Below are 144,179 nucleotides of genomic sequence, written 5' to 3'. Positions count from 1 at the left end.
TGAGGGGGAGTGAATGGAGTGAGTGGCGGTGAATGGGAGCGATGGGGAGTGAATGGGAGTAAGGGGGAGTGAATGGCGGTGAGGGGGAGTGAATGCGGTGAGGAGTTGTGAATGGCTATTATAGGGAGTGAATGGGAGTGAGGGGGAGTTAAAGGCAGTGAGGGGGAGTGATTGGGAGTGAGGGGGAGTGAATGGGAGTAAGGGGGAGTGAATGGGAGTGAGGGGGAGTGAATGGTGGTGAGGGGGAGTGAATGGAGTGAGGGGGAGTGAATGGAAGTGAGGGTGAGGGAATAGCGGTGACGGGGAGTGAATGGGAGTGAGGGGGAGTGAATGGGTGTGAGGGGGAGTGAATGGGTGTGAGGGGGAGGGAATGGGAGTGAGGGGAGTGAATGGGAGTGAGGGGGAGTGAATGGGTGTGAGGGGGAGTGAATGGCAGTGAAGGGGAGTGAATGGCAGTGAGGGGGATTGAATGTTAGTGAGAGGGAGTGAATGGAGTGAGGTGGAGTGAATGGCAGTGAGGGGGAGTGAATGGGAGTGAGGGGGAGTGAATGGGAGTGAGGGGGAGTGAATGGCAGTGAGAGGGAGTGAATGGAGTGAGGGGGCGTGAATGGCAGTGAGGGGGAGTGAATGGCAGTGAGAGGGAGTGAATGGAGTGAGGGGGAGTGAATGGCCATGAGGGGGAGTGAATGGCAGTGAGGGGGAGTGAATGGGAGCGAGGGGGAGTGAATGGGAGTGAGGGGGAGGGAATGGGAGTGAGGGGGAGTGAATGTCAGTGAGAGGAGAGAACGGGAGTGAGGGGGAGTGAATGACAGTGAGGGGGAGTGAATGGGAGTGAGGGGGAGTGAATGGGAGTGAGGAGGAAGGAATGGGAGTGAGGGGGAGTGAATGGGTGTGAGGGGGAGTGAATGGGTGTGAGGGGGAGTGAATGGCAGTGAGGGGGAGTGAATGGGTGTGAGGGGGAGTGAATGGCAGTGAGGGGGAGGGAATGGGAGTGAGGGGGAGTGAATGGGTGTGAGGGGGAGGGAATGGGAGTGAGGGGGAGTGAATGGGTGTGAGGGGGAGTGAATGGGTGTGAGGGGGAGTGAATGGGAGTGAGGGGGAGTGAATGGGTGTGACGGGGAGTGAATGGGAGTGAGGGGGAGTGAATGGGTGTGAGGGGGAGGGAATGGGAGTGAGGGGGAGGGAATGGGAGTGAGGGGGAGTGAATGGTTGTGAAGGGGAGTGAATGGGAGTGAGGGGGAGTGAATGGGAGTGAGGGGGAGTGAATGGGAGTGAGTGGCGGTGAATGGGAGCGAGTGGCGGTGAATGGGAGCGATGGGGAGTGAATGGGTGTAAGGGGGAGTGAATGACGGTGAGGGCGAGTGAATGTGGTGAGGAGTTGTAAATGGCCATTATGGGGCATGAATGGGAGTGAGGGGGTGTTAATGGCAGTGAGGGGGAGTGAATGGGAGTGAGGGGGACTGAATGGGAGTAAGGGGGAGTGAATGGGAGTGAGGGGGAGTGAATGGGAGTGAGGGGGAGTGAATGGCGGTGAGGGGGAGTGAATGGAGTGAGGGGGAGTGAATGGGAGTGAGGGGGAGTGAATGGGAGTGAGGGGGAGTGAGTGGAAGTGAGGGTGAGGGAATAGCGGTGACGGGGAGTGAATGGCAGTGAGGGGGAGTGAATGGTTGTGAGGGGGAGTGAATGGGTGTGAGGGGGAGGGAATGGGAGTGAGGGGGAGTGAATGGGTGTGAGGGGGAGGGAATGGGAGTGAGGGGGAGTAAATGGGTGTGAGGGGGAGTAAATGGCGGTGAGGGGGAGTGAATGGAGTGAGGGGGAGTGAATGGGAGTGAGGGGGAGTGAATGGAGTGAGGGTGAGTGAATGGCAGTGAGGGGGAGTGAATGGCAGTGAGGGGGAGTGAATATGAGTGAGGGGGAGTGAATGGGAGTGAGGGGGAGTGAATGGGAGTGAGGGGAGTGAATGACAGTGAGGGGGAGTGAATGGGAGTGAGGGAGATTGAATGGCAGTGAGGGGGAGTGAATGGGAGTGAGGGGAAGGCAATGGGAGTGAGGGGGGAGTGAATGGCAGTGAGGGGGAGTGAATGGGTGTGAGGGGGAGGGAATGGCAGTGAGGGGGAGTGAATGGGTGTGAGGGGGAGTGAATGGGAGTGAGGGGGATTGAATGGGAGTGAGGGGGAGTGAATGGGAGTGAGGGGGATTGAATGGCAGTGAGGGGGAGTGAATGGGAGTGAGGGGGAGTGAATGGCAGTGAGGGGGAGTGATTGGGAGTGAGGGGGAGTGAATGGGAGTGAGGGGGAGTGAATGGGAGTGAGGGGGAGTGAATGGCAGTGAGGGGAGTGAATGGGAGTGAGGGGGAGTGAATGGGAGTGGGGGGGAGTGAATGGGAGTGAGGGGGAGTGAATGACAGTGAGGGGGAGTGAATGGGAGTGAGGGGGATTGAATGGCAGTGAGGGGGAGTGAATGGGAGTGAGGGGAAGGGAATGGGGGTGAGGGGGAGGGAATGGGAGTGAGGGGGAGTGAATGGCAGTGAGGGGGAGTGAATGGGTGTGAGGGGGAGGGAATGGGAGTGAGGGGGAGTGAATGGCAGTGAGGGGGATTGAATGGGAGTGAGGGGGAGTTAATGGGAGTGAGGGGGAGTGAATGGCGGTGAGGGGAGTGAATGCGGTGAGGAGGAGTGAATGGCCATGATAGGGAGTGAATGGGAGTGAGGGGGAGTGAATGGGAGTGATGGGGAGTGAATGGGAGTGAGGGGGAGTGAATGGCGGTGAGGGGAGTGAATGCGGTGAGGTGGAGTGAATGGCCATGATAGGGAGTGAATGGGAGTGAGGGGGAGTGAATGGGAGTGATGGGGAGTGAATGGGAGTGATGGGGAGTGAATGGGAGTGAGGGGGAGTGAATGGCAATGAAATAGGGGCAGGTGGAGCGTTATGATGGGGAAATAGCAATGAAGGGGAGAGGAATGGGAAAATGGATGGTAAAGAAAGAGGAGGTAAATAGATGGAAACAGAGGGAAGGGGAAAATGGATGTCAATGCAGGAAAGGGGGTAATGAAGCTGGAAGCATTGCTTTGGGAAGGAGAGTTTAGGCATTAACTGAGAAGTTATCTGCCAGCATGAACTGGGGGAGGGGTCAAAGAGTGCCAGGTTGGGTGGGGGTGGAGGGGGAGAAGAGTACCAGCTTGAAATGGGAGAGTGAAAGAACAGTGCCAGTTTCAATTGAGGAGGGAGTTGAAGAAGTGTGTCAGTATGACCTGTGAGGATGCAAGGAGAAGAGTGGGTACAATTTTCATGGGACTAAAAATGGTCTAAAAATGGACCTGATAATTGCTGTGGTGTGTCCAGGGATCTGATACTTACTGTGATGGGCCCAGGGATCTGATATTTACTGTGATGGGCCCAGGGATCTGATACTTGCTGTGATGAGCCCAGGGATTTGATACTTGCTGTGATGGGCCCAGGGATTTGATATTTACTGTGATGGGCCCAGGGATCTGATACTTGCTGTGATGGGCCCAGGGATCTGATATTTACTGTGATGGGCCCAGGCATCTGATACTTGCTGTGATGAGCCCAGGGATCTGAGACTTGCTGTCATGGGCCTAGGGATCTGATACTTACTGTGCTGGGCCCAGGGATCTGAGACTTGCTGTGAAGGGCCCAGGGATCTGATACTTACTGTGCTGGGCCCAGGGATCTGAGACTTGCTGTGATGGGCTCTGTCTTGTTTTGCACACTTTGTACAAAAATAATAACTTGCAGGACAACGGAGTATTACAGATTAACTCTTTTATTAAGCATTACGTCTGATCTTACTCATAGCAGCACAGTGGGGAAAGCCTGGCATTCGGACCCCTAGCCTGGGTCTTCAAAACCATAGTAGTCCTTACAGATGCCTGTAGGCCAATGACAACTCAGCATGTGATCACATCTGAATATAATAGGTATTCCTTACAGATGCCTGCGGGCCAATGATAATTCAATATGCAAATATTACAGGCCCAGGGATCTGATACTTGCTGTGATGGGCCCAGGGATCTGAGACTTGCTGTGATGGGCCCAGGGATCTGAGACTCACTGTGCTGGGCCCAGGGATCTGAGACTTGCTGTGATGGGCCCAGGGATCTGAGACTTGCTATGGTGGGTCCAGGGATCTGAGACTTGCTGTGATGGGCCCAGGGATCTGAGACTTGCTGTGATGGGCCCAAGGATCTGACACTGTGATGAGCCCAGGGAGCTGATACTTGCTGTGGTGTGTCCAGGGATCTGAGACTTGCTGTGATGGGCCCAGGGATCTGAGACTCGCTGTGCTGGGCCCAGGGATCTGAGACTTGCTGTGATGGGCCCAGGGATCTGAGACTTGCTATGATGGGTCCAGGGATCTGATACTTGCTGTAATGTTTCCAGGGATCTGAGACTTGCTGTGCTGGGTCTAGGGATCTGAGACTTGCTGTGATGGGCCCAGGGATCTGAGACTTGCTGTGATGGGCCCAGGGATCTGATACTTGCTGTGTTGGGCCCAGAGACCTGATCATTGCTGTGGTGTGTCCAGGGATCTGAGACTTGCTGTGATGGGCCCAGGGATCTGAGACTTGCTGTGATGGGCCCAGGGATCTGAGACTTGCTGTGATGGGCCCAGGGATCTGAGACTTGCTGTGATGGGCCCAGGGATCTGAGACTTGCTGTGATGGGCCCAGGGACCTGATAATTGCTGTGATGGGCCCAGGGACCTGATCATTTCTGTGATGGGCCCAGGGACCTGAGACTTGCTGTACTGGGCCCAGGGATCTGCCACAGCCAGAGAGAAAATGTATTTGCTGAGCTGCCTGATGAAACTCCTTTTTAAAAATTACGTGTTGCTTCCGGGGCATGTGCATGTCTGCACTCTGAGTGCCTGCACAGGCTGCTTCATGATTAAAATTCTACAGCCTACCTCCGCTGACCACTGAATGCTGGACATCAGAGCTGAACAAGTGGCCGCTACATCCAGCATTCTAAATGGGATCTGGTGAGAAGCAAGTCATGGTTGCTTCATTGGCATAGGAACATTAAAGCTGAAAATTTACCCCGAGATAGCCAACAAGGGTGCAACTTCAAACTGATTTTGATCCACCCTTCCTAAACCAAAGACACTGAGGCCAATTGTAACTTCCACATCTTTACCCAAGTTGACTCAACACATACCAAAGATAAAACCTAAGCTCCCTTTAAGGCTTTTGTTTGGTTGTGATCGCATTTACATAGACTGCCGAGCGTTAACCTAAGTGTTCTACCCATTAAATGGATGAGTGAAGGACAGTCCATTAGGGAACCAGGCAGCCCTCGTCGATGGGGGCAGCCTGTGAGTATATGGCCTACATCTTCTAACTGGCCTCAGCAGCAAAGGAGGCATCACAACCATAGGAATTGCTAGACGAAGAAAGGTCAAGATCAATCGGTGCTAGGACCCCAACTATTCACAATATATATTAATGATCTAGACGAGGGAACTAGATGTAATATCTCCAAGTTTGCAGACGACACAAAGCTGGGTGGGCGTGTCTGCTGTGAGGAGGATGCCGAGAAACTCCAGTATGATTTGGACAGGTTGGGTGATTGGGCAGATGCATGGCAGATGCAGTGTAATGTGGATAAATGCGAGGTTATCCACTTTGGCGGAAAAAACAGGAAGGCAGATTATTATCTGAACGGCAATAGATTGGGAGAAGAGGAAGTGCAGCAAGACCTGGGTGTCCTTGTGCACCAGTCGCTGAAGGTAAGCATAGAAACAGAGAAACATAGAAGATAGGAGCAGGAGTAGGCCATTCAGCCCCTCGAGCCTGCTTCGCCATTCAATGAGATCATGGCTGATCAGCCAAATTCAGTACCCTGTTCCTGCCTTCTCTCCATATCCCTTGTTCCCTTTAGCCTTAAGAAATATATCCAACTCCTTCTTGAATATATTTAATGAATTGGCCTCTACTGCCTTCTGTGGTAGAGAATTCCATAGGTTCACCACTCTCTGGGTGAAGAAATTCCTCCTCATCTCTGTCCTAAATGGTTTACCCCTTATCTTTAGACAGTGACGCCTGGTTCTGGACTCCCCGACCATTGGGAACATCCTTCCTGCAGCTAGTCTGTCTAGTCCTGTTAGATTTTTATAAGTTTCGATGAGAGCCCCTCTCATTCTTCTAAACTCCAGCGAGTACAAGCCCAATCGACCCAATCTCTCCTCGTACATCATTCCTGCAATCCCAGGCATCAGTCTGGTGAATCTTCGCTGAACTCCTTCCATGGCAAGAACATCCTTCCTCAGATAAGGCAAACAAAACTGCACACAATGCTCAAGATGTGGCCTCACCAAGGCCCTGTAAAACTGGAGCAAGACATCCTTGTTCCTGTACTCAAACCCCCTTGCTACGAAGGCCAACATACGATTTGCCTTCTTAACCACCTGCTGCACCTGCATGCTTACTTTCAGCGACTGGTGCACAAGGACACCCAGGTCTCGTTTCACTTCCCCTTCTCCCAATCTATTGCCATTTAGATAATAAACTGCCTTCCTGTTTTTGACACCAAAGTGGATAACCTCGCATTTATCCACGTTATATTGCATCTGCCATGCTTCTGTCCAATCATCCAACCTGTCCAAATCATACTGGAGTTTCTCGGCATCCTCCTCACAGCACACATGCCCACCCAACTTTGTGTCGTCTGCAAATTTGGAGATATTACATCTAGTTCCCTCGTCCAGATCATTAATATATATTGTGAATAGCTGGGGTCCAAGGAACGATCCCTGTGGTACACCACTAGTCACTGCCTGCCACTCTGAAAAAGAGTCGTTTATTCCAACTCTTTCCTTTCTGTCTGCCAACCAGTTCTCTATCCAAGTCAATACCTTGCCCCCAATCCCATGTGCCTTAATTTTACACGCTAATCTCTTATCCGGGACCTTATCAAAAGCCTTTTGAAAGTCCAAATACACCACATCCACTGGCTCTCCCTTATCTATTTTACCAGTTACATCCTCAAAAAATTCCAGTTGATTAGTCAAGCATGATTTACCTTTTGTAAATCCATGTTGACTTTGTCCGATCCTGTCACTTTTTTCCAAGTGCTCTGCTATTACTGATGCGCCTCAATAACTTCAAGGCTCAAAGTTAACTGGATAAAACTAGGCTTTTATTAGCAAAGTAAGATGCCTGTGTCTTCACCTAGCATTCTGCTGTTCTGCTGCAAGACAAGCCTGGGCTTGTCTTAAGTAGGGCCAGGTATGGGCGGAGCCGACACACCCAATGGGGAGAAAGGGGGCGGTGCACTATATACAATACAAGGTAAAACACAGGAGCAGGCAATACAATATATGTAGTTAAATACAGAGTCTGATGAATGACATATTTCATCACATTCACCCCTTCTACAGATTTAGTCTGTCCGGGGGTGTGATAGTCCTCTGTGACCGACGTAACGGTTGCGGTGCCGCGGGTGCCGGCTGGGTGTCCCAAGTGACCTCCTGGGTCTCTGCCGGGGGCGCCACCGGGGTTGTTGAAGGAGTAGGTGGTGGGGGTACCGTTGGCTGGTGTTCTTCCGGGGGTGATGAAAGAATAGTGGGTGGAGTGGGTGGGTAATAGTTGTTGTGGTTGTTGTCGTTGTTGCTGTTGTTGTTGTAGTCGTTGTCGTTGTTGCTACCGGCTGGGGGGAGGTCTTTTATGGACACAGTGTCCTCCCGTCCGTCAGCGTGCCGGACATACGCATATTGTGGGTTGGCGTGGAGCAGGTGCACTGGCTCCATGAGAGGGTCCGTCTTGTGGCCCCTCACATGCTTCCGCAAAAGTACCGGACCTGGGGTGGAGAGCCATGACGGTATGGATACGCCTGAGGTGGATTTCCGGGGAAACACAAACATTAGCTCATGAGGCGTGGCATTAGTGGCGGTACACAATAGTGACCGTATTGAGTGGAGCACATCTGGGAGGACTTCCTGCCAGCGGGAGATAGGGAGGCCCTTGGTCCTTAGAGTTAGAGTGACTGCCCTCCATACTGTCCCATTCTCTCGCTCCACCTGACCGTTACCCCGGGGGTTGTAGCTGGTGGTACGGCTCGTGGCGATACCCCTGGACAGCATGTACTGGCGTAGCTCTTCACTCATGAAGGACGCCCCCCTATCCGTGTGGATATAGCTTGGCATAGCAAACAGGCAGAACAGGCTGTTGAGGCATTTAATGACCGTGGCGCTGGTCATGTCTGGGCAGGGGAAGGCGAATGGGAAATGGGAGTATTCGTCCACAATGTTCAGGAAGTAAACATTGCGGTCGACGGACGGGAGGGGGCCCTTGAAATCTAAGCTAAGCCGCTCAAAGGGCCATGTAGCTTTGATTAGATGGGCTCTATCAGGGCGGTAGAACCAAGGCTTGCACTCAGCGCAAGTGCGGCAGTTCCTGGTCAGAGACCGAACTTCCTCAATCGAGTAGGGTAAGTTGCGGGACTTATGAAGTGGAACAGCCGTGTGACCCCTGGGTGGCAGAGGTCGTTGTGGAGGGTCTGTAGCCGATCCCCGGTGGCGTTGGCACACATCCCTCGAAAGAGGGCGTCGGGGGATTCGTTAAGGGCCCCCGGCCAGTATATGATGTCGTACTCGAAGGTGGAGAGCTCGATCCGCCGCCTAAGAATCTTATCATTTTTAATCTTCCCCCTCTGTTTATTATTGAACATAAACGCTACCGACCGCTGGTCAGTAAGTAGGGTGAAGTGTTTGCCGGCTAGGTAGTGCCGCCAGTGGCGCACTGCCTCCACGATGGCTTGGGCCTCCTTTTCCATGGAGGAGTGTCTGATCTCGGGCCCCTGGAGGGTCCTCGAGAAGAAAGCTACGGGCCGCCCCGCCTGGTTGAGGGCGGCCACCAAGGCAAAGTCAGACGCATCACTTTCCACTTGAAAGGGAGTGTTCTCGTCCACTGCCTGTAGCGTGGCCCGCTCAATATCCTGCTTAATGCTTTTGAAGGCAGCATGGGCCTCAGCAGAGAGCGGGAAAGAGGATGCTTTCAAGAGGGGACGGACTTTATCGGAGTAGTTAGGGACCCATTGGGCATAATACGAGAATAACCCCAGGCACCTTTTCAGGGCTTTGGGAGTGTTGGGCAGGGGCAGCTCCCGTAGGGGGCGCAATCGGTCGGGGTCTGGTCCGATTTCCCCATTCTCCACCACGCTGCCTAGTATGCAGAGGCGCGTGGTGTTGAAAACGCACTTGTCCTCGTTGTAAATGAGGTTGAGTTTTTGTGCGGTTTTCAGAAACCTCGCGAGGTTTGAGTCGTGGTCCTGTTGGTTGTGGCCGTAGATGGTGATGTTGTCGAGATAGGGGAAGGTTGCCTGCAAGTGGTGGTCATCGACCATGCGGTCCATCTCCCTCTGAAAGACCGAGACCCCATTCGTCACCCCAAAGGGGACTCTGAGGAACTGGTAGAGGCGTCCGTTTGCCTCGAAGGCGGTGTACGAACGGTCCTCTGGTCTGATAGGGAGCTGGTGGTACGCTGACTTGAGGTCGATAGTGGAGAACACCCGGTATTGGGCAATTTGGTTCACCATCTCGGATATGCGGGGTAGCGGGTAGGCGTCTAGTTGGGTATAGATGTTGACTGTTTGACTATAGTCAATCACCATTCGCTTCTTCTCGCTACCCCTCACCACCACCACTTGGGCGCGCCACGGGCTGTTGCTGCGTTCAATAATGCGCTCCCTCAGGAGCCTGTCTACCTCGGTCGCGATAAACCACCTGTCCTCCCAGCTGTACCTCCTGCTTTTGGTCGCTATTGGCCGGCAGTTAGGGGTAAGGTTCGCGAATAGCGAAGGCGGCTTTACCTTCAGGGTAGCCAGACCGCACACTGTGAGGGGCGGCTGGGTCCCACCGAAATTGAGCATGATGCTTTGGTGGTGGCACTGAAAATCCAGGCCCAAGATCACGCTCACACATAAATCCTTCATAATTAACAGTTTAAAATTATTATCTACAGTGCCTTTAACGGACAATCGTACCGCGCAGTAACCCGCAATAGTCGATATCTGGGTTTTGTCGGCCATAGAGATCGTGCCCTGAGTAGGGACTATAGTTAGAGAGAGTCGTTGTACCAGACCAGGGTGAATGAAGCTCTCCGTGCTCCCGCTGTCAATTAAACATTTAACCTTGCACCCGTTTACCTCGATGTCCACCATCGATTTGGATAGTGGGTGCGGTCTGGACTGGTCCACTGTGATCGACGCCACTGTAGGGCCCTGATCGGGACAAGATGGTGGGCCACACGAGGCCGGGTAAGATGGCGTCCACGATGTCTGCTCGCGAGATGGCGGACCCCACGAGGTCGGACAAGATGGCGTCCAAGATGGCCGCTCCCACGGCGTGCACGCGGCGGTGGCGGGTTTGCCTTCCCTCTGCACACCTTCCCAAAGTGCCCCTTCTTACCACACTTACAGCAGGTGGTGCCTTTCACCGGGCACAGGTTCCTGGTGTGCTTCGGCTGCCCGCAGAAGTAGCATTTGGGGCCCCGATGCGTCGCGGCGGTCGTAGGGCTTCTGGGTGGACAGCAGGGCCCCGACGGTGTTGGGCTACCGGGCGGGGAAGATGTCTTCCAACATGGCGGTGCCCTTGGTGCGTACGAGGCGGCGTGGGCCGCGCGGCCTGAAGAGTAGGCGTCAGAGTTCCACAGTCTGTGTCAGATCTAGGCCCGTTTTCTCTAGCAGTCTCTGCCGGATGTAATTAGAGCTAAGGCCTATGATAAAGGCATCCCAAATAAGCTCGTCTGTGTATACCGTGGCTTTCACGTCTTTGCATTTGCAGTCTTTGTCAAGCACTTTTAGGGTGACTAGAAAGTCCTCTAGCGACTCTCCGGGTCGCTGTGTGCAGGTAGCAAGCAGATGCCTGGCGTACACCTCGTTGGTAGGCCGCTGATAGTGGACCTTTAGAATGTTGCAGGCATCCAGGCAGGTGGCGGCGTCTTGGATGAGTGGAAAAACCCGGTGGCTTACCCGATTCTGCAGGATCCTGAGTTTCACATCTCCGGTGGCTCTAGAGGCTGTGACGGCTTCGGAGTTGGCCATAAAAAATTCCAAGCACTGGAACCAGTGTCCAAACCGTGCCGATGCATCCGAAGCATGCGGGTCCAAATCCAAGCGTTCCAGTTTCAAAAGTTGATCCATCGTTGAAAGTTTGCTAATAAAATTGATGCGCCTCAATAACTTCAAGGCTCAAAGTTAACTGGATAAAACTAGGCTTTTATTAGCAAAGAAAGATGCCTGTGTCTTCACCTAGCATTCTGCTGTTCTGCTGCAAGACAAGCCTGGGCTTGTCTTAAGTAGGGCCAGGTATGGGCGGAGCCGACATACCCAATGGGGAGAAAGGGGGCGGTGCACTATATACAATACAAGGTAAAACACAGGAGCAGGCAATACAATATATGTAGTTAAATACAGAGTCTGATGAATGACATATTTCATCACAATTACATCCTTTATAATGGACTCTAGCATTTTCCCCACTACCGATGCCAGGCTTACCGGTCTGTAATTCCTCGTTTTCTCTCTGCCACCTTTATTGAATAGTGGGGTAACATTAGCTACCCGCCAATCCATGGGTACTGTTCCAGAGTCTATCGAATTTTGGAAGATGACCAGCAATGCATCTACTATTTCTAGGGACACTTCCTTAATACCCTAGGATGTAGATTATCAGGCCCTGGGGATTTATCAGCCTTCAATCCCATCAATTTCCCTAACACTATTTCCCTAAAATACTGATTTCTTTCAGTTCCTCCCTTTCATCAGACCCTATGTTCCCCGACATCTCTGGGAGGTTATTTGTGTCCTCCTTTGTGAAGAGAGAACCAAATATGTATTTAGTTGGTCTGTCGTTTCTTTGTTCCCCATTATAAATTCCCCTAATTCTGACTGCAAGGGACCTACGCTTGACTTCACCAATCTTTTTCTCTTCACATATCTATAAAAGCTTTTACAGTCCGTTTTTATGTTCTCTGCAAGCTTACTCTCATATTCTATTTTCCCCTTCTTAATTAAGCCCTTTGTCCTCCTTTGTTGAATCCTAAACTGCTCCCAATCCTCAGGTTAATGCTTTTTCTGGCCAATTTATATGTCCTCTCCTTGGATCTTATGCTGTCCCTAATTTCCCTTGTTAGCCATGGTTGAGTCACCTTTTTTGTTTCATTTTTATGCCAAACTGGGATGAACAAATTCTGTAGTTCATCCATGCGGTCTTTGAATGTTTGCCATTGCCTAGCCACCGTCAACCCTTTGAGTGACATTCTCCAATCAATCCTACCCAACTCACACCTCAGACCATCGTAGTTTCCTTTATTTAAAATCAGGACCCTAGTCTCTGAGTCAACTACTTCATTCTCCATCTTAATGAAGAATTCTATCATATTATGATCGCTCCGACCCAAGGGGCCTCGTAGAACAAGATTGCTAATTAATCCTTTCTCGTTACATAATACCCAGTCTAAGCCTAATGTATGTACTGTGCATAATGTAGAGTTTCGGTATGAGTTCATTGAACATTTATAATCATTGCTCACCAGTGTCTAGTTGCACCGGCAAGCCAATTCAGTCCATTGTGCAGCCAAGTACAGAAGTCTTAAATATCGATAAATCTAGCACTGTATGAACGTTTAAAATAATAAAGACTAGACAACTTGAGGCTGAGTTGTCACCCACAGTATTACTCTCCTTTATGCTGTTTGATTGATGATCCCCAACAGTGTGACCTGGAGCTGATGCTCCCGAGGGCTTTGTTAACCCATCACCTCCAGTTTGGTGCCACTTTAGTAAGGAGTCCCTCACAGCCCTTTATTTGCACTTTTGTCCCTTTCTCACCTGAAGGAGCTGATTCTTGCTGAGACATGGTTTCATGGGCACCGACAGCACTCTATTATCGCACCCAACCATGTGCGAACTTAGACAATGGGGTAAAAATTTGGTTGCTTTGCGCCTCCCGTTAGCACCCTCTTAGTTGCTTTGCACCCCGTTAGCGCCCTAACGCCCGGGCGCGGCAACGCTCACACCTCCCGCGAAATTCAGCGGGAGGTTAGCGGCAGCACTAACCGGTAGCGCCCCGCGGCGCTGCACCAGCGGTGATGACGTCATCGCCGTATGCAGCGCCCCACTAGTGTCCCAACCGCAATTTTCAGGAGCGCCCCCTGACTTACCGCCAGATGCTATGTCCGACGGGGTCAGCGGGGCCTACCTGCAGCCGGGGAGGCGCTATTTAAAGCGGAGGTGCGGGGCGGCCATTTTTGTTGCTGGTCGCCTGCAAGCACCTACCTGTGCTCCTGTCCCCAGCCTCCTGAACAGCCCTCCACCTCCGCAGAATGCCGGCTGCGCTCCAAGAGCCCGGCACTTCCCTTGAGAGCCGGGCTCTTTTGCTGGCACTCCCGATCCCCTTAAGAAGGGGAGGAAGTCCTGCAATACCACGGCACGTAGCGCCGTGATATCCCCTCACAGCGCCCCAAGAGGGATACGGGGCACTTCCAGTTGCGCCCTGCTTCCCTCTTGGGGCACAACAACTCAATTTCCATCACGGGGGCACTAATTTTTCCGGGGTGCTAAAAGTAGCGCCCCGGCGAAGTTAGCACTCCAAATGGGGTGCTACTCAATTTTTAGCCCAATCAGTCATTGGTCAGCCCAATCCTATCCTCGCCCAATGCCCACACAGGCTTCCAATCACTGGATGATGGTTCAGAATAGAAGCCGTGGCTGATTTTTCCTTTCTCTAGTCCAGGGTCGCTGAACCTAACAATAATGCCCCCTAACTGCTGTCCTAGCTGACATCAGCTAACTCCGCACAGACCAGCAATTGAATCTAGGAACTTCTGCTCTGTATGTCTCGGTTCCACAGCATGTGGTGCAACCCTTGCTAAGTCTCAGTACATCTCACAATTGTTTTTATTTGTACTAGCCCATCTCTTATGGTGTTGCTCACAGATTATCTGCAGTTTGCAGCATAGCTGTGTTTAGCTGCTAACCTCGCCTGTCCCTTTAAGGCCAGTGCTTAGGTACTCCCTTCAGCAAGCCATTTTAACCACTTGTAAATTCCTACACCAACAACATTGATTTGCATTTATACCATGCTGTTAAAGAAGAAAAACTTCCCAAGGTGCTTCACAAAGGCATAATAATAAAAATGATGCCAAGCCAAAGGAGGAGAGGTGACTAAAAGATTGGTCAAAGAGGTGCGATTTAAGGAGAGTCTTAACAGATGAGAGGGAAGTGGGAATGCAGAGGGATTTGAGGAGGGAATTTCAGATCATGGGGTCACACCAAGTCCCGTTCACCCATAACCCCTGTGCTCGCTGACCTACATTGGCTCCCGGTTAAGCAACGCCTCAATTTTAAAATTCTCATCCTTCTTTTCAAATCCCTCCATGGCCTCGCCCCCTCCCTATCTCTGTAACATCCTCCAGCCCCACAACCCTCATCAGATCTCTGCATTTCTCCAATTCTGGCCTCTTGCGCATCCCCGATTTTCATCACTCCACTATTGGTGGCCGTGGCTTCAGCTGCCTAGGCCCTCAGTTCTGGAATTCCCTCCCCAAAGCTCTCCGCCTCTCCACCTCTCTCTCCTCCTTTAAGACGCTCCTTAAAATGCTCTTTGTCCAAACTTTTGGTCACCTGTCCTGATATCTCCTTATGTGGCACTTTGGGACGTTTTACTACATTAGAAGCGTTATATATGTGTAAGTTGTTGGTGTTGTCGAATGAACTAATACAGCTTTTAAATTTCAGGCTCCATGACTGGCTTTTTTTTCTATTTGCTGTTAGATTGTTTTGCATCTTTAACAAAAGGTATCATCGTATTTGTGACAGGTATGTGCTAATGCTCAATGTATTATTCTGCCGAGGTGGAGTCTAATTGTTAGGTAAGCAGAGGGTCAGATCCATTAGAGTTTAATAGTTCTGAGGTTGTGAAAGGCGCAATATAAATGCGATTCTTTCTTTCTTTTATCTGATGTGGGCTGAAACAGGTCTACAGCAGGTCTGCAGGTCTATAGTATTCCCAATTCTGACGAAGGATCATCAACCTGAAATGTTAACTCTGTTTCTCTCTCTCCACAGATGCTGCCTGACCTGCTGAGTAGTTCCAGCATCTTCTGTTTTTATTTCCGATTTTTCCAGCATCCGCAGTATCTTGTTTTTGTATTAGAGTTTAATAGTTGTTTTGGCATGGAGCTTTACAGCTTGGAATGTGCTTGTCAGTTTCAGGCTGCAGGTCACTCTGGGAATGTTTTTGTAAATGTAATAAAGTGTGACGTCTGGAGTGTGGCATTCATGGGACGGATATGTCTTGCCAATTTGGCGGCTTCTGAGAGTGCAGAAGAATTGAAAGATTAGAATGGTGTGTCACAGGTTAGGTTGGAGATTTCTCACAGCCTAGCACATGCTACTATAGACCTGATTCAGCTCACATCAGATAAAAGAAAGACTCGCATTTATACAGCGCCTTTCACAACTTCAGTATGTCCCAAAGTGCTTTAGGAGGTCAATTAAAAAATAGGACCTCCAAGGTAGTAATCTCTGGATTGCTACCAGTGCCATGTGCTAGTCAGAGTAGAAATAGAAGGATATTTCAGATGAATAAATGACTAGAGGAATAGTGCAAGGGGAAGGGATTCAAATTCCTGGGACATTGGAACCGGTTCTGGGGGAGGTGGGACCAGTACAAACTGGACGGTTTGCACCTGGGCAGGACTGGGACTGATGTCCTAGGGGGAGTGTTTGCTAGTGCTGTTGGGGAGGGTTTAAACTAAAATGGCAGGGGGTTGGGAACCTGTGCAGGGAGAAAGAGGAAAGGGAAGCAAGGCTAGAAGCAAAAGACAGGAAGGACAAAAGCAAAAGTGGAAGGCAGAGAAATCAAGTGTGTAAATCAAACAGGGCCACAGTAAATAATAATTCTAAAAGGACTAAGTGTGTTAAAAAAAAAGCCTGAAGGCTTTGTGTCTGAATGCGAGGAGCATTCGTAATAAGGTGGATGAATTAGCTGTGCAAATAGATGTAAACAGATATGATATAATTGGGATTATGGAGACGTGGCTCCAAGGTGACCAAGGCTGGGAATTCAACATCCAGGGGTATTCAATATTCAGGAAGGACAGGCAAAAAGGAAAAGGAGGTGGGGTAGCATTGCTGGTAAAAGAGGAGATTAACACAAGAGTAAGGAAGGATATTAGCTCTGATGATGTGGAATCTGTATGGGTAGAGCTGAGAAATACCAAGGGGCAGCAAACGTTAGTGGGAGTTGTATACAGACCCCCAAACAGTAATGCTGAGGTTGGGGATGGCATTAAACGGGAAATTGGAGATGCATGCAAAAAGGGCACAGCAGTTATCATGGGTGACTTTAATCTACATATAGATTGGGATAACCAAATTAGTAACAATACTGTGGAGGAGGAATTCCTAGAGTGTATACGGGATGGTTTCCTGGACCAATATGTCGAGGAACCAACTAGAGATCAGGCCATCTTAGACTGGGTATTATGTAATGAGAAAGGATTGATTAGCAATTTTATTGTGCGAGGCCCCTTGGCGAGGATGGATTGGGGAATGCTTAAAGGGTTGACGGTGGATAGGCAATGGCAAACATTTAAAGATTTCATGGATGAACTACAGAATTTGTTCAGCCCTGTCTGGCATAAAAATAAAACAGAAAAGATGGCACAAACGTGGCTAACAAGGGAAATTAGGGATAGCATAAGATCCAAGGAGAGGACATATAAATTGGCCAGAAAAAGCAGCAAACCTGAGGATTGGGAGCAGTTTAGGATTCAGCAAAGGGCGACAAAAGGATTAATTAAGAGGGGGGAAATAGAGTATGAGAGTAAGCTTTCAGGGAACATAAAAACTGACTGTAAAAGCTTCTATAGATATGTGAAAAGAAAAAGATTGGTGAAGTCAAGCATAATTCCCTTGCAGTCAGAATCAGGGAAATTTATAATGGGGAACAAAAATGGCTGACCAATTAAATACATACTTTGGTTCTGTCTTCACAAAGGAGGACACAAATAACCTCCCAGAGATGTCGGGGAACATAGGGTTTAATGAGAGGGAGGAACTGAATGAAATCAGCATTTGTAGGGAAATGGTGTTGTAAAGTCCGCGCCTCAATAATATACGGACTTCGGGAGAACAGTTAACAGGTACTTTACTGAACAAGAGGCAGCTTGAAACTGAAACTACAGAAGCCTGCTAGGGCCTTTTATAAAGGGGTGGTCACTGCCGGTACTGCAGTCTAAGACCAGTTATTCCCTTAAAGGTACATACACAACAGGTGTTAGGAAAATTGATGGCTGATAAATCCCCAGGGCCTGATAATCTACATCCTAGTGTACTTAAGGAAGTGGCCCTAGAAATAATAGATGCATTGCTGGTCATCTTCCAAAATTCTATAGTCTCTGGCACAGTTCCCATGGATTGGAGGGTAGCTAATGTAACCACACTATTTAAAAAAGGTGGTAGGGAGAAAATGGGGAATTATAGACCAGTAAGCCTGACATCGGTAGTGGGGAAAATGCTAGAGTCCATTATAAAAGATGTAATAGCAGAGTACTTGGAAAACAGTGACAGGATCGGACAAAGTCAACATGGATTTACAAAAGGTAAATCGTGCTTGACTAATCTACTGGAATTTTTTGAGGATGAAACTGGTAGAATAGATAAGGGAGAACCAGTGGATGTGGTGTATTTGGACTTTCAGAAGGCTTTCGATAAGGTCCCGCATAAGAGATTAGTGTGTAAAGTTAAAGCACATGGGATTGGGGGTAAGGTACTGACTTGGATAGATAACTGGTTGGCAAACAGGAAGCAAAGAGTTGGAATAAACGGGTCTTTTTCCGAGTGGCAGGCAGTGACTAGTGGGATACCACAGGGATCGGAGCTAGGACCCCAGCTATTCACAATATACATTAATGATCTAGACGAAGGAACTAGATGTAATATCTCCAAGTTTGCAGACGACACAAAGCTGGGTGGGCATGTGTGCTGTGAAGAGGATGCTGAGAAACTCCAGTATGATTTGGATAGGTTGGATAATTAGGCAGATGCATGGCAGATGCAGTATAATTTGGATAAATGCGAGGTTATCCACTTTGGTGGCAAAAACAGGAAGGCAGATTATTATCTGAATGGCAATAGATTGGGAGAAAGGGGAAGTGCAACGAGATCTGGGTGTCCTTGTGCACCAGTTGCTGAAGGTAAGCATGCAGGTGCAGCAGGTGGTTAAGAAGGCAAATAGTATGTTGGCCTTCATAGCAAGAGGATTCGAGTACAGGAGCAAGAATGTCTTGCTGCAGTTGTACAGGGCCTTGGTGAGACCCTACCTTGAGTATTGTGTGCAGTTTTGGATGCCTTATCTGAGGAAGGATGTTCTTGCCATGGTGGGAGTGCAGCGAAGATTCACCAGACTGATACCTGGGATGGCAGGAATGATATATGAGGAGAGATTGGGTCGATTAGGCTTATATTTGCTAGAGTTTGGAAGAATGAGATGGGATCTCACTGAAACTTATAAAATTCTAACAGGACTAGATGCAGGAAGGATGTTCCCGATGGCGGGGGAGCCCAGAACCAGGGGTCACAGTCTAAAGATAAGGGGTAAGCCATTTAGGACAGAGATGAGGAGCTTTTTCTTCACCCAGAGAGTGGTGAACCTGTGGAATTCTCTACCGCAGAAGGCAGTTGAGGCCAATTCATTAAATATATTCAAGAAGGAGTTAGATATATTTCTTAAGGCTAAAGGGATCAAGGGATATGGGGAGAAAGCAGGGACAGGGTACTGAATTTGGATGATCAGCCATGATCTCATTAAATGGCGGAGCAGGCTCGAGGGGCTGAATGGCCTACTCCTGCTCCTATCTTCTATGTATCTATGTATCTATATATATAGTCATTGTTGTAATGTAGGAAATGCAGCAGCCAATTTGCACACAGCAAGTTCCCACAAACAGCAGTAAGATTATGACCAGTTAATCTATTTTAGTGATGTTGTTTGAGGGATACAATTGCCCAGGACACTGTGGAGAACTCCCTTGCTCACCTGCTCATCCTTAAAATAGAAATATTTCTATTCCCTCCCACTTGAGAGGGAAGATAGGGCCTTGGTTTAATGTCTCATTAAAGACGGCACCTCCAACAGTGCAGCACTCCCTCAATACTGCACTGGATTGTCAGCCTAAATTTTGTGCTCAAGTCTCTGAAGCGGGACTTGATCTCATAAATGGCAAGAGCGCTACTGCTGAGCCACGGCTAAATCTATATTTGAAATTCTAAGTGGGAAATACAAGTTCCTAATATCTGAGAGCGAGAGAGAGAGCGAGCGCCACTGAAGTGGGGTGTGAAGCCCGATGATTGGCATTGTGTGGCAGCTTTATGGACTGTGATAGAATGATGAGGTGCCGCTGCAGCAGATCTTGGGATTCTGGCATCAACATAAATACCTGGCTCAAGGGTTGGCAACATGCGTCATGTTGCTCGTGTTAAATTTTTACAGAAGATTGGCTCTATCGAGCTGATAAAGGTAGGATGCTAAAAATTTTGCACCACACAAGGAAGTCATTCAGCCCATCGTGCCTATTTAACTGCTTTATCCAGAGAGTGGTGAGAATGTGGAACTCGCTACCACATGGAGTGGCTGAGGCGAATAGCATAGATGCATTTAAAGGGAAGCTGGGTAATTATATGAGGGAGAAAGGAATAGAAGAATATGTTGATAGGGTGAGATGAAGTAAGAAAGCAGGAGGCTCGTGTGGAGCATAAACACCGGCATAGAGCTGTTTCTGTGCTGTAAAATCGATGTAATTCTATGTGCCTGTGCTGGCACTCTGAAAGAGCTATCCACTTAGCCCCATTCCCAAGCCCTTTGTCCGTGTGCTTCTAATTTCTTCTTTTTCAAATATTTATCCACTTCCTTTTGAAATGGATTCTGCTTCCACCATTCATTGTCCTGGTAGCATCATGTCCTCTGCCTAAAATAATTTCTCCTAATCTTTACCTTTGGTCTTCTAGTGGTGATCTTTAATTTATGCCCTCTCGTTATCAAATCGTCAACCATTAGAAATAATATTCCTTATTAAAACATTGCATAACATTGATTGGATCTCCTCTTAACCTTCTCGGTTCTAGTGAGAGGAACCCCAGTTTCTTTGATAGCTCCTCATAACTGGCATCATCTGAATGAATCTCTTCTGCGTTTTCTCGACGGCCTTGACATCCTTCCTAAAGTAAGGTGCCCAACACAGGACGCAATATACTAACTGTGGTCTAACTACTGATTTGTATAGGTTTAGCATTACCTCTGCTTTGGTATTCCATGTCCCTAATTATAAACCCTAACATCACATACATTTTTGATAGCTTTATCAACATCCTCCCGCTTTTAAAGATTTGTGAATTTGAGTCCCCTAAGTCCCTCTGCTCCTCTACTACTTTAAAAGTTTTACCATGTACTGTACATTTCCACTCCTTATTTTCCTCCCAAAATGTATCACCACACAATTCTCCAAATTAAATTTAATCTGGCTTCTATCTGCCCAATCCGCCTATGTCCTCCTGAAGTTACTTACAGTCCTTTTCACAGTTAACCATGCTCTCTATGGTTTGTGTCATCCTCACAATTTCACATTGTGTCCCCATACCTGAGTCCAGATTATTTACATATATTCAGATGAGCAAGGGTCCCAACACTGAACCCCAAGAAGCACCTCTGTTTACATCCCTCCAGTCTGAAAAAACATCCATTAACCAATACTCTGTTTTCTATCTCCCTACTCATGCTGTCATATGCTCTTTAATATAATATTATCAAAATGTCTCTATGTGACACCTTATCAAATGCGTTTTAAAAGCTATATATACAACATCCGCTGCATTTTCTTTGTCATTACATTCAGTTACTTACAAAGAATTCTATTAAATATTCTGTAACCTTCTCCTACCCTACAACACTCTGAGAACTCTGCGTTCCTCCAATTCTGGCCTCTTGAGCATCCCTCACTTTCTTGCCCCCACTATTGGCAGCCGCACCTTCAGCCCTAAGCTCTAGAATTCCCTCCCTAAACCTCTCCACCTCTCCACCTCTCTCTCCTCCTGTAAGACCCTCCATAAAACATCATGCGTAGCAGTGGTCATAATTCATGTAGCAGCCCTCATTTCACGGCACTCCAAGGTACCTTCATTGTTTGAAGGAGGAGAGACCAGGTGGATGGCTTTCAGGTAAACAGGGCTGTCCTCTGGATCCATGGCACTTGACCCCACGGAGAAAGCCCATGGCACCAAAAGAGCACCTTGACCTGGGTGCCTCATCATCTGTTTGTTGTTCCTCAGCTGAGGCCGCCACCTTCAAGAAGAGTACAGTATGCACCTTAGGCACAACGAAAGAGTGCGTGCAAAAGGGCCATGGCTGTGTACAATGCTTCAAGTGCTACCTCCCAGAGGGTGTGTGAGTACCTAATTTAGTTGTACCGTGTTTGTTTTTGGAAACCTTCACAAGAAATGTGTCCAAATGTTAATACACTCACTGCCGCCTTGCTCTGACAGCAGTGCACTTCTTCCTCATTTTCAGTCAAACTTAAGGGATTGCATTGACTTGGTCGGTGGCCTCCCTCCATTCAACTGGGACCTGTACTTTTACTGGAAGGTGGCACTCAGCCTGAAATAGTTCTACCCTCCTTTGGTGCATCTTCTGCACCAGGACCTGCAATCTTCAGCACCAGAAGTATCAGCGGTGCGCATATGTCACTGCTGTGCCATTGTGAACTTTTCTGTTACCAATGCAACTTCCCCTTTCATAGCAAGCAGCAGCCCTTTAAGAGATGCTGGCCTCTCATCTGTTCCCCAGTCGAGTGTGCTACCAGCCCAAGCCCTCGAAGCCAGCTTTTCCTGCGCCTATAGCCTATTTGAAATCAAGGGGTGTTCCTTTTCTTACAAAATTTGGCGTGACCCGCTACTCTCAGAAAAAGAAAGAGTTGCCTTTATATAGCGCGTTTCATGACCTCAGGATATTCCCAAGCGCTTCACAACCAATGAAGCACAGCAAGGTCCCACAAACCACAATGTGATAATGACCAGATCGTCTATTTTTCGTGTTCTTGGTCGAGGGATAAATATTGGCCAGGACACCAGGGAGAACTCCCTTGCTCTTCTTTGAAACAGTGCTGTTAGATCTTTTAGGCTCAGCTGAGAGGGCAGATGGGGTCTCAGTTTAACTTCTCATCCGAAAGACAGCACCTCCGACTGTGCAGCACTCCCTCGGTACTGCACTGAAGTGTCAACCTAGATTTTGTGTTCAAGTCTCTGGAGTGGGACTCTGAACCCACAACCTTCTGACTCAGAGTGCTACCAACTGAGCCACAGCTGACACCTGAGCTACAGTTACAGGTTTAATCAACTGAATGATGAGTAAATATTTATCCAGTGTGTGCAGCCCGTCACTGATGGTATAATCACTCTTGGTCAAAGAGGTAGGTTTTAAGGAGCATCTTAAAGGAGGAGAGAGAAGTGGAGCAGTTTAGAGAGGAAATTCCAGAGCTTAGGGACTAGACTTCTGAAGCCACGGCCACCAATGGTGAAGCAATGAAAATCGGGGATGCGCAAGAGGCCAGAATTGGAGAAGCACAGAGATCTTGGAGGATTGTGGGGCTAGCAGAGGTTACAGAGATAGGGAGGGGCGAGGCCATGGAAGGATTCGAACACAAGGATGAGAATTTTAAATTCAAGGGCCTAGAAATTCAGTTGTTAGCGCCAGCCGCTAGCGCCTTAGGAGGAGGAGAAGTGGGGCGCTAAGCGGCTAGCGCCCGGGCGCGGCACGATCTGCGCCTCTCGCGAACTTCACTCAAGATTTAGCAGCGGCGCAAAACCGCAGCGCCCACTCAGCTGCGCGCGCAGATCCTGACGTCATTTCATGGTGCAACGCCCTTGATGCGCCCCGAACAGGAACTTCAGTGGTACCGCCCTTCTGCGCGCCTGGCGCCCCCAGCGACTGGTAGAGGGGAACGGTTCCCAGTCGCTGTGGGGTGCGGGGGGCGCTATTTACAGGGGACTCCTCCTGCATTATAAGTGGCAACCATTTTGTGCCAATCCTTCTGTGTGAGAGACGGATATTTGGAGACAAAGGGAGAGAGCTTTCTGCTTTGACTCAGCGCTCGCACAGATACTTCTGGCTTCAGGCCAGAGCTTTGCACTTAGATTTAACTTTCAGTGCCATAGCCTTGAGTCACCACATATAATGGGGGCTGCAATGGGTGGAAACGTTGGGCTTCTCCATTGCATTCAAAGGGCTCAGAGACGCCGTGAGAGAGTGCCAGTCATGGCCAGACGGAGAAGCGCCAACAGGCGTCGGCACAGGAGGCCTTACCCACCCAGGGTATACCACCAGCAGTTCTCATATCTGAACATGTCTGAGGAGCAGTGTGTTCGGAGGCTGCGATTCAGAAGGAGGTGGTCACTGAGATCTGCCACCTGCTTCGCAGAGATCTGCAGCCACAGCTGAGGAGCAGGACGTCTCTGTCAGTAGCAGTGAAGGTGACGGTGGCTCTCAACATCTATGCCACCGGCTCCTTCCAATCCGCCACTGGGGACATTGCCAACATCTCCCAGTTCACGGTACATTGCTGCATCCGCCAGGTGACCAATGCCCTTTTCAGAAGGAGACGTCAGTACATCTCCTTCCCCATGACCCTGGACAAGCAGCAAGAGCGTGCAATGGGATTTGGAAGAATAGCTGCCTTCTCCATGGTCCTGGGCGTAGAACTGATGAACCAGCAATGGTCAGGCCTTGCTTCAGGGCTGCAGTGTGCAGGGCGTGCCAGCCAAACAAATCGACCCTCCCCCTTTAAGAGCTGACCGGCGCCAGCGTGTCTGCCTTCAATCAGCAACTCGCCGCACCTGCACTGCGCCCGCCCTCGGTGTTAGCGCCTCGGCTCGCCGGCTTAGCGCCTTATGATAGTCGTGCATCACCTGCTTTAGCGCAGCAGCAACCTCTTAGGGCAATGCAACTCAATTTCGGCGAAGGTGGCGCTAAGTTGCGCCGGGCGCTAAATTTAGCGAACGCCCGGGTGTAGCGCCCCAAACGTGGCGATACTGAATTTCTAGGCCAAGGTGTTGCTGGACCTGGAGCCATTGTAGGTCAGTGAGCACAGTTGTGATTGGGTGAACGGGACCATCCCTAGTTTCCCCTGAGAAGGTAGTGGTGGGCCTTCTGCTTGAAGGTTTGATGCAACTGAGTGCCTTGCTAGGCTACTTCAGAGCCAACTACGTTGGAGTCACATATGGACCAGACCTGATAAGGACAGCAGGTTACCTTCCCTAAAGGACATCAGTAAACCAGTTAAGTTTTGCAACAATCCGACAGCTGCATGGTGACTTTTACTGATATCAGATTTTCCAGAGCAGGCCTTTAGCCTATCTGTCTGAACTGGATTCGGAACCCAGGTCCCAGAGGTACGTAGTACCGTTCATGACCTCATATACTTTTGAAGTGTAGTCACTGTTGTAATGTAGGAAACACAGCTAGATCCCAGAAACAGCAATGAAATAAATGGCAGATAATCTGTTTTAGCGATGTTGGTTGAGGGATAAATATTGGTCAGGACACTGAGGACAACGCCCCTGCTCTTCTTCAAAATAGTGCCATGGGATCTTTTACGTCCACCCGAGAGGGCAGTGGTTTAACATCTCAAACGAAAGACAGCACCTCCGACAGTGCAAAACTCCCTCAGCGACTCGGTGGTCGAGGGGTATGTTTCTCGGTTACGGGGTTTCATTGATTGATATGCGAGAGGTCCCGGGTTCAAAGCTGACATCTTACCGGCACAGACATGATGGGTAGAATAGCCTCCTTCTGTGCCGTAAATTTCTATGATGCTATGGAGTGTCAGTCTGGATTATGTGCTTAAGCCTCTGGAGTGGGACTTGAATCCACGACCTTCTGACTCAGAGGCCAGAATGTTACGGCTGATGCCGGGATACAAACTCACTCCAAGGGTTCACATTAAGTGATAAAGTGCAAGAGAGAATTTCTAACAGTTGTTATCAAGCGGCTGAACATCTAACCTTGCTGTCTGGCCATTTGCCTACATAACAGCAGTAACTGCACTTCACTGGCCCTGCACCTATTGCAGGTGTCAGCACTGCTGTCCCTTGCGGGGGGGGGGGGCAGAACTCCTGAGGCAAAGTAAATGGGTCATCAGTCCATTCTTCCTGATGTTTGCACTCGGGGAATATGCATTTCTGGGAGATAGGTGGGTGGGGGCAAAGGTCAAGAAAATTGGCCCACTGATTCCTGTGAGGTAAGAGCTCACGGAATCTTAATTCGGTGCTGTATTTTGGAGCGATTTCTCTCTAGAATATGCTTTGTATCATAATGCAGTGCCCTTACACAAATCTTCCTCTTTTTCAGGTTTGCATAATTCTATATGCAAATAAATGGGCAATTATTGATCTCAGAAAAGCAATTAGTCCTCTTTGCCTGAGGCCATCCCTGAACTTACCCCCAAGGCACCCACCAGCCTTGTTAATATTCATGGAATGGGAGACCTGCCATATGATAAAATACATGGCAATATATGGAACACCTGAGAATGTGGAAAGAACCTGAGGGGTCCCTGAATGTTGGTCCAGTGAAGAGGTGGATTTGGTTGTCATTCAAAAGGCTCTGTTCATAGAATCATAGAATGGTTACTCACCCCCTGCCTGAGTGCCTGCCATTAGCAATCACAAGTACAGGAGGCGGTTTGCAGTCGGATGAGCGCTGGAGGAGCGCGATATAAAGGGGTCAACTTCCGAGGTTTTTGTCGGCAAACAATGTTGCCTTGTCAGTTTGACACAAGGAGACAGGCGTTTTGACCATTTGACCATTTTCAACTTGAAGGAGTATTCTGGCTGAGAAAAATTTATCACTTTCATTTGGGTTACATTTGATAGTGCAACATTTCCATCATTTAATGGGGGGCTGTACTGGCACTGGACCTCGCCCTCCAGCATCACTGTCAGAGGCAGCGGAGGCAGAGAGAAAGATTGCAAACGTGGCCAGAGGGAGGAGGGCCAACAGGGCTCTCAACAGGAGGCCTTACCCTCCCAGGGTATTCTGGGAGCACTTCTCTTACATTCATCTCTCAGAGGAGCAGTGCCTTAGAAGGCTCCACTTCAGCAAAGAGGTGGTCACAGAGTTTTGCCACCTCCTGCAGCCAGACCTCCAGCTTCAGCTCAGGACCAGGACATCTCTCTCAGTGGCAGTTAAGGTCACAGTCGCTCTCAATTTCTATGCCAGCAGCTCCTTCCAGGCTTCAACAGGGGTTAGTGCAAACATTTCAAAGTTCACCAACCATTGCTGCATCGGGGAGGTCACAGATGCTCTCTACAGAAGGAGAAGGGAGTACATCTCATTCCCCATGACCAGAGAGAAGCAGCATGAACGCTCATGTGGCTTTGCAAGGATAGCAGGTTCAGGGCGCCATTGACTGCACCCACGTGGCATTGCAGGCATCTCATCACAATGCAGAGGTGTTCCACAACCGCAAAGGCTACCACTCTGAACGTTCAGTTGGTGTGCAACCACAGACTGCACATCCTCGCCATCAATGCCCACTATCTTGGCAGCAGCCACGATGCATTCATCCTGCGTGAGACCGGAGTCCCAGCACCATTCCACCCACCACATGAAGCTCGTGGCTGGCTGCTCGGAGACAAGGGTTAGCCACTCTCCACCTGGCTGATGACACCCCTCCGAAACCCCAACACACCTGCTCAGCACGCATACAATGACAGCCATAGCGCCACCAGGAACCTGATCAAATAAACTAGCGGCATGCTAAAGCAACGATTCTGCTGCCTTAACTGCTCTGGAGGAGCCATGTAGTACTCCCCTGACAGAGTCTCCCTTTTCATTGTGTGCTGCATGCTGCACAACCTGGCCATTCTGAGGGCCCAGCCATTGCCAGCAGGGATTGCAGGTCCACCTCAAGAGAAGAAAGAGTGAGAGGAGGAGGATGAGGCAGAGGAGGAGAATGAAGAGGAGAAGGAGCAGCAGCAACGGAGGGGGGAGCCACTCAATCTTGTGTCTGCAAGGGAGGTTCGTGAGTGCCTCACTAGACACTGCTTCCATTAAATTATATATCACATGGCGTTTGCGCAGCACAACCACAACATTACATCCAGCTCGCAGCCCCTATCACCGGGCAAAGGTCAAATGAGAAAGTCACAAAATGTGGAACGTCAAATTAACAATTTATTATCAAACACAACTCTCTTATGAAACACAACTAATCCTATTATTGTTTACTCCCCCTTCTTCAATGATTTCCCTCCCCTTTGCAGTTAAACCCTCCCAACCCTACTGCTCCTCCGTAATGTGGCCCCAGTGGCTGCAGCAAGGCTGGTGGAAGGCTGCTGAGTCTGGGAGCCAGAGACTGCAGATGGCCTTGCAGGATGCCCTCGACCAGCTCTGGGCCTGGAGGGCCCGGCTACAGACTGCACCAACTCAGCATGGGCAGCAGCAGTCTGGGAGAGCTGGGTTACAGGCTGCGGCAAGTGCAATGGCGGAGTGGCAGTGGTGGGAGCAGGAATGCTGTCATCCTGAGAAAGGACAGCACCATCCTGCTCGACCGATACACTGCTATTCCCTTGGGGCAGAACCTCAGCATCCAGAGCAATCTGCTCGAGCACAGATTGCTGGCCTGCTGCGGCACCGTGAGATCTCCGGTGGACTGTGTGGGACCCAGCGAAAATGGCAGCAGGCATCGCTTGTGTGGCATCAATCTGAGACTGCATGAGAGCAGTCTGAGATTGGATGCCAAAAACCACTGACTCCATTACAGCACTAAGCCGTTGCGTTGCTTCGACCTGTGCTGCAATAGCTGCTGCCACCTCACCCAAGACACACGGCACGAGGTCTGGGTTCCCACGGTCTCTCTGCGAGTCGACCAGCCTTTGCAAACTGCCAAGGATGGGCTCGATGGTGTGCACAGAGCTGAGTGCAATGCTGGAGGTGGACTCCTCCACGCTCCTCGTCAGTTCATCCATGCTCTTGGGCACCCTTGCCATTGCACCCATGAGCTCAGTGGCATGCCCATCGTGTATGTGGTCATCGCCTCCACATCAAGGTCCTCATCTGAGTCCTGTGCAGCAGAACTGGCGTTCGAACTCACCCTCTAGGGAGATGGCCCCCGAGCTTCTCTTTGCCCGTGGCTTTGCTGCAGCCCACTGGGTCCCGGGGCTTCACTCACATCAGACCCATGTACTAGGCTCCCCTCCAGTGACCGCGTCGCCCCATTATCGGACCTAGCGCCTTCAGGAGACACAGGCAGTGAGGCTCTGGCTTGTTCTTCCTCCTCCTCTCCCGAGTCACTGCCACTGGGAGGCTGAGGGACAGGTTGGTCATGTGGTGGCTGATTATCTGAAAGTATAAAGGCACAAGGGTGGGGTCAAGGTCAGGGGAGGAGGGCAGGAAGGGAGCAAGGAATGGAGACAGTATACTTCGATGGAAAGTGGGAAAGGCTTGTGGCATGAGGGGGAAGTGGTATGAGAGAGGAGGGAGAGGTGATGAACATGCCGTTGTTGTCCCCAAGGGGGTCAACGTCTCCGACAGCCACAGCGCCCATGACCTGGGTGGCAATGATGCGGCCCATTCGCTCCTCCAGGTCTGTAAGGGGGTGCAGGTCCACCTCACCTCCTCCCGTTCATACCTGCTCCCTCTTGTTGTGAGCAAGCTTGGCCTGCAAGAAAAAGGAAAGCATGTGAGTGAGTGTGCAGCTGTGTTTGGCAAAAGTGCCTACCATAGTTGAATGGCTGTTAATGTATGCAAGGTGTGAGAGGTGCATGTCACTTTTAGTAGGTGGGTGAGTGTTGGGGATGTGATGGTTTATACAGTGTGTGCACAGAGTGAGGTTGAGATGGTGGCATGTAGAGGTTTTTGAAGCATCTACTCACCCTGACCACCCGAGTGAGGTCATTGAATTTATCCGGCACTGGGTGGGAGTTCTGTGGACCACACTTCTGGCCGACACATGCTGGGCAACCTCCCTCCACATCTTCCTGAAGTCCTGTGGAAATGGCCTCCTGCCAGTGTCCGGGAAGAGCACTGCCCGTCGGTGTTCCACAGCCATGACCAAAGCCTCCAAGGCATGGTCGCTGAACCGGCGAGCTCTCTCTCTGGGCCTCTGATCAGCCATCAGTTGCTTGAATGAAGGCTTGCAGCTTCTTGCAGGCCCAGTTCACAAGCAGCAATGATCAGAGTGAGGCTGTGCAGCATGATTGAACCTCCCCTTTAAGAACTGGAAGGCGGCAGTCTGTTTGAGGACCCTCTAATTGACAGCGCCGGAACTTGATTAGCGCTCTGAAGGTATCGCCCCACTCTGCGACGTTAGCGCCCTAAGAGATGTGTGTAGTGCTTGATTTAGCACTCCACTTCCCACTTGGGGCGCTAAAACTCAGTTTCACGTTCGCCAGCGCTAATTAGCGTCGGTAGCGCCCAGGCGATGTTAGCGCCCCAAAATGGTCGATACCGAATTTTTTCCCCTCAGTGTTATATGAAAGGGAGGAAGTGTGTTGAAAGTTAAATAGAGTAACTGCTATATAGAAGTCTGCAAGTTGCCCACTTTGTTGCAAAAGTAAACTAACTTTTCAGAGTTCACTGTAGATTGTGTCACTAGTTGGTACAACCTGTAAATCTGCCTCATCTGGATCAGCCCAGCTTCCCTACCAATCTGAATCATTTTTATTTTGTAGTGGCATTTTTTGTAAGGGAAGATGATTAGTAAAAAAAAGGGTTAGATACAGAGTAAAGCTCCCTTGATGCCATCCCATCAGGCAATGCCCAGGCCAAGATACAGCATTGGTTAAATATAGGATGGAGCTCCATCTACACTGCCACATCAAGCAGGCCTAGACCAAGGTACAGTACAGGTTAGATACAGAGTAAAGCTTCCACATTGCATGAGATTAAATTTTGTGGAGAGACAGGAAGACTACAGCATCGTGTATGTAGAAGAACATTCGAAGTTCTGTGCTAGTTGACCTTTGAAAGCTCTATCTGTGCAGCTCTCATCAAGTTTTGTTTTCACCTGTAAAATTGTATGTTTCTCACTTCTGGCCTGTTGTAATATTTATGAAATATGCTCATTGCCTTTCTTTTGTGATCCATATCCAGCACATTAAACTGAGGTTAATAATACTCTTTTGGGGAGCTATTCAGAGAAACATGTCCAGTATCTGCAATCTCATTTGATACCCATATAAAGCAATGTAAGATCATTCACAGTCCTCCTCAATGCTTACCTTGGTCCTTTTCTTCAAATTGAACAGCGCCTTTGCACATCTTTCCACATACGGATGACACGACCTGACTGCCCCCTCGACTGCTGGTCCCTGTATAATTCATGGGTTGCCCTTGACTCGGATACTTTGTAATTTCTTCACATTTTTATTTCATTGTTCTTGAGGTTTGGATGATACTGGTAAAGCCACATCATTTGTTGCCCTTTGAGAAGGTGGTGATGGGCCTTCTTCTTTAACCGCTGCAGTCCTTATGGCGATGGTGCTCCCATAATAGTGGGGAATTCCAGGATTTGGGCAATGAGCCAATGGCAGTGCATGACCAAGTCAGGACAGTGCGCAACTTGGAGGGGAAGCTTGGAGGTGATGGTGTTCCCACGACATTGCTGCTCTATCCTTCTCGGTGGTAGAGGTCACAGGGGTGGGAGGTATCAGATCCCAGAGGGACCCGGGTTCCAAATGATTCAGGTTGACCCGTATTGGGGACAGTGATTTAACTTCATTCAGCACAAGCAAGACTTATTACATTACAGTATCGAGCAGCAGTTTACAGAGTATAATTGAGACTTATGTTACCACTTATACTCTGGGTAGAAGACACAACTGTGAGTAAGCTGCACCCTGTGTCTCTTGTCTCTCATTTCTCCTTGTCTCCCGGGCATCTCCTTGATTTTTCCTGAAATCTTCTACTGTGTCTCTGAAATCTTCTACTCCTGAAATCTTCTGCACTTTGTGGCTGTTAAGACCCTCTTCTTATACCCTTACTCGCAGTCAAAACCTATGGAGTCCTCCTGAACCAATCACTGGCTGACTCCCAAACCCAAAATCCAATCATAAAGATGTCACGTTGGTAGCACCCTGGCCTACGCAGGTTCTAGTTTTATGACACTCTTACATCATCTGTTTTTGACCATCAAGATTCATATCTGGGGTAGTTATGGCAATACAAAAGGAATATGTCTCCATAGGTTGAGATACAGCCCCTGCTGTTGGCCTTTGTTTTTATAATTCACTGCAGATGTTATAACATTCCAGCACAGTGGTAACTGCAGCTAACCTTGGTTCCCAGGCTAACTTTGGTTGTAGTGGTTGAAGGTCAGTGTCCTAGGCCCAACCATCTTCAGCTGCTTCATCAATAACCTTCCCTCCAACATAAGGTCAGAAATGGGGATGTTCACTGATGATTGCACAGTGTTCAGTGCCATTCACAACTCCTCAGATAATGAAGCAGTCCATGCCCGCATGCAACAAGACCTGGACGACGTTCAGGCTTGGGCGGATAAGTGGCAGGTAACATTCGTGCCACACAAGTGTCAGGTAATGACTATCTCCAACAAGCGAGAGTCTAACTACCTCCCCTTGACATTCAATGGTATTACCATCACCAAATCCCCACCATCAACATCCTGGGGGTCACCATTGAGGAGAAACTTAACTGGACCAGCCACATAAATACTGTGGCAACAAGAGCAGGTCAGAGACTAGGTACAGTATTCTGTGGTGAGTGTCTCACCTCCTGACTCCCCAAAGCCTTTCCACCATCTACAAGGCACAAGTAAGAAGTGTGATGGAATACTCTCCACTTGCCTGGATGAGTGCAGCTCCAACAACACTCAAGAAGCTCGACACCATCCAGGACAAAGCAGCCTGCTTGATTGGCACCCCATCCACCACCTTAAACATTCATTCCCTCCACCACCGGTGCACCATGGCTGGAGTGTGTACCATCTACAAGATGCACTGCAGCAACTCGCCAAGGCTTCTTCAACAGCACCTCCCAAACCCGCGACCTCTTCCACCTAGAAGGACAATGGCAGCAGGCGCATGGGAACACCACCACCTCCAAGTTCCCCTCCAAGTCACACCATCCTGACTTAGAAATATATTGCCGATCCTTCATTGTCGCTGGGTCAAAATCCTGGAACTCCCTCCCTAACAGCACTGTGGGAGTACCTTCATCACACGGACTGCAGCAGTTCAAGAAGGCGGCTCACCACCACCTTCTCGAGGGCAATTAGAGATGGGCAATAAATGCTGGCCTTGCCAGCGACGCCCACATCCCATAAACTAATAAAAAAAACTGTACTCTATGTCTTATCCTTTCTGTTGGCCAATATCCAACTTTCACCTACAGCCTCACTATTCGACTATAGCAATTCTCTTTCTCACCACAGGTTGTTTGGTTACAGCTTACTCACAGACTTTTAAGAGTAAGAAAAAGGGTTACAGGTTATACATAATTACATAATTCAGGTTACCATTGCATACTGTAATGATTATAGACTTTTATATTTATTTCTTACACACAATTATAAATCCATTACTGATGAATATAAGATTGTAAAGCAAGTATTCTAAAAACCAACGAATCCATGATAATCTTACAGTGGTGCTGTTGTAGTAACCTTGGGGAGTTGCTGCAATGCATCCTGTGGCTTGTACACATCAAACCCCATGCTAGGGACTTGAGCACATGATCTAGGCTGGCATTTGAGTGCAGCTACTGAGGGAGTGTCGTACTGTCGGAGGTGCCTTCTTTCGGATGAGACCCCATCTGCCTTCTCAAGTGGACGTAAAAGATCCCATGACATTATTTGAAGAAGAGCAGGGAATTTCTCTCCCGGTGTCCTGCCCAATATGAATCCTTTAACCAACACCCCAAAACAGATTATCTGGTCATTTACTTCATTGCTTTTTCTGGGATCTTGGTGTGTGTAAATTCACTGCTGCATTTCCTACATTACAACAGTGACTACACTTGAAAAGTACTTCATTGGCTGTGAAGTGGTTTGGGGCGTCCTGAGATCATGAAAGGCTCTATAGAAATGCAAGTTCTTTCTTTACAATAACCAGCAGAGCCTCATCACTGAAGCAGGTTTTTTCCAATCTCCTACTTTATCCAATGGATTCGCAAACTTGCGCCCTCTGCAGGCAGATTGGCCCACTGCGCCCCAATTATACTCGCTATGGGATGATTAACAACAACAACAATTTGCCTTTATACGACGCCTTTAAAGTAGTCCCAAGGTGCTTCACAGGAGCAATTATCCAACAACATTTGACACCAAGCTAAAGAAGGAGATATTAGGACAGGTGACCAGAAGCTAAGGAGAGTCTTAAAGGAGGAGAGAGAGGTGGAAATGTGAAGAGGGAATTCTAGAGCTTAGGGCCTAGACACGGTCGCCAATGGTGGGGTGAAGGAAGTGGGGAATGCAAAAGAGGCGCACATTCATGGATAAAGAATAACACATTTGGGTGAGTAACACCCGTGGAACCAAACTTGAACTGGGGTTAACGGCTTTAGGAAAGGAGGAAAGAAAAATGTTTCAAAGATCAGAATGAGATTTTTAAAAACTCTTAACATGGGCTGGTGTTCAATTCCACCTAACACACAGAATGATATGAGAAGTATTTATTTTCTCCCTTTTTAGCAGGTTTATAGCAGCTTTCCTCAGTTCTAAAAGCACCGTTGCTCCGATACTGCTGCAAACACCAGATAGAGGAAATCTGCACAAACGCACCTACCATGTCATTGCACATAATGGCCAGAAAAACTGTCGGCCCACAGAGTACGACTGGAGAGGGGGAAATATTAAAGAGAGTTCACTTGGATACAGAATGAAAGATCAGACGTTGGTTTTTCACTATTTGTTTAGGGAAACGCCTTGAAACAAGGGAGAAATAGTTAATTCCTTCTTCCTCTCCTTTCCTTTTCCTTCCACACCACCTTTTCCTCGCCATCAATACCTCTTGTTGCTCTTTCTCCTTCTCCTCCCTCCTGTTTCTCTTGCTCCTTCCCCTTCTTCCTTCCCCTTTGATTTCTCCATCTCATTCCTTCTTGTTTGCCCTCTGCATCCCTTCCTCTATCCCTCCTAGTTCTCCCCCTCCTCCTCCTCCCTCCCTCCTCTTCCTCCCTCCCTCCTATTTTTCCTCTCTCCTGTTCAAAAACAACTTGCATTTATATAGTGCCTTTAACATAGTAAAAGGTTCCCAAGGTGCTTCACAGGAGTTATCAGACAAAATTTGACACCGAGCCACATAACAGGATATTAGGGCAGATGACCAAAAGCTTGGTCAAAGAGATAGGTTTTAAGGTCTAAAGGAGAGAGAGGGAGAGGTTTCGGGAGGGAATTCCAGAGCTTAGGGCCTTGGCAGTTGAAGGCATGGTCGTCAATGGTGGAGCGATTAAAATCAGAGATGCTCAAGAGGCCAGAATTGGAGGAGCGCAGATATCTCGGAGGGCCGGAGGGCTGGAGGAGGTTACAGAGATAGGGAGGGGCGAGGCCATGGAGGGATTTGAAAACAAGGTTGACATTTTTAAAATCAAGTCATTGCTTAACAGGGAAACAACGTAGGTCAGCGAGCACAGGGGTGATGGTGAATTGGACTTGGTTAGGATTTAGGAAACGGGGCGGCAGAGTTTTGGATGAGCTCCAGTTTACCGAAGGTGGAAGATGGGAAGCCAGCCAGGAATTCCTCCTCTTGTTTCTCCCTCGCTCATATTGCTCCTTCCCTCTTGTTTCTCCCTCCTGTGCCTCTCTCCCTCCTGTTCCTTTCTTCTTCCTGTGTCTCCCTCCCTCCTGTCCTGTCCTGTCCCTCTTTCCCTCCACATCATTCCTCCCTTGCTGCTGCTTTCTCCCCTGGCAGAAATCAAGCGCCGAACCCTTCACTGGTCCGGGCTGGACTCGCTGTGGCTCGCAGCGCCGCCTGTCGGGGAAACGCCGCCCTGCTGCGTCGCCTCCCCGACCCGCTCCCGAAACTGCTATCAATATTTAGGAACTGGCAGCTCATTGGGTCAGTCCGTTGAAGCTGCTGCTTTTGATTCAATTATCAACAAACAAGAACAAAAAACCAGAACAAGAACAACCCCGGCCAACGAACGAAAAAAACACCCAGATAAACACGCACATCCGATGCGGGCGATCCCTGATGACAGACTTTTGGCAAATCGCAAACTCCCAAATCAACGGCTGTGAGGAGGCAGGCGACAGGTTCAAGACTCTGCGCTGTTCCTTCAAACACCAGGTCACTGCCAACAGGTAAGTCTTAAAATGTCTCCTTTTTTTATTTGTCAGGATATGATGCGTGGTTAATTACTTTGCTGAGATCTAAAGTTTTTTGATCGCTTGGAAGAATTGTTTTTCGACAATAATTACATTCGTTCTAGCCTGAAATCTACAGAACTGCCAATGAATTGTGTTAAAATGTAGTTTCAAATCGCTCGAACAATATGTGACATGATTTTAAAGACACAGAAAACGTGTCACTTTAAGTATTTAAGGGTGTGAGTTAAGTTTTCACATTTGCTTTGAATTAGTTATTTCGTTGTGTCCTTGTTGGAAAGGGCGGTGGAAGCAGATTCAATAGTAACTTTCAAAAGGGAATTGGGTAAATACTTAAAAAGGAAAAATGTGCAGGACTATGGGGGAAGAGCGGGGCAGTGGGACTAATTGGAGAGCTCTTTCACAGGCACCATGGGCTGAATGGTCTCCCTCTGTGCTGTATCATTCTGTGATTTACATAGTGTGTTATATCTTCCTCTAGCCTCTCAGGACACGCGTGTTGGATGAAACTGAGGAGGCGTTCGATGAAATCAGAGGTGTCCATTGCGTGAGTTCCCGCAACTTCTTGGTGCTGTGACACGATTACACTGGGGCGCTGAGACTGAGGAACCAGTTTGAAGAGCCGGTGAATTGGGACAACCTCCTCAGCAATTGGTCGCAAGTTAACATCGAGTCCACAAACTGGGCAGATTGATACAGACAAGAGAGAGAGAAGGGTGAAAAAGAGCGAACAAAACCCTTTACTTGGGAAATAGAAGTAAATTATGAAATAAAGTTAGGGGAGACATTGAAGGGGTCGGAAAAAAAGTATAAAGGACTAAAGTGTGAGAGAACGGGCGCCGAGTCACAGCTAAACCAACTGGGAGATGAACGGGATGGGTCCACACTGCAAACATATGGAACCCGGCTGGCAAAATCTCTCATCCAATGGTTCGGGCGGTCTGCTGGACAACGCTACCCTGCTTTGCAATGGGTCAACCGAGGCTTTGGTGAGGAATGAGGTTGTGGCTAAACTGGAGGTGGCCGTGCTGACCGTGATCCTGATCCTGGCGTTGACCGGCAACATCGGCGTCCTCCTGGCCATCCACTCCAACCGGCACAAGCCCTCCAGGATGTACTTCTTCGTCAAGCACCTCAGCATCGCGGACCTGGTGGTGGCGATCTTCCAGGTCCTGCCGCAGCTCATCTGGGACATTACCTTCAGGTTCTACGCGCCGGACTTCCTCTGCAGGACGGTCAAGTACCTGCAAGTGGTCGGCATGTTCGCCTCGACCTACCTGCTGATCGTCATGTCCATCGACCGTTGCATGACCATCTGCCAACCCTTGAAGTCTCTCCACCAGCGCTCCAACCGAGCCTATGTCATCTCCTCCTGGGTATTCAGTCTCCTGTTCAGCATCCCGCAAGTCTTCATTTTCTCCCTCAAACAAGTGGGCCCCGAGGCTTACGACTGCTGGGGAGACTTCATCCAGCCTTGGGGAGTCAAGGCGTACATCACCTGGGTCACCCTGTCCGTCTATGTAATCCCGGTCTTGATACTGATCGTTTGCTACTCGCTGATCAGTTTCAAGATCTGGCAGAACGTGAAACTGAAGACCCGGAGGGAGGTTAAAACTTCCAAAGGAGACGTGATGTTGTCCAGGGTCAGCAGCGTAAAAATCATCTCCCGGGCCAAAATCAGGACCGTCAAGATGACCTTTGTCATCGTGTTGGCTTATGTCGTCTGCTGGACGCCGTTTTTCATCGTGCAGATGTGGGAGGCGTGGGACCAGCAGGCTCCTCAAGAAAGTAAGTTCTCCTTTTAATGAAAGAGTTGATTTGAGTGTGAAGTGCACTGCCCCCAACTTACTTACTGTCCCAACTGCTAACAGCTTCACTCACTCTGGGGGCGAAAGGCAAAACAAAGACAGAGTTATTACATTTCAACTGCTTGTGAATAAGATAATTATTAAATAGGCCAGACACATCTATAGCCCTGATCGACTCTTAAAGGTACATTCGCGAATAACTTGAGAATCCTGGTTTATAAGGCTGTGTTACGTACTGACAGCGTGATGCTAGTTCTACCAATAGTCTGATATGAGCTATATTAATAGTCTTATATTCGTTATACTAATCGTCTTACGTTGATTATACCATATATTAATAGCAATATTAGATTGACAGTTTTGTATTAATTTTATTAAGTGGTATATTGATAGTCTTGTATTAGTTATTCTGACAGATGTATATTAGCTATCCTGACAGTTATATTATACTGATAGCCTGATAATTAGTTACATTATTCGAATATCTTTATATTAGTTATTATATTAATATATTGATAGTCGGATATAAATTATACCGACAGCATTATATTAGTTACATTATACTGGTAGTTTGATATTAGTTATGTATTATACTAATAACTTTATATTAGTTATTAATATACCAATAGTCTGATATTTCTTTTATACTGAAAGTCAATAGTTATATGCTGACTACTTTATCATATATATTACATATACTGACTGGTTACATACTGACTGCTTATCATATACGCTGATACTGTACATACTGACTGGTTATATACCAATGCCTTCTCTACACTGATTGAATATATACTGACTGTTTACTGTACATACTGACTGGTTACATACCAATGCCTTCTCTACACTGATTGAATATATACTGACTGTTTACTGTATATACTGACTGGTTATATACCAATGCCTTCTCTACACTGATTGAATATATACTGACTGTTTACTGTATATACTGACTGGTTATATACCAATGCCTTCTCTACACTGATTGAATATATACTGACTGTTTACTGTACACACTGACTGGTTATATACCAATGCCTTCTCTACACTGATTGAATATATACTGACTGTTTACTGTACACACTGACTGGTTATATACCAATGCCTTCTATACACTGATTGAATATATACTGACTGTTTACTGTATATACTGACTGGTTATATACCAATGCCTTCTCTACACTGATTGAATATATACTGACTGTTTATTGTATATACTGACTGGTTATATACCAATGCCTTCTCTACACTGATTGAATATATACTGACTGTTTACTGTACATACTGACTGGTTATATACCAATGCCTTCTCTACACTGATTGAATATATACTGACTGTTTACTGTACATACTGACTGGTTATATACCAATGCCTTCTCTACACTGATTGAATATATACTGACTGTTTACTGTACATACTGACTGGTTATATACCAATGCCTTCTCTACACTGATTGAATATATACTGACTGTTTACTGTACATACTGACTGGTTACATACCAATGCCTTCTCTACACAGATTGAATATATACTGACTGTTTACTGTATATACTGACTGGTTATATACCAATGCCTTCTATACACTGATTGAATATATACTGACTGTTTACTGTATATACTGACTGGTTACATAGCAATGCCTTCTCTACACTGATTGAATATATACTGACTGTTTACTGTATATACTGACTGGTTATATACCAATGCCTTCTCTACACTGATTGAATATATACTGACTGTTTACTGTACACACTGACTGGTTATATACCAATGCCTTCTATACACTGATTGAATATATACTGACTGTTTACTGTATATACTGACTGGTTATATACCAATGCCTTCTCTACACTGATTGAATATATACTGACTGTTTACTGTATATACTGACTGGTTATATACCAATGCCTTCTCTACACTGATTGAATATATACTGACTGTTTACTGTATATACTGACTGGTTATATACCAATGCCTTCTATACACTGATTGAATATATACTGACTGTTTACTGTACACACTGACTGGTTATATACCAATGCCTTCTCTACACTGATTGAATATATACTGACTGTTTACTGTACATACTGACTGGTTATATACCAATGCCTTCTATACACTGATTGAATATATACTGACTGTTTACTGTACACACTGACTGGTTATATACCAATGCCTTCTCTACACTGATTGAATATATACTGACTGTTTACTGTACATACTGACTGGTTATATACCAATGCCTTCTCTACACTGATTGAATATATACTGACTGTTTACTGTATATACTGACTGGTTATATACCAATGCCTTCTATACACTGATTGAATATATACTGACTGTTTACTGTACACACTGACTGGTTATATACCAATGCCTTCTCTACACTGATTGAATATATACTGACTGTTTACTGTACACACTGACTGGTTATATACCAATGCCTTCTCTACACTGATTGAATATATACTGACTGTTTACTGTACATACTGACTGGTTATATACCAATGCCTTCTATACACTGATTGAATATATACTGACTGTTTACTGTATATACTGACTGGTTATATACCAATGCCTTCTATACACTGATTGAATATATACTGACTGTTTACTGTACACACTGACTGGTTATATACCAATGCCTTCTATACACTGATTGAATATATACTGACTGTTTACTGTATGTACTGACTGGTTATATACCAATGCCTTCTATACACTGATTGAATATATACTGACTGTTTACTGTATATACTGACTGGTTATATACCAATGCCTTCTCTACACTGATTGAATATATACTGACTGTTTACTGTATATACTGACTGGTTATATACCAATGCCTTCTCTACACTGATTGAATATATACTGACTGTTTACTGTATATACTGACTGGTTATATACCAATGCCTTCTCTACACTGATTGAATATATACTGACTGTTTACTGTACATACTGACTGGTTATATACCAATGCCTTCTCTACACTGATTGAATATATACTGACTGTTTACTGTACGTACTGACTGGTTATATACCAATGCCTTCTATACACTGATTGAATATATACTGACTGTTTACTGTACATACTGACTGGTTATATACCAATGCCTTCTATACACTGATTGAATATATACTGACTGTTTACTGTACACACTGACTGGTTATATACCAATGCCTTCTCTACACTGATTGAATATATACTGACTGTTTACTGTACATACTGACTGGTTATATACCAATGCCTTCTCTACACTGATTGAATATATACTGACTGTTTACTGTATATACTGACTGGTTATATACCAATGCCTTCTCTACACTGATTGAATATATACTGACTGTTTACTGTATATATTGACTGGTTATATACCAATGCCTTCTCTACACTGATTGAATATATACTGACTGTTTACTGTACATACTGACTGGTTATATACCAATGCCTTCTCTACACTGATTGAATATATACTGACTGTTTACTGTACACACTGGTTATATACCAATGCCTTCTATACACTGATTGAATATATACTGACTGTTTACTGTATATACTGACTGGTTATATACCAATGCCTTCTATACACTGATTGAATATATACTGACTGTTTACTGTACATATTGACTGGTTATATACCAATGCCTTCTATACACTGATTGAATATATACTGACTGTTTACTGTCCGTACTGACTGGTTATATACCAATGCCTTCTCTACACTGATTGAATATATACTGACTGTTTACTGTACGTACTGACTGGTTATATACCAATGCCTTCTCTACACTGATTGAATATATACTGACTGTTTACTGTACATACTGACTGGTTATATACCAATGCCTTCTCTGCACTGATTGAATATATACTGACTGTTTACTGTACGTACTGACTGGTTATATACCAATGCCTTCTCTACACTGATTGAATATATACTGACTGTTTACTGTATATACTGACTGGTTCTATACCAATGCCTTCTCTACACTGATTGAATATATACTGACTGTTTACTGTATATACTGACTGGTTATATACCAATGCCTTCTCTACACTGATTGAATATATACTGACTGTTTACTGTACATACTCACTGGTTATATACCAATGCCTTCTCTACACTGATTGAATATATACTGACTGTTTACTGTACCCACTGACTGGTTATATACCAATGCCTTCTATACACTGATTGAATATATACTGACTGTTTACTGTACACACTGACTGGTTATATACCAATGCCTTCTCTACACTGATTGAATATATACTGACTGTTTACTGTACATACTGACTGGTTATATACCAATGCCTTCTCTACACTGATTGAATATATACTGACTGTTTACTGTATATACTGACTGGTTATATACCAATGCCTTCTCTACACTGATTGAATATATACTGACTGTTTACTGTATATATTGACTGGTTATATACCAATGCCTTCTCTACACTGATTGAATATATACTGACTGTTTACTGTACATACTGACTGGTTATATACCAATGCCTTCTCTACACTGATTGAATATATACTGACTGTTTACTGTACACACTGACTGGTTATATACCAATGCCTTCTATACACTGATTGAATATATACTGACTGTTTACTGTATATACTGACTGGTTATATACCAATGCCTTCTATACACTGATTGAATATATACTGACTGTTTACTGTACATATTGACTGGTTATATACCAATGCCTTCTATACACTGATTGAATATATACTGACTGTTTACTGTACGTACTGACTGGTTATATACCAATGCCTTCTCTACACTGATTGAATATATACTGACTGTTTACTGTACGTACTGACTGGTTATATACCAATGCCTTCTCTACACTGATTGAATATATACTGACTGTTTACTGTACATACTGACTGGTTATATACCAATGCCTTCTCTGCACTGATTGAATATATACTGACTGTTTACTGTACGTACTGACTGGTTATATACCAATGCCTTCTCTACACTGATTGAATATATACTGACTGTTTACTGTATATACTGACTGGTTCTATACCAATGCCTTCTCTACACTGATTGAATATATACTGACTGTTTACTGTATATACTGACTGGTTATATACCAATGCCTTCTATACACTGATTGAATATATACTGACTGTTTACTGTACACACTGACTGGTTATATACCAATGCCTTCTCTACACTGATTGAATATATACTGACTGTTTACTGAACACACTGACTGGTTATATACCAATGCCTTCTCTACACTGATTGAATATATACTGACTGTTTACTGTACATACTGACTGGTTATATACCAATGCCTTCTATACACTGATTGAATATATACTGACTGTTTACTGTATATACTGACTGGTTATATACCAATGCCTTCTATACACTGATTGAATATATACTGACTGTTTACTGTACACACTGACTGGTTATATACCAATGCCTTCTCTACACTGATTGAATATATACTGACTGTTTACTGTATATACTGACTGGTTATATACCAATGCCTTCTCTACACTGATTGAATATATACTGACTGTTTACTGTATATACTGACTGGTTATATACCAATGCCTTCTCTACACTGATTGAATATATACTGACTGTTTACTGTACATACTGACTGGTTATATACCAATGCCTTCTCTACACTGATTGAATATATACTGACTGTTTACTGTACGTACTGACTGGTTATATACCAATGCCTTCTATACACTGATTGAATATATACTGACTGTTTACTGTATATACTGACTGGTTATATACCAATGCCTTCTCTACACTGATTGAATATATACTGACTGTTTACTGTACATACTGACTGGTTATATACCAATGCCTTCTCTACACTGATTGAATATATACTGACTGTTTACTGTATATACTGACTGGTTATATACCAATGCCTTCTCTACACTGATTGAATATATACTGACTTTACTGTACATACTGACTGGTTATATACCAATGCCTTCTCTACACTGATTGAATATATACTGACTGTTTACTGTACACACTGACTGGTTATATACCAATGCCTTCTCTACACTGATTGAATATATACTGACTGTTTACTGTATATACTGACTGGTTATATACCAATGCCTTCTCTACACTGATTGAATATATACTGACTGTTTACTGTACATACTGACTGGTTATATACCAATGCCTTCTCTACACTGATTGAATATATACTGACTGTTTACTGTACGTACTGACTGGTTATATACCAATGCCTTCTATACACTGATTGAATATATACTGACTGTTTACTGTACATACTGACTGGTTATATACCAATGCCTTCTCTACACTGATTGAATATATACTGACTGTTTACTGTACACACTGACTGGTTATATACCAATGCCTTCTCTACACTGATGGAATATATACTGACTGTTTACTGTACATACTGACTGGTTATATACCAATGCCTTCTCTACACTGATTGAATATATACTGACTGTTTACTGTATATACTGACTGGTTTCTACCAATGCCTTCTCTACACTGATTGAATATATACTGACTGTTTACTTTACATACTGACTGGTTATATACCAATGCCTTCTATACACTGATTGAATATATACTGACTGTTTACTGTACATACTGACTGGTTATATACCAATGCCTTCTCTACACTGATTGAATATATACTGACTGTTTACTGTATATACTGACTGGTTACATACCAATGCCTTCTCTACACTGATTGAATATATACTGACTGTTTACTTTACATACTGACTGGTTATATACCAATGCCTTCTATACACTGATTGAATATATACTGATTGTTTACTGTATATACTGACTGGTTACATACCAATGCCTTCTCTACACTGATTCAATATATACTGACTGTTTACTGTATATACTGACTGGTTATATACCAATGCCTTCTCTACACTGATTGAATATATACTGACTGTTTACTTTACATACTGACTGGTTATATACCAATGCCTTCTCTACACTGATTGAATATATACTGACTGTTTACTGTATATACTGACTGGTTATATACCCATGCCTTCTCTGCACTGATTGAATATATACTGACTGTTTACTGTACACACTGACTGGTTATATACCAATGCCTTCTATACACTGATTGAATATATACTGACTGTTTACTGTACGTACTGACTGGTTATATACCAATGCCTTCTATACACTGATTGAATATATACTGACTGTTTACTGTACATACTGACTGGTTATATACCAATGCCTTCTCTACACTGATTGAATATATACTGACTGTTTACTGTACATACTGACTGGTTATATACCAATGCCTTCTCTACACTGATTGAATATATACTGACTGTTTACTGTACACACTGACTGGTTATATACCAATGCCTTCTCTACACTGATTGAATATATACTGACTGTTTACTGTACATACTGACTGGTTATATACCAATGCCTTCTCTACACTGATTGAATATATACTGACTGTTTACTGTACACACTGACTGGTTATATACCAATGCCTTCTATACACTGATTGAATATATACTGACTGTTTACTGTACATATTGACTGGTTATATACCAATGCCTTCTACACACTGATTGAATATATACTGACTGTTTACTGTACGTACTGACTGGTTATATACCAATGCCTTCTCTACACTGATTGAATATATACTGACTGTTTACTGTACGTACTGACTGGTTATATACCAATGCCTTCTCTACACTGATTGAATATATACTGACTGTTTACTGTACATACTGACTGGTTATATACCAATGCCTTCTCTGCACTGATTGAATATATACTGACTGTTTACTGTACGTACTGACTGGTTATATACCAATGCCTTCTCTACACTGATTGAATATATACTGACTGTTTACTGTATATACTGACTGGTTCTATACCAATGCCTTCTCTACACTGATTGAATATATACTGACTGTTTACTGTATATACTGACTGGTTATATACCAATGCCTTCTCTACACTGATTGAATATATACTGACTGTTTACTGTACATACTCACTGGTTATATACCAATGCCTTCTCTACACTGATTGAATATATACTGACTGTTTACTGTACACACTGACTGGTTATAGACCAATGCCTTCTATACACTGATTGAATATATACTGACTGTTTACTGTATATACTGACTGGTTATATACCAATGCCTTCTCTACACTGATTGAATATATACTGACTGTTTACTGTACATACTGACTGGTTATATACCAATGCCTTCTCTACACTGATTGAATATATACTGACTGTTTACTGTATATACTGACTGGTTACATACCAGTGCTTTCTCTACACTGATTGAATATATACTGACTGTTTACTGTATATACTGACTGGTTATATACCAATGCCTTCTCTACACTGATTGAATATATACTGACTGTTTACTTTACATACTGACTGGTTATATACCAATGCCTTCTATACACTGATTGAATATATACTGATTGTTTACTGTATATACTGACTGGTTACATACCAATGCCTTCTCTACACTGATTGAATATATACTGACTGTTTACTGTATATACTGACTGGTTATATACCAATGCCTTCTCTACACTGATTGAATATATACTGACTGTTTACTTTACATACTGACTGGTTATATACCAATGCCTTCTCTACACTGATTGAATATATACTGACTGTTTACTGTATATACTGACTGGTTATATACCCATGCCTTCTCTGCACTGATTGAATATATACTGACTGTTTACTGTACACACTGACTGGTTATATACCAATGCCTTCTATACACTGATTGAATATATACTGACTGTTTACTGTACGTACTGACTGGTTATATACCAATGCCTTCTATACACTGATTGAATATATACTGACTGTTTACTGTACATACTGACTGGTTATATACCAATGCCTTCTATACACTGATTGAATATATACTGACTGTTTACTGTACACACTGACTGGTTATATACCAATGCCTTCTCTACACTGATTGAATATATACTGACTGTTTACTGTACATACTGACTGGTTATATACCAATGCCTTCTCTACACTGATTGAATATATACTGACTGTTTACTGTATATACTGACTGGTTATATACCAATGCCTTCTCTACACTGATTGAATATATACTGACTGTTTACTGTATATATTGACTGGTTATATACCAATGCCTTCTCTACACTGATTGAATATATACTGACTGTTTACTGTACATACTGACTGGTTATATACCAATGCCTTCTCTACACTGATTGAATATATACTGACTGTTTACTGTACACACTGACTGGTTATATACCAATGCCTTCTATACACTGATTGAATATATACTGACTGTTTACTGTATATACTGACTGGTTATATACCAATGCCTTCTATACACTGATTGAATATATACTGACTGTTTACTGTACATATTGACTGGTTATATACCAATGCCTTCTATACACTGATTGAATATATACTGACTGTTTACTGTACGTACTGACTGGTTATATACCAATGCCTTCTCTACACTGATTGAATATATACTGACTGTTTACTGTACGTACTGACTGGTTATATACCAATGCCTTCTCTACACTGATTGAATATATACTGACTGTTTACTGTACATACTGACTGGTTATATACCAATGCCTTCTCTGCACTGATTGAATATATACTGACTGTTTACTGTACGTACTGACTGGTTATATACCAATGCCTTCTCTACACTGATTGAATATATACTGACTGTTTACTGTATATACTGACTGGTTCTATACCAATGCCTTCTCTACACTGATTGAATATATACTGACTGTTTACTGTATATACTGACTGGTTATATACCAATGCCTTCTCTACACTGATTGAATATATACTGACTGTTTACTGTACATACTGACTGGTTATATACCAATGCCTTCTATACACTGATTGAATATATACTGACTGTTTACTGTACACACTGACTGGTTATATACCAATGCCTTCTCTACACTGATTGAATATATACTGACTGTTTACTGTACATACTGACTGGTTATATACCAATGCCTTCTCTACACTGATTGAATATATACTGACTGTTTACTGTATATACTGACTGGTTATATACCAATGCCTTCTCTACACTGATTGAATATATACTGACTGTTTACTGTATATATTGACTGGTTATATACCAATGCCTTCTCTACACTGATTGAATATATACTGACTGTTTACTGTACATACTGACTGGTTATATACCAATGCCTTCTCTACACTGATTGAATATATACTGACTGTTTACTGTACACACTGACTGGTTATATACCAATGCCTTCTATACACTGATTGAATATATACTGACTGTTTACTGTATATACTGACTGGTTATATACCAATGCCTTCTATACACTGATTGAATATATACTGACTGTTTACTGTACATATTGACTGGTTATATACCAATGCCTTCTATACACTGATTGAATATATACTGACTGTTTACTGTACGTACTGACTGGTTATATACCAATGCCTTCTCTACACTGATTGAATATATACTGACTGTTTACTGTACGTACTGACTGGTTATATACCAATGCCTTCTCTACACTGATTGAATATATACTGACTGTTTACTGTACATACTGACTGGTTATATACCAATGCCTTCTCTGCACTGATTGAATATATACTGACTGTTTACTGTACGTACTGACTGGTTATATACCAATGCCTTCTCTACACTGATTGAATATATACTGACTGTTTACTGTATATACTGACTGGTTCTATACCAATGCCTTCTCTACACTGATTGAATATATACTGACTGTTTACTGTATATACTGACTGGTTATATACCAATGCCTTCTCTACACTGATTGAATATATACTGACTGTTTACTGTACATACTCACTGGTTATATACCAATGCCTTCTCTACACTGATTGAATATATACTGACTGTTTACTGTACACACTGACTGGTTATATACCAATGCCTTCTATACACTGATTGAATATATACTGACTGTTTACTGTATATACTGACTGGTTATATACCAATGCCTTCTCTACACTGATTGAATATATACTGACTGTTTACTGTACATACTGACTGGTTATATACCAATGCCTTCTCTACACTGATTGAATATATACTGACTGTTTACTGTATATACTGACTGGTTACATACCAATGCCTTCTCTACACTGATTGAATATATACTGACTGTTTACTGTATATACTGACTGGTTATATACCAATGCCTTCTCTACACTGATTGAATATATACTGACTGTTTACTTTACATACTGACTGGTTATATACCAATGCCTTCTATACACTGATTGAATATATACTGATTGTTTACTGTATATACTGACTGGTTACATACCAATGCCTTCTCTACACTGATTGAATATATACTGACTGTTTACTGTATATACTGACTGGTTATATACCAATGCCTTCTCTACACTGATTGAATATATACTGACTGTTTACTTTACATACTGACTGGTTATATACCAATGCCTTCTCTACACTGATTGAATATATACTGACTGTTTACTGTATATACTGACTGGTTATATACCCATGCCTTCTCTGCACTGATTGAATATATACTGACTGTTTACTGTACACACTGACTGGTTATATACCAATGCCTTCTATACACTGATTGAATATATACTGACTGTTTACTGTACGTACTGACTGGTTATATACCAATGCCTTCTATACACTGATTGAATATATACTGACTGTTTACTGTACATACTGACTGGTTATATACCAATGCCTTCTATACACTGATTGAATATATACTGACTGTTTACTGTACACACTGACTGGTTATATACCAATGCCTTCTCTACACTGATTGAATATATACTGACTGTTTACTGTACATACTGACTGGTTATATACCAATGCCTTCTCTACACTGATTGAATATATACTGACTGTTTACTGTATATACTGACTGGTTATATACCAATGCCTTCTCTACACTGATTGAATATATACTGACTGTTTACTGTATATATTGACTGGTTATATACCAATGCCTTCTCTACACTGATTGAATATATACTGACTGTTTACTGTACATACTGACTGGTTATATACCAATGCCTTCTCTACACTGATTGAATATATACTGACTGTTTACTGTACACACTGACTGGTTATATACCAATGCCTTCTATACACTGATTGAATATATACTGACTGTTTACTGTATATACTGACTGGTTATATACCAATGCCTTCTATACACTGATTGAATATATACTGACTGTTTACTGTACATATTGACTGGTTATATACCAATGCCTTCTATACACTGATTGAATATATACTGACTGTTTACTGTACGTACTGACTGGTTATATACCAATGCCTTCTCTACACTGATTGAATATATACTGACTGTTTACTGTACGTACTGACTGGTTATATACCAATGCCTTCTCTACACTGATTGAATATATACTGACTGTTTACTGTACATACTGACTGGTTATATACCAATGCCTTCTCTGCACTGATTGAATATATACTGACTGTTTACTGTACGTACTGACTGGTTATATACCAATGCCTTCTCTACACTGATTGAATATATACTGACTGTTTACTGTATATACTGACTGGTTCTATACCAATGCCTTCTCTACACTGATTGAATTTCTACTGACTGTTTACTGTATATACTGACTGGTTATATACCAATGCCTTCTCTACACTGATTGAATATATACTGACTGTTTACTGTACATACTCACTGGTTATATACCAATGCCTTCTCTACACTGATTGAATATATACTGACTGTTTACTGTACACACTGACTGGTTATATACCAATGCCTTCTATACACTGATTGAATATATACTGACTGTTTACTGTATATACTGACTGGTTATATACCAATGCCTTCTCTACACTGATTGAATATATACTGACTGTTTACTGTACATACTGACACCCTCTCTCTCTCTCTGTCCCCCCTCTCTCTCTCTCTCTCTCCCCCCCCTCTCTGTCTCTGTCTCTCTGTCCCCCCTCTCTCTCTGTCCCCCCCTCCCTCTCTCTCTCTGCCCCCCTCTCTCTCTGTCCCCCTCTCTCTCTCTCTCTCTCTGTCCCCCCCTCTCTCTCTCTCTGTCCCCCCCTCTCTCTCTGTCCCCCCTCTCCGTCTCTCTCCCCCCTCTCTCTCTGTCCCCCCCTCTCCCTCTCTCTCTCTGTCCCCCCTCTCTCTCTCTGTCCCACTCTCTCTCTCTCTCTGTCCCCCCTCTCTCTCTCTCTCTCTGTCCCCCCCTCTCTCTCTGTCCCCCCTCTCTCTGTCCCCCCTCTCTCTCTCTCTCTCTATCCCCCCTCTCTCTCTCTCTGTCCCCCTCTCTCTCTCTCTGTCCCACTCTCTCTCTCTGTCCCCCCTCTCTCTCTCTCTCTGTCCCCCCCCTCTCTCTCTCTCTCTGTCCCACTCTCTCTCTCTCTCTGTCCCCCCTCTCTCTCTCTCTCTGTCCCCCCCTCTCTCTGTCCCCCCTCTCTCTCTCTGTCCCCCCTCTCTCCCTCTCTCTCTCTGTCCCACTCTCTCTCTCTCTCTGTCCCCCCCTCTCTCTCTCTCTGTCCCCCTCTCTCTCTCTCTCTAACCCCCCTCTCGCTCTCTCTCTGTCCCCCCCTCCCTCTCTCTCTCTGCCCCCCTCTCTCTCTGTCCCCCCTCTCTCTCTCTCTGTCCCCCCTCTCTCTCTCTGTCCCCCCCTCTCTCTCTCTCTCTCTGTCCCCCCCTCTCTCTCTCTCTCTCTGTCCCCCCTCTCTCTCTCTGTCCCCCCCTCTCTCTCTGTCCCACTCTCTCTCTCTCTGTCCCTCCCCACCTCTCTCCTCTCCCTCCCCCTCTCTCTCCCCCCCTCTCTCTCCCCCCCTCTCTCTCCCCCCTCACTCCTCTCCCTCCCCCCTCTCTCCTCTCCCTCCCTCTCTCCTCTCCCTTCCCCCACTCTCTCCGCTCCCTCCACCCCTCTCTCCCTCCCCCCTCTCTCCTCTCCCTCCCCCCTCTCTCCACTCCCTCCCCCCCTCTCTGCTCTCCCCTCTCTCCTCTCCCTCCCCCTCTCTCCTCTCCCTCCCCCTCTCTCCTCTCCCTCCCCCCCTCTCCTCTCCCTCCCTCTCTCCTCTCCCTCCCCCCTCTCTCCTCTCCCTCCCCCCTCCTCTCCCTCCCCTCTCCTCTCCCTCCCCCTCTCCTCTCCCTCCCCCCTCTCCTCCCTCCCCCTCTCTCCTCCCCTCCCCCCTCTCTCCTCCCTTCCCCCCTCTCTCCTCTCCCTCCCCCCCTCTCTCTCCCCCCTCTCTCCTCTCCCACCCCACCTCTCTCTCCCCCCCTCTCTCTCTCCCCTCTCTCTCTCCCCCCTCTCTCTCCCCCCTCTCTCCTCTCTCTCCCCCTCCCTCCTCTCCCTCCCCCCTCTCTCCTCTCCCTCCCCCCTCTCTCCTCTTCCTCCCCCTCTCTCTCCCCCCTCTCCCCCCCTCTCTCCACTCCTCCCCTCTCTCCTCTCCCTCCCTCTCTCCTCTCCCCCCCTCTCCCCCCTCTCTCCCCCCCTCTCCTCTCCCTCCCCCTCTCCTCTCCCTCCCCCTCTCCTCTCCCTCCCCCTCTCCTCTCCTCTCCCTCCCCTCTCTCCTCCTCCCCCCTCTCTCCTCTCCCTCCCCCTCCTCTCCCTCCCCCCTCTCTCCCTCCCCCCCTCTCTCCCTCCCCCCTCTCTCTCCCTCCCCCCTCTCTCTCCCTCCCCTCTCGCTCCTCCCCTCTCTCTCCCTCGCCCCTCTCTCTCCCTCCCCCTCTCTCTCCCTCCCCCCTCTCTCCTCTCCCTCCCCCCTCCCCCCTCCCTCCCCCTCCCCCTCTCCTCCCCCTCTACTCTCCCTCCCCCTCTCCTCACCGCCCTCTCCTCCCCCTCTCTCCCCCCCTCTCTCCCCTCTCCCTCCCCCCCTCTCTCCCCCCTCTCTCCCCTCTCCCTCCCCCCTCTCCTCCCCCTCCTCTCCCTCCCCCCTTCCTCCCCATTCTCTCTCCTCTCCCTCCCCCCTCCCCCTCCCCCCCTCTCCTCCACCCCCTCCCTCCCCCCTCTCTCTCCTCTCCCTCCCCCTCCCCCCCTCTCCCCTCCCCTCTCCCCTCCCTCTCTCCTCCCCCTCTCTCTCCCTCCCCCTCTCTCCCCTCCCTCTCTCCTCTCCCTCTCTCCTCCCCCTACCCCCTCTCTCCTCTCCCTCCCCCCTCTCTCCTCCCCCTCCCTCTCTCCTCCCCCTCCCCCCCTCTCTCCTCTCCCTCCCCCCTCTCTCCTCCCCCTCTCTCCTCCCCTCTCTCTCCCTCCCCCCTCTCTCCCCTCCCTCTCTCCTCTCCCTCTCTCCTCCCACTCCCCCCCTCTCTCTCCTCTCCCTCCCCCCTCTCTCCTCCCCCTCTCTCCTCTCCCTCCCCCCTCTCTCCCCCCCTCTCCCTCCCTCCCCCTCCCCCCTCTCTCTCTCCTCTCCCTCCCCCCCTCTCTCCCCCCTCTCTCCTCCCACTCCCCCCCTCTCTCCTCTCACTCCCCCCCTCTCTCCTCTCCCTCCCCCCTCCCTCTCTCCTCCCCCTCCCCCTCTCTCTCCTCTCCCTCCCCCCTCTCTCCTCCCTCTCTCCTCCCCCTCTCTCTCCCTCCCCCCCTCTCCCCTCCCTCTCTCCTCTCCCTCTCTCCTCCCCTCCCCCCCTCTCTCTCCTCTGCTCTCCCTCCCCCCTCTCTCCTCTCTGTTGAGTCTGCGTGTCCCAGCTATGCTTATTATAAATCACTGGTCACAGACAACAAGAATAACTTTAACAGGTCTTTACTATTCGGAGGTCAGGGCTGAACTGCCCAGCAAATCACTACACAACGTTTATATACCGGTGTGGTCACCACCGGTATTACAGTATACAGCAGCCAAGAGAAAGTAGTACATCCCTTAAGGTAGTTCTCTTAAGGTGGAACAGGTTACATACACACAATCCTCCCTTTTTAGCTTAACAGTGTATATCCCCATTTAACATAACATAATAACATATATATATATATATATACAACTTCATGCAAAAATGTTCAAAGATTCAGTCTCTGAGGAAGCCTCCTGATCCGAGTTGGATAACGCCTTTCAGGGGTCTCTGATTCTCGTTGCTGGGGTGACTCATCTAGTTGATCTCTTATGGATTGGACATCATCATCAGGTACATTCACTTCTGAGGTAGATGCTTCAGGTTCACTAACTTCTTCCACGGTTGTCTCTGCCGTAACCATGGGTTCGACCCTTGTTCTCGATTCTACCAGTTGGTCAGCATGACGTCGCATTACATTTTCACCAATATCTACCGTGTACATCAGGGGTCCTTGTCTGGCCCGAATTTTTCCAGATTGCCATTTCTCATTTTTATAGTCCCGGGCTAACACTGGTTGTCCTATTTCGAAACGCCAAGTGGTCTTGTTATTTATATGCTGGAACTGTTTGTTTTCGGCTTCCCTCTGCACATTTGGTTTTAACAAGTCCAACCTGGACCGCAACCTCCTGTTATAGAACATCATGGCAGGACTTTGGTTTGTCACTGCATGAGTGGCGTTTCGATATGCCAGTAGGAAATTGTCCACCTTGTGTTGTAGTGGAATCTGATCTTCGCTCATGGCCTTTATTGTTTTTTTGAACGTTTGTACAAATCTCTCGGCCAACCCGTTTGTAGCCGGATGATATGGGGCAGAGGTATAATGTTTCACCCCATTCTTCTTCATGAATTTCTGGAATTCTTCTGACATGAACTGCGGTCCGTTGTCTGAACATATTTGTTCTGGCAATCCATTTCTTGCAAATATCGTTCTTAGCACCGCGATCGTCTTTTCCGAGGTAGTGGTAGTCATCTTAATCACTTCTGGCCATTTAGAATGTGCGTCCACCGCAATTAAAAACATGGAGTCCATGAATGGACCAGCAAAGTCAATATGTACACGTTGCCATGGGGTTGAAGGCCATTCCCATGGATGCAGCGGTGCAATCGGAGGTGCATTTTGAACTTTTTGGCACCCTGAGCAGCTTTTCGTCAGATCCTCTATCTGTTGGTCGATACCCGGCCACCACACATAAGCCCTAGCAAGGCTTTTCATCTTAACTCCCCCCAGATGACCTTCATGCAGTTCCTTTAGAACTCTCTCTCTTAACTTAGGAGGAATAATCACCCTTGTTCCATACATCAATGTTCCTTGACAGACGGACAGCTGTTCTCGTCTTGCTGAGAATGCCGGTAATAGTGGATCACCATGTGCTGGCCATCCCTTCACTGTCAATTCGTAGACCCGGGACAGTGTCGGGTCGTTCCTGGTTTCTCTTTCAACACTTGCATTGGTGACTGGTAAACATTCGATGATGGTCGAGTGAAATAACTCAACAGGGTCAACCGTTGGTGCCTCCTCCACTGTAGGTAGTGGCAGGCGCGACAGCCTATCAGCATTACCATGCTGCTTTGTACCTTTGAATTCAATCTGATATTGATGTGCCCCTAGGAAAAGGGACCATCTCTGGAGCCTCTGTGCTGTCATCACCGAAACACCCTTCTTAGGGTTAAAAATGGACACCAACGGCTGGTGGTCTGTCAGTAGCGTAAACCTTTGGCCCTACAGGTAATGATTAAACTTCTTTACTCCCCACACAAGGCTGAGAGCCTCCTATCTATCTGAGCATAGTTGCGCTCAGCGGAGGTCAATGATCTGGATGCGAACGCGACTGGCCTCTCCAAGCCATTTGGCAACTTGTGTGAGAGTACTGCCCCAATACCATATGGAGAAGCATCACAAGCCAAACGAATAGGCAGCGTTGGGTTGAAGTGAGCCAACACTTCCTCTGAGGTGATCAATGCCTTGCTTTTGCGAAAGGCCCTCTTACAGTCCTCGCTCCACTTCCATGGTACTCCCTTCTGCAAAAGAGCGTTCAGCGGGTGCAGCACCGTGGATAAATTTGGCAGAAACTTATGGTAATAGTTAATCAACCCTAGGAACGACCTCAACTGGGATACATTATCCGGAGCGGGAGCCTTCACAACAGCTTCGATCTTGTCAGGAGACTTATGAAGCCCCTCCTGGTCAATGACATGACCACAGTACGAGATCCGCTTCTGAAAGAACTCACATTTCTGGCGATTAACTCGAAGTCCATATTCTTTCAATCTGGTGAGCACCAGTTCCAAATTTGCAAGGTGTTCCTCATCATCATCTCCTGTAATCAGAATATCGTCCAGGTAACATTGTGTGCCTGGAATTCCCTGTAATACCTGCTCCATGGCCCTCTGCCAAATTGCTGGAGCCGATGCCACTCCAAAAACCAGTCTATTATACCGATACAAGCCTCTATGCATGTTGATCGTGAGATACTGGCGTGACTCTTCCTCAACTTCCATCTGTAAGTACGCCTGCGCCAGGTCTATCTTGGAGAATTTCGGATTTCGGAAGGTGGGTCGGCGGGGGTCCGCGGGGGGGGGTCGGCGGGGGTCCGCGGGGGGGTCGGCGGGGGGTCGTGCGCACGACTTACGCTGACGCTCAGCGTAAGTCAGTCGGGGTCGGCGGGGGTCCATTGGGTGAGTTCAATTGCTCATCAGCCTTAAGGTCATAACACTGGCTTTCTTTCTCTAAATATGAATCGGTAAGTCCACTGAGACGTTAGGATATTGTGGCTCCTGTGTTATTTTCATGCTCTTTCTGAAGCGGGGGGATCGGCGGTTGTCGGGGCTGGCGGGGTCGGCGGTTATCGGGGCCGGCGGGGTCTGCGGGTGGGTCGGCGGTTGTCGGGGCTGGCGGGGTCGGCGGTTGTCGGGGCCGGCGGGGTCTGCGGGGGGGTCGGCGGTTGTCGGGGCTGGCGGGGTCGGCGGTTGTCGGGGCCGGCGGGGTCAGCGGGGGGTCGTGCGCACGACTTACCCTTTATCTGAACTTCCGAAACCGGAACCCTGTAAAAACCGAAGGTTTTTTCGTTCGTACGCACGACTTATGCTGAACGGAAAAACCTTCGGTTTTTAGAGGGTTTCGGTTTTCGGAAGTCCGGATAAAGGGTAGTCTACCTGTAGTTAATCAACCCTCGGAACGACCTCAACTGGGATACATTTTCCGGAGCGGGAGCCTTCACAACAGCTTCGATCTTGTCAGGTGACTTGTGCAGCCCCTCCTGGTCAATGACATGACCACAGTACGAGATCCGTTTCTGAAAGAACTCACATTTCTGGCGATTAACTCGAAGGCCATATTCCTTCAACCTGGTGAGCACCAGTTTCAAGTTTGCAAGGTGTTCCTCATCGTCCTCTCCCGTAATCAGGATATCGTCCAAGTAACATTGAGTGTTTGGAATTCCCTGTAATACCTGCTCCATGGCCCTCTGCCAAATTGCTGGAGCCGAAGCCACTCCAAAAACCAGTCTATTATATCGATACAATCCTCTGTGCGTGTTGATTGTGAGATACTGGCGCGACTCTTCCTCAACTTCCATCTGTAAGTATGCTTGTGCCAGGTCTATCTTGGTGAAGTGTTTCCCGCCAGACAATGAAGCAAAGATATCCTCAATCCGCGGAAGCGGATATTGCACCGTGTGAAGCACCGGATTAACTATGATCTTGAAGTCTCCACAGATGCGGACCTTCCCCGGTTCCCCTGGCTTGTTACTCGATGAGCGCTTCATGACGGGAACAATGGGCGTGGCCCACTCACTGCAGTCCACCTTAGACAGTACTCCCGAACGTTCTAGCCCTTCCAGCTCAGCTTCCACAGCAGGTCGTATCGCATAAGGTACCGGTCTGGCTTTGAAAAATTTGGGGTTTGCATGTTCTGCAATCTTGATTTTTGCCTTAATTCCTCTTAGTGTTCCCAGTCCCTGTTGGAACACCTCTTTAGCCTCATCCAATATTCTGGACAATCGTTCAGGTTTGACATCTTTTTTTCCGGAATCTACCGTTATTGCGTTTAGGGAGTTGCCAGTCCATATTTATTTTCCTGATCCACTCCCGTCCCAGAAGTGGTGGACCTCCCTCAGGTAGTACATATAAGTCCATTCCTTGGTGTTCTTTGCCCTTGTGTATCACCTTGACTTTTATCTTTCCGATGGGGTATACTTTTTGCCCCGTGTATGTCTGCAATACTATCTCCGTATCCCGTAGGGGAATATGTTTGAATAAGTTTTTGTAATCTTGCTTATTCATGACCGTCAACGCCGATCCGGTGTCCAATTCCATCTTCACTTGGACTCCTGCTATCTGCAGTGTGACCCAGATAGTTTGTCGGTCAGCTTCCTTACTCACGTTGTGAATTCTTAGACTACCCAGTTCCTTGCTGTTGGAGTCTGAATCCGAATTCTGTTCATCCGAACTCTTCTCAGCCACCTTATGTACCTTTCTGCACTTTTCCTGTGGTGACTTTTTGTTGTTGGTCTTCTTCCCTGACCGGCATACTTTAGCTATGTGACCAAGCTTGCCACATTTTCTACATTCCTGGTTTTTAAACCAGCATTGGTTCTATCCGTGTGTTGTCTTCCCACAACGATAACATTTCGTTGTACCCGAAGCCATTTGATCTACGCTGAGTACCGCTGCCTTCAGCTGCATTTCCGCGGTGCCTCTCGCTGCGGCTTCGTGCGATGCTGCAATAGTGACAGCCTTATCAAGTGTAAGATCATTCTCTTCAAGCAACCGCTTTTGTGTTCCTTCTTTCGACAATCCACACACGAATTTGTCTCTCAGTGCCTCTGTCAGGCTTTCCCCAAACTGACAGTAATTCGCTAGCTTGCGCAGTTCAATTAAATACTCCGCGTTGCTTTCCTCTTTCAGTTGCGTTCTCGCATAAAATTTAAATCGTTCTGCTAACATCAGCGGTGTGGGGTTCAAATGATTCTTCAGGACAGCAACAATTTTAGCGAAAGTCTGATCCGCCGGTTTAGCTGGTGATAGAAGATGCTTCAATAGCCCGTATGTCTTCGCACCCATTGAGTTTAGTAAGGTTAGTGCTTTATCTTCATCTGATATTTTATTTGCCTTACAATATATCTCTATGCGTTCTACATACGTGGCCCAATCTTCAACATCGGGATCGAAATCGTTGATGTTACCACGCTTAGGCATCCTCGCGATCTTCTTGAGAAACAAAAGAATTATTTTTTTTTTTTACAAAATGGCGGTTTCCCGCGCTTGTCTTCTTCCCCCGCCTCCGAAAATGGCGGCTTCCCGCGTTTGCCTTTCTCCCCCGCCGGCTGTAATGGCGATTGCCGATTTGTTGCGTTCGCCCTCCCCCAGCGTTTTTCAAATCGTGCCTCCCAGCCCCTCCTGCAGTCCGGTCCTTTCCCCCCCGGCTGCGGCTGAGTTCTCCGCGGTTTTCTTTATTTTCTCCCGTGCCTTACGCTGACCTGGCCGCTGCGCCTCGCGGCCTCGGTAGCTGCCCGGCCTTTTTCACCGGTCGCGGTCGAGCTCTCTCTCGACGCTGTTGCGTCTCCCAGCCCGCTTGCAGCCCGGTCTTTCGCACCAGCTGCGTTTACATGCACCGCGGCTCCCGTGCCTTACACTGCCCCAGTCTCAGCGCCTCTGGCCCCGACTTCTGTCCGGCTCTTTTCCCCGGCCGTGGTCGAGTTCTCCGCCCGTATCCTCCGTTTTTTTAAATTTTCTCCCCTACTCACAGTCAACGTGGCCGACTTGCTTCCCATCGCTGATCGGCTCACCCACCACCATGATAGAAGGGACGATCACTGCCTGTTGCTGATGGAAGGCTTCGTGTCAGAATTCTTCCTTCTTCCTTTGCTCTGCAGACCCAAGTCTTTTCTCAGCAGAATGATGAGGGCGGATGCCTCCTCTCGACGCCCGTTAAACTGCCTTGGATGTATCTCTGCCGCAGGGTAAGATCGTACTCGTCGCCATTGTTAAGTCTGTGTGTTATAATGCGAATTACTACACAGACCACAAGAGTAAACTTTAACAGGTCTTTACTGGTTGAAGGTCAGGGCGGAACTGCCCAATAAATCATTACACCGCACTTATATACCGGTGTGGTCACCACCGGTATTACAGTATACAGCAGCCAAGATAAAGTAGTGCAACCCTTAAAATAGTTCTCTTAAAGGTGGAACGGTTACATACACTACAGTTTCACATCTGGTTGTCCTATAATGAGGGAACAGGCCAATTGTGGTACCAGTCCTACATCTAGGGTCACCGTGATTCCATATATAGTAATAGGTCATTTGTAAAAAATAATTATTTTGGTTTTGTCCTGTGTGAATCCCCCTAATGGTCTTTTACAAATTGGGCTCCCAAAATCTGTCCACTTAGTTTCTTTAATTGCAGGATCTATTACAGTGTAATCAGCACCTGTATCAAACAGGGCCTTCACTTGTGTGTTTGTGGGCAAGGTTGCCAGGGCATAGGGGAATTCAAGTGGCCCTGGCTGGGTGCCAGGCCTCCAATCCTGGGATTGTTCATCCTCAGGATCCTGAGTTTCATTTGCTGCTTTGTCTTTAATTATTTTAACTGATTTTTGTTCCTCCCTCTTGGGGGTATCATGTTTTCTAGATCCCTTAGGGGGTTTGTTGGACCATTTATTATCTTGACGATCCTCCTGTTGGGGTGGACGTTGGTTCTGCCGGGAATCTTTTTGATCCCCATTTTGGTTTTTCCGGTATCCTCCCATGGCTCTTTCATAGTTTTGGCCAGTGTAAAAGCTGTCCCCATAGGGAGTCCACTGTCCTTCGCTTTCCTTTCAAAGTCTAGCCCCTTGTCTATCCCATCTTTCCAGGTAGAAATCTTTCTCGTATTGTGGCCGAGTTGGGGGTGTAAACCTTCTGGAATACCCTGTTGGGGGTCCCGAGCTATGAGTTTGTGTCTGGACTTGAGACTTGGGTCTATACAATCCTTGTTTCTGAGTACCAAAGGTACCTTCTCCGTTTTTTTTATCCCTATTTTCTGATCTCATTATAGGTTTAGTTTGGGGTAGACCTAAAAGGTCATGATTTAATTGGATAATGTGATTGACATTATCCCATCTTTGTTGGTTATCTCGATAACCATTTAGAGCACCCTCACAGGCAAGTTTGAGGGCTGTATTTTGGTACTGATTGGCCAGGCAACCATGGACAATGTCCCAGTTATCCTGTGTAAGTACTTTGCCTAATCTGTAGGCAACTACCAGCCCTTTAGTTGTGGCTGCATTAGTGAGTATTTCCTTGATGGAACCCATTACATGCCCTCCCTGAGTTGCTGTGAGAACATAGGCGTATATTTGAACCCAGTTGTTACACTGGTTTAATGGGGGAATTAAGTCTGAACTTAGTATCATTTGTAGTAGTTGCCTCAGGTGTTGGGCATTCGGAAGATGAGGTGCTGTTCCTCGAGTTTACATTGCGCTTCCGTGGAACAATGCAAGAGCCCAAGTACAGTGAGGTCTGAGTGGGAATGGAGTGGTGAATTAAAATGACAGGCGGCCGGAAGCTCGGGGTCATCCTTACGGACTGAACGGAGGTGTTCCACAAAGCAGTCACCCAATCTGCATTTGGAGACCAATTAGGCACTTTACAGCCTTCCGGACTCAATATCGAGTTCAACAATTTCAGATCATAACCTCGGCCCCCATTACATTTTTACTTATTTTTTATCCCCACCTTTGTTTTGGCCCTTTCCCCCCGCCCCCATTTTTTTCTTTTCTTTTCTCTCTCTCCCACATGGTAGCTGTCTCCCATTCTGCCAGCACATTTCACACCTAATCTAGAGCCGTCTTTTGTCTCCACTAGTCCTATCACCATCTCGTCTCGTTTTGAATACCTCTTAATGTCTCTTCATTTCTCTTTTGTTCTCTCCCAGCCTGGCCTTTCAATCTATTTCATTTCCTGTGCCTTTCCAGTCTTGACAAAGAGTTTGACTCGAAACGTTGACTGTTTTCTCTCCACGGATGTTGCCTGGCCTGCTGAGTTAGTCCAGCATTTTCTGTTGTTATTTTAAATTAAGAAATTATTTTCTTCCTTTCCTTTCTGTCTCTTTTTTCTCTCTCTTTTATTCCGTTCTCTTTTCCCCTCTCTTTATTTCACTTTCTATACCTGATTTGACATTGAATTCACCCCCTTTAATTCACCCTCATTCTCAGTCCTTCCACTGTTTATCTCCCAATCCTTAAATCTCATTGGTTAAAGAGATACCCTGTTGGTTACCCTGTTCACTCAGGTCCCAGATGCCCTGTTTCCCTCGCTGCACCGTTATCAGCTCGCACTTCCAGAAACTTAGTGGGCACATTTCTTTTGAGCTGAAGGATCCAGGGGCAAGCCTAACTAATGACAGATGCTGTTAGGTGCCCTGCTACAGCAAAACCAGCCCCAATCTTATATACTGTAACATCAATTCAAATCCACAGTAACTTCAGTCGCAAGATCTCTGGCAGCTCCCTCTGCTATTCTGATAGGCTGTTCCTTGGCCTCCTTTACGCAGGGTGTTTATATAGTCTGGGGTTTAATTTTTCTAGTTTTCAATCACAAGAATAAATACTTGCATGTCACATAAACAATTAATTGTTTATTTGGGCTAAGTCTCAGGCCTAGAAATTCATTGACGCCACTTTTGGGGCGCTAAAGTGGGGCGTCCGCTAAAGTTTGCGGCCGCCGCCAAATCTATGCCACTTCTCCGATATTCATTAGCTTCACCCTACTAGTTCGGGCGAGCGCTAAAACTGCTGCTGGACGCCTCTCTTTGGGCGCTAAGCCAGAGGTGGTGATCGATAGTGCCGAGGCCGGGCGCAGCGCAGGTGCGGCCATCTCGTGATTGACAGCAGACACCCTGGCGCCGGCCAGCTCTTAAGGGGGAAGGGTCGACTGTGTCTGCTGCCACGCCCTGGATAGTGGAGCCCTCCAGCTAGGCCTGAACACTGCTGCTGGACCCAAATAGCACCTGAAGACATGGAGAAGGCCCGTGAACATGCGCAGCGCTTCTCAGAGCGTGATCTGAGTGTGCTGCTTGCTGCTGTGGAGAAGAGGCGCCATGCTTTGTACCCGGACAATGGGAAGAAGGCGACGGTCCGCGTCTACAGGAGAGCCTGGAGGCATGTCGCCAGCAAGCTGTCAGCCAACAGCGACGTCCCCAGGACCGGTGCCCAATGCCGCAAAAAGTTAAATGACCTCACACGCATTGTCAGGGTGAGTACCCTTTCCAATGACCTCCTCATCCTTGCATGTGCACCTCACATTATGGGCAAAGGGACCTGAAAGCTCTAATGGCCAGCCTTCATCCAGCAGCTATGGCACAGGCATGAGCATCAATTGCACATTCTGCACTTAACACACTGGCCAGGCTATTCCATCATGGGAGGCAGTGCACACCAGATCATGGCGACACACTGTACTTAGAGGCCGTCCTTTCTCTTGCAGGCCAAGCTGGCGAATAATTGCAAGAGCCGGACTGCGACCGGGGGAGGCTGACCCCATATCCAGCCACTCACCGACCTGCAACATCGCGTGGAGCGCCTCATGGGTGGCCGGGTGATTGGGCCCATTGCATGTGGAGATGCCGACCCTGTTCTGGGCAGCAATGGTAAGGACATCACCTTTTGCACCTCTCACGTCCCACTTGCACATCAGATCTACATCCTTTGCCACTGTCCGACCAATGCGCTGAATGCCACCACTCATGCATCCTGCACTGATGCCCTCTCCTCACTCTAAAGCTACTCTTGTGCCTTCCTGCTTTCAGATGGTCAAGAGGAGGTCACTCAACTTGCCAGTGACAGACCCTCCGAGGAGGAGCAGGAGGAGGAGCAAGAGGAAGGCGGCCCATCAGGGGAACCCTCAGCCGTGGCCACCCAGGCCAATGTAGGGGACACGTCTTCCCTGGAGGGCAGCGTGGCGGAAGTGTCGAAGGGGAGGGGAGCTCCTGGGACCTGCGTGCTGCAGAAAGGCGGGAGAGGGGTGGAAGCTCGGCGGCCTTCTCCCCAGAGGGGGGATGCGTCGGAGGGGAGTCCAATTGCTGGGCCCAGCGGCCTCCAGCAACGCAGGAAGGGTCGGCCAGCTCGGCGGCCTTCTCCCCAGAGGGAGAGTCCGGCCTCCAGTCAGGAGATGCTCTTCGCCGAGGAGATGGAACGCCTCGAAGACTTGTCCGCGGACTCGGAGCGCCGGCACACGGAGCTCATGGCGGCAGTGGCACGGTTGCCTGAGTCCATCGATTCCCTCTCTCGGAGTGTGGCCGAGTTCGGGCCCTTAGAGGCCACCAGTCGGGCAGAATACCGGGCAGATCTGTCAGCGACTGGCCAGGTGATCAGTGGTGCCGTCCAGTCACTGGCTGCTCTGCTGCGGTCAGTGAACAGGTCAACACGGGCACTCACTGCTGCCACACTCGCTGTGTCAGCCAGGCATCGCCAGGGCACCCAGCGCGCTGCAGCAGCACAGCGGTCTGTCCCTCGGCAGATTGGTGCGCATGCTGCAGTGCTGGCCCGGGCAAGTGCCAGTGTCTCAGGCGACCAGCGAGCGCCTGCCATCCGCCAGCTTGCCGCCGTTCCTCCAGCCGCCACTGCCACTCCCCCAGTGGAGCTGCCAGGAGCTGCTGCAGCGACTGATGCTGGCCAGCCACAGCTGCAGCAATCAACAGCCGCCCGCTCGACGGCCAGACCTCGACTAGGCCGACCCCCAAGGGCATCTGCCGTCACGACATGTGCCCCTCAGGAGCTTGCCCCCAGCCTTGCAGCAGCCAATGGCCTTACTTTGAGGCGGAGCAGCAGGGCGGGCAGGGGCCACCCAAAGATGGCCAAGGCATCGCCCTAGCGGGCCAAATAGTCGAATGTGTGGCCATTTGTGTTAGTTTCTTGAGGCCGAGAATTGGATGTTTGTTTTTTGAAGGCCGATGATGTGATGTTTGTTTTTGACGAAGGCCGAGAATGACGGCCATTTTAGTTACCCTCTTTTGTTAATCCTCTCCAGGTTGTGGGAGCGAGTAATGTGTTTGAGTGTTTTTTGGGGGTTTCGTCTGTTTTTGGTTTTCATGTGGGAAGGGCCCAGAGTTTGTACAATAAAGCATTTTATTTATTCACATTGTCCATGTTTGATCTTTGAAGTGTTTGTTGCCTTAACCGGCTGAGGGCTTGCGGAGCGGCTGCAATCATGTTCTATCATTGGCACAAGCCATTCCCTGACAGGGGGCCTAGAAGTGACGTTCAATAAGCCGCCGACGGGCGGCCCTTGGACCTTGTGCGTCCCTCCTGGGCTGGTACTCCTCGTCCTCGTCGTCCTCATGCTCCTCCTGCTCCTCCTCCTGAGGTGGTGGTCCAACGTGAGGTGGCAGTGCCTGAGTCCTGCGGATAGCCAGGTTGTGCAGCATGCAGCAAACGACGACGAATTGGGAGACTCGATCCTGCGAATACTGGAGGGCTCCCCCGGAGCGATCGAGACAGCGGAACCATTGCTTGAGCACGCCGATTGTTTGTTCTATGAGGTTCCTCATCGCTTGATGGCTCTCGTTGTATGCCTCTTCAGCAGGGGTCGTGGGCGCGCGGAGCGGGGTCATGAGCCAGGTACACAAAGGATAGCCTTTGTCCCCGATAAGCCATCCTCTTGGGGGAGGCTGTGCCTGGAACATGTCAGCCACAGTTGTCTGTCGCAGGATAAAGGCATCGTGGCTGCTGCCTGGAAAGCGGGCATTGACAGCTAGGATGCGCTGCCTGTGGTCACACACCAGCTGTACATTGAGGGAATGGTAGCCCTTCCGGTTGCGGTACTCCTCGGCATGCTCAAGAGGTGCCCGCAAAGCTACATGCGTGCAGTCAATGGTGCCCTGCACCATGGGGAAGCCCGCTATTCTTGCAAACCCCACTGCACGCTGCTGCTGCTTGTCCAGGGTCATGGGGAAGGAGATGAATTGATGTCTCCTTCTGAAAAGGGCTTCGGTCACCTGGCGGATGCAGCAATGCACGGTGAACTGGGAGATGTTAGCGATGTCCCCAGTAGCGGATTGGAAGGAGCCGGAGGCATAGAAGTTGAGAGCCACCGTCACCTTCACTGCCACCGACAGAGACATCCTGCGCATCAGCTGTGGCTGCAGATCTCTCTGAAGCAGCCGGCAGATGTCTGCAACCACCTCCCTTCGGAATCGCAGCCTCCTAACACACATCGCGGCAGACATGGTCAGATAGGAGGTCTGCTGGCGGTATACCCTGCGTGGGTAAGGCCTCAGTTGGTGACGCCTGTTGCCCCCTCTGCGTCTAGCCAGGGCTGCCACTCTCTCACGGCGTCTGTAAGCCCTTCTGGCATAAGGCTCAAATTCAGCGTTGCCACCCAATGCAGCCCCCATTATATGCTGGCAAACACTGAGCTCTGAATGAAGGCAAAGATAATTGGTAAGCTCTGGCCTGAGCCAAAAATACCTGTCCAAGTGTTGGTCCAAACCAGTAAACTCTCCTCCTTGGTCTCCGTCCAAAAAACCGTTGCACAAGAGTGAATGCTGCAAAATGGCTGGCATTTATACTGCTGGGTAAGTGCCCTTTAATTAGCGCTCCCCGCGGCCCGGCTGGCCTGTGTACCGTTCCACTTCACAGTCGCTCGGGCCGCCCGGCGCACAATGGGCCGGCGCGAGTGAAGTTCCGGTTTGGGGCGCACAAAGGGCGTTGCACTTTTAAATGACGTCATGATCTGCACGCGCAGCAGGGCGCGCGCTACGACTTTGCGCCGGCGCTAAATGTGTCCTGAAGTTGGGGAGAGGCGCAGATCGCGCTGCACCCGGGCGATAAGCGCCTAGCGCTCGAGATCTACTCCTCCTAAGGCGCTAACGGCTGGCGCGCCCAACTGAATTTCTAGGCCTCAGTGTTTATAATTAATTATAACATTGTGTAACTGCTGCAAATGTACTTTTTTTAAGCTAGAATTTCTCATAGTGGGAAATGAAAAATGTCCTAACCCTAATTTGACTTGTAAGATTCACATAAATTGGAGACAAAGGAGGATGTGGCTGTAGCCAAATATATAATAAGATGTATACACATGAATGCTACAATCATTAGATATAAGATCTGGAGCTGGAGGCTGCTGTGGCAGTAGAGAACTATGATATGATGTGGCAATATCAGAAACATGGCTTAATCCAGCAAATGGAAATTAATATTAGATTCAAGGATATAGAGTGCTTAGGAAACACAGTCTAAAACAGGTGGTGTAGGCCTATATGCCAGGGACATCTGCGAGGTAACAGAAGTTTAAAAAAAAATTATTAATGTTCAAGATATGGGCATTGCTAGCAAGGCCAGCATTTATTTACCATCCCTAATTGCCCTCAAGAAGGCATTATTGAACCACTGCAGTCCGTGTGTTGAAGGTACTCTCACAGTGCTGTTAGGGAGGGAGTTCCAGGATTTTGACCCAATGACAAACAATGAACTTGAGGGTGTAGAAAGCTCCAGAATGAACTGCTCTGTGTAGACATCTCTAATGCTGCAAAACCAAAACTAACACTAAGGCCGCAATTTTGTCGTTACTGAGAGGGCGGGTTTGGAGGCGGATCAAGGGTTAAAATCATTTTGATTGATGGCAGGTTCCGATCCCGCCATGAACCCACCTCCAAACAATTTTCCCAAGTGTCGGGTCCCCAATTTGCACATGGACCCAACACCGAGCGGTGGGAAGAGGATTAAAGCCACTTGCCTGCCTGTTAACAGGTACTTGATAGTTGTTAACAGGCTCTTTTTCAATTTTGACACTTCTGCCTTGGGTTTCCCAAGGTCTGGACACCACGCCAGGTAAGTGTGGTGTGTTGTGAGTCTGCTGTAATGTTTCTGCATTGATGACAGCTGCAGAAGTGCTGTGAAGGATCCAATGGTGCACTGGTGAGTTTCAGAGGTAAGAAACTGTTGGGAAAATCATTTTTAATGCATATACACTTTTCTGTAGGTCACAAGTTTTGAAATTGATGTCTAGTCCCACCTCATTGGGAGAGCCTCTATCACCAGTGACAGATTGTTTCTGTCGCCTCTCCTGCAGCTGCCATCTGTTCTAGCCTAAGGAGGGAGTCACTGGAGAGCCGGGGTGCAAGAGCTCACCTTTGTACAGTGAATGTCAGTGTTTGCAGCACCTCAATGCTGTCAAACACTGAGAAATCAGCTGTCAAAATAAAATTGTGTGTGGTCCCTTTAAGAAAACCTACAGATGACGCGTCATCAAATTACATCTTCTAACCGGCTTCCTCTTAATTGGCCGGCAAGCCCGCAGGGCGGGCTTAACAAGGTCAATTAAGGATGCAGTTGGGGGCGGGACTGGAAGCCGGAAACCACCTGACCCGCATCTATTTACAAAATCGTGGTCAAAGGGTATGCTACAGACCACCAGGTCAGAATAAGAAGGAGGACAATTTGCTATAGAAATGGTATGTGAGAACAGGAAATGGGAGACTTCAGTATACCTAATATAAATTGGGGAACCCCATGTGATTCAGAGTTAGACAAGGTTGATGTAGTGTATAACTACTTTTTGACCCAGTGCGTCAAGGAAGGCATAAGGACAATGTTCACCTTAACCTGGTACTCATTAATAACCCAGAAAATGTACAAGAAATGGAGGTTGTAACACCCCTGGGAACAGTGCCCACAGAATAACATCGTTCATCATGATCTGGGATCATAAGTGCTTTAGATGAGAAGTCGGGTATGTAACTTTAAAAGGGCTAAATTTGATTAAATGAGGGAATAACTAAAACAAATAAATTAGGATAAGTTATTCAACAACAGTTCAGTAGAAGACATGTAGAACACCATTAAAGATATAATGCTGAGCATGCAGAATAAATACGTTCCCAAAACCAAGAAACTTGGACAAATCAAATGTGACCCAAAATGGATTAATAAACAAATCAAAAGTGAGACAAAGGGGACAGATGAGCTGTACAAATCCTACAGGAAGAAAGGTGAAAGGGGCTGATAAAGATGAATATAAGAAAATGCAGAGATAAGTCAAAAGGAAGATCACAGGGGCAAAGAGAAACTTAGAAAAAGACAATGGACCAGAAATTCGGGTCGGAGGCTTCCCGCGGGTGCACGCCTCCAACCTGCACTTACCTTGCGCGCTGGCCGTTGAGCTGTGGGCCCGCATGGGATTCCAATCCTGGGCCTCCTCCAACTGCCGGCGCGCAGTGCTTGCGTATCCCAGGGGCGCAGTTAGTTCGATGCACTCCCTGGGATCACATGGGCCATAGAGAGCCAATGGTAGCAGGGAATGCCCATTCATAAAATTGACAGGAAGAGCTGTCAAAACCATAAATATTATAAGCCCCAAAACTTCAAATACATTTTTGAAAAATCACATTTTTTAAATAACTATAAATTATATAAAATAACTATTTTAAACAATAATTTAAATTTTTGAAAAAATTAATTACATTTTCTAACAGGGCTAAAAATAAACTTACCTTTCTTTAAAGTTTTTTAAAATAATAAACCTGTGGAAAAAAATGTTTTAATTTTAATTAATTCACCACTTACCTTGTTAAAAGCAGGCCTTGCGCCTGCTTTTTATATGTGTAACTCCAGGAAAAACCTGGAAAAAAAACATAAGTTCAATGCGCACGCGCTGCCTCTCCGGCGCTCGCGTTCCACCTCTCAACCCCTTCTTTCAAGTGAATGGAAGTTCCGGTTTCCCACACATGCACAGTGCATGCATGAAACCGGCACTTCCATTGGGCCTACGGGTAAGTACCCTGTGCGTACTCACCCGTGGAGACCCGCATTTCTGGGCCAATAGCAGCTGAGGCTAAGCATAACATTAAAATTATTTCATTACCACAACTGTGAGATGTAATTCAGAGAAGATTTGAAAACTACATGCAAAGCATTTGCCCTAGGACAGACAGCTGATCATGATGAGTGACTTGGACAAATCAAATGTGACCCAAAATGGATTAATAAACAAATTAAAAGTGAGACAAAAACAGACCAATAAGATGGCAATTGTTCCCAGTACCGTCTAACAACAACATCACTGCAAGTGCCCCTTCAAGAGTAAGGCACCACAAATATAAGATCATCACAGGTGGTCCATTCCCACTAAAAGATGCTCAAAGATAAAATGAGCTAAATAATAATCTTGTTAAAACTGTAAACAATGCAAATGACCATGAAATAGTAAATATTCTGAATGACTAACCCATCCAAATATTCACAATCGAAGATATGAGCAACATGCACTCTCCAAACAAAGATAATCCAAGTATAATCAATTACTTCACTATAATGAGATAAAAGTCCTAGACAGACTAAATGGACTTAAGACCAATAAATCCTCAATGCTGGATGGCATTTATCCCAAAGTGTTGAGAGAGATGAGGGAGGAGAATTGTGAGGTTTTAACAATCATTATGAGGGTACCATTGGACACTGGGCAGCACCATTAGATTGGAAATAGGGTAATGTGGTGCCCATATTCTAAAGGGGTGACACAGGCTTTGATAAAGTTCCATACAAGAGGCTGTTGATTAAACTCAAAACTGTGGGGATTCTGAGTAAACCTCAGGAATGGATAAAAAATGGATTGAAGGGTAAGAAACAATGGCCTAGAAATTCAGTAAGGCGCTGCAAGCTTTGCGCCCAGTTACCGCCTAAAGAGGGCTTCTGCGCCAGTAGAGGAGGTTGCGCTGATATTGAGCTCGGCGGTAATGGCGGCGGTAGCCGGTAGCGCTGCGCCGGCACCGATGACGTCATCGGTGTGCGCAGTGCCCCGTTTCCGCCCCGATGCCGGCCCGACGCCCATATTCAGTTGCCGCCGCCTCCTCCGTGGCGGCCGCTACTAACATCCGGAGACCAGGGCCTTACTGCAGCCTTAGTGGGGCGCATAAAGGTGGAGGTGCGGCCGCGGCCACCTGCCGGCACCTCCTTCCCCGGCCTCCTCCACCACCCCCCCCGCGGCATTGCCGGCTGCTTTCCGCGAGCCCGGCACTTCTCTGTGGTGCCGGGCTCATTTGCCGGCACAATCCAGCGGTGATCTCCCCGTTGCAGGCACCTCCACCTTAAGAGAAGGAGGAGGCCTGCAGTACCGCAGCCTGCCGCACCACATCGGGTGGCGCAGCGGCACTTAGAGCGCTGAAATTCAGTTTCAGCGCCCCAAGCGGGGGCGGGCACACCCTGGAATAGCGCCCGGTTCCGACCTGGGGCGCTAAAAGTGAATATTTGACAGTCGCACATGGCTCCGCGCCCAGCGCTAACTTTTGGCCGTTAGCCAGCTGGCGGGGCCATAGTGAATTTCTAGGCCAATGGCCTAGAAATTCAGTATAGCCACGTTCGAGGCGCTACAGTCGGGCGGCCGCTATAGTTTGCGCCCGGCACAAGTTCGCGCCACCTTCGCCGATATTCAGTCGCATCGCCCCAAGAGGTTGCTGCTGCGCTAAAACAGGCGATGCACGACTATCATTAGGCGCTAAGCCGGCGGTCCGGGGCGATATCCCTGAGGGCGGGCGCAGCGCAGGTGCGGCGAGTTGCTGATTGACGGCAGACACTCTGGCGCCGGTCAGCTCTTAAAGGGGGAGGGTGGATTTGTTTGCCTGCCACGCCCTGCACACTGCAGCCCTGAAGCTAGGCCTGACCACTTCTGCTTCATCTGTGCAACGCCCAGGGCTATGGAGAAGGCCAGGGAGAGAGCGCAGCGCTTCAGCGACGGCGACCTGAGGGTGCTGGTTGGCGGAGTGGAGCGCAGGCGCCATGTTCTGTTCCCTGAAGGTGGCAGGAGGCCGCTGCCCAGCGCCTACCAGAAAGCCTGGAGGGAGGTGTCAAACAGGGTGACCTCCAACAGCGTGGTTGCCAGGACTCCTGTGCAATGCCGGAAAAAGTTCAACGACCTCACTCGGGTTGTCAGGGTGAGTACCCTTTCCAGTGTCCTCCTCATCCCTGCATGTGCACCTCAGTTTATGGGCAAAGGGACCTGAAAGCCCTAATGGCCAGCCCTCATCCAGCAGCTATGGGACTGTCATGAAAATCACTTGCACATTCAGTACTTTACACACTGTACAAGCTATTCGACCATGGGAGGCAGTACAGCCAAGATCAGGGCTTCACACTGTCAGGGCCAGTCCACCATGGGAGGCAGTGCAGACAAGATCAGGGCTTCACACTGTCAGGGCCAGTCCACCATGGGAGGCAGTGCAGACAAGATCAGGGCTTCACACTGTACTTAGAGGCCGTCCTTTCTCTTGCAGGCCAAGGTGGCGCACAACCGGAGGAAGCAACGTGAGACCGGGGGAGGCCGTCCTGACCTCAAAGAGCTCTCCGACCTCGACCAGCGTGTGGAGCGCATTATGGCAGGCCGGCTGATTGGCCCCGTCGCCAGTGGAGATGCCGACCCTGTTCTGGGCCCCAATGGTAAGGGCATCACCTTTTTGACCTCTCTCTTTCCACTTGCACCTCAGATCAGCATCCTTTGCCACTGTCCGACCAATGCAGTGCATGGCAGCACTCATGCCTCCCTCGCTGCCGCCCTGTCCTCACTCTAAAGCAACTCTTGTGCCTCCCTGCTTTCAGATGGTGAATCGCCAGGTGAGGAGGCGGGCCCTCAAGCTGCCACTGTCAGTGATTCAGAATTCGAGGAGGAGGAAGAGGAAGCCGGCCCATCAGTGCCACCCTCAGCCGAGGCAGCCCATGGCGATGATGGGGACACGTCTTCCCTGGAGGGGAGCCGGGGGGAAGGGTCGGAGGAGAGTGAAGCTCCGGGGCCCAGCGGCCTGCAGCAACGCGGGAGGGGTGGGGAAGCTCGGCGGACTTCTCCCCAGAGGGTGAGTGCGGCCTCCACTCCTGCGACGGTGAGCGCAGAGGAGGTGCGGCTCCTAGAGGAAATGGCCATCCAGGCTGAGCGCAGGCACACTGAGCTCATGGCTGCAGTGGCAAGGTTGCCTGACTCCATAGAGTCTCTGTCAAGGACTGTGCAGGAATTCAGAGCAGCACAGGCCAGGAGTCTGCAACAATTCAGTGCAACACAGGCCAGGAGTCTGGAACAATTCAGTGCAGCACAGACCAGGAGTCTGCAGGACTTCGCGGCAGCACAGGCGGCTTCTAGCCAAGTGCTCAGTCGTGCCGTCCATTCACTGGCTGGTGTCATGCGGACACAGACCAGGGCCACACGGGCACTAACTGCTGCCACCCTCTCTGGATCGGCCAGGCATCGCCAGGGCACTCGCCGCGCAGCAGCAGCCCAGCAGTCTGTTCTTCAGCTGTTTGCTGCGCATGCTGCAGTGCTAGCCCGTGCGAGTGCCAATGTCTCAGGCGACCAGGGAGTACCTGCGATCTGTCAGGTTGGCACCATTCCTGCAGCCGACACTGCCACTCTGCCATTGCAGCTGCCACCAGCCGCTGGGCAGACTGCTGCCGCCCAAGCAGAGTTGGAGCAGTCAGCAGCCGGCCCCTCCAGGGCCAGAGCTGGTGCAGGCCGACCCCCAAGGGCATCTGCCGTCTCGCCATCTGACCCTCAGCAGCCTTCCCCCAGCCTTGCTGCAGCCACTGGGGTCCCATTGAGGAGGAGCTGCAGGGCGGGCAGGGGCCAGTCACGGATGCGAAAGGCATCACCCTCGTAGGGCAAAAAGTAGAAGGTCTGGCCAAATGCTTTGTGTTTGTTGTAAGGCCGAGACTGGTGTCTTTCTTTGTTTTGTAAGGCCGAGACTGGTGTCTTTCTTTGTTTTGTAAGGCCGAGACTGGTGTCTTTCTTTGTTTTGTAAGGCCGAGACTGGTGTCTTTCTTTGTTTTGTAAGGCCGAGACTGGTGTCTTTCTTTTTTTTGTAAGGCCGAGACTGGTGTCGTTCTTTTTTTTGTAAGGCCGAGACTGTTCGTTTTGTGTTTTTGGAGGGGGCTTCTCTCCATTAGTTTGTAATGTGGGAAGGGCAGAGGTTTCCAAGTAATAAATGTTCTTAAATCGCACTGCCCATGCTTTATTTTGCAAGTCCTGGTTGCCCTGCTCGGCTGAGGGCTTGTGGAGCGGCTACATTCATCTGGTGACATTGGCACAAGCCATTCCCTGAGAGGGGGCCTAGAACCGACGTTCAATAAGCCGCCGACGGGCGGCCCTTGCACTTTCTGCCTCCCTCCTGTGCTGGTCCTCCTCCTCCTCCTCCTCCTCCTCAGGTGGTCCTCCAATCTCTGGTGGCAGTGGCTGAGTCCTGCGGATAGCCAGGTTGTGCAGCATGCAGCACACGACAACAAAATGGGAGACTCGCTCCGGCGAATATTGTAGGGCTCCACCGGAACGATCCAGACAGCGGAACTGTTGCTTCAGGACGCCGATTGTTTGCTCAATGATGTTCCTGGTTGCTTGATGGCTGTCATTGTATCCCTCTTCAGCAGGGGTGCTGGGCGCACGGAGCGGGGTCATCAGCCAGGTACACAAAGGATAGCCTTTGTCCCCGAGAAGCCATCCTCGTGGGTGAGGCTGGGCCTGGAACATGTCTGCCACAGAAGTCTGGCGCAGGATGAAGGCATCGTGGCTGCTGCCTGGAAAGCGGGCATTGACAGCTAGGATGAGCTGCCTGTGGTCACACACCAGCTGAACGTTGAGCGAATGGTAGCCCTTCCGGTTGCGGTAATCCTCGGCATTCTCCAGAGGTGCCTGCAAAGCCACATGCATGCAGTCAATGGCGCCCTGCACCATGGGGAAGCCCGCTAATGCTGCAAAGCCCATTGCACGCTGTTGCTGCTTGACAAGGGCCATGGAGAAGGAGATGAACTGACGTCTCCTTCTGAAAAGGGCATTGGTCACCTGGCAGATGCAGCAATGCACGGCGAACTGGGAGATGTTGGAAATGTCCCCAGTAGCGGATTGGAAGGAGCCGGTGGCATAGAAGTTGAGAGCCACCGTCACCTTCACTGCCACCGACAGAGACGTCCTGCTCCTCAGATGTGGCTGCAGATCACCGCCAAGCAGGTGGCAGATCTCAGTGACCACCGCCCTTCGGAATCGCAGCCTCCGAACACACTGCTCGTCAGACATGTTCAGATAGGAGAACTGCTGGCGGTATACCCTGGGTGGGTAAGGCCTCCTTTGCCGACGCCTGTTGCCCCCTCTCCGTCTGGCCATGACTGCCACTCTCTCACGGCGTCTGTGAGCCCTTTGAATGCAATGGAGAAGGCCAGCGTTTGCACCCATTGCAGCCCCCATTATATGTTTGCAAACAATGATATGACACTGAAGGTAAAGACAAGTGGAAAGCTGTGGCCTGAAGCCACAAGTACCTGTGCGAGTGTTGAGCCAAAGCAGAAAGCTCTCTACCCTTGTCTCTCTGCAAAGATCCGTCTCTCAAAAAGTAGTGCTGCAAAATGGCTGCCTTTTCTACTGCAGGAGGAGTGCCCTTTAATTTGCGCCCCCCGCGCCCCGCATCGACTGAGAACCGTTCCCCTCTACCAGTCGCTAGGGGCGCCAGGCGCACAATAGGGCGTCGCCACTGATTTTCCGGTTTGGGGCGCACAAAGGGCGTTGCACGATGAAATGACGTTAGGATCTGCGCGCGCAGCTGAGCGCGCGCAAAGAGTTTGCGCCGCCGCTAAATCTTTAGTGAAGCTGGGGAGAGGCGCAGATCGCGCTGCGCCCGGCCGCTAGCCGCCTAGCGCCCAACATCTCCTCCTCCTAAGGCGCTACCGGCTGACGCAAACAACTGAATTTCTAGGCCAATGAGTGTTATAAATCTCATCATCATACAGAAACTACTCATGAAATAACGCTGGACGGCCAGCTGGTGGCGCCGTCCAAGGAGTATAAATACTCGGGCGTGGGCCCAGCTTGCCCAGGGACATTTTGTAAGACAGGAACTAGTGAAGTACAACTAGACCTCCATGTTCGGAAACAAGTTGATTAAAGCCTTGCTTTATACTCAAACCAAGTGCGTAGTGAGTTTTATTACATCAATGAGTATTGGTTGGAAGAGTTCTGTTAGCGTGGGGGGAAGTGCTGAGTGGGGTATCTCAGGGCTCAGTATAGGGACCACCACAGTTTCTACTTTACATAAATGAGCTGGATTCAGAATCTCAATGCAAAGTGATCACATTTGCAGATGATACCAAACTAGGAGGGGCAGTGGAATCAGAAGAGGCAGTTCAGAAAGTACAGACTGAGTTGGACAAAACAGAGGGGAAAATAGATGATGGGCATACTCTATGAATGATGTCGAAATAGCTAAGGGTGAACCCTGAGAGAGACCTAGGAATCTTAGTTGACTTGACATGTCCAACCAATGCTGTGCAGCAATCAATAAAGCCAATAGAATATTGAACTGCATAGGTAAAACAGTAGAGCGTAAGTCAGAGGAGGTAATGATCAGAGTGTTCAGTGCTGTAATCAGACTGTTCCTTGAATACTGCGTCCACTTCTGTTTGCCAAATAACATTCAAGTCCTGGAGGCAATGTAGAGAAGAGCCTTGAGTTTGTACCCCAGTATCAGGTCACTGTGTTATGAGGAAAGACTGGAGAGACTTGGGCTTTTTTGCCTGGAAAGGAGGCGTCTGAGAGGTGATCTAATCGAGGTTTATAAGATTGTTAAAGGTATAGAAAAAGTTAACTTAAATTACTCCGTCAGATTATACTGTGGGAGTGGAACAAGGGGACACAAGTTCAAACTAGAGGAGGGCACTTTTAGGACTGACATCAGGAAATTCTTCTTCACACCAGGGCGGTCAGGCCAGATGGGAAATCGGGTGATTGCCTGAGTGCCCTGTGAATGGTTCCATAGCGCTGGATTATCATGAGATCTTCAAAACTTCTTCTGCTTTCCTGCTCCTTCATTTTCTCTGTGTTCCTATTAGAAAAAAAACTACCGAGTTTAAAGTTACACAACTGAATAATAGAGTTGGGGGGCTAAATTCAGTTGATTTGCGCCTCCCGTAAGTGCCCTCTTAGGGGCACAAATCAACTAGCGCCTGGGCACGGCACCGCGGGAGGTTAGCGGCGGCGCTGCACTGCCGGCAATGACGTCATCACCGTGCGCAACGCCCCACTCGCACCCCAGCTGTAACATTGGGTGGCTCCCCCCGACTTACCGCCAGATGCTATGTCCGCCGGGGTCGGGGGGGCCTACCTGTGGTCGGGGCGGCGCTAGTTAAAGGGGAGATGGAGGGCAGCCATTTTTGTTGCTGGCCGCCTGCCAGCACCTGCCCCCATTGCTGTCCCCGGCCCCCGTGAAGCCCCCCCGTGGGGTGCTGGCTGCTCTCCATGAGCCCGGCACTCCTCTTGAGTGCAGGACTCGTTTGCCGGCACTCCCCATCCCTGGTGGCCCAGCTGTGCGCCAGGCCCCTCCCCTTTAATAAGGGGAGGAAGGCCTGCAATACCGTGACACGTAGCGCCGTGATATTGCCTTGCAGCACCCCAAGAGGGACGTGGGGTGCTTCCAGTAGTGCCCCTCCTCCCTCTCGGAGTGCTACCTGGGAAAATTGGCCACAGGAGTGCTAACTTTTTCGGGGCGCTTAAATTAGTGCCCCGGCGAAGGTAGCACCCCCAAGGGGGCCCTACCCAATTTGTACCCCTTGGAGTCTTGCCAAACCAAATGCTATGTTTGAGGTTAAAGATTGAGTTTCTCAGACTTTCATTCAACGTTCACCTTGGTGAGAGATAACATAGCACATGATTGTATTTCACTCACTCCTTAAAGTGTAATGATCACACCAGTACTTTTAAACTCAGTACACCCCAACTCAACTCTTTGTTCATTTGTTTAGTCCTCATCATTGTAGGGAATCGTTATGTTGAGGAGTAGAGCAGAATTTAACCCTGAGCATCCAGTAGCCCTAGCAATTAGATACACAGTAAAGGCCCCCCATACTACCCCACCAAGCACTCGCAGGTCAGGTGTATGGTGGGTTAAATGCTGGATACAGCTCCCTCTATACTGACCCAGCAAACGCTTGGGGGAGGGAGAGAGAATGAAATGGAATGAAGGGAGAGGGGAGAGAGAGGGGGGGAGAGAGGGAGCGAAGTGGAGGAGTGAGAGAGGGAGGGAGACAGAGAGGGAGAGGAAGTGGAATAGTGAGAGAGGGACAGAGAGAGAGAGAGAGAGGGAGGAAGGAGAGAGGGGAGGGAAAGAGAGGGAGAGGGCAAAGGAGAGAGGTGGGTGTTAAGTCTGTGTGTTATAGTGAGAATTACTACACAGAACACAAGAGTAAATTTTAACAGGTCTTTACTAGTCGAAGGTCCGGGCTGAACTGCCCAATAAATCATTACACAGCACTTATATACCGGTGTGGTCACCACCGGTATTACAGTATACAGCAGCCAAGATAAAGTAGTGCAACTCTTAAAATAGTTCTCTTAAAGGTAGAACGGTTACATACACCACAATCCTCCCTTTTTAGCTTAACAGTATATATTCCCCATTAAACATAACTGTAGTGTCCGAGTGTAGATAAAGACACTGAAGACAGGAGTTGGTTCACAGGTATTTACTAAGCAAGTCTGGGGGGGGGTTTCTCAAGGATATACACAATACACAGGCTTATATAGCCCAAGTGGCAATTACCGGCATTACGCACACCTGGGGCTCTTAAAGGCACATACACCACAATTGCTCTTAAAGGCACATACACCACAATTCCTCCCCTTCTAGCTAACTAGTACATCATATTTTAAGTAATTATTAATTACATGTTACATGCAAAATAATATACATTGCTGTATTAATTAATTATAAGTTAGTCTCTCAGGAGGCTTCCTGACTCGGTCCGGATAACGCCTCGGGGGTGTAGTAGTTTCTGGTGGTGTAGTAGGTTCTTCTGGCAAGGCTGATTCGGCTTGAAGGCCAGTGTCGGGTTCATCGGGCTCCAGTATCACCGGATCGGAGGTAGATATGGGTATCTCTACTTCATCGTTAGATGTATAGAGTGGTGGTGTAGGTTGTCCCTTTTCGGATGACTTGATGATTTGGTCAGCATGGCGCCTTATTATGCTGTCTCCGATGTCCACGGTATACATCAGTGGTCCTAATCGTGGGCAGATAGTTCCAGGCTGCCATTTCTCGGTACGGTAGTCCCGGGCCAAAACCGGTTGGCCTATCTGGAAGGCCCTAGTTGGCCTTTCATTCATGCCCTGAAACTGCCGGTTCTCCACGTCCCTTCGGATGTTGGGCTTGACCAAATCCAGCCGGCATCTTAGGTTTCTATTGTAGAACATCATGGCGGGAGTTTGGTTAGTAACCATATGCGTTGCATTCCTATATGCAAATAAGAAGTTATCCACCTTGTGCTGAAGTTTTATGTCTTCATTACCCATGGCCTTGATGGCCTTCTTGAAGGTCTGGACAAACCTTTCAGCCAATCCATTGGTGGCGGAATGGTATGGGGCGGACGTGTAGTGCTTTACCCCATTGTTCTTTAAGAACTTTCTGAATTCTTCGGACACAAATTGCGGTCCATTATCAGAACATATCTGCTCCGGCAGCCCATTCCTGGCAAATATGGTCCTTAATACTGTGATGGTTTTTTCCGTGGTGGTGGAGGACATCTTTATTAGCTCCGGCCACTTGGAGTGTGCATCAACTGCGATTAAGAACATTGAGTCCATAAATGGACCAACAAAGTCGATGTGCACCCTTTGCCAGGGAGATGAGGGCCACTCCCATGGATGTAGAGGGGCCTGTGGCGGAGCATTTTGGACCTTCTGGCATCCTAAGCAGCTCTTGGTCATGTCTTCGATGTCTCCATCGATACCTGGCCACCATACAAACGCCCTAGCTAGGTTCTTCATTTTCACTCCACCCAGATGCCCCTCGTGAAGCTCCTTTAGCACTTTATCCTGGAGTTTGGGTGGAATCACCACTCTGGATCCACACATCAAGGTTCCTCGGCACACTGACAGCTGTTCTCTTCTTTGCGAGAATGCTGGCAACAGTGGTTCGCCATGTGCTGGCCATCCCTTCACTGTTAAATCGTAGACCCGTGAGAGAGTAGGGTCATTTCTTGTCTCCCTTTCAATGGCAGAATTTGTCACCGGTAGACATTCCACTATGGTAGAGTGGAATATCTCTATTGGGTCTACTGTAGGTGCCTCTTCTATCGTTGGCAATGGTAGGCGTGATAAACCGTCAGCATTCCCATGCTGTTTTGACCCTTTGTATTCAATGTTGTATTGGTGTGCCCCTAGAAAAAGGGACCACCTCTGTCGTCTTTGTGCCGTCATAATGGGGACACCTTTTTTAGGGTTGAATATGGAGATGAGGGGTTGATGGTCAGTCAGCAAGGTAAATTTTTGTCCATGTAGGTAATGGTTGAATCTCTTCACTCCCCATACCAGGCTGAGTGCTTCCCTGTCTATCTGGGCAGAGTTACGCTCAGCTGAGTTCAATGAGCGTGACGCAAAAGCTATCGGCCGTTCCGAGCCATCAGGGAATCTATGGGACAATACCGCTCCTATGCCGTAAGGGGATGCATCGCACGCCAGTCTGATTGGTAGTGATGGGTTGTAATGAGCCAAAATTTTCTCGGATGTGATTAAGTCTTTACATTTATGGAAGGCACGTTTACAGTCTTCGTTCCATTTCCAAATCACTCCTGTCTGTAGAAGACCATTAAGAGGGTGTAGAATAGTTGATAAGTTCGGTAAAAATTTATGATAGTAATTTATTAATCCCAGGAATGACCTTAATTGTGAAACATTTTCAGGTGCTGGGGCTTTTATAACTGCTTCAATTTTTTCAGGTGACTTATGCAACCCTTCCTTATTAATTATGTGGCCACAATATGATATCTGATTTTGGAAAAATTCGCACTTGGGGCGATTTGCTCGTAGGCCCCGTTCTTTCAGCCTAGTGAGCACCTGCTCCAAATTGGCAAGGTGCTCGTTGTCATTTTCTCCTGTTATAAGGATGTCGTCTAGGTAGCATTGAGTCCCCGGAATCCCTTGCAGGACTTGCTCCATAGCTCTTTGCCAGATAGCTGGAGCTGATGCTATTCCAAAAACCAGTCGATTGTACTGGTACAGGCCTTTGTGTGTGTTTATTGTGAGATACTTTTTAGAGGTCTCCTCAACCTCCATCTGTAGATATGCCTGTGCCAAGTCAATTTTTGTGAAATGTTTCCCTCCGGATAGTGAGGTGAAAATATCTTCTATCCTCGGAAGAGGATACTGTACCGTGTGAAGGACCGGGTTTACAGTCACCTTAAAGTCCCCACAGATGCGAATTTTTTTCTGTTCCTCAGAGTTATTTTTCAATGTTTTTTTCATGACTGGAACGATGGGTGTTGCCCATTCGCTCCAATCTATTTTGGATAATACGCCTGCCTTTTCTAAATTCTTCAGCTCTGCCTCGACTGCCGGACGTATTGCGTATGGCACCGGTCTTGCCTTAAAAAATTTTGGAATTGCTGTATCTTCCACTTTTATTGAGGCGGTGATGCCTTTCAAGGTTCCTAGTTTCTCTTGAAACACTTCTTTGGCGTTGGCCAAGATGTCTTTTAATCGTTCAGGTATGATGTCATCACTGTTTTTTTCCTTACTGGTCACCGTCAGTGCCTGAATGGAGTGCCAGTCTAAACATATCTTCCTTATCCATTCACGTCCCAACAACGGTGGACCACCATCTTGTAGAATGTATAAATACAACTTTTGTATTTCTTTGCCGTTGTATACCACAGGCACCCTTATTTTTCCTTTGGGGTAGACTTTCTGCCCCGTATATGTTTTTAAGATAATGGATGTGTCTTTTAGAGGTATATGCGAAAATAGCCTCTCGTAATCTCGTCGATTTATTACGGTTAGAGCTGATCCTGTATCTAGCTCCATTTTAACTGGGGACCCTGCTATTGTGAGGGTAACCCAAATGGTTTGGTAATCCTCTTTGGCAAGTACATTATGTAATTTGAGACAGCTTAGTCTCTTGTTTCCGGAGTCGCTATCGCTATTCTGGTCTTCGGAGCTATTGTCCGTCATCATTTGTAACTTCCTGTACTTTTCTTTATTGATTTTTTGTTTTCCGTCAGTGGATTTATTTTGTCCAGATTGGCATACCCGTGCAATGTGTCCAATCTTACCACATTGCCTGCATGCTTTGCCCTTGAACCAGCAGTCCCTCTGGTTATGGGTGGATCTGCCGCAGCGATAACATCTTCCGAACTCCTGTGTCATTTTATGGGTGCCGAAGTCCTGTGTCTCTTGTTGTATTTCTGCAGCTCCTTTTGCTGCTGCTTCATATGATACAGCCATACTGAAAGCTTTGTCCAATGTTAAATCTTTTTCAGAAAGCAGTCTTTTTTGTGTTCCTTCACTTAAGAGACCGCAAACAAATTTGTCTCGAAGATAATCCGATAGTCCTGCTCCGAATTGGCAGTACTTTGATAGCTTTCTTAATTCGGTTAGGTAATCAGCGTTACATTCATTCTTGTGTTGATTTCTCTTGAAGAACTTGAATCGTTCTGCTATCAGCAGCGGTGTTGGGTTTAAATGCTCCTGCAGGGTACCAACAATTTCTTTAAAAGTCTTGTCCTTTGGTTTGGCTGGAGTGATTAAATTTCGTAACAGCCCGTATGTCTTCGCGCCCATTAAGTTCAGAAGTACTGAAGCTTTTTTTTCATCTGTTATTCCATTTGCAGTGCCATAAACCTCTACTCTTTCCACGTATGTGGTCCAATCTTCTATTTCGCCATCAAAAGCCTCAATATTACCAGATTTAGGCATTTCAGAAAAGATATGGCGCTTCCCGCGCTTTTTTTTTTCTGTAGAAAAGATATGGCGCTTCCCATGCTTTCCCGCCGCTGCTACCGATAACAACGCTGTTTTACTGTGGTTTCCGTTTATTCACTGTTGGAGACTCGTTCCCGACGGAGGTCTAAACGCTGACCTGCTTGCCGCGCCGGCCGTCTCTCGAGTGCACCCTCCCAGTCCGTTATTGCTTGCCTCTCTCAGCTGTAGAGCCCGCCGCTGGAGCTCCAGCCTGACGCCCAGGAAGGATTAGCGCAGTACCTGTCACCAGCTTGGCCAGCTGGTGAAACCACAGTTTCTCTTACTTCCTTGAGTCTTCTGGACGCTGGAGGAATCGATGTCCTTGAGGTGCTGCCGAATTGCAGGTAAGTCCGTTTCCACCTCGTCGCCGCTGTAGTGTCCGTGTGTAGATAAAGACACTGAAGACAGGAGTTGGTTCATAGGTATTTACTAAGCAAGTCTGGGGGGGGTTTCTAAAGGATATACACAATACACAGGCTTATATAGCCCAAGTGGCAATTACCGGCATTACGCACACCTGGGGCTCTTAAAGGCACATACACCATAATTGCTCTTAAAGGCACATACACCACAATAACATACTAACATATATACACAACTTCATGTAAAACAGTTCACAGATTCAGTCTCTGAGGAGGCCTCCTGATTCGGTCCGGATAATGCCTCGGTGGTGTAGTAGTTTTCGGTGGTGTAGTAGGTTCTTTTGGCAAGGTCGATTCGGCTTGAATGCCAGTGTCGGGTTCATCTGGTTCCAGTATCACCGGATCGGAGCTAGATACTATGGGTATCTCTGCTTCATCATTAGGCATATAAAGTTGTGGTGTAGGTTGTTCCTTTTCGGATGACTCTATGATCTGGTCAGCATGGCGCCTTATTATGCTTTCACCAATGTCCACGGTATACATCAGCGGTCCTAGTCATGTGCAAATAGTTCCAGGCTGCCATTTCTCGGTACGGTAGTCCCGGGCCAAAACTTGTTGACCTATCTGGAAGGTTCTAGTTGGCCTTTCATTCATGCCTTGAAATTGCCGGTTCTCTACGTCCCTTCTGATGTTTGGCTTGATCAAATCCAGCCGGCATCTTAGTCTTCTATTGTAAAACATCATGGCGGGAGTTTGGTTTGTAACCGCATGTGTTGCATTCCTGTACGCAAACAAGAAGTTATCTACCTTATGTTGTAGATTTATGTCTTCATTACCCATGGCCTTTATGGCCTTCTTGAAGGTCTGGACAAACCTTTCAGCTAATCCATTGGTGGCGGGATGGTATGGGGCGGACGTGTAGTGCTTAACCCCATTGTTTTTTAAGAACTTCCTGAATTCTTTGGACACAAATTGTGGTCCATTATCAGAACAGATCTGTTCCGGCAGCCCATTCCTGGCAAATATGGTCCTTAATACTGTGATGGTTTTTTCCGTGGTGGTGGAGGACATCTTTATTACCTGCGGCCACTTGGAGTGTGCATCCACCGCGATTAAGAACATTGAGTCCATAAATGGACCAGCAAAGTCGATATGTACCCTTTGCCATGGAGATGATGGCCACTCCCATGGATGTAGAGGGGCTTGTGGTGGGGCGTTTTGGACCTTCTGGCATCCTAGACAGCTCTTGGTCATTTCTTCGATGTCTCCATCGATACCTGGCCACCACACAAACGCTCTGGCTAGGTTCTTCATTTTCACTCCACCCAAATGCCCCCCGTGAAGCTCCTTTAGCACTTTATGCTGAAGTTTGGGTGGAATCACCACTCTGGATCCACACATCAAGGTTCCTCGGCACACTGACAGCTGTTCTCTTCTTTGCGAGAATGCTGGCAACAGTGGTTCGCCATGTGCTGGCCATCCCTTCACCGTTAAATCGTAGACTCGTGAGAGAGTCGGGTCATTTCTCGTTTCCTTTTCAATGGTAGAATTTGTTACTGGTAGACATTCCACTATGGTTGAGTGGAACATCTCCACTGGGTCCACTGTAGGCGCCTCTTCTACTGTTGGCAATGGTATGCGCGATAAACCGTCAGCATTCCCATGCTGTTTTGATCCTTTGTATTCTATGTCATATTGGTGTGCCCCTAGGAAAAGCGACCACCTCTGTAGCCTTTGCGCTGTCATAATGGAAACGCCCTTTTTAGGGTTGAATATGGATACCAAAGGCTGGTGGTCTGTCAGCAGTGTAAACTGTAAAGTCTGTGTGTTATATGACGAATTAATACACAGACTACAAGAGTAACTTTAACAGGACTTTACTATTCGAAGGTCAGGGCGAATCTGCCCAATAAATCCTTACACAGCACTTATATACCGGTGTGGTCACCACCGGTATTACAGTATACAGTAGCCAAGATAAAGTAGTGCAACCCTTAAAATAGTTCTCTTAAAGGTGGAACGTTACATACACTACAATCCTCCCTTTTTAGGTTAACAGTATATATATATTCCCATTAATATAACATCATAACATATATACAACTTTATGTAAAACAGTTCACAGATTCAGTCTCTCTGGAGGCTTTCTGACTCTGTCCGGATAACGCCTTGGTGGTGTAGTAGTTTTCGGTGGTGTAGTAGGTTCTTCTGGCAAGGTCGATTCGGCTTGAAGGACAGTGTCAGGTTCATCTGATTCCAGTATTACCGGATCGGAGGTAGATGCTCTGGGTATCTCTGCTTCAACATTAGGCGTATAGAGTTGTGGAGTAGGTTGGCCCCTTGTGGATGACTCTATGATCTGGTCAACATGGCGCCTTATTATGCTTTCACCAATGTCCACGGTATACATCAGTGGTCCTAGCCTTTTTCCAATAGTTCCAGGCTGCCATTTCTCGGTACGGTAGTCCCGGGCCAAAACTTGTTGACCTATCTGGAAGGTTCTAGTTGGCCTTTCATTCATGCCTTGAAATTGCCGGATCTCTACGTCCCTTCTGACGTTTGGCTTAATCAAATCCAGCCGGCATCTTAGTCTTCTATTGAAAAACATCATGGCGGGAGTTTGGTTTGTGACCGCATGTGTTGCATTCCTGTACGCCAACAAGAAGTTATCTACCTTATGTTGTAGATTTATGTCTTCATTACCCATGGCCTTTATGGCCTTCTTGAAGGTCTGGACAAACTTTTCAGCTAATCCATTGGTGGCGGGATGGTATGGGGCGGACGTGTAGTGCTTAACCCCATTGCTTTTTAAGAACTTCCTGAATTCTTCGGACACAAATTGCGGTCCATTATCAGAACAGAACTGTTCCGGCAGCCCATTCCTGGCAAATATGGTCCTTAATACTGTGATGGTTTTTTCCGTGGTGGTGGAGGACATCTTTATTACCTCCGGCCACTTGGAGTGTGCATCCACCGCGAATAAAAACATTGAGTCCATAAATGGACCAGCAAAGTCGATATGTACCCTTTGCCATGGAGATGAGGGCCACTCCCATGGATGCAGAGGAGCTTGTGGTGGGGCGTTTTGGACCTTCTGGCATCCTAGACAGCTCTTGGTTATTTTTTCGATGTCTCCATCAATACCTGGCCACCACACAAACGCTCTGGCTAGGTTCTTCATTTTCACTCCACCCAGATGCCCCTCATGAAGCTCCTTTAGCACTTTATGCTGGAGTTTGGGTGGAATCACCACTCTAGATCCACACATCAAGGTTCCTCGGCACACTGACAGCTGTTCTCTTCTTTGCGAAAATGCTGGCAACATTGGTTCGCCATGTGCTGGCCATCCCTCCACCGTTAAATCGTAGACTCGTGAGAGAGTCGGGTCATTTCTTGTTTCCTTTTCGATCATAGAATTTGTTACTGGTAGACATTCCACTATGGTTGAGTGGAACATCTCCACTGGGTCCACTGTAGTCGCCTCTTCTACCACTGGCAACGGTAGGCGCGATAACCCATCAGCATTTCCATGCTGTTTGGACCTTTTGTATTCAATGTCATATTGGTGTGCCCCTAGTAAAACGGACCACCTCTGTAGCCTTTGCGCTGTCATAGTGGAAACGGCCTTGTTAGGGTTGAATATGGATACCAACGGCTGGTGGTCTGTCAGCAATGTAAACTTCTTGCCCTGCAGGTAATGATTGAATTTCTTTACTCCCCACACAAGGCTGAGAGCCTCCCTATCTATCTGAGCATAATTGCGCTCAGCAGAGGTCAATGATCGGGATGCAAATGCGACTGGCCTTTCCGAGCCATTTGGCAACTTGTGTGAGAGTACTGCTCCAATACCATAAGGGGAGGCCTCACAAGCTAGACAAAGAGGTAGCGTTGGATTGAAGTGAGCCAACACTTCCTCAGAGGTGATCAATGCCTTGCTTTTGCGAAAGGCCTTCTTACAGTCCTCGCTCCACTTCCATGGTACTTCTTTCCGCAACAGAGCATTCAGCGGGTGCAGCACCGTGGATAGATTTGGCAGAAACTTATGGTAATAGTTAATCAACCCCAGAAACGACCTCAACTGTGATACATTTTCCGGAGCGGGGGCCTTCACGACAGCTTCGATCTTTTCAGGTGACTTGTGCAGGCCCTCTTGGTCAATGACATGACCACAGTACGAGATCCTTTTCTGGAAGAACTCACATTTCTGGCGGTTAGCTCGAAGGCCATATTCCTTCAACCTGGTGAGCACCAGTTTCAAATTTGTGAGGTGTTCCTCCTCGTCCTCTCCCGTAATCAGGATATCGTCCAAGTAACACTGAGTGCTTGGAATACCCTGTAAGACCTGCTCCATGGCCCTCTGCCAAATTGCTGGAGCCGAAGCCACTCCAAAAACCAGTCTATTATATCGATACAAGCCTCTGTGCGTGTTGATTGTGAGATACTGGCGCGACTCTTCCTCGACTTCCATCTGTAAGTATGCTTGCGCCAGGTCTATCTTGGTGAAGTGTTTCCCGCCAGACAATGAAGCAAAGATATCCTCAATCCGCGGAAGCGGGTATTGTACCGTGTGAAGCACCGGATTAACTGTGATCTTGAAGTCTCCGCAGATGCGGACCTTTCCCGGTCCCCCTGGCTTGTTCCTCGACGAAGGCTTCATGACGGGAACAATGGGCGTGGCCCACTCACTCCAGTCCATCTTAGACAGTACCCCTGAACGTTCAAGCTCTTCCAGTTCTGCCTCCACAGCAGGTCGTATCGCGTAAGGTACCGATCTGGCTTTGAAAAATTTTGGGCTTGCATGTTCTGCAATCTTGATTTTTGCCTTAATTCCTCTCAGTATTCCCAGTCCCTGCTGGAATACCTCTTTAGCCTCGTCCAATATTCTGGACAATCATTCAGGTTTGACATCCTTCTTTCCGGAATCTACCGTCATTGTGTTTAGGGAGTGCCAGTCTATCTTTATTTTCCTGATCCACTCCCGCCCCAGAAGTGGTGGACCTCCCTCGGGTAGTACATATATGTCCATTCCTTGGTGTTCTTTGCCCTTGTGTCTCACCTTGACTTTTATCTTTCCGATGGGGTATACTTTTTGCCCCGTGTATGTCTGCAATACTATCTCCGTATCCCGTAGGGGAATATGTTTGAATAACTTTTTGTAATCTTGCTTATTCATGACCGTCAACGCCGATCTGGTGTCCACTTCCATCTTCACTTGGACTTTTGCAATCTGTAGTGTGACCCAGATAGTTTGTCGGTCAGTTTCCTTACTCACATTGTGAATCCTCAGACTACCCAGTTCCTTGATGTTGGAGTCTGAATCCGAATTCTGTTCATCTGAACTCTTCACAGTCACCTTATGTACCTTTCTGTACTTCTTCTGCGGTGACTTATTGTTGCTGGTCTTCTTTCCTGACCGGCATACGTTAGCTATGTGACCAAGCTTGCCACATTTTCTACATTCCTGGTTTTTAAACCAGCATTGGTTCTGGTCGTGTGTTGTCTTCCCACAATGATAACATTTCGTTGTACCCGAAGTCATTTGATCCACGCTGAGTACCGCTGTCTTCAGCTGCATTTCCGCCGTGCCTCTCGCTGCGGCTTCGTGCGATGCTGCAATAAGGACAGCCTTATCAAGTGTAAGATCGTTCTCTTCGAGCAGTCGCTTTTGTGTTTCTTCCTTCGACATCCCACACACGAACTTGTCTCTCAGTGCCTCTGTCAGATTTTCCCCAAACTGACAGTATTTTGCTAGCCTACGCAGTTCAACCAAGTACTCCACGTTGCTTTCCTCTTTTAGTTGCGTTCTCACGTAAAATTTAGATCATTCCGCTAATATCAGCGGTGTGGGGTTCAAATGATCCTTCAGGACAGCAACAATATTAGCGAAAGACTGATCCGCCGGTTTAGCTGGTGATAGAAGATGCTTCAATAGCCCATATGTCTTCGCTCCCATTGAGTTTAGTAAGGTTAGAGCTTTATCATAATTTGCTATCTTATTGACCTTACAATATATCTCGATGCGTTCTACATATGTGGCCCAATCTTTCACATCGGAATCGAAATCGTTGATGTTACCACGCTTAGGCATCTTCACAATCTTTCTGAGAACAACAACGAAATTTTTCTTTACATTTTAACTTTTTTTTTTCCAAAAATGGCGGTTTCCCGCGCTTATCTTCTTCCCCGCCTCCGAGGATGGCGGTTTCCCGTGCTTGTCTTCCTCTGGCGGGGGGTAAGCTTTGCCCTCGGGCGACGACCGCTGGCTTTCGGGTTTCGCAGCCTGCGCGCCGGCTTCAGTTTATTCTGAAGCTCTCCCGCTCGCTCGGGCTCTGTCTCTCCCTCAGCGGCTTTCAATCGTGCCTCCCCAGCCCTCTCACAGTCCGGTCCTTTCCTCCCCCGGCTGCGGCTGAGTTCTCCGCGGTTTTATTTATTTATTTCTTCCCGCGCCTTACGATCCCGGTCGCAGCGCCTCGCGGCCTCGGTAGCTGCCCGGCCTTTTTCGCCGGTCGCAGTCGAGCTGTCTCCCGACGCTGTTGCGTCTCCCAGCCTGCTTGTAGCCCGGTCTCTCACACCGGCTGCGTTCCCGTTTGTAGCCCGGTCTCTCACACCGGCTGCGTTCCCGCTTGTACCGCGGCTTCCGTGCCCTACGCTGCCCCAGTCTCAGCGTCTCTGGCCCCGACTTCTGTCCGGCTCCTTTCCCCCGACCATGGTCGAGTTCACCGCCCTTATCCTCCGTTTCTTTTTATTTCCCCCCTACTCACAGTCAACGTGGCCGACTTGCTTCTCGTGGCTGATCGGCTCACTCACCACCGTGACAGAAGGGACGATCACTGCCTGTTGCTGATGGAAGGCTTCGTGTCTGAATTCTTCCTTCTTCCTTGCTCTGCAGACTCGAGTCTTCTCTCAGCAGAACGACGAGGGCGGATGCCTCTTCTCGACGCTCGTTAACTGCTTCGGATGTATCGCTGCCGCAGGGTAAGATCGAACTCGTCGCCACTGTAAAGTCTGTGTGTTATATGGCGAATTAATACACAGCCTACAAGAGTAACTTTAACAGGACTTTACTATTCGAAGGTCAGGGCGAATCTGCCCAATAAATCCTTACACAGCACTTATATACCGGTGTGGTCACCACCGGTATTACAGTATACAGTAGCCAAGATAAAGTAGTGCAACCCTTAAAATAGTTCTCTTAAAGGTGGAACGTTACATACACTACATAAACTTCTGGCCCTGCAGGTAATGATTAAACTTCTTTGCTCCCCACACCAGGCTGAGAGCCTCCCTATCTATCTGAGCATAGTTGCGCTCAGCGGAGGTCAATGATCTGGATGCAAATGCGACTGGCCTTTCCAAGCCATTTGGCAACTTGTGTGAGAGTACTGCTCCAATACCATAAGGAGAAGCATCACAAGCTAAACGAATAGGTAGCGTTGGGTTGAAATGAGCCAACGCTTCCTCTGAGGTGAGCAATGCCTTGCTTTTGCGAAAGGCCTTCTTACAGTCCTCGCTCCACTTCCATGGTACTTCTTTCTGCAAAAGAGCATTCAGCGGGTGCAGCACCGTGGATAGATTTGGCAGAAACTTATGGTAATAGTTAATCAACCCTAGGAACGACCTCAACTGGGATACATTTTCCGGAGCGGGAGCCTTCACAACAGCTTCGATCTTGTCAGGTGACTTGTGCAGCCCCTCCTGGTCAATGACATGACCACAGTACGAGATCCGTTTCTGAAAGAACTCACATTTCTGGCGATTAACTCGAAGTCCGTATTCCTTCAATCTGGTGAGCACCAGTTTCAAATTTGCAAGGTGTTCCTCATCGTCATCTCTTGTAATCAGGATATCGTCCAAGTAACATTGAGTGTTTGGAATTCCCTGTAATACCTGCTCCATGGCCCTCTGCCAAATTGCTGGAGCCGAAGCCACTCCAAAAACCAGTCTATTATATCGATACAAGCCTCTGTGCGTGTTGATTGTGAGATACTGGCGCAACTCTTCCTCAACTTCCATCTGTAAGTACGCTTGCGCCAGGTCTATCTTGGTGAAGTGTTTCCCGCCAGACAATGAAGCAAAGATATCCTCAATCCGCGGAAGCGGATATTGCACCGTGTGAAGCACCGGATTAACTGTGATCTTGAAGTCTCCACAGATGCGGACCTTCCCCGGTTCCCCTGGCTTGTTACTCGATGAACGCTTCATGACGGGAACAATGGGCGTGGCCCACTCACTCCAGTCCACCTTAGACAGTACTCCTGAACGTTCTAGCCCTTCCAGCTCAGCTTCCACAGCAGGTCGTATCACATAAGGTACCGGTCTGGCTTTGAAAAATTTTGGGTTTGCATGTTCTGCAATCTTGATTTTTGCCTTAATTCCTCTCAGTGTTCCCAGTCCCTGTTGGAACACCTCTTTAGCCTCATCCAATAGTCTGGACAATCGTTCAGGTTTGACATCTTGTTTTCCGGAATCTACCGTTATTGCTTTTAGGGAGTGCCAGTCCATATTTATTTTCCTGATCCACTCCCGTCCCAGAAGTGGTGGACCTCCCTCAGGTAGTACATATAAGTTCATTCCTTGGTGTTCTTTGCCCTTGTGTATCACCTTGACTTTTATCTTTCCGATGGGGTATGCTCTTTGCCCCGTGTATGTCTGCAATACTATCTCCGTATCCCGTAGGGGAATATGTGTGAATAACCTTTTGTAATCTTGCTTATTCATGACCGTCAACGCCGAACCGGTGTCCAATTCCATCTTCACTTGGACTCCTGCTATCTGCAGTGTGACCCAGATAGTTTGTCGGTCAGCTTCCTTACTCACATTGTGAATTCTCAGACTACCCAGTTCCTTGCTGTTGGAGTCTGAATCCGAATTCTGTTCATCCGAACTCTTCTCAGCCACCTTATGTACCTTTCTGCACTTTTCCTGCAGTGACTTTTTGTTGCTGGTCTTCTTTCCTGACCGGCATACTTTAGCTATGTGACCAAGCTTGCCACATTTTCTACATTCCTGGTTTTTAAACCAGCATTGGTTCTGATCGTGTGTTGTCTTTCCACAACGATAACATTTCGTTGTACCCAAAGCCATTTGATCTACGCTGAGTACCGCTGCCTTCAGCTGCATTTCCGCAGTGCCTCTCGCTGCGGCTTCGTGCGATGCTGCAATAGTGACAGCCTTATCAAGTGTAAGATCATTCTCTTCAAGCAGCCGCTTTTGTGTTCCTTCTTTCGACAATCCACACACGAATTTGTCTCTCAGTGCCTCTGTCAGGCTTTCCCCAAACTGACAGTATTTCGCTAGCTTACGCAGTTCAATTAAATACTCCGCGTTGCTTTCCTCTTTCAGTTGCGTTCTCGCATAAAATTTAAATCGTTCCGCTAATATCAGCGGTGTGGGGTTCAAATGATTCTTCAGGACAGCAACAATATTAGCGAAAGTCTGATCCGCCGGTTTAGCTGGTGATAGAAGATGCTTCAATAGCCCGTATGTCTTCGCACCCATTGAGTTTAGTAAGGTTAGTGCTTTATCTTCATCTGATATTTTATTTGCCTTACAATAAATCTCTATGCATTCTACATACATGGCCCAATCTTCAACATCGGGATCGAAATCGTTGATGTTACCACGCTTAGGCATCCTCGCAATCTTCTTGAGAAACAAAAAGAAATTTTTCTTTTATGTTTTTTTTTCAAAATGGCGGTTTCCCGCGCTTGTCTTCTTCCCCCGCCTACGAAAATGGCGGCTTCCCGCGTTTGCCTTTCTCCCCCGCTGGCTGTAATGGCGATTGCCATATTGCTGCGTTCGCCCTCCCCAGCGGTTTTCAAATCGTGCCTCCCAGCCCCTCTTGCAGTCCGGTCCTTTCCCCCGGCTGCGGCTGAGTTCTCCGCGGTTTTTTAAAAAAAAATTCTCCCGCGCCTTACGCTGTCCCGGTCGCTGCGCCTCGCGGCCTCAGTAGCTGCCCGGCCTTTTTCACCGGTCGCGGTCGAGCTCTCTCTCGACGGTGTTGCGTCTCCCAGCCCGCTTGCAGCCCGGTCTTTTACACCGGCTGCATTTGCATTCACCGCGGCTCCCGCGCCTTACGCTGCCCCAGTCTCAGCGCCTCTGGCCCCGACTTCTGTCCGGCTCTTTTCCCCGGCCGTGGTCGAGTTCTCCGCCCTTATATCCTCCGTTTTTCCCTCCCCTACTTCACAGCCAACATGGCCGACTTGCTGCTCATCGCTGATCAGCTTACCCACCACCGTGATAGAAGGGATAATCACTGCCTGTTGCTGATGGAAGACTTCGTGTCAGAATTCTTCCTTTGCTCTGCAGACCCGAGTCTTTTCTTAGCAGAATGATGAGGGCGGATGCCTCTTCTCGACGCCCGTTAAACTGCCTTGGATGTATCTCTGCCGCAGGGTAAGATCGTACTCGTCGCCACTGTTAAGTCTGTGTGTTATAGTGAGAATTACTACACAGACCACAAGAGTAAATTTTAACAGGTCTTTACTGGTCGAAGGTCAGGGCTGAACTGCCCAATAAATCATTACACAGCACTTATATACCGGTGTGGTCACCACCGGTATTACAGTATACAGCAGCCAAGATAAAGTAGTGCAACTCTTAAAATAGTTTTCTTAAAGGTGGAACGGTTACATACACTACAGTGGGGAGGGAGAAGTGTGAGGGAGGGAGACAGAGGGAGTGAAAATGAAATAAAATGAAAGATAAAACATAGAGAATAGTGAAACAAACACTGCCAGCCAAAATAGGCAATACAAGTATACAATGTACAAAGCAGATCTTTCTACAATAAAAGGACCAGAAAGAGATAAGTTTTAAAATGTATAAAGGAAAATGCAACAATGCAGTTACACTTCAAATATGCATTTTAAACACAATAAAAGTCGTAAATGCTTGAGTATAAATATCAAAATAGTAGAAAATCCCAAATAAAAGTAGTCTGTTAGTAGATAAAAATTAATTAAGAGAAGAAAACTGTGTATCAAAGTATTTGTTTATGGTACAGAAATAAGGAAAATGAATTGGAGTGCTGTTAATGTTGAATTGAAGTGGTAGCCAAATCTGTAGTAAGCTCCCTTAACGGTGCAGTGCGTTAGTGGCTGTGTTGAGGGAAATTGTTTATAAGAACTGTTGTACGGCTGATGGGGAATATCCGGAATGTGCAGCTCTTGAAAACTCTGCCAAGATGCTCCAGTTTGGTTACGTCAGGATGGGCTCATGATGCACTGAGACGCTTTGTCCAGTCAGGGTAGACACTGCAACACCAAGTCTCACAGCATCGGGTCCGTCCTCAGTTTTAGCTCCAGGTCGATTCAATGGGTGACGCATCAGCATATGTCCGTCATACCATAACTGTGCTGCCTTCTGTATACTGTCCCAAAAAACTGCCTCCCAATTCACCAGAAAATACTTGACCCTACTGGAGTGTACTTTAACATTTTATTTGGGGGAAATTAAACTCTCCGAACTAAATTTGTTTTTTAAAATATTAATTTACTTTATTCAGCAATGAAACAGATTTAAGATTTAAAACAAGTGATGTGTATACACTGGCTGGCAGCGTGTGTAACATAAGCCAGGTGCCCACAGTGTGGGTGACAGAGATTTCCATGGGTCAGGACCAGCTGACTGCGCAGGGCCTGGCCTTGTTCCATTGGGTAGATGCAGGGCTGCCAGGGTTCATGGTGAGCATGGGCACTCATGTGCCACAAGGGGGCCCTGGCATTGGTAGAACGGCTCGGAGATCTGGTCACTGGCAGACGCGGAGAGAATGTTTGTGGCAGTGGAGCTGCTTCATGCCACCCTAGCGGTGACTGCAGTGTGGAGGGTTCCTCAAGTAACAGCCCACCCCCTGAACCAGAGTACAGAAAGCCAGCCGGGGGACTGAGATTCTTATATATTGGAGCAACTCTAATGTGTGCTATGCTTATAGATACAAACCTTCAATACATTGGCGTCAGTTTTAAATTCTACTTCATTATTATATATATATATAATATAAGATATGTAAATTCTATATACTTAGGGTACTTTAGTAAAAATGAAGAGAAACAAATTTGAGTGACTAAAGATATCAATACAAGCGAATTATTTTAATTTTATATCCTATTTTTCCTTTTATTTCAGTCTCTAACTTTAAAAAAAAACTTTTGTTAATTTTCTATTTTTTTTGGAAGTTTTAAAAACTAATTTCTAATTTAGTAACTTGTGAGGGTTTCAACTCTTTGCAGCTCCTTTGATGCATTGGTTCTTGACTCATTTTATTTTAAGCTCCTTTGTGAAAGTTTTTCGCCTCTCCAGATCCCTGTAGTGCCCACGCAGGGTGAACCTTTCGCAAATAATCCACTTAAACTGTCAAGTTACCATTAGGGGTACAAATAAAAGATTGAGAGTAGTCATTTCTGTTCTATAACGTTTTAGGAACTCCTACCCCATGTCGTAAATAATTCAAGGGACTAAAAGAACAAAACAATCTGGAAAGAAACAAGTTTACGTTTGTGTGACAGTTTTTAATCTGTAGAGAAAAGACAGCTTAGTAAATCATAAACAGCATTTCCAAGAAAAAAAGTGGGCAAGCGATAATTTTTATTGTTTTCCCATCCATCAACAGCAGACAATGGCCTAGAAATTCAGTATAGCCACGTTTGGGGCGCTACAGCATGGCGTTCGCTAACTTTTGCGCCCGGCGCAACTTAGCGCCACCTTCGCCGATATTCAGTTGCATCGCCCCAAGAGGTTGCTGCTGCGCTAAAGCAGGCGATGCACGACTATCATTAGGCGTTAAGCCGGCGATCCGGGGCGCAAACACCGAAGGCGGGCGCAGCGCAGGTGCGGCGAGTTGTTCATTGAGGGCAGACAGTCAGGCGCCGGTCAGCACTTCAAGGGGGAGGGTGGAATTGCTTGGCTGCCACGCCCTGCACACTGCAGCCCTAAGGCAAGGCCTGAACACTGCTTCTGGAACAGCTCCACGCCCAGGAGAATGGAGAAGGCCAGGGAGAGAGCGCAGCGCTTCGGCGAGGGTGACCTGAGGCTGCTGGTTGGCGCAGTGGACCGCAGGCGCCATATCCTCTTCCCTGAGGGTGGCAGGAGGCCGCTGCCCGCCGAATATCGGAAAGCATGGAGGGATGTGGCAAACCGGGTCACGTCCAACAGCGTGGTTGGCAGGACACCAACCCAGTGCCGGAAAAAATTCAACGACCTCACTCAGGCTGTCAGGGTGAGTACCCTTTCCAGTATCCTCCTCATCCCTGCATGTGCACCTCACTTTATGGCCAAACAGATCTGAAAGCCCTAATGGCCAGCCCTCATTCAGCAGCTATGGGACTGTCATGAAAAGCACTTGCACAATCAGGACTTTAGACACTGTCAGGGCTATTCGACCATGGGAGGCAGTGCGGGCAAGATCAGGACTTTAGACACTGTCAGGGCTATTCGACCATGGGAGGCAGTGCGGGCAAGATCAGGGCTTGACACTGTCAGTGTGGTGTATGTAACCTGTTCCACCTTAAGAGAACTACCTTAAGAGATGTACTACTTTCTCTTGGCTGCTGTATACTGTAATACCGGTGGTGACCACACCGGTATATAAGTGTTGTGTAGGGATTTGCTGGGCAGTTCAGCCCTGACCTCCGAATAATAAAGACCTGTTAAAAGTTATTCTTGTTGTCTGTGTCCAGTGATTGATCCTAAGCATAACTGGGACACACAGACTCAACAGTGGCGACGAGTCCGATCTTACACTGTGGCAGTTTTACATCCAAGGCAGCTTCGTCCTCAGAACGGGCGTCGAGAAGAGGCATCCGCCCTCATCATCCTGCTGAGCACCATCGCACGGGAGGCATCGAGAACCCGGGTTAAAAAGAAAAATTCTGACCACGAAGCCCTCCATCAGCGACAGGCAGTGATCATCCCTTCTACCATGGTGGTGGGTAAGCCGATCAGCCGAGCAGAAAGTCGGCCGCGTTGGCTGTGGAGTAGGGGAGGGAAAACGGAGGAATAAGGGCGGAGAACTCGACCACGGCCGGTAAAAAGGGCCGGGCTGCAATCGAGGCCGAGAGGCGCAGCGACTGGGGCAGCTTAAGGCACGAGAGCCGCGGAGAACTCAAACGCAGCCAGTGTAAAGGACCGGGCTGCAAGCGGGGCTGCGAGGCAAAGCAGCATCGGGGAATTGAGAACCGCTGGGGAGGCGAGAACGGCAGCAGCACGGCAATCGCCATTGCAGCCAGCGGGGGAAGAAGGCAAACGCGGGAATCCGCCATTGTAGTCGGCGGGGGAAGAAGACGAGCACGGGAAAGACCGCCAAGCACGGGAAGCCGCCATTTTAGTAGGCGGGGGAAGAAGACAAGCGCAGGAAGCCGCCATTTTGAGAAAAAGAAAAATTTTAAAACTTGCAAGGATGCCTAAACATGGGAACATTAATACCTTTGATAGCGATATCGAAGATTGGACCACATATGTAGAACGCATGGAAGTTTATTGTAAAGCAAATAAGGTACCAGATGATGAGAAAGCACTAACCTTATTAAGCTCAATGGGTGCGAAGACATACGGGCTATTGAAGCACCTTCTATCACCAAATAAACCGGCGGATCAGACTTTCGCGAATATTGTTACTGTCCTGAAAAATCATTTAAACCCCACGACGCTGATGATAGCGGAACGATTTAAATTTTACAGAAGAACGCAGCTGAAAGACGAAAGCAACGCTGAATTTTTAATTGAACTGCGTAAGCTATCGAAGTACTGTCAGTATGGAACAAGGGTGATTATTCCTCCTAAGTTAAGAGAGAGAGTTCTAAAGGAACTGCATGAAGGTCATCTGGGGGGAGTCAAGATGAAAAGCCTTGCTAGGGCTTATGTGTGGTGGCCGGGTATCGACCAACAGATAGAGGATCTGACGAAAAGCTGCTCAGGGTGCCAAAAAGTGCAAAATGCACCTCCGATTGCACCGCTGCATCCATGGGAATGGCCTTCAACCCCATGGCAACGTGTACATATTGACTTTGCTGGTCCATTCATGGACTCCATGTTTTTAATTGCGGTGGACGCACATTCTAAATGGCCAGAAGTGATTAAGATGACTACCACTACCTCGGAAAAGACGATCGCGGTGCTAAGAACGATATTTGCAAGAAATGGATTGCCAGAACAAATATTTTCAGACAACGGACCGCAGTTCGTGTCAGAAGAATTCCAGAAATTCACGAAGAAGAATGGGGTGAAACATTATACCTCTGCCCCATATCATCCGGCTACAAACGGGTTGGCCGAGAGATTTGTACAAACGTTCAAAAAAGCAATAAAGGCCATGAGCGAAGATCAGATTCCACTACAACACAAGGTGGACAAATTCCTACTGGCATATCGAAACGCCACTCATGCAGTGACAAACCAAAGTCCTGCCATGATGTTCTATAACAGGAGGTTGCGGTCCAGGTTGGACTTGTTAAAACCAAATGTGCGGAGGGAAGTTGAAAACAAACAGTTCCAGCATATAAATAACAAGACCACTCGGAGTTTCGAAATAGGACAACCAGTGTTAGCCCGGGACTATAAAAACGAGAAATGGCAATCTGGAACAATTCGGGCCAGACAAGGACCCCTGATGTACACGGTAGATATTGGTGAAAATGTAATACGGCGTCATGCTGACCAACTGGTAGACTCGAGAACAAGGGTCAAACCCATGGTTACGGCAAAGACAACCGTGGAAGAAGTTAGTGAACCTGAAGCATCTACCTCAGAAGTGAATGTACCTGATGATGATGTCCAATCCATAAGAGACCAACTAGATGAGTCACCCCAGCAACGAGAATCAGAGACCCCTGAAAGGCGTTATCCAACTCGAATCAGGAGGCCTCTTCAGAGACTGAATCTTTGAACTGTTTTGCATGAAGTTGTATATATATATATGTTATTATGTTATGTTAAATGGGGATATAACTGTTAAGCTAAAAAGGGAAGATTGTGGTGAATGTAACCTGTTCCACCTTAAGAGAACTACCTTAAGAGATGTACTACTTTCTCTTGGCTGCTGTATACTGTAATACTGGTGGTGACCACACCGGTATATAAGTGTTGTGTAGGGATTTGCTGGGCAGTTCAGCCCTGACCTCCGAATAGTAAAGACCTGTTAAAAGTTATTCTTGTTGTCTGTGTCCAGTGATTGATCCTAAGCATAACTGGAACACACAGACTCAACAGTCAGGGCTAATCAAACATGGGAGGCAGTGCGGGCAAGATCAGGGCTTGACACTGTCAGGGCTAATCAAACATGGGAGGCAGTGCGGGCAAGATCAGGGCTTGACACTGTACTTAGAGGCGGTCCTTTCTCTTGCAGGCCAAGCTGGCACATAACAGAAGACAACAGCGACAGACCGGGGGAGGCCGCCCTGACCTGAAACAGCTGAGCGACCTCGAGCAGCGAGTGGAGCGGATCATGGCAGGCCGGCTGAGTGGCCCCGTCGCCACTGGAGATGCTGACCCTGTTCTGAGCACCAATGGTAAGGTCATCACCTTTTTGACCTCTCCCTTTCCACTTGCGCCTCACACCAGCATCCTTTGCCACTATCGAACCAATGCAGTGCACAGCAGCACTCATGCCTCCCTCGCTGCCGCCCTGTCCTCACTCTAAAGCAACTGTTGTGCCTCCCTGCTTTCAGATGGTGACTCGCCAGGTGAGGAGGCGGCCCCTCAAGCTGGCACTGTGTCCAAGTCAGACATAGAGGAGGAGGAAGAGGAAGCCAGCCCATCAGGGACACTCTCAGCCGAGGCAGCCCATGGCCATGATGGTGACACGTCTTCCCTGGAGGGGGGCAGGGGGGAAGGGTCGGAGGATAGTGAAGCTCCGGGGACCAGCGGGCTGCAGCAACGCGGGAGGGGTGGGGAAGCTCGGCGGCCTTCTCCCCAGAGGGTGAGTGCGACCTCCAGTCCTGCTACAGTGAACGCAGAGGAGGTGCGGCTCCTAGCGGAAATGGGCGCCCAGGCTGAGCGCAGGCACACTGAGCTCATGGCTGCAGTGGCAAGGATGCCTGACTCCATAGAGTCACTGGCAAGGAGTGTGCAGGAATTCGGGGCAGCACAGGCCAGGAGTCTGCAGGACGTCGCGGCAGCACATGCCAGGAGTCTGCAACAATTCAGTGCAGCACAGGCCAGGAGTCTGCAACAATTCAGTGCAGCACAGGCCAGGAGTCTGCAGGACGTCGCGGCAACACAGGCCAGGAGTCTGCAACAATTCAGTGCAGCACAGGCCAGGAGTCTGCAACAATTCAGTGCAGCACAGGCCAGGAGTCTGCAACAATTCAGTGCAACACAGGCCAGGAGTCTGCAGGACGTCGCGGCAACACAGGCCAGGAGTCTGCAACAATTCAGTGCAGCACAGGCCAGGAGTCTGCAACAATTCAGTGCAGCACAGGCCAGGAGTCTGCAGGACATCGCGGCAGCACAGGCTAGGAGTCAGCAGTACTTCGCTGCTTCACAGGCGGCTTCTGGCCAAGTGCTCAGTCGTGCCGTGCATTCACTGGCTGCTGTCATGCAGACACAGACCAGGGCCACACGGGCACTAACTGCTGCCACACTCGCTGGATCGGCCAGGCATCGCCGGGGCACTCGCTGTGCCGCAGCAGCCCAGCAGTCTGTGCTTCAGCAGATTGCTGCGCATGCTGCAGTGCTGGCCCGTGCGCGTGCCAATGTATCAGCCGACCAGGGAGTGCCGGTGATCTGTCAGGTTGGCAGCATTCCTGCAGCCAACACTGTCACTCCTCCATTGCAGCTGCCACCAGCTGTTGGACAGACTGCTGCCGCCCAAGCAGAGCTGGAGCAGTCAGCAGCCGGCCCCTCCAGGCACAGAGCTGGTCCAGGCCGACCCCCAAGGGCATCTGCCGTCTCACCATCTGACCCTCAGCAGCCTTCCCCCAGCCTTGCTGCAGCCACTGGGGTCCCATTGAGGAGGAGCTGCAGGGCGGGTAGGGGCCAGTCACGGAAGCGAGACGGATCACCCTCGCAGGGGAAAAAGTAGAAGGTGTGGCCAAATGTTTTGTTTTACTTATAAAAGCCGAGACTGGTGTATTTGTTTCATATTTAAAGGCCGAGACTGGTATATTTGTTTTACTTGTAAAGGCCGAGACTGGTGGATTTCTGTTTTTGGGGGGGGTTTCTCTCCATTAGTTTGTCATGTGGGAAGGGCACAGAGGTATCATCGTAAAAAATTTTCTTAAATCGCACTATCCATGCTTTCTTTTGAAAGTCCTGGTTGCCCTGCTCGGCTGAGGGCTTGTGGAGCGGCTACATTCATCTTCTGCCATTGGCACAAGCCATTCCCTGAGAGGGGGCCTAGAACCAACTTGCAATAAGCCGCCGACGGGCGGCCCTTGCACTTTCTGCCTCCCTCCTGTGCTGGTCCTCCTCCTCCTCCTCCTCCTCCTCCCCTGGTGGTCCTCCAATGTCTGCTGGCAGTGGCTGAGTCCTGCGGATAGCCAGGTTGTGCAGCATGCAGCACACGACAACGAAATGGGAGACTCGCTCAGGCGAGTACTGTAGGGCTCCCCCGGAACGATCCAGACAGCGGAACCGTTGCTTCAGCACGCCGATTGTTTGCTCAATGATGTTCCTGGTTGCTTGATGGCTGTCATTGTATCGCTCTTCAGCAGGGGTGCTGGGCGCACGGAGCGGGGTCATCAGCCAGGTGCACAAAGGATAGCTTTTGTCCCCGAGAAGCCATCCTCGTGGGTGAGGCTGGACCTCGAACATGTCTGCCACAGAAGTCTGGCGCAGGATGAAGGCATCATGGCTGCTGCCTGGAAAGCGGGCATTGACAGCTAGGATGAACTGCCTGTGGTCACACACCAACTGCACGTTGAGCGAATGGCAGCCCTTCCGGTTGCGGTAATCCTTGGCATTCTCTAGAGGTGTCCGCAAAGCCACATGCGTGCAGTCAATGGCGCCCTGCACCATGGGGAAGCCCGCTAATGCTGCAAAGCCCATTGCACGCTGTTGCTGCTTGTCAACGGTCATGGGGAAGGAGATGAACTGACGTCTCCTTCTGAAAAGGGCATTGGTCACCTGGCGGATGCAGCAATGTACCGCAAACTGGGAGATGTTGGAAATGTCCCCAGTAGCGGATTGGAAGGAGCCGGTGGCATAGAAGTTGAGAGCCACCGTCACCTTCGCTGCCACCGACAGAGACGTCCTGCTCCTCAGCTGTGGCTGCAGATCTCCGCGAAGCAGGTGGCAGATCTCAGTGACCACCGCCCTTCTGAATCGCAGCCTCCGAACACACTGCTCCTCAGACATGTTGAGATATGAGAACTGCTGGTGGTATACCTTGGGTGGGTAAGGCCTCCTTTGCCAACGCCTGTTGCCCCTTCTCCGTCGGGCCATGACTGGCACTCTCTCACGGCATCTCTGAGCCCTTTGAATGCAATGGAGAAGCCCAACGTTTCCACCCATTGCAGCCCCCATTATATGTTTCCAATCAATGCTATGACTCTGAAGTTAAAGACAAGTGCAAAGATGTGGCCTTAAGCCACAAGTACCTGTGCGAGTGTTGAGCCAAACCAGAAAGCTCTCTACCTTTGTCTCTCTCCAAAGATCCGTCTCTCACAAAGAAGGAGTGTTGCAAAATGGCTGCCATTTATACTGCAGGAGGAGTGCCCTTTAATTAGCACCCCCCATGCCCCGCAGCGACTGGGAACCGTTCCCCTCTACCAGTCGCTAGGGGCGCCAGGCGCACAATAGGCCGGCGCCACTGAATTTCCGGTTTGGGGCGCACAAAGGGCGTTGCACCATGAAATGACGTCAGGATCTGCGCGTGCAGCTGAGCGCGCGCAAAGGTTTTGCGCCGCCGCTAAATCTTAACTGAAGTTCGCGACAGGCGCAGATCGCGCTGCGCCCAGGCGCTAGCCGCTTAGCACCCCACTTCTCCTCCTCCTAAGGCGCTAGCGACTGGCGCAAACAACTGAATTTCTAGGCCAATATTTCTAGAAAGATATTTAAGATCTGTATGTATGAGGTTCAATTGCCTGCTCTCAGGCACTAGAGGCAAAGGGCTCAATTTTCATCGGGCCATTGAGGCGGTATTGGAGGCGTGTGGGGGGGTTAAAATTGCAAAAACTGGCGGGCGGGCCCAACCCCGTCTCCATCCCGCCTCCAAGCAATTTTCATCAATTCGTATCTAATGGTCCCGTCTCTGTCCTGCCTTCAAGAGGCAGGATAGGCCGTTAAGGCCCTTAACAAGCACTAAATTGCCTCTATAATGCCATTTTGATAGGCCTTTGTGATTTTACCCCTTTTCCCAAGTGAAGCACGCCTGTTCTGAAACACGACCTGGCGGGAGCACAATTGGATTGCTAACTATCAGCTGCAGGTCAACCATTAAAGAGGAGATTTGATCAGCCATCATTTGCAGGTGGCAGGACTTTGTTGTCTCAGGTCTGAGGGAACTTTTAGAAGGCATAACCACAGCTGTGGAAGTTTGGAGCCTGACACCCATCTCTAGTGTGACCTCCTGGGAAACCCCTCTCGCCACCTTCACTGAGCGCTTCCTCAACTGAGGCATCTACCAGAAGCATGGGAGCCATTTATTTCCTTCCCTTCTGGACATTAGCTGAGGACGAAGACCAGCCGCGGCACCAGCAGAACCATGAACAACAGCAGCCCCAACAGCAGCAGCACCAACAAGAGCGCCAAGCTGCTGTTCACCCACCTGAAGCTGCACAGGCTGGAAGTAGCCAGCGCATGGAAGCCCGTCGGCGCAGGAGATACCCCCCAAACAGGGTCTACAGACACAGGGTCAGCTACCTCAACATGTCTGAGCAGCAGTGCCAAAGGTGGCTCCCACTTTCGTGAGAGGTAGTGGGTGACATCTGCGCAATGCTGCAACAAGACCTGCAGCCCAGAGGACCAGGTGGACAACCCTTACCAGTGGCCGTCAAAGTCACCACCGCACTCAATATTTTTGCCTCAGGCTCATTCCAGGGATCAGCAGCAGACATCAGCGGCATCTCCCAGGCGGCCGCACATACTTGCATCACGCAGGTAACCGATGCCCTCCATGCCATCGCGCACAATTACATCCATTTCACCAAGGATCAAGCAAGTGTCACGGTGCGTGTGGTTGGATTAGCTAATCTGGCAGGCTTTCCAAGGGCGCAGGGCATCGTTCACTGCACACATGTGGCCCTTAAGGCACCCCATCACAATCTAGGTATTTTTGTCAACCGCATGGGCTTCCACTCCCTTAATGTTCAGCTGGTGTGTGACCACAAGAAGGAAATTTTGCATGTTTGTGCCAAGTATCCTGGCAGTAGCGCCAGTCTAGTGTGCCTCCGCTATTCAGTCCACCAGACCAACTTAACGAATGGCTACTTGGAGACAAGGGCTATCCCCTGAAGATGTGGCTAATGACGCCATTGAGGAGCCCATCCAACGAAGCTGAGGAGAGCTACAACTCCAGCCACATGTCCACCAGAGCCATAATTGAGCAAACCATCGGTTTGCTGAAGATGCACTTCAGATGCCTGGATAGATCAGGTGGAGCCCTGCAGTACTCAGCAGCCAGGGTCTCCAGAATCATCGTGGTTTGCTGTGCACTTCACAACATGGCACAGTGTCGTGGCTTGCAGATTCCTGAGGACCAAGTGGCTCGTCACATATCCTCCTCAGATGAGGAGGAGGAGGAGAGCGAAAACGAACATCTTGCAGATGCCCATCAACCAGCGGCAGCAGTATGCGAGAACATTGCTGCTGGGGATGCAAGGAACGCACTCATCTTGGCCAGATTTGCTTAGCCTAGCCAATAAAGCACATTTGCCTCGCAGCTTCTTACCTGAGCATTGACAATGGCCAAGAACCAGCGGATTCCTAGCAATTTTACCACCATACTGACAATTGCAAGTAATCCTAAGCCCTCAATGTGGAAGTCCCATTCGCGAAATGACACACACCATAACTACAGCAGTAGCAATCAGATTTTTTATTTACAGTAATCATCTGATGGCTTTTTAACATAAAACATCAAAATTCACCCACGTGACTACCCTTGTGACTATTTGTGTAGTATCTTTCTCTTACGCGTGCTCCTACATGGTGCTTCCCCTGTGGCTTCAGCAGATGTGGAGGCCCCTTGCTCACTTTCTTGCTGCTCCTGTCTCGACACCTTTGGCGGGCGTCCTCTGGGGTTGTGAACCTGTGAGGGCTTGCCAACAGTCTGCTGCTCCTACGGCTGTGCAGGGGTTGAGACACCGATCTCAGATGGGTGTGGACTCTGGCGGGGCTCTGCAGTGGCATGGAAGTGTGAGTGCTTGGAGAGGAGCCCCCACTTCCTTGATGTCTGCCACCAACTTCTCTCTCATGGGTTAGGTCCCCCTCAGTGCTTGCAAGTGGCTTGAGAGCACCTTGCTGCACATCAGGGGGGCCATGGGGACCCGTATCTGCACTGGCAGTCCTACTCAGAAGGACTTCCATGAAGGTTTGGTTTCTCTGTTCAATAGATGACCATCGCTCCTCCAGAGATGTCATTCTATTCAGAACACTCACCATGTTTTCTGCACTCTGGCGACTTATCACCTCCATGGAGGTTGCCATCCTTTCCATGGTGATGCGTTCATGCACCAATGACTCCACAAAGGCTCTGCTCATGTTCACAATGGACTCCTCCGTTCGCTCCACACTCGCAGCAACCCTGGAGACAAAACCTGCCAGAAACTCTTGCATCTGTTCCTGGAGTTCCAGCACAGCTGATCTTGTGGATGGACCCAGAGGCAGAGCGTCGACACGCAGCTGATCCGAGCTGGCAGTGTCCTGCGCCCTTCGACTCGGACTCTCCACTGCTGTCCCTGTCTCCACAATCTGCTGATGCTCACTTGTGAGCTGTGATACACCAGGTGACAACACTACTCTATCTCGCGATGGTCCCACCGAGGTGTGAGTGTCTGCGCTGGTGCTGGGTGCGCTGAATTCTGCTGACGCTGCGCCCTCAGAGGTTGCAGCTTCCTCTGAGGATTCTGGATGCTCAGGCTCTTCCTCCTCGCTAGTGGGGATGGGTTCTTGCGAAGGTCCTGTGGGGGAGTAAAGGAAAGAGTCAGAGATGTGATGCCAAAGTTACATGCACAGTGCATATTGCAGATGATCATAAGTCCATCTGTTAGAGCTTCAGAATCATTATCAGCGACTCATGCAATGTCATTGAGAGAGATGGAAAACAATTCTGTCACCAGCTTGCTGTGATGCTCCCGTCTGTCCGTCCCCCACTTGCGCCTCATCCTCCACTCCTACGATCTCCAGGACTGCCTCCTCCCAGGGGGCGAGCTGGACTACTGAGGGTGGCCCTCCTCCTGTCCTCGCTCTTTCTCTTTTATTGTGAGCTCTCTTTTCCTGCAATGAGGGAGACAAGTGGAGCTTGAGTGAGAATGAAGGAGTGAGTGCAGAGAATCCATAGCATAGATGCTTAGAAGGAGACAAAGATGGAGTGAGGTAGCAAGACCAAGGGCCCTCCCTTTGTGTTGTCAGTTGTTTTCATAGCATCAGAGTGATAGGGAGTGTGAGGGCTGCATAGTCGAATAGTTAGGTGAATGTGACCATAGAGAGAGAGGGAATGGGTAAGGGTGCAGGGATGTCAGTGTCAAGTGGGATGTGGAGGAAGAGATTGCTAAAGCTGAGTGCTGGTGAGGAAAGGCAATGGGGATCAGATTGAGGGTGATGGGAAATTCATACTCACTTTTCCAGTGCGCAGAAGGTCATGAAATCTCTTCCTGCACTGAAGCCAGGTTCTGTGGGTTACTGACAATGATTTGACCTCCTCTGCCACCTGATCCACACAGCCTTGGTCTGCTGGGGAGGCTTCTTCCACCCTGAAGGGAAGAGCACCTCTTTATCTGCTCTTGCTCTCTCTACTAAAGCCTGCAGGGCAATGTCATCGAACCTGGGAGCAGACCTAGGTCTCTGGCTGGCCATTCTTCCTCCAGGACCCTCTTACTGCAAAGGCCAAAAGGTTGGCAGTCTGCAGAAGAAGCAAGGCTTGTTGCAGACCTTAAATGCAGCAGCAATGATGACGTCATCGGAGGCGACTTTCAGATTGGAAAAACTCATTGGCTATGGGTTCCCACACGCTGGAACTCAATTGGTCACACATTAAGTTAAAAACGTATCAATCTCCCACATCGATTTAGATTCGGGTGGCTAACACGAAATGCGGATTACACGACCCCAGCCTGCCCCTGAATCAAAATCCAGCCCATAGAATGTTCCAGCACAGAAACAGGGCTTTTTTCCTATTACGTCTTTACTGTTTCTTTTCTTTGGCGAGCCATCTAGTCTAAGCCCACTCTCCTGTTCACATACCATGATATGTCAGCCGTGGCTCAGTGATAGCACTCTCGTCTCTAAGTCAGAAGGTTGTGGGTTCAAGCGCCCACTCCAGAGACTTCAGCACAATACCGACACTCCAATGCTGTACTGAGGGAGAGCGGCATTGTCAGAGGTACTGTCTTTAAAGAAAACACCGAGCCCCTTCCACATGGGGGTGAGGCAAACTGCTAAAATATTACTTTTTATTTATCATTCTTTGGTAAGGCCAAGCTTTATTGCCCATCCCTGAGTAGGTGGTGTTAGTGGGTTGAGTGACTTGGCTTAGAAGTTAAACCAAGGCCCCATCTGTCCTCTCAGGTGGATGTAAAAGACCCTATGGCACTACGTCAAAGAAGAGCAGGGGATTTCTGTTTGGTGTCCTGTCCAATATTTATTTCTCAAACAACTTTTCTGAAACAGATTGGTCATTTATTTCATTGCTGTTTGAGGGAGCTTGCTGTGTATAAATTGGCTGCTGTGTTTCCTACAGTCCAACAGTGACAAAACTTCAAAAGCATACATTGGCTGTAAAGCACTTTGGTACATCCTGAGGCCGTGAAAGGTGCTATATAAATGCAAGTGTCGAATTCCCCTTTAAAAGTGCTTATGAGCCCTGAAAAATTGTGCCACGCCACGCAGACACACCCACACGTCCGACAGGGTCAACTGGCAATGAACAGCTCTCCGTGGGGATTGGAAGCTCAGCAGAGTCCTGCAATCGAGCCAGTGCCCTTCTGCTCCACGGTACTGCCAGGCTAGAGTTGCAGTGCTGACCACCATCAAAATAAGTTCAATTCCCACCATGGCTCTTTGGGAATTTGAATTCAGTTTTTAAATAAAAAGCTGCTACCAGTACAAAAGTGACCATGAAGATGTCATATTGTGAAAACCCAACTGGTTCACAAATGCCCTTTAGGGGAGGAAACCTGCCATCCTTACCCCGTGATTGCAATCCCATACCTACTGGGTTGACTGCCAATTGCCCTCTGAAGTGGCCTAGCCAAGCTGCTCAACCCACTAACACCACCTACTCAAGGATGGGCAATAAAACTTGGCCTTACCAGAGAATGATTAATAAAAAGTAATATTTTAGCAGCTTGTCTCACCCCCATGTGGAAGGGGCTCGTGTTTTCTTTAAGGTTCGTATGGAAGTAGAAATTTGAAAATGGCACTCTTCAATGTTTTTTTGCTTGAAAACATTCTGCATGAGACTGGTAATGGATGGGTTAACGCCTTTGTATGAAGCTCCCCTGTCTGCTGTTTATGGAACGCATTCATACTTTTCTTAAAAGAGCTGATGATGGAAATAGTTAATACTAATATTGCACAGTATGTGATTTCAAACTTGTTAAATCCGTGAATCTTGATGTATGGTGTCCTTCAATAAATAGACAGAGACTGCAGAGGAACAATCAACAGGTGTTTACTGGATGAGGGTTACTCAGGGTTTATATACAGATGTGGTCGCTGCTGGTACTACAGTATACAGGAGCTGTAAAAAGTAGTTCTCCCCTTAAAGGTACATACACTACAATTCCTCCCGTTAGATTAACAGTACCATAACATTCATTTAACAATTAACACTTTTAACATGCAACATTAACTGAAAATAGTCCATTTTATAAATTCAGTCTTTGGGGCGGCTTCCTGATCCTTTCTGGATAGCGCCTTTCCTGAGTGTCTTGCTTTTGGTGCGGAGGCGATTCTGGCCCCCTGTCGTCGGTTGGTTCATCAGCTTCCGATGCTACTGTTTCTGGGGTAGATGCTACCTGTATGTCGGGTTCATCTCCAGGTACGCGAGACATGGGGTTGACTCGTTCCTGTGACTCTAGGATCTGGTCGACATGGCGTCTCACAATGTTCTCCCCAACATCCACTGTGTACATTAGTGGCCCCTGCCGTGTGCATATCGTTCCTGGTTGCCATTTCTCTGTTCGGTAGTCGCGGGCCAAGACTGGTTGCCCTACATTGAAGCTCCTTGTCGGCTTCTCATTGATGTGCTGGAATTGCTTATTCTCAACATTTCTTCGTACATTTGGTCTGAGCAAATCCAGCCGAGATCTCAACCTTCGGTTAAAGAACATCATGGCCGGGGTCTGGTTGGTGACTGCATGTGTTGCATTTCTGTAGGCTAACAGGAAATTGTCCACCTTATGCTGCAGTGGAATGTCGTCATCGCACATGGCCCTTACTGCCTTTTCAAAGGTTTGTATGAACCTCTCAGCCAATCCATTTGTGGCTGGATGATACGGGGCGGATGTAAAATGCCTTACCCCATTCCTTTTCATAAATTTCCAAAACTCTTCGGACACAAACTGTGGTCCGTTATCAGAGCAAATCTCCTCTGGCAAGCCGTTCCTGGCAAATATGGTCCGTAGGACTGCAATCGTTTTCTCCGTGGTGGTGGAGGACATTTTGATCACCTCAGGCCATTTCGAGTGTGCATCCATGGCTATTAAAAACATTGAGTCCATGAATGGACCAGCAAAATCAATATGCACCTGTTGCCATGGAGTGGAGGGCCACTCCCATGGGTGTAGAGGGGCATGTGGTGGTGCATTTTGGACCTTCTGGCATCCTGAGCAGCTCTTTGTCAGGTCCTCGATTTGCTGATCGATCCCTGGCCACCACACATAAGCCCTAGCAAGGCTTTTCATTTTCACCCCTCCCAGATGGCCTTCGTGAAGCTCATTGAGCACTCTCTCCCTTAACTTGGGTGGAATTACCACTCGGGATCCACACATCAAGGTCCCCTGGCATACTGACAGCTGTTCTCTTCTGGATGAGAATGCTGGCAACAGTGAGTCGCCATGTGTTGGCCATCCCTTCACCGTCAAGTCATTTGCCCGAGACAGTGTCGGGTCATTTCGGGTCTCCTTCTCTATATCCACGTTAGTTACTGGCAAGCGTTCAATTATAGTCGAATAAAATATTTTGACAGGGTCCACTGCTGGTGCTTCCTCCGCAGTAGGCAGGGGCAGGCGTGATAGCTCATCAGCGTTTCCATGCTGTTTCGTGCCCTTATACTCGATTTCATATTGGTTCGCCCCTAGAAAAGGGGACCATCTTTGTAGCCGTTGCGCAGTCATCACCGGAACGCCCTTCTTTGGATTAAAGATGGAGACAAGTGGTTGGTGGTCAGTCAGCAAGGTGAACTTCTGCCCGTGCAGATAGTGGTTGAACTTTTTCACTCCCCACACTAGGCTGAGGGCCTCCCTGTCAATCTGGGAGTAGTTACGCTTGGCTGAGGTTAGTGACCGAGACGCAAATGCTACTGGCCTCTCCGAGCCGTCCGGGAATTTATGCGACAGCACCGCTCCAATACCATAGGGTGATGCATCACACGCCAACCGAATAGGTAGTGCTGGGTTGAAATGAGCCAACACCTCTTTTGATGTGATCAATTCTTTGCACTTCTGGAAAGCTCGTTTACATTCGTCATTCCACTTCCATGGTACCCCCGTTTGCAGCAGGGTGTTCAGTGGGTGTAGTACTGTAGACAAATTCGGCAAGAACTTATGGTAGTAGTTCACCAGCCCGAGGAACGACCTCAGTTGTGACACATTTTCCGGTGCTGGAGCCTTGACTACTGCCTCAATCTTTTCAGGGGACTTATGTAACCCCTCTTCATCAATAACTTGGCCACAATACGAGATCTGCTTCTGGAAAAACTCGCATTCGTGGCGATTAGCTCGGAGCCCATATTCCTTCAATCTAGTGAGCACCTGCTCCAGGTTGGCGAGGTGAGCACTGTCATTTTCGCCCGTGACCAGGATGTCGTCCAAATAACACTGGGTCCCTGGAATCCCTTGCAGGACTTGATCCATTGCCCTTTGCCAAATAGCCGGAGCTGATGCTACCCCGAACACCAGCCGATTGTATTGGTAGAGACCTTTATGAGTGTTGATCGTGAGGTACTGTTTCGAGGCTTCTTCTACCTCCATTTGCAGGTATGCCTGGGCCAGATCAATCTTAGTGAAGCGTTTTCCTCCAGATAGCGAGGCGAAAATATCTTCAATCCGCGGAAGCGGATATTGTACCGTGTGAAGGACTGGGTTCACTGTCACCTTAAAGTCCCCACAGATGCGAACCTTCTTTGGTTCCCCAGGCGTATTACTCAACGACCTCTTCGTTACAGGAACGATGGGTGTAGCCCACTCGCTCCAGTCCACTTTGGACAGTACTCCAGAACGTTCCAAACCTTCCAGCTCTGCTTTGACGGCTGGGCAGATCGCATAAGGCACCGGTCTGGCCTTAAAAAACTTTGGGCTTGCATTTTCCTCTATTTTGATCGTCGCTGTTATGCCTTTTAGTGTTCCGAGTCCCTCCTGGAACACTTCTTGTGCGTCAGTTAGCATTTTTGACAGTCATCCAGGTGTGACGTCGTCATCCTTTTTGGCATCTACAGTCAGTGCTTGTATGGAATGCCAATCTAGCTGTATCTTCCGGATCCATTCACATCTTTGTCGTGGTGGTCCTCCATCTGGCAATACATGTAGGTCCATTTTTGGTGTTTCCTTGCCGTTATATATAACGTTCACCCTTATTTTTCCTTTGGGGTAGATTTTTGCCCCATGTACTTCTTCAAGACAATCTCTGTATCTCTCAAGGGTATATATGAGAATAGCCGCTTGTAGTCCCTTCGGTTTATGACTGTTAGGGCTTATCCTGTGTCCAATTCCATTTTCACTTGGACTCCGTCTATCTTGAGCGTGACCCAGATAGTTTGGTGATCCTCCATTTTGATTACATTATGTAGTTTCAGACAACCCAGCTCCTTGCTTCCAGAGTCTGTATCACTTTTCTGTTCGTCTGAACTACTCTCCGTCACCTTATGTACCTTTTTGTACTTCTCCTGTGGAGATTTCTTGCTGCTGGTTTTCTTTCCCGGCCTGCAGACTCTTGCTATGTGTCCTACTTTTCCACACTGTCTGCACACTTGGTCTTTGAACCAACAATCCTTATGGTCGTGTGTTGTTCTGCCGCAGCGATAGCACTTCACTGTTCCATATGACATTTCATTTGTGCCATATTCTTGCGGTCTCCGTTGTATCTCTGCAGCACCCTGTGCGGCTGCTTCGTGTGATACTGCCATGCTGAAAGCCTTGTCCAGCGTAAGATCCTTTTCTGATAGAAGCCGTTTCTGGGTTCCTTCACTTTGAAGCCCACACCCAAACTTGTCCCTTAAAGTATCTGCTAGTCCCGTTCCAAACTGGCAGTGTTTCGATAGCTTGCGCAGTTCCGTTAAATACTCAGCATTACTTTCATCTTTATGCTGGTTCCTTTTGTGAAACTTAAATCTTTCTGCTATCAGCAGCGGTGTGGGGTTTAAGTGGTCCTGTAGGATTGACACTATGTTTTCAAAATCCTTTTCCACTGGCTTCTCTGGGGTTACTAGGTTTCACAGTAAGCCATACGTTTTTGCACCCATGGAATTCAACAATACCAGTGCTTTCCTGTCATCTGGCACTTCATTCACCTTGCAGTACACTTCTATGCGTTCGACATATGTCGCCCAATCATCTACTTCATTGTCGAACGCTTTGACACTGCCACTCTTTGGCATCCCTGGGTGTGGTTAGACTGGCTAAAAATGGCGTCTCCCGCGCTCTCCCTTTCTTCCCGCGCTCTCCCTTCTTCTCCGCTGTGGCTCAAAATGGCGTCTCCCGCGCTTTCCTTTCTTCCCGCGCTCTCCCTTCTTCTCTGCTGCGGCTAAAAAAAAAATGGCGTCTCCCGCGCTCTCCCTTCTTTGCTGCAGCTCAGATGGCGTCTCCCGCGCTTTCCTTTCTTCCCGCGCTCTCCCTTCTTCTCCACGGACGCTGCTCGGCCCTTGAACACTGGCTGTGCTCTGCGCGTTTTCCTGCGCGCCTCTCTTGTTGACGCCGCTCGGTCCTGAACCCCGGCTGCGCCCTGTGCGCTTTACCCTCTCTCTCTTTTTCCGTCGACGCTGCTCGGCCTTTTCCTGTGCCATCGGTCGGCTCTAGCCGCCCCTGTGCGGGAAGGCTCTGCGCCGTACCTGTTGCCAGCCCGTCCCGCTGGAGTCTCCGCTGGATGGTCGTAGCCCGTGCCTCCGGATTCGGCCCTCTTCTGCAGAGTTGCAGGTAGGTTCGAATCGACTCGTCGCCAATGTTAAATCCGTGAATCTTGATGTATGGTGTCCTTCAATAAATAGACAGAGACTGCAGAGGAACAATCAACAGGCGTTTACTGGATGAGGGTTACTCTAAAACTAACAGTACAGATCCCTACTCAGGGTTTATATACAGGTGTGGTCACTGCCGGTACTGCAGTATACAGGAGCTGTAAAAAGTAGTTCTCCCCTTAAAGGTACATACACTACAAAACTGTATGTTTTCAATTGTTAACACGAGTAAACAATTAACAGCAGGACCCAAGGCCAAATTGCTCTTAACTTATAAATTCTTAATTCAGTACTGATGTGTCAGCCTGTATTACGTGCACAAGTCTCTGAGGTGGGGCTTGAATTCATGGCCTTCCTGATCCAGTGCTTCCCACTGAGCCAAACTGGCACGTTTACTGCCAGCAACCCTTCCAGACCAGAAGCACTTGTTCAGTTTGAAGTAGATTCAAGTTGGAGCCTGGATGGCTTTGCAGATCTCCTGTCCTTTGCATGCCCTCTGCTGGCAGTGCCTTTGTGTACACCACAGGAACAATCAGCACTGCCAAACTCTATTGAATGGAATACTTGGGTGGCTGGGATCCAAACTGTTTCATGCTGGAGTGCCTGTTCCATCCCAGCTATGTACAGGACTTTCCAGCAAGTTTCAGTCTCTGTTGTGCTGTAAAGTTGGCTTTCATGTGGTATAGCCCATAAATTGCCCTGTGCGATAATTACTGATCCCTAACTTGTGTATGACATTATGTCCATTATGTAATTGCAAGTAAATCTTGCTCCATGTGTTCCTAAACATAAACAAATATAGTGACTCATTGAAGTGGGGTTATAGAGGGATCCTATGAGCTGGGGTTATAGAGTGACCCCATGGACTGGGGTTATAGAGTGACCCCATGGACTGAGGTTATAGAGTGACCTCATGGACTGGGGTTATAGAGTGACCCCATGGACTGGGGTTATAGAGTGACCCCATGGACTGAGGTTATAGAGTGACCTCATGGACTGGGGTTATAGAGTGACCCCATGGACTGAGGTTATAGAGTGACCCCATGGACTGGGGTTATAGAGTGACCTCATGGACTGGGGTTATAGAGTGACCCCATGGACTGGGGTTATAGAGTGACCCCATGGACTGGGGTTATAGAGTGACCCCATGGACTGAGGTTATAGAGTGACCCCATGGACTGGGGTTATAGAGTGACCTCATGGACTGGGGTTATAGAGTGACCCCATGGACTGGGGTTATAGAGTGACTCCATGGACTGAGGTTATAGAGTGACCTCATGGACTGGGGTTATAGAGTGACCCCATGGACTGAGGTTATAGAGTGACCTCATGGACTGGGGTTATAGAGTGATCCCATGGACTGGGGTTATAGAGTGACCCCATGGACTGAGGTTATAGAGTGACCCCATGGACTGGGGTTATAGAGTGACCTCATGGACTGGGGTTATAGAGTGACCCCATGGACTGGGGTTATAGAGTGACCCCATGGACTGGGGTTATAGAGTGACCCCATGGACTGGGGTTATAGAGTGACCCCATGGACTGGGGTTATAGAGTGACCCCATGGACTGGGGTTATAGAGTAACCCCATGGGCTGGGGTTATAGAGTGACCCCATGGACTGGGGTTATAGAGTGTCTGAGGCAGTGGATGGCCAGGCCAGTAGATCAGCTATTGTGCTCAAGTCTGCAGCTGTGGAATTTTAGGTGGACCAAAAGCAGACATATAAACATAGAAACATAGAAGATAGGAGCAAGAGTAGGCCATTCGGCCCCTTGAGCCTGCTCCGCCATTCAATGAGATCATGGCTGATCATCCAAATTCAGTACCCTGTTCCTGCCTTCTCTCCATATCCCTTGATCCCTTTAGCCTTAAGAAATATATCCAACTCCTTCTTGTATATATTTCATGAATTCGGCTCTACTGCCTTCTGTGGTAGAGAATTCCACAGGTTCACCACTCTCTGGGTGAAGAAATTCCCCCTCATCTCTGTCCTAAATGGCTTACCCCTTATCCTTAGACTGTGACCCCTGGTTCTGGACTCCCCGACCATCGGGAACATCCTTCCAGCATCTAGTCTGTCTAGTCCTGTTAGAATTTTATAAGTTTCGATGAGATCCCCTCTCATTCTTCTAAACTCCAGCGAGTACAAGCCCAATCGACCCAATCTCTCCTCATACGTCATTCCTGCCATCCCAGGTATCAGTCTGGTGAATCTTCGCTGAACTCCCTCCATGGCAAGAACATCCTTCCTCAGATAAGGCGACCAAAACTGCACACAATACTCAAGGTGTGGTCTCACCAAGGCCCTGTACAACTGCAGCAAGACATCCTTGTTCCTGTACTCAAACCCTCTCACTACGAAGGCCAACATACCATTTGCCTTCTTAACTGCCTGCTGCACCTGCATGCTTAGCTTCAGCGACTGGTGCACATGGACACCCAGGTCTCGTTGCACTTCCCCTTCTCCCAATCTATTGCCATTCAGATAATAATCTGCCTTCCTGTTTTTGCCACCAAAGTGGATAACCTCACATTAATCCACGTTATATTGCATCTGCCATGCTTCTGCCCAATCACCCAACCTGTCCAAATCATACTGTAGTTTCTCGGCATCCTCCTCACAGCACACACGCCCACCCAGCTTTGTGTCGTCTGCAAACTTGGAGATATTACAAGTGAGGTTGGGAGATTCTCTGAGACATAGTAGAGGGAAGGTAGATGTGAAGTCGATTAGCAGAAGCGCTGATGTGGGATCAGGCTGTGAGCCCGAGGAGGGGGAGATGGGAGTTGGAGAAGACACTTCTGATGGACTTAGAAGAGCTTTTTCCAGGATTGGAAGTTGAGGATGGCGAGCACTGAGGTAGGAACATCGGAACAGGAGGAGGCCATTCAGCCCCTCGAGTCTGTTTTGCCATTCAATTAAATCATGGCTGATCTGTATCTCAACTCCATTTAGCCGCCTTTGCTCCACAACCCTTGATATTTTACCCAACAAGAATCTAACGATCTCAGTCTTGAATGCTCCAATTGTTCCACCATCCCCCGCCTTTTGGAGAAAGAGAGTTCCAGATTTCCGTAATACCCTTTGATTGACAAAGTGCTTCCTGATTTTGCCTCTGAATGGCCTAGCTCTAATTTTAAGATTGTGCGCCCTTTTACTGGATTTCCCCGCCAGGGGACATAGTTGCTCTTGATCTACCTTATAGAATCCTTTTATCATTTTAAACACCTTCATCAGGTCGCCCCCTCAACCCTCTAAACTCAAGGCAATACAAGCCGAGTTTATGCAACTTTTCCTCATGATTTAGCCCTTTTAGCCCCAGTGTCATTCTGGTGAATCCGTGCTGCACCCGCTCCAAGGCCAATATATCCTTCCTGAGGTGCGGTGCCCAGAACTGAACTCAGATCGCCAGGTAGGTCTGACCAAGGTGGGCAGGAGAATGTAAATGAAGAAGTTGAGGAAGTTTAAAAAGACCATCACTAGGTGGCTTTGCCTCCCCCTCGCCTGGCCAAGCTGACGGTAGTGTTAGTGAAAATCATATGACATTATACTAACAGCAAAAAGATCTTTAAACTCAACCCTTCAGTCGCCGGCTTGACCTCAGGTGACCACCAGAGGGCGCCCAATTGCCTTTTCAGTGTCCAACTGGCTTAGCTCATCAAGTCCACAAGTTGTGTAGAATCATAGAATGATACAGCACGGAACATCGGAACAGGAGGAGGCCATTCAGCCCCTCGTGCCTATTCCGCCATTCAGTTAGATCATGGCTGATCTGTATCTAGTCGCCTTGGATCCGTATCCTTTAATATCCTTGCCTAACAAAAATCTGTCAATCTCAGTTTGAAATTTTCAATTGACCCCCAGCCTCAGCAGCTTTTTGGGGGAGAGTTCCACATTTCCACTACACTTTGTGTGAAGTAGTGCTTCCTGACATCACCCCTGAATGGTCTAGCTCTAATTTTAAAGTTATGCCCACTTGTTGTGGACTCCCCACCAGAGGAGATAGTTTCTCTCTATCTACCTTATCAAATCCTGTAATCATCTTAAATACCTGTTTCATCACCCCTTAATCTTCTACACTCAAGAGAATACAAGCCTAGTCTATGCAACCTGTCCTCATAATTTAACCCTTTTATCCCCTGCATCATTCAGGTGACTCTGTGCGGCACCCCCTCCAAGGCCAATCTATCCTTCCTGAGGAGCGGTGCCCAGACTGAAGGCAGTGCTCCAGATGGGGTCTAACCAGAGCTTTCTACAATTGTAACATCACTTCCACCCCTTTGTGTTCCAGCCCCCTTCAGATAAAGGCCAACATTCCATTAGCCTTTGTAATTATGTTTTGCACCTGGCCACCAACTTTTAGTGGTTTCAGTGTTGGACCATTACATCTCTCTGCTCATCCACAGTTCCCAACTTCTCGCCATTTAGAAAATACTATGATCTCTCTTTCTTGGGTCCAAAGTGGATGACCTCACACTTCCCCACATTGAACTCCCATCTGTCATAGTTTTGTCCACTCACTTAGTCTATCAGTGGCCCTTTGCAACTTTCTGCTCCCATCGACACTGTTTACTGTTTCACCTAACTTAGTGTCATCAGCAAACTTGGATATACGGCTCTCTATTCCTTCATCCAAGTCATTGATAAATATGGTGAAAAGCTGCAGCCCCAGTACAGATCCCTGGGGAACACTACTAGTTAAAACTGCTAATTTGAGTCCATACCCATTATCCCTACTCTCTGTCTCCTACCTCCTGACCAATTCCCTACCCAAGCCAATAGGCTGCCTCCAATTCCATGCGCTCTCATTCTTGTTAACAGTCTCTTATGTGGAACTTTGTCGAATGCCTTCAGGAAGTCCATATAAATAACATCCATAGACACTCCCTAATCTACCACCTTTGTTACCTCCTCAATTAATTGAATTGGTTCATTAGACATTATATGCCCTTTACAAATCCATGCTGGCTCCCTCTGATCAGTTCATATTTGTTCAAATGCTCAGTCACTCTGCCCCTAATAACGGATTCTAGTAACTTCCCCACAAGTGACATTAGACTAATAGGCCTATCATTTCCTGGTTTATCTCTCCTACCCTTCTTAAATAATGGGGTAACATTGGCAGTTTTCCAATCCAAGGGGACAGTTCCTGAATTGAGAGGGTTTTGGAAGATCATGACTAGAGTGTCTACAATTTCCTCACCTGCTGCTTTTAATATCCTGGGGTGGAAAGCATCTGGTCCTGGAGGTTTGTCTGTCTTTAATTTCATTAGTTTCTCCAGCACCATTTTCTTTAGTTATATTGAATCTAGTTAGTTCCTCCCCTTGATTTATTTTTAGTTTTCCTTGTATCTCTGGTACTGTATCCTCATCCTCTACTGTGCAGACTGATGCAAAGTAGTTATTTAGTAAGTCTGCCATTTCCTGATTTCCAATTACAATCCCACCTTTATCTGTCTTTAAGCAGCCCAAATCACTCTTAGCCACCCTCTCTCTTAATATATTTGTAAAAACCTTTAGTGTTGCCCTTGATATCCCTCGCAAGCTTTTCCTCATATTCCCTTTTTGCGACTCTTACCACTTGCTTTATATCCCTTTGCTGTTCTTTATATCTCTCCCACTCCGCGGAAACCCTGTTCCTGGCATTCATTATAAGCCCTTTCTTTTAATTTTATACTATCTCATTTTTCTTGTTGACCAAGGTTGTTTAATTACACACGGAATTGCTATGTTATGTACGGGTTATGTACAGGTCTTGTATTCCACCAAATACTGTTTTGAACACCTCCCACTCTTCAGCGTAGTTTTATCCGTTAATAGTTCTGCCCACTCTAATGTGGTCAATTCCTGCCTCATCCCTTCAAAGTCAGCCTTGCCGAAATTTAAAACCTTGTTTCGTGACTCAGAAAGAGGCCGTCTGGCCCATCGTGCCTGTGCCGACTCTTTAGTAGAGCCACCCAATTAGTCTCACTCCTCTGCCCTTTCCCCGTAGCTCTGCAAATTTTTCCCCTTCAAGTATTTATCCAATTGCCTTTTCAAAGTTATTATTAAATCTGCTTCCACCACCTTTTCAGGCAGTGCATTCCAGATCATAATAACTCGCTGCATAAAAAAAATTACCCTCATTTAAATCTGTGTCCTCTGGTTACCGACCCTTCTGCCACTGGAATCAATTTCTTCTTATTTACTCTATCAAAACCTTTTCTGATTTTGAGCACCTCTGTTAAATCTCCCCTTAATCTTCTCTGCTCTAAGGAGAACAACCCCAGCTTCTCCAGTCTCTCCACATAACTGAAGTCACTCATCCCTGGTACCATTCTAGTAAATCTCCTCTCCACCCTCTCCAAGGCCTTGACATCCTTCCTGAAGTGTGGTGCCCACAATCGGACACAATACTCCAGCTGAGGCCTAACCAGTGCTTTATAAACCTTTAGCATAACTCCCCTTGCTTTTGTACTGTATGTCACTGTTTGTAAAGCCAAGGGGGGGAAAATTCATTATAGCCCACGAATGGGCGGTAACTTGAGAAAAGTTTGAGATTTAGTGCCAGGCGCTAATGAATCACGCTGCACGCAAATTTAAGTATCATCGCTCAAAGAAAGGATGGGAGTGCTAAATCAAGTGCTAATGGCCTAGCTCAGTGGCATCAGACTCAAAGCGCTAACCAATATCAGGTGCAGTCTAATTGCAAGTCATCATTGCCACAGGCCCTTTCCTGTTTTTAACGGGGAGGTTCATTGATGCTGCAGAACCTCATTCTCAGCATTGCTGGCTGTGAACCTGTGTCAGCAAGTAGAAGCAGGCCAAGCCCAAGGAGCCAGATGACTCAAGCAGGTGCCATGATGGCAGATCCACGCCCCAGGGAGAGAGCCCGCAGATTTTCATACCAAGCATTAGAGGAGTTGGTGTCCGCTGTGCTGAGACAGAGGGCGGTGCTCTACCTGGCAAGTGGCAGGAGGCCCTCATCGCAAGTCTTCTGCGGCCTGTGGAGCCCATCAGGTCTCGGGTAGCACTGTAGTCCCCAAGACCCACACACAGTGCAGGAAGAAATTTAACGACCTCACTCGGGTGGTATGGGTGAGTCAATGCCTCAACAAATGCTACATACCGCCATCTGAACCATAGTCTGCATACGCTGCCCAAAGTGCCACACCCCCAACATTCCCCCACCAACAATCTTTACCTACCAACACTCACACCCACATCTCACACTTTGCACACAATGACAGCTATTCAACTATGGCAGGCACATCACCCAAACACATTGCTCCACACTCACTCACACACTTTCCTTTCTCTTGCAGGCCAAGTTGGCTCATAACAAGAGGGAGCAGGAGCACACAGGCGGGGGACACACCGACACCAACCAATGTCTGCGCTGGAAAATAGACTGATGCAGATTATTGGGCGTCAGTTGGTGGGCACCGTGGCCACCGGCGACGTTAACCCCCTTGGGGACAACAATTGTATGTTCATCCCTACTCCTCCTTCTCACATCCCACTTCCCCCTCACCCATCAAACCTTTTGCACTTTCCAGCTAATCATGCTGTATCCATGCATTTCTCCCTTCCTGCACCCCCACCCCCCTCACCTTAACCCGACTCTTGTGCCTTTAGGCTTTCAGGTAATGAGCAAGCACCTGAGCAGCCTGTCCCTGAGGGCACCATTGAGAGCGAGGCGGGAGAAGAGGAGGAGGAAGAACACACCATGTCACTGCATCTCTCACCCGCAGGCACCAGCTCAGATACTGGTAGTACGCATTCTTTAGAGGCTAGTATAGTAGCGGGATCTGCACAGGGTGATGCACCGGAATGAGCAGGCTGCAGCAAGGCCAGGGGGAAAGGGTAGCTCGGGGGCCAGCTCCTGGAGGGCGAGTTCGCGCGCAACTTCTGCTGCACAGAACTCAGATGAGGACCTCGAGTAACAGATGGCTAGGGATGCTGAGGTACTGCCCCGGGGCAGTGGCAGTGGGTCAGTGGAGCAGGAACCTGCTCTCCTCTCTCGGGATGACAGCATTCCTGCTCCCACCGCTGTCACTCCGCCATTGCCCTTGTCGCTGCCTGTCATCCAGCCAGCCCAGACTGCTGCCGCCCATGCGGAGTTGGTGCAATCTACATCCGGGCCTTCCAGGCCCAGAGCTGGTTGAGGGCGTCCTGCAAGGCCATCTGAAGTCTACCGCACGGACACTCAGCAGCCTTCCACCCGCTGTGCTGCAGCCACTGGGCCAACACTTCGTAGGAGTACGAGAGTAGGCAAAGGTACTGTAACGAGAGGCACTAAGGGATTGCACAAGGGTGAATAGTTAATGTTGTTGTAAATATGTGTTAACTGATTATTGATAAATTTATTAATTCAGTTTGGATTATTTTGTGATGTGTGTCATTTCAGCTTTGTGCTGTGAAATGGCCTGCGACAGGAATGGAATGATGGGGATGTGGTGAGCAACGGGGATCTGGGGTTTAGTTCATTCAAACCGCAGTCCGTTGAGGCACCATGGGGAAGCCACATGTACGCTCCTCCTGCTTTTCTCTGGTGATGGGGAATGAATGTAGTCCCTTCTCCTACAGTAGAGAGCCTCTGTGACCTCCCTTAATTGAAGGTAGGCGAATTGCTGTCGGAAGACCCTTGAAAGGTAAGGCCTCTTGTTGAGAGCCCTGATTGCCCTCCTCCTCCCTCTGGTCACATGTTCCAGTCTTTCTCGCTGCCTCTGCTCCCTCCACCATAGATCCTGGAGGGCGAGGTTGACTGCCAATACAGCCCCCATTAACGTAAGGAAGTGTAGCACTTTGATACGTTGTGAGAATAAATGTAACTAATTTTTAGTAGCCGTAACACTCCTGAGACTAACCTTTAAATGACTGATTTAAACCTTTGCACAATGTCAAACAACAAGGAAGCAGTGAAACAGCACTAACATGAGAGCTGCGACTAATTGCCCATGATTCCTTTAAGTAGCACCCCTGAAGTCGGCTACCAACTGCTTCACACCTCCTCTCCCCGTCGCTGTCAGGGCGAGACGCTAAGGCAGGGGACGATAATCAATTTCACAGATCGGGCGCCTCACTGACATCACGATCTGCCTGACGCTGAAGTCCCCGGTGCTAACTCGTAGCGGCGGCACTACAGGGGTGCCAGATTTGCTGTGCTGCACTGGATTTGCCGTGGTGCTACTGCCTCAGCACCCCATTAGCGCCCCCACCAGGCGCTTACTGGAGGTGCTAAGGTACCAAATTTCTCCCCCAGTTTTGTGCACATACACCCCCAGGTCTCTCTGTTCCTGCACCCCTTTAAAATTGTACCATTTAGTTTATATTGCCACTCCTCATTCTTCCTACCTAAATGCATCACTTCACACTTCTCTGCGTTAATTTTCATTTTTTTAAATTCATTCTTGGGATGTTTGCAAGGCCAGCATTTATTGCCCATCCCTAATTGCCCTTGAGAAGGTGGTGGTGAGCTGCCTTCTTGAACCGCTGCAGTCTGTGTGGTGAAGGTACTCCCACAGTGCTGTTCGGGAGTTCCAGGATTTTGACCCAGCGACGATGAAGGAACGGCGATATGTTTCAAGTCAGGATGGTGGGGAACTTGTAGGTGATGGTGATCCCATGCACCTGCTGCCTTTGTCCTTCTAGATGGTCATGGTTGTGGGTTTAGGAGGTGCTGTCAAAGAAGCCTTGGCGAGTTGCTGCAGTGCATCTTGTAAATGATACACACTGCAGTCATGGTGCGCGGTGGTGGAGGGAGTGAAAGTTTAAGGTGGTGGATGGGGTGCCGATCAAGCGGGCTGCTTTGTTCTGGATGGTGTTGAGCTTCTTGAGTGTTGTTGGAGCTGCACTCATCCAGACAAGTGGAGACTTGTGCTTTGTAGATGGTGGAAAGGCTTTGGGGAGTAAGGAAGTGAGACACTTACCGCAGAATACCCAGCCTCTGACCTGTTCTTGTCATCACAGTATTTATGTGGCTGGTCCAGTTGAGTTTCTGGTCAATGGTGACCCCCAGGATGCTGATGGTGGGGGATTTGGCGATGGTAATGCTGTTGAATGAAAGGGGTGATGGTTAGACACTTGCTTGTTGGAGATAGTCATTGCCTGGCACTTGTGTGGCGGGAATGTTACTTGCCCCTTATCAGCCCAAGCCTCAATATTGTCCAGGTCTTGCTGCATGCGGGCATGGACTGCTTCATTATTTGGGTACTTGCGAATGGAACTGAACACTGTGCAATCATCAGCGAACATCACCATTTCTGACCTTAAAATGGGGGGAAGGTCATTGATGAAGCAGCTGATGATGGAGATGGACACATGAAGATCTGCCATGTGTCTGCCCATTTACCCAGTCTGTCTATGTCCTCCTAAAGTCTGTTACTATCCTCCTCACTGTTTACTACATTTCTGAGTTTATGCCATCTGCAAACTTTGAAATTATGCCCTGTATACCCAAGTCAGGGTAACACTAAATTTTAACCTAAGATAATGGGTCGGTTGGGTGTGGGGATAGTTCAATTGTTAAAAATGGGATTCCCGACCTGAACCCGCCTCCAACCCGCTCAGTTACAGTTTTAACAGCGGCGGGACATGGACAGGTGACCAACCCGTTCCCAGGAGGCAGGACGTCAATTTAAATATTATAATGAGGCTGGAAGTCTCTTTTTTAACCTTCATTTTGTTTTTAACTGCATGTGGACGGGTTTTACTCAATTTGTAAAACCCGGCAGTTACAGCAAGGCAGGGACTGCTGGATCCAGGAGGTAAGTGCCTTTATACCTACCTCCTGGATCCAGGGTCCCTACCTAACTTATCCCCCCTGCCAGGCCTCCAATCACCGCCCCTCCACAGGCCTCCACGAGGCCTCCCCCCCAACCCTGCTCCTTCGGCCTTCCCCTGTTCCTCCCAGTCTGCGATCTTGGTGAGAGCACATTCCCCCCTTGCTTCTGTGGCCGCTTCCCGGCCCGCGATCATCCTCGGACACCCCCCTCACCGTGCGGCCGCTTCCCGCCACCCCATCCCACGATCCCTCATTCCCTGCTCTATGCGGCCTAGCGCCGCAGGCCTACCTGCCCGCATCCAGCCAGCCTCTCAATCTGGCTGACTGCAGGCGGGAAACCGAGGCCTCGCATGCAAATCAGGGCCTGCTGTTAAAGGTGGCCAACCTGCCCTCCTCCTTAAAATCCAGCCCAGGGCCCCTGCACATCACCACCAATCAGGCATCATCCTCTATCTCCATATATTCACCTTGGTGAGCTTACGGTCTGTATCACTGCAGTGCAATGATTTTCAAACATTCTTTGTGGGAGATCCCCTGCAAATACTGACACTCTCAGGGACTCTCTCATATCATCCGATAGAAGGTGTCATCTGCTGAGAGGAACATGAGCTATCGCTGTAGAAAACGTGTTTGCGCACAGCAACAGACGTAATGCCCCAGTAATCAGCAGATACTTCAATTGGATGACCTTGTGACCCAGGAACCCCTTGCAGACCCTCTGAGGCCTGGGGATCCCTATGCTGTTGTCAAAGGTCCCACTGTTTCCAACAGACCATCCTGACTGAGATTGAGACAGGCAATTTTGGAGCTACTGTACAATTTCATTATATTGGCATGTTGTACACTATGAGAAGCCAATATACTGGTGGGATATTGACTACTGTCCTGTGATAGGGTATCCCAACACTCAGGGGCCCCAATCAGGGGTCTCCAATTGTTGGGTTAACCATCCAACTACTGGCACTCACAAGAAATTTCCGGATACTTCAAGAAGCTGTATCTTTTACAGAAGTCGGGTGAACCTTTCAGAAGTTTCAAAGGGCGCAGTCTTCATGGAGTGTTTAACAAAGTACTGTACTCATGTCACAGCGATGTAAATGGCATCTTCGATGTCTATGGTACATAACATCCTCACGTTGAAAATGACACACAACTCCTTCAAGCTCCTCCTCCTGCTCCCCAAACAATCACACCTTGCTGCTCACCTCGAGGAAGATGTTACTCAGAGTGCTTTACTGATCCAACATAGGCCTGGTGGAAGGCCACTAGATTGTAATTTAGTTATAATTTGAAACAACTTTACATTCAGCAGTTCCTCATAGTTTAGAAATCCATCTCGCAGATTGACAGCCAGTCTGGATCTAACCAGGTGCCTAATTGTAAATGTTAATATGACTTTTAGTGGCATTCTGCTCTGTTCAGGCCTCTGGGACATGAGCAGCTCCAAGCACCTTCCCCCTCCCCCTCTTAGTCAGTGGATAAAACCCATCCAGAAATAATAATTTATGTCGGTAAATTTGAATAAGTATTCCGCAAAGGTGCATCAGTAAAACAACCAATGTCCTTTCAGCTTTGCAGAGAGTTCCCAGCTGCAGCAGACAGAGGTAGCGATCCAGGCCACTCGTACTCGAGCAGCATGAAGAAGAGCAGCAAGACCGGTCTAGTGCATTAACCATGGGGCTGAGGCGGGCCGGGGGTGCCGTGGGGCAGAGGGGGGGAGGCTCTCGATTACACTGATTTGCATCAAGAAACATTGACTGGGTCCCCCTGAATATTGCCGGCCAGCTGACAGTCGGTATGTATGTGCAACACATTTTGGATCGGCACTGGCTGTTCTCCCATGTTGAGTGCCACCAGTCTCTCCCATAAGTGCACTGTCTGTTCCTTCTGATCAGGAGTTACCCTTTACTGCCCAATTTCTAATCATTTGGTAGGATGACTCCAGGGCAGGTCGGGTATATATCAACAAGTTGCTTTATTTTACAATCCGTAAGTGAACAAACAGATTAACTGTTAAATCTGTGAATCTTGATGTATGGTGTCCTTCAACAAATAGACAGAGACTGCAGAGGAACAATCAACAAGTGTTTACTGGATGAGGGTTACTCTAAAACTAACAGTACAGATCCCTACTCAGGGTTTATATACAGGTGTGGTCACTGCCGGTACTACAGTATACAGGAGCTGTAAAAAGTAGTTCTCCCCTTAAAGGTACATACACTACAATTCCTCCCCTTTTAGATTAACAGTACCATAACATTCATTTAACAGTTAACACTTTTAACATGCAACATTAACTGAAAATAGTCCATTTATAAATTCAGTCTTTGGGGCAGCTTCCTGATCCTTTCTGGATAGCGCCTTTCCTGAGTGTCTTGCTCTTGGTGCGGAGGCGATTCTGCCCCCCTGTCGTCGGTTGGTTCATCAGCTTCTGATGCTACTGTTTCTGGGGTAGATGCTACCTGTATGTCGGGTTCATCACCAGGTACGCGAGACATGGGGTTGACTCGTTCCTGTGACGCTAAGATCTGGTCGACATGGCATCTCACAATGTTCCCCCCAACATCCACTGTGTACATTAGTGGCCCCTGCCATGTGCATATCGTTCCTGGTTGCCATTTCTCTGTTCGGTAGTCGTGGGTCAAGACTGGTTGCCCTACATTGAAGCTCCTTGTCGGCTTCTCATTGATGTGCTGGAATTGCTTATTCTCAACATTTCTTCGTACATTTGGTCTGAGCAAATCCAGACGAGATCTCAACCTTCGGTTAAAGAACATCATTGCCAGAGTCTGGTTGGTAACTGCATGTGTCGCATTTCTGTAGGCTAACAGGAAATTGTCCACCTTATGCTGCAGTGGAATGTCGTCATCGCACATGGCCCTTACTGCCTTTTTAAAGGCTGGATGATACGGGGCGGATGTGTAATGCCTTACCCCATTCCTTCTCATAAATTTCTGAAACTCTTCGGACACAAACTGTGGTCCGTTATCAGAGCAAATCTGCTCTGGCAAGCCGTTCCTGGCAAATATGGTCCGTAGGACTGCAATCGTTTTCTCCGTGGTGGTGGAGGACATTTTGATCACCTCAGGCCATTTTGAGTACGCATCCACGGCTATTAAGAACATTGAGTCCATGAATTTACCAGCAAAATCAATATGCACCCGTTGCCATGGAGAGGAGGGCCACTCCCATGGGTGTAGAGGGGCATGTGGTGGTGCATTTTGGACCTTCTGGCACCCATTTGTCAGGTCCTCGATTTGCTGATCGATCCCCGGCCACCACACATAAGCCCTAGCAAGGCTTTTCATTTTCACCCCTCCCAGATGGCCTTCGTGAAGCTCATTGAGCACTCTCTCCCTTAGCTTGGGTGGAATTACCACTCGGGATCCACACGTCAAGGTCCCCTGGCATACTGACAGCTGTTCTCTTCTGGATGAGAATGCTGGCAATAGTGAGTCGCCATGTGTTGGCCATCCCTTCACCGTCAAATCATATACCCGAGACAGTGTCGGGTCATTTCGGGTCTCCTTCTCTATATCCGCGTTAGTTACTGGCAAGCGTTCAATTATAGTCGAATAAAATATTTCGACAGGGTCCACTGCTGGTGCTTCCTCTGCAGTAGGCAGGGGCAGGCGTGATAGCCCATCAGCGTTTCCATGCTGTTTCGTGCCCTTATACTCTATTTCATATTGGTTCACCCCTAGAAAAAGGGACCATCTTTGTAGCCGTTGCGCAGTCATCACCGGAACGCCCTTCTTTGGATTAAAGATGGAGACAAGTGGTTGGTGGTCAGTCAGCAAGGTGAACTTCTGCCCGTGCAGATAGTGGTTGAACTTTTTCACTTCCCACACTAGGCTGAGGGCCTCCCTGTCAATCTGGGCGTAGTTACGCTCGGCTGAGGTTAGTGACCGAGACGCAAAGGCTACTGGCCTCTCCAAACCGTCCGGGAATTTGTGCGACATACCATAGGGTGATGCATCACACGCCAACCGAATAGGTAGTGCTGGGTTGAAATGAGCCAACACCTCTTTTGATGTGATCAATTCTTTGCACTTCTGGAAAGCTCGTTTACATTCGTCATTCCACTTCCATGGTACCCCCGTTTGCAGTAGGGTGTTCAGTGGGTGTAGTACTGTAGACAAATTTGGCAAGAACTTATGGTAGTAGTTCACCAGCCCGAGGAACGACCTTAGTTGTGACACATTTTCCGGTGCTGGAGCCTTGACTACTGCCTCAATCTTTTCAGGGGACTTATGTAACCCCTCTTCATCAATAACGTGGCCACAATACGAGATCTGCTTCTGGAAAAACTCGCATTCGTGGCAATTAGCTCGGAGCCCATATTCCTTCAATCTAGTGAGCACCTGCTCCAGGTTGGCGAGGTGAGCACTGTCATTTTCGCCCGTGACCAGGATGTCGTCCAAATAACACTGGGTCCCTGGAATCCCTTGCAGGACTTGATCCATTGCCCTTTGCCAAATAGCCGGAGCTGATGCTACCCCGAACACCAGCCGGTTGTATTGGTAGAGACCTTTGTGAGTGTTGATCGTGAGGTACTGTTTCGAGGCTTCTTCTACCTCCATTTGCAAGTACGCCTGGGCCAGATCAATCTTAATGAAGCGTTTTCCTCCAGATAGCGAGGCAAAAATATTTTCAATCCGCGGAAGCGGATATTGTACCGTGTGAAGGACTGGGTTCACTGTCACCTTAAAGTCCTCACAGATGCGAACCTTCTTTGATTCCCCAGGCGTATTACTCAACGATCTCTTCATTACAGGAACGATGGGTGTAGCCCACTCGCTCCAGTCCACTTTGGACAGTACTCCAGAACGTTCCAACCCTTCCAGCTCTGCTTCGACGGCTGGGCGGATCGCATAAGGCACCGGTCTGGCCTTAAAAAACTTTGGGCTTACATTTTCCTCTATTTTGATCATCGCTGTTATGTCTTTTAGTGTTCCGAATCCCTCCTGGAACACTTCTTGTGCGTCAGTTAGCATTTTTGACAGTCGTCCAGGTGTGACGTCGTCATCCTTTTTGGCATCTACTGTCAGTGCTTGTATGGAATGCCAATCTAACTGTATCTTCCGGATCCATTCACGTCCTAGTAGTGGTGGTCCTCCATCTGGCAATACATATAGGTTCATTTTTGGTTTTTCCTTGCCGTTGTATATCACGTTCACCCTTATTTTTCCTTTGGGGTAGACTTTTTGCCCCGTGTACGTCTTCAAGACAATCTCTGTATCTCTCAAGGGTATATGTGAGAAAAGCTGCTTGTAGTCCCTTCGGTTTATGACTGTTAGGGCTGATCCTGTGTCCAATTCCATTTTCACTTGGACTCCGTCTATCTTGAGCGTGACCCAGATAGTATGGTGATCCTCCATTTTGATTACATTATGCAATTTCAGACAACCCAGCTCCTTGCTTCCGGAGTCTGTATCACTTTTCTGTTCGTCTGAACTACTCTCCGTCACCTTATGTACCTTTTTGTACTTCTCCTGTGGAGATTTCTTGCTGCTGGTTTTCTTTCCCGACCTGCAGACTCTTGCTATGTGTCCTACTTTTCCACACTGTCTGCGCACTTGGTCCTTGAACCAACAATCCTTATGGTCATGTGTTGTTATGCCACAGCGATAACACTTCACTGCTCCATGTGAAATTTCATTTGTGCCATATTCTTGCGGTCTCTGTTGTATCTCTGCAGCGCCCCATGCGACTGCTTCGTGTGATACTGCCATGCTGAAAGCCTTGTCCAGCGTAAGATCCTTTCCTGATAGAAGCCGTTTCTGGGTTCCTTCACTTTGAAGCCCACACCCAAACTTGTCCCTTAAAGTATCTGCTAGTCCCGTTCCAAACTGGCAGTGTTTCGATAGCTTGCGCAGTTCCGTTAAATACTCAGCATTACTTTCGTCTTTATGCTGGTTCCTTTTGTGAAACTTAAATCTTTCTGCTATCACCAGCGGTGTGGGGTTTAAGTGGTCCTGTAGGATTGCCACTATGCTTTCAAAATCCTTTTCCACTGGCTTCTCTGGGGTTACTAGGTTTCGCAGTAAGCCGTACGTTTTTGCACCCATGGAATTCAACAATACCAGTGCTTTCCTGGCATCTGGCACTTCATTCGCCTTGCAGTACACTTCTATGCGTTCTACACATGTCGCCCAATCTCCGACTTCATTGTCGAACACTGTGACACTGCCACTCTTCGGCATCCCTGGGTGTGGTTAGACTGGCTAAAAATGGCGTCTCCCTCGCTCTCCCTTCTTCTCCGCTGTGGCTCAAAATGGCGTCTCCCGCGCTCTCCCTTCTTCTCCGCTGCGGCTCAAAAATGTCGTCTCCCTCGCTCTCCCTTCTTCTCCGCTGTGGCTCAAAATGGCGTCTCCCGCGTTCTCCCTTCTTCTCCGCTGCGGCTCAAAAATGGCGTCTCCCGCGCTCTCCCTTCTTCTCTGCTGCGGCTCAAAAATGGCGTCTCCCATGCTCTCCCTTCTTCTCCGCTGCGGCTCAAATGGCGTCTCCCACGCTTCCCTTTCTTCCCCCCCGTGGACGCTGCTCAGTCCTTGAACACCGGCCGCGCTCTGCGCGGTTTCCTGCGCGCCTCTCTCGTTGACGCCGCTCAGTCCTGAACCCCGGCAGCGCCCTGTGCGCTTTACCCTCGCTCTCTTTTTTTTTTCCGTCGACGCCGCTCGGTCTTCAACCCCGGCTGCGCCCTGTGCGCTTTACCCTCTCTCTGCTCCCTTCGACGCTGCTTGGCCTTTTCCTGTGCCGTCGGTCGGCTCTAGCCGCCGCTGTGCGGGAAGGGTCTGCGCCGTACCTGTTGCCAGCCCGTCTCGCTGGAGTCTCAGCTGGATGGTCGACGCCCATGCTGATGGAATCGGCCTTCTTCTGCAGAGTTGCAGGTAGGTTCGAATCGACTCGTCGCCAATGTTAAATCCGTGAATCTTGATGTATGGTGTCCTTCAACAAATAGACAGAGACTGCAGAGGAACAATCAACAGGTGTTTACTGGATGAGGGTTACTCTAAAACTACCAGTACAGATCCCTACTCAGGGTTTATATACAGGTGTGGTCACTGCCGGTACTACAGTATACAGGAGCTGTAAAAAGTAGTTCTCCCCTTAAAGGTACATACACTACATTAACGATTACAACAAATTAGAGCTTCATAAAGCTCCTTGTAACATAGTTTTAAAAAAACCTTCTATTTATATAGCCTCATTCACATCCTTAGGATGTGAAAATCACAGCCAATGAAGTACTTTTGATGTGTAGCCACTATTGTAATGTAGGGAAACGCAGCAACCAGTTTGCACACAGCGAGCACCCACAAACAGCAAGGTGACAAATGATCAGATAATCTGCTTTGGTGAGGTTGGTTGCAGGATGAATGTTGGCCAGGGCACTGGGGAGAACTCCCTGGGCCTCTTCGAAATAATGACATGGGATCTTTTATGTTCCGCTGAGAGGGCAAATGGGGCCTCAGTTGAATGTCTGATCTGAAAGACGGCACCTCCAAAAGTGCAGCCTCCCTCAGTACTGAACTGGTGTGTCAGGGTAGATTATGTGCTTGTCTCTGGAGTGGGGTATGAACCCATCACTGTCTGACACAGACATGAGAGGGCTACCACTGAGCCAAGGAGGATAGAAAATAACAAATCATGGCCAGGATAAATATCCCACTCACTCTAAGATAATTGGGAAAAGAATCAGAGGGAGATGAGGAGAAATGTATTTATGATCTATTTCCTACATTACAACAGTGACTACACTTCAAAAGGGCTTAATTGGCTGTAAAGCACTTTGGGATGTCCTCGGGTCATGTAAGACGCTATAGAAATGCAAGTCTTTCTTTCTGTTTTTTCTTTTTGGAATTCACTGCCTGAAAGGGTGGTGGAAGGTGATTCAGTAGTAACGTTTAAAGGGGAATTGGATAAATACTTGAAAAAGAAAAGTTTGCCAGGATATGGGGAAAGCGCAGGGCAGTGAGGCTAAATGGATAGCTGTTTCAAAGAGGCACAGGCACATTGGGCTAAATGGCCTCCTTCTGTGCTGTATGGTTCTATGAATATAACTTTTTTGGCCACTAATTCCACTGAAACAGACCAGCTCTATCTTAAGGAGGGCATGAGCTCACTGTTTGTCTCACTTAACAGACCTTCCAAAAAAGGACTGCCCCAGACCAAGTCCTCCTTTGTAATTTTCATTTACTAACTGGACAGGAAGCCAAGGGCTTGGCCTATGACCACTGCCCAGGTCGCCTCTCCAAGGTTTGGTCAGCTGAGCTGCCAATTAAACTGCCTGCCAGCTTCCTCGGTGTGGGTGCCAGCTAGACAACTTCACGCTGAGAATGCTTGAGTTCAGCTGCTCCCATATCATATGAATATCAACTGAAAGTCAGAATGTGGTAATGATTCCTCTATTGTCCCAGACCTGTAGGATAATAGTTTCAATGACTAGCTCATTAACATACCAATTCTCTCTTTGTCCTATTGACTCCAGCCTTTTTTCCACCGTCAAGAAAGTATGCTGGACCTTTGTGAATTAGCATTAGAATAAAGGATCTGAATTAATATCAAAAACATATTGGGCTAGAAATTCGTTATAGCCAAGGAATGGGCAGTGTTTAAACTAAAAATGGTGACTTAGAGCTAGGTGAAAAATCGTCTAGACTGCACGCAAAATTTGTCCTCACTCCTCATTAAAATGATTGGAGCCATAAATCTAGTCTAAAAACCCAAGCTCATTGGCATTACACTGAAAAGATGGACCAATATCGAGTGTAATGATTACCACAGGCGTTTTTCACTGCTGAAAGGGGAAGTCCATTGATGCTGCAGCACCTCATTCTCAGCATTGTTGGGTGTACAGCTGCCTCAACAACTATAAGAAGGACAAAGAGAAGGAGCACTTATTTACAAATGTTGATGACAGATTGCTGCCCCAGGGAGAGAGCCTGCAGGTTTTCCCATGAAGCTTTGGAGGCATTGGTTTTAATGGTGGAGAGAAGGCAGCCGGTCCTGTACCCCCCAACTGGCAGGAAGCCCTCGCCACAAGTCTTCCACACCATGTGGAGGGAGGTGGCACACCACATCATGGACAGCGCTGTGGTCCCCAGGACCCACACCCAGTGCAGGAATAACTTTAACAAGCTCACACGGGTGGGCAGGGTGAGTAAAGGCTTCAACAAATGCTACATACCACCATCTGTACCACAAGCTTCACACACTGCTCAATGTACCACACCCCTAGCACTCACCCACCAACAATCTCTACCTACCAATACTCACACCCACTCTCACACCTTGCACACAATGACAGCTATTCAACTATGGCAGGCATAAGGGTCATTAGTTATTAGAATGCATAGTGGTTAGCACTGTTGCCTCACAGGGCCAGGGACCCGGGTTCAAATCCGGCCTCGGGTGACTGTCTGTGTGGAGTTTGCACATTCTCGCCGTGTTTGCGTGGGTTTCCTCCGGGTGCTCCGGTTTCCTTCCACAGTCCAAAGATGTGTGGGTTAGGTTGATTGGCAATGATAAAAAAAAAAATTGGCCCTTAGTGTTAGGGGGGATTAAATACGCGGGGTTACGGGGATAGGGCTTGGGTGGGATGGCTGTCGGTGTAGGGACCGGGTGCTAGGGTTTGGATGATCAGCCATGATCTCGTTGAATGGCGGAGCAGGCTCAAAGGGCCGAATGGCCTACTCCTGCTCCTATCTTCTATGTTTCTATGTTTCTATGCGTGATATGTTTATGCATTAATAGAGTTTGGAATATTTTGTGGTCTCTCTCATTTCACCTTTGTGCCTAGGTGGGCGCTGTGATGTACCATGCTACAGGGATGGTATGATGGGGATATGGAGAGCAATGGGGATCTGGGATTTCATTCATTCAAATTGGAGTCAGATGAGCCGGTCACGGACCACCCGTCTGAAAGCCCGATTGACTTGTTGCCTCCTCCCTCCCTCCTGTTCCTCGTCTTCTTCCTCCTCGTCTTCTTCCTCCTCCCTCTGCGCACATATTCCTGTCTTCTTCGTTGCCACCGCTCCATCCGTCGTAGATCCTGGAGGGCGAGGTGGACTGCCAGTAAAGCCCCCATGACTTTTAGCAAGTGTTGGAGGCTGAATCTTTCAAGAATAAATTTTGCACTTTTCTACTTGCCACAACACACCTGATACCAAAAAGCCTTCAAATCACTAAATAAAACTGTTGGGGGGGAAAAATTCGGTTGATTAGCATTTCCCATTAGCGCCCTAAGAGGGTGCTAACGGGGCGGAGAGCAACTAGCGCCCGGGCGCGGCGATGTTTGCGCCACCTGCGAAATTGACAAGACATTTTGCGGCGATGCTAAACACTACCGCCACGAGCTCCTGCGCCCACAGATCATGACGTCAGTCGCACGTGCAACGTCCTGGTAGCGCCCGGACTGGATATTGAGTGGCGCCCCCTGCCTTTCCGCCTGCCACTAGCAATGACAGGTAGAGGGGAATGTTTTGCAATTGGGAAGGGACTGGGGGAGCGCTGTTTAAAGGCGGCCGCTTCCTGCCTTTTTTTGTCGGCGACATTTTTGCACCACGCATTCTGAGAGAGAGAGAGAGACTTCTGGAGAGATTCAATGCTGTGTGAAAGAGTTTTGGGTACTGAGCAGCACTTTGCAGGTGCATTTTGATTTGACCTTCCTTGCATCGATTTTGAAGAGATTATGGGGGTTGCACTCTGAGCTCTTTCCCTGGGCCTCTCCATTGTTCTTTCCAGCAGAATTGATGTACAGGTCTCTCCAGGCTGAGATTCAAGGCTGCAATGAGCAGGGTGTGACTGGAGAGCAAGATTGACCCTCCCCTTTAAGAATTGGACGGTGCCATTGTGTGTGTTCCATTGCTAACTGACATCACATGAGCTTCGCCAGCGTTCTAAGGTAGTGCCTCACTCCGTGGCGTTAGCGCCTTAAGAGAGGTGTGTAGCGTCTGATTTAGCGCACAAATCACCTCCAGGGGCGATAGAGGCCAAGTTTGCAGTTGGGTTAAGTAGGGAATTCCAGGATGTTGACCCACCATTGATGCAGTGTCAGCTGTGGCTCAGTTGGCAGCACTCTCGCTTCTGAGCCAGAAGGTTGTGGCCTTGGGTTCAAGTCCCACGCTGACAACTTGAGCACAGGAATCTTGGCTGACACTCCAGTGCTGTGCTGAGGGAGTGCTGCACTGTTGTCTTTTGGATGAGACGTTAAACTGAGGCTCCATCTGCTCTCTCAGGTGGATGTAAAAAAATCCCATGGCACTATTTCGAAGAAGAGCAGGGGAGTTCTCCCCAGTGTCCTGGCCAATATTTATCCCTCTATCAACATCACTAAAACAGATTATCTGGCCATTATCACATTGCTGTATGTGGGAGCTTGCTGTGTGCATATTGGCTCCTACGTTACAAAAGTACTTAATTGGCTGTAAATTGCTTTGGGTTGTCGTGAAGGCTCGATAGAAATGTAAGTCTTTCTTTTTAGGTAGGCAATTCCAGGATATTGACCCAGCATTGTTGAAGAAACTGCGATATAAACCAAGTCAGGATGGTGTGTGACTTAGAGGGGCACTTGGAGGTGATTGTGTTCCCACAACTTTGCTGCTCTTGCCCTTCTTGGTGGTGGAGGTCACAGGGGGAGCGAGCTGCTGTCAAAATAACCTTTGTGAGTGCGGCATTAATATGTTTAGTATTAAGAGATCATCTCTATATTCCCTTACTCAAGCATATATAAAGACATTGCTAACAATGGTCAGGGGAAGTCTGGGAGCAGCCATTTTGTGAAGTGTATCATCGTAAAGTACTGTCCAGTGACATTGTGAATGAGGAGAGTTGCCCACAATGCATTGTTCCTATCCCTGATGCCACATGGGAGGGAAATTCCGAATAATGGCTGCAATTTTGCCGACTGAGACGGGTCCGGGATGGCCGGGGTCGGAATTGTGGTCCCTGCCTACTGCAGTCCGCACTCTCCAAGCGATTTTCCGTTGATTGGGCTTGTTAAGCGCGCTCAGCGAGGTTCCCGGCCAATTAATAGGAAGCGGATTTGATGACACATCAGCCGGTTTCCTTAAAGGGGCCATGTCCAAATTGATTTTGACAATTGTGCTATCAGTATTCTACAGCATTGAGGTGCTGCAAACACTGACAAGCACTGCACAGAGGTGCACGGCTGCACCCAGGCTCTTCCATAACTCCCTCCATATGCTTATGGAGGGAGTCACACCACGCAGGGAGGTTCTCTTCCCTTCCCATAGGCGGAAGAGACCTCCCCAGGAGATCAACGCAGCCTGGTTGCACATTGCACACGAGGGCACAAGCAGGGATGTCATCAGGAGGACCAGAATGCAGTGGCGCAAACCTTTCAATGATTTGAGCAGATCACGAAATGTTACTGCCAAGCCACACTCAACCTCATTCTGCTGTGCCACTCATCACATCCACATCAATCTGCCTTCCCTACCCTACTCCTGCATATCCTTACTCACACCAACTTACCTTGCACCTCCACCCATCCCTCTCTATCTACATTATCACTTCCCCATCTCACTAGCCACCCCTCACACTCACCCTCAACCTACTGCAAGCACACCGACTAACAACACACAAGGGTAGGCACCTGGATGGTTTAGCCAATGTTCATGTGATGTTTCTGTTAATCTGTTGTCAAACATTGAAATCTATATTTTTAACACTACCTTATTGGACAGGTCTGTGCTCAACTTTGGAAATGTCTTAGTGAGTTCCAGTGAATGTTGAGACTTAACTCCACCCTCCCCACCCCCCCACCTCTCAATTGTGGTGAGTGTGAAAGGAATGGCTTGGACATTGTAGGGATGCTTTATGGTGCTGGTGTGGAATGGTGTCAACCTGGCGCATCATGTGGCAGCCAGGGTGTACAGCGTCAAGTGAACTAAATCTGGCCATGGTGATGTCATCGCTGGCCTTCCGGGCAGCAATGTTGTCGGGTGCTGATGCCCTGTGTCCTGTGCAGCATCAGATGATTGTGGAGAAAGTTGGTGTTGTTGTTGGTGATGTTGGTGTGCCTGGTTGGTGCTGGGGCTGATCGTGGAGGGATTCAGAGGACCAAGGTGAGATTTTTTCAAGGGCACTGATGTTGCTGGAATAGATGGCAGCTGTAGCTGAGATGACAGAAGTGATCTGTCAATGGTGAGACAGCTTGCTCCAAGGAGGTGACAGTGGATAGAGAGTTTACTCCAAACAATTCCAAACTGCATACAGCTCAAAAGTATCGTCCAAGTCCTGAAGGCTCAAGCTTCTGATATTGGAAAGTGAACAGCTGTGAAATGGTAGCTTTCATACCACTTTTGTAGCTGTCACCTATTCACAGCAGTGGGGAGAGAATCCGATCTACTTACCTGACGTGATCTCCGAACGATGTGAACCCCGTTAAAAAAGTGGGAAAATAGAAATAGGCTGGCAAAATAGTAGTTAACAAGCGTTTAACAAGCAGTTCAGTATCTTGAATGCCTCCCCCGCCGCTTGGTGTCGGGTCTGTTCTGAAATCGCAGACTTGACCCTTTGGAAACTTACATGGAGGCGGGTTCGGAGCAGGTGCCCAACCCGCTGTCAATCATTTTGATTTTGACAGCGGACCCGACTCCAAACCCGCATTCTGAACGCCGGCAAAATCGCGGCCAACATGTCTGCTGTCAGGCTGTCACTAACCAGAAATTCCAATACAAGAAACAGAATAATTAGGGGGTGCCTGGTAAGATCTTGGTAAGTGCACACAGTTACCTTCCTACTGCTAACTCATCAAGGGTTCTTCGACAGCACCTCCCAAACCTGCAACCTCTACCAGCTAGAAGGACAAGGGCAGCAGACACGTGGGAACACCACCATCTCCAAACTCCCTCCCAAGTCACACACCATCCTGACTTGGACATATATTGCCGATACTTCATCATCGATGGGTCAAAATCCTGGAACTCCCTACTTAACAGCACTGTGGGAGTACCTTCACCACACGGACTGCAGCGGTTCAAGAAGAAGGCTCACCACCACCTTCTCAAGGGCAACTAGGGATGGGCAATAAATGCTGGCCTTGCCAGCAACGCCCATATCCCAAGAATTATTTTTTTTACCTGCACACAACAACAACAATAACTTGCATTTATAAAGCACCTTTAACTTGGTAAAATGTCCCAAGGCGCTTCACAGGAGCATTGTCAAACCACATTTAACACCAAGCCACATAAGGAAATATTAGGGCAGGTGACCAATAGCTTGGTCAAAGAGGTAGGTTTTAAGGAGCGTCTTAAAGGAGGAGAGCGAGGTAGAGAAGTGGAGAGATTTAGGGAGGGAATTCCAGAACTTAGGGACTAGACGGCTGAAGGCAGGGCCACCAATGGTGGAGCGATGAAAATCGGGGATGTGAAGAACCCAGAATTGGAGGAGCGCAGAGATCTCGGGGAATTGTAGGGCTGAAGAAGGTTACAGAGATAGAGAGGGGCAAGGCCATGGAGGGATTTGAAAACAAGGATGAGAATTTTAAAATCGAGGCATATGGTTCAGCAGACTTCACTTCCCCTTTAATATGAATGTGATGAGTATGAATAGACAGGGTGATTGTCATTATTAAAGGAATCAATAGAATGTTTTTTTTTAATCTTCCCACAGATTGGGCCTTCATCATCGCCATGCTGCTGGCGAGCCTCAACAGCTGCTGCAACCCCTGGATCTACATGTTCTTCACCGGCCGCCTGCTCCACGACCTGGTCCAACATTTCCTCTGCTGCTCTCCGAGGCTCAGCAAGACCGAGCAGCCCAGCAGCGAGCTGACCTGCAGCAAGAAGAGCAATTCCTCCACCTTCGCCGTCAACCTCAAGAGCTCGGGCAGTCAGAAGAGCCTCTCGGTCCATCTGCAGCATGAGCAATAAAGCAAACCGCGGCCAACTCTGTGCTGCGAGGACTGCTCCACCAGGATCTTTTTCCGTGTTTCTTGTGCCCTTATCCGTTTTGTAAAATGCTGTGCCAACTGTAAGCGATAAGTTATAATTCCTCTCAAATGACCTTTACTACACTGATGAAGCTTGACCTTATAGCAGCTGGCTCCTGTTGGGTGTGACGTTCTTACCACAAGCAGTTGGCAGCTAACAGTGGAAATTAAATAAAGAGGGGAATAAAATGGGGCCATGGTTCCTGCTCCTAACAGGTATCCACTGACCCCTAGTGGCCATTGGACATGGATAGAATAAGTCACACCTTTGGTCGAATAGCCTGCTGGGCCGACATCCCAGAGTCGATTTTACAAGGCCCAGCTCGCGAGAGTGGATGTCCAAGCTTGCACCCCATTTGTGGGGGGCGGGGGGTGGGGTGGTGGTGGTGGGGCGGTGGTGGTGGGGCGTGGTGGGGGCGGGATGGGGAGGTGTTGTTTTGAGTTGTATTGTTTTGAGGTCCTGCTGATGGCCAGCCCAGGCCTCATTATGGCTCTAAATATTATTTAAGTCGGTCCCTATCTGTGTCTTGGTGCTTTGTCACTATCTTCTCGCCCGCAGTTTGAAATGAGCATTGGCCTGTAAGAGTTGGCTTTTTAAAGGTATCACTTTTTAATTTATGCTGGGCAATTTTTTTGTGTTGTTTATTGTATTACTTCATCTGTATTTATTTTAGTGCCTTCATTATTTTGTTGCGGTTGAGGCCTGGTCTTTTGCGTTACAAGACATTTTGCAACCATCTTGCTTCCAGCTGCTTGCAGGATGGGAACTCCTCATGGATCTCAATAGTGCTCCTAGATTTGGGGTAGGAAGAGCAGTTCTTGAGGGGGACTTTGATGGAACTTCATTTCAGGTTGTTACGGATCCCAGTGCCTTGCAATGGCTTCTTGCTCACCTAACCCATCGAGTCAGCTGGAGCGGTGCTGGTGGTATCTGCGTTTTCTCGTGTTTGATTATCTCGGTAATTCACAGAGCTGGGAAGGATCACATGGCATCGGACACAATATCCTGTGGTGGACACGGAGGGAGAAGTAGAAGCTCTACGGGAGAGAGCAACACTGGCAGTGATTCATTCAAGTCAAGAGTTAACAGGTCCAACCAGAGTCAAGAAATGCAAGGTGAGGATTTGGTCCACAGACTATTCGGAAGAGTTCTGTTGGCAGGTCCACTGGTGAAAAGGAGGAACAGAGCCTTGGTGCTTGACCATCAAACAAGCCAAGTATCAATCTGAAGGCAGCCCTGAAGCTATATTTGCCAGGAAATTTACACGCTACTTATCTGAGAGAATGTCACGACCATCCCACGAGTGAGCACCTGGGAATCATGAAGACTATACTATGGCTCCACCAACAAGGTTGAGTATGAGAAAAGATGGCATTGGTTATATAATGTCTTGAAATATATGCCAGATTTCACAATGGACTCCAACAGAGCCAATGTTTGCTCTAAAGCTGACAGATTCATGGGAGTATTTGAACGGTGAACTTTGTTGGACTTGTTCTCTGATCCAAGAACGGTAATTATGGCTCATTGGTATTTGTTGAGTTCCTTTCCAAGTAGATGAAGATATTCCGAAGTAGTAGGTGAGGAATTTTTCTGTGCTGTCCGATTAGGGTACACTGTTTACAAGTGCAGTCTCTGAAGGGACACTAGAAATTGAACCAAAATGAGCGAGTGAACCAAACAATACAGACTACAACACGGGCCTGTGTTGGCCAGAAGCAAAACGAATAGGACAAACGTGTGCATTATCAGAACTGCACCTCATGTCAGTGCATGTGATACAACACCATTTATTCTCATTGGAAGAGATTTGGTTACCCCTTTTGACCTGGTTGAGAGTCCTGGATCATCTAATGGAGGGTCTGTTGGCTCCTACAACGCTAGTCTTAAGATGGTGTTGGAAGATACGTGTCGGCTCGTAAAAGACCACTTGACTGTGGCACATGCCACTGCAAAGAAATATCATGACAAAAGATGTCTAGTAACTTAGTGAAACTAAAAAACCATCCTAGGTTGGAGCGCAGGGCACTATGGTTATAATAGCTCTTATCTACAGAGGCCCATATAGAGTACTTGGAAAATGATTGGACCTTTATTACAGGTTCCTGAGGTGACCAGAAGGCGTGGTGGTTGGTGCCTCCATGTATGTGACATGATTCCACACTGGATATTGGAAACAGTTCATGGAGGAATGGACAAGGGGGTGCCAGCAAATCCTGACACAGAACAGCTTCCATGTGTGCCCTCATCAAAATCGTTATCATTATCTTGTGTGCCACCTTGTAATACTGGATTAACAGAGGTAATGCCAGTGGATGTGGACAAGATGGAACCTTGGAAAGATGATTGTGAAGCAGCACAATGGGATGATATAATATCTGCATCAAGTCCATAGAGTGATGTCGCAGAGTCAAGATTCTCCAATAAAGACTTTTGTTGACTTTGGATCAGAGGATATTGATAAGGCAATGTAGCGTAAGGGAACTTGGGTGATTGGGATACTTTGTCCTCACGTACTCCTGTTCCTGAAAAAGAGAAGGGTGCACTCTTTAGCCCTGTAGCTTGGTTACTATAACTCTTCTTACTTCTTAGGCAGTCCCTCGGAACCGAGGATGACTTGCTTCCACATTAAAAATTAGTTCACAGGTGACTGATGAGTCCAATGCAGGACCTACAGTCTCTGTCACAGGTGGGGCAGACGGTGGTTGAAGGGGCGGGTGGGTGGGGTGCTTGGGTTGACATGCACTCCTTGCGCTGCCTGTGCCTGGCTTCCGCTTGCTCCCGGCGAAGAGACTCGAGGTGTTCGGCGCCTTCCTGGGTGCTTCTCCTCTACTTTGTGCGGTCCTGGGCCAAGGATTCCCAGGTGTCGGTGGGGATGTTACACTTTTTCAAGGAGGCTATGAGGGTGTCTGTTGAGTCTGTGTTTCCAAATGTAGTTATGCTGAATAACTGGACACAGACTACAGAAATAATTAAACAGGTCTTTAGTAATTGAGGGTCAGGGCTGAACTGGAATACACTTTGCTCCACAGGGTTTATATACCGGTGTGATCACCACCGGTACTACAATGTACAGAAGCCATCAAAAAGTAGTCCATCACCTTAAGGTATCCTCTTAAGGTGGTACAGGTTACATACACTACAATTCCTCTCCTTTTAGCTTAACAGTGTACACCCCAATTTAAACATTACATGGATAACATATATACAACTTTCACACAAAACTGTTCAAAGATTCAGTCTCTGGGGAGGCCTCTTGATCCGGGCCGGATAACACCTTTCAGGGGTCTCTGGTTCTCGTTGCTGGGGTGACTCATCCATTTGATCTCCTATGGATTGAACATCATCATGTACGTTCGAGTCTGAGGTAAATGCTACAGGCTCAATAACTTCTTCAACTGGTGTCTCTGCCGTAGACATGGGGTCGACCCTTGTTCTCGATTCCACAAGTTGGTCAGCATGACGTCGTATTACGTTCTCTCCAATGTCTACCGTGTACATCAAGGGTCCTTGTTGGGCACGAATTGTTCCGGATTGCCATTTATCATTCCTATAGTCCCTGGCCAACGCTGGTTGTCCTATTTCGAAACTCCGAGTGGCCTTGTTATTTACATGCTGGAATTGCTTGTTTTCGACTTCCCTACGCACATTGGGTTTTAACAAATCCAACCGGGACCACAACCTCCTGTTATAGAACATTATGGCAGGGCTTTGATTTGTCACTGCATGCGTGGCGTTTCGATATGCCATCAGGAAATTGTCCACCTTGGGCTGTAGTGGAATATGGTCTTCGCTCATGGCCTTTATCGCCTTTTTGAACGTTTGTACAAATCTCTCGGCCAACCCATTTGTAGCCGGATAATATGGGGCAGATGTATAGTGTTTCACCCCATTCTTTTTCATGAATTTCTGGAATTCTTCTGACACGAACTGTGGTCCGTTGTCTGAACATATTTGTTCCGGCAACCCATTCCTTGCAAATATGGTTCTTAGAACTGCGATCGTCTTTTCAGAGGTAGTGGTCGACATCTTAATCACTTCTGGCCATTTAGAATGTGCGTCTACTGCTATCAAAAACATGGAATCCATGAATGGACCTGCAAAGTCAATATGCACACGTTGCCATGGGGTTGAAAGCCATTCCCACGGATGCAGTGGTGCAATTGGAGGTGCGTTTTGAACTTTTTGGCACCCTGAGCAGCTTTTAGTCAGATCCTCTATTTGTTTGTCAATACCTGGCCACCACACATAAGCCCTAGCAAGGCTTTTCATCTTGGCTCCCCCCAGATGACCTTCATGCAATTCCTTCAGAACTCTCTCCCTTAATTTAGGAGGAATAATCACCCTTGTTCCATACATCAATGTTCCTTGACAGACGGACAGCTGTTCTCGTCTGGCTGAGAATGCTGGTAACAGTGGGTCGCCATGTGCTGGCCATCCCTTCACTGTCAAATCGTAGACCCGAGACAGTGTCGGGTCATTTCGGGTCTCTCTCTCAATACCCGCATTGGTGACTGGTAAGCATTCGATGATGGTCGAGTGAAATATCTCGACAGGGTCAACTGCCGGTGCCTCTTCCGCTGTAGGTAGTGGCAGGCGCGACAGCCCATCAGCATTACCATGTTGCTTTGTACCTTTGAATTCGATATCATATTGATGTGCCCCTAGGAAAAGGGACCATCTCTGAAGCCTCTGCGCCGTCATAAGTAAGGGGAACAGATAGGCGTTTCTGTGGCCGTAGACGTGAATCCAGGATGGTTTGTTGCCTCCCTGGTGCCAGGGTCAAGGATGCCACTGAGCGGCTGCAGGGCATTCTGGAGAGGGAGGGTGAACAGACAGTGGTCGTGGTCCACATTGGTACCAACGACATAGGTAAAAAGAGGGATGAGGTCCTGCAGCAAGAATTTAGGGAGCTCGGTGAAGGATTAAAGAGCAGGACCTCAAGGGTTGTAATCTCTGGATTACTCCCGGTGCCACGTGCTAGTGAGTATAGGAATAGGAAGATAGAACAGATGAATGCGTGGCTAAAGGGATGGTGCAGGGGGGAGGGCTTTAGTTTCCTGGATCACTGGGCCTGCTTCTGGGAAAGGTGGGACTTGTACAAGTCGGACGGTTTACACCTGAACCAGAGGGGAACCAATATCCTTGCGGGGAGGTTTGCTAGCACTGCTGGGGGGGGTTTAAACTAACTTGGCAGGGGGATGGGGTACAGAGTGGAGCTATAGTAGGGGGTGATTTACAGCCAAATACAGAGGGAAAAACAAGTCAGCTGGGAAGGCAGAGCAAATATGTGAAGGCAAAAGAGAATATGGCAGGGCTGGAAGGCATTTATTTTAATGCAAGGAGTCTTGCAAGTAAGGTGGATGAACTGAAGTTGTTGTTGAACACATGGGAGTACGATATTGTTGCTATCACGGAGACATGGTTGAGGGAGGGTCAGGACTGGCAGCTCAATATTCCGGGGTATAGAATCTTCAGGCGAGACAGAGGGGGGTGTAAAAGGGGAGGGGGTGTTGCAATATTAATTAAGGAGTCAATTACTGCTGTAAGGAGGGATGATATATTAGCGGGTTCCTCTAATGAGGCCATATGGGTAGAACTTAAAAACAAAAAGGGGGCAAGCACTTTGCTGGGAGTGTACTATAGGCCCCCAAACAGTCAGGGGGAGATAGAGGAACAGATATGTAGGCAAATCTCAGAAAAGTGCAAAAATAATAGGGTAATAATAGTGGGGGATTTCAACTTCCCCAATATAAATTGGGATAGTCAGAGTGTGAAAGGCTTAC

General features: G+C 48.1%; 1 protein-coding gene across 1 annotated transcript; it reads left to right on the top strand.

Moving 5' to 3' along the window:
* Positions 1 to 35,846: 35,846 nt before the first annotated feature.
* Positions 35,847 to 138,333, top strand: LOC147110931 (mesotocin receptor-like). Its single transcript, XM_085999980.1, has 2 exons — positions 35,847 to 37,144; positions 138,074 to 138,333. The coding sequence occupies exons 1-2, from the start codon at positions 36,223 to 36,225 to the stop codon at positions 138,331 to 138,333; spliced, it is 1,182 nt and encodes a 393-aa protein (XP_085856106.1). The 5' UTR covers positions 35,847 to 36,222.
* The last annotated feature ends 5,846 nt before the right edge of the window (positions 138,334 to 144,179 follow it).

This window comes from Somniosus microcephalus, chromosome 11 (genome assembly GCF_052327205.1).
Source record: "Somniosus microcephalus isolate GS21.2 chromosome 11, FLI_Smic_1.0, whole genome shotgun sequence".
Lineage (NCBI taxonomy): Eukaryota > Metazoa > Chordata > Chondrichthyes > Squaliformes > Somniosidae > Somniosus > Somniosus microcephalus.
This window is presented reverse-complemented; position numbering and strand designations above follow the sequence as displayed.

Coding starts and splice junctions, on each gene's coding strand:
- LOC147110931 (XM_085999980.1), top strand. CDS start 36,223: ATGAACGGGATGGGTCCACACTGCAAACATATGGAACCCGGCTGGCAA. Junction 37,145..138,073: donor CCAGCAGGCTCCTCAAGAAA/GTAAGTTCTCCT, acceptor ATCTTCCCACAG/ATTGGGCCTTCATCATCGCC.